General features: G+C 49.4%; 9 protein-coding genes and 1 non-coding gene across 15 annotated transcripts in view; 6 read left to right on the plus strand and 4 right to left on the minus strand.

Annotated features, from left to right (window-relative positions):
• The first annotated feature begins 14,390 nt into the window (after positions 1–14,390).
• Positions 14,391–30,494, plus strand: ACOT11 (acyl-CoA thioesterase 11). 2 transcript variants are annotated; one of them, XM_066192868.1, is made up of 18 exons: positions 14,391–14,468; positions 18,594–18,669; positions 20,169–20,367; positions 21,189–21,258; positions 23,145–23,195; positions 24,240–24,300; positions 24,497–24,598; positions 24,846–24,981; positions 25,262–25,418; positions 25,764–25,883; positions 25,961–26,105; positions 26,977–27,032; positions 27,160–27,226; positions 27,312–27,395; positions 27,484–27,617; positions 28,237–28,368; positions 28,443–28,569; positions 28,658–30,494. In XM_066192868.1, exons 1-18 carry the CDS (start codon positions 14,446–14,448, stop codon positions 28,811–28,813), a joined length of 1,896 nt encoding a protein of 631 aa, XP_066048965.1. In that variant the 5' UTR covers positions 14,391–14,445; the 3' UTR covers positions 28,814–30,494. The 2 variants fall into 2 exon arrangements, with proteins under 2 accessions (XP_066048965.1, XP_066048964.1); XM_066192867.1 differs by lacking the exon at positions 23,145–23,195 and having other exon boundaries at positions 14,392–14,468.
• Positions 30,495–31,919: 1,425 nt separating this feature from the next.
• TMEM205 (transmembrane protein 205) lies at positions 31,920–33,081 on the plus strand. Its single transcript, XM_066192874.1, has 3 exons — positions 31,920–32,183; positions 32,274–32,437; positions 32,660–33,081. The coding sequence occupies exons 1-3, from the start codon at positions 32,054–32,056 to the stop codon at positions 32,957–32,959; spliced, it is 594 nt and encodes a 197-aa protein (XP_066048971.1). The 5' UTR covers positions 31,920–32,053; the 3' UTR covers positions 32,960–33,081.
• Positions 33,082–33,673: 592 nt separating this feature from the next.
• Positions 33,674–41,537, minus strand: TTC4 (tetratricopeptide repeat domain 4). Its single transcript, XM_066192873.1, has 10 exons — positions 41,205–41,537; positions 41,005–41,122; positions 40,775–40,936; positions 39,774–39,851; positions 38,882–39,006; positions 38,531–38,617; positions 37,443–37,657; positions 36,171–36,252; positions 35,022–35,104; positions 33,674–34,132 (listed from the first exon to the last, which is right to left on the minus strand). The coding sequence occupies exons 1-10, from the start codon at positions 41,475–41,477 to the stop codon at positions 34,033–34,035; spliced, it is 1,323 nt and encodes a 440-aa protein (XP_066048970.1). The 5' UTR covers positions 41,478–41,537; the 3' UTR covers positions 33,674–34,032.
• A 72-nt stretch (positions 41,538–41,609) lies between these two features.
• PARS2 (prolyl-tRNA synthetase 2, mitochondrial) lies at positions 41,610–44,425 on the minus strand. 2 transcript variants are annotated; one of them, XM_066192870.1, is made up of 2 exons: positions 44,363–44,425; positions 41,610–43,865 (listed from the first exon to the last, which is right to left on the minus strand). In XM_066192870.1, the coding sequence occupies exon 2, from the start codon at positions 43,850–43,852 to the stop codon at positions 42,440–42,442; it is 1,413 nt and encodes a 470-aa protein (XP_066048967.1). In that variant the 5' UTR covers positions 43,853–43,865; positions 44,363–44,425; the 3' UTR covers positions 41,610–42,439. The 2 variants fall into 2 exon arrangements, with proteins under 2 accessions (XP_066048967.1, XP_066048968.1); XM_066192871.1 differs by lacking the exon at positions 44,363–44,425 and adding an exon at positions 43,967–43,997.
• A 5,484-nt stretch (positions 44,426–49,909) lies between these two features.
• On the minus strand, positions 49,910–59,568 carry DHCR24 (24-dehydrocholesterol reductase). The gene is made up of 9 exons (XM_066192869.1): positions 59,276–59,568; positions 57,960–58,115; positions 57,404–57,509; positions 57,024–57,142; positions 56,670–56,933; positions 55,806–55,949; positions 54,684–54,881; positions 53,732–53,910; positions 49,910–52,143 (listed from the first exon to the last, which is right to left on the minus strand). The coding sequence occupies exons 1-9, from the start codon at positions 59,531–59,533 to the stop codon at positions 51,990–51,992; spliced, it is 1,578 nt and encodes a 525-aa protein (XP_066048966.1). The 5' UTR covers positions 59,534–59,568; the 3' UTR covers positions 49,910–51,989.
• An 8,264-nt stretch (positions 59,569–67,832) lies between these two features.
• On the plus strand, positions 67,833–79,197 carry TMEM61 (transmembrane protein 61). Of its 3 annotated transcripts, none has more exons than XM_066191942.1 (3): positions 67,833–67,970; positions 76,291–76,698; positions 78,667–79,197. In XM_066191942.1, exons 2-3 carry the CDS (start codon positions 76,352–76,354, stop codon positions 78,950–78,952), a joined length of 633 nt encoding a protein of 210 aa, XP_066048039.1. In that variant the 5' UTR covers positions 67,833–67,970; positions 76,291–76,351; the 3' UTR covers positions 78,953–79,197. The 3 variants fall into 3 exon arrangements, with proteins under 3 accessions (XP_066048039.1, XP_066048040.1, XP_066048041.1); XM_066191943.1 differs by lacking the exon at positions 67,833–67,970 and adding an exon at positions 72,802–72,859; XM_066191944.1 differs by lacking the exon at positions 67,833–67,970 and adding an exon at positions 73,133–73,293.
• Positions 79,198–80,511: 1,314 nt separating this feature from the next.
• Positions 80,512–84,147, plus strand: BSND (barttin CLCNK type accessory subunit beta). Its single transcript, XM_066191945.1, has 4 exons — positions 80,512–80,688; positions 81,743–81,822; positions 82,145–82,387; positions 83,154–84,147. The coding sequence occupies exons 1-4, from the start codon at positions 80,512–80,514 to the stop codon at positions 83,428–83,430; spliced, it is 777 nt and encodes a 258-aa protein (XP_066048042.1). The 3' UTR covers positions 83,431–84,147.
• A 1,601-nt stretch (positions 84,148–85,748) lies between these two features.
• TRNAG-CCC (transfer RNA glycine (anticodon CCC)) lies at positions 85,749–85,819 on the plus strand. Its single transcript has one exon. It is a non-coding gene; the product is annotated as a tRNA-Gly (tRNA).
• Positions 85,820–87,776: 1,957 nt separating this feature from the next.
• Positions 87,777–92,908, plus strand: PCSK9 (proprotein convertase subtilisin/kexin type 9). Its single transcript, XM_066191946.1, has 12 exons — positions 87,777–88,112; positions 88,198–88,383; positions 88,497–88,620; positions 88,812–88,945; positions 89,299–89,440; positions 89,516–89,712; positions 89,833–90,016; positions 90,303–90,473; positions 90,736–90,884; positions 90,973–91,138; positions 91,386–91,567; positions 91,829–92,908. The coding sequence occupies exons 1-12, from the start codon at positions 87,975–87,977 to the stop codon at positions 91,994–91,996; spliced, it is 1,941 nt and encodes a 646-aa protein (XP_066048043.1). The 5' UTR covers positions 87,777–87,974; the 3' UTR covers positions 91,997–92,908.
• Positions 92,909–95,609: 2,701 nt separating this feature from the next.
• USP24 (ubiquitin specific peptidase 24) overlaps positions 95,610–136,487 on the minus strand; it is a 60,470-nt gene continuing 19,592 nt past the window's right edge. The window contains exons 9-68 of one of the 2 annotated variants that reach the window (XM_066192875.1): positions 136,135–136,209; positions 135,242–135,400; positions 134,015–134,129; positions 133,338–133,441; positions 132,094–132,201; positions 131,529–131,624; positions 131,266–131,427; positions 129,960–130,004; positions 129,289–129,396; positions 128,548–128,697; positions 127,761–127,892; positions 127,143–127,254; positions 126,817–126,893; positions 125,788–125,928; positions 125,574–125,627; positions 125,280–125,395; positions 124,508–124,574; positions 124,238–124,348; positions 123,759–123,857; positions 123,509–123,679; positions 122,827–122,912; positions 122,590–122,683; positions 122,172–122,327; positions 119,773–119,870; positions 118,936–119,031; positions 118,554–118,782; positions 117,534–117,693; positions 117,083–117,238; positions 116,465–116,535; positions 115,565–115,725; positions 115,087–115,148; positions 114,518–114,709; positions 114,152–114,269; positions 113,123–113,267; positions 112,293–112,412; positions 111,945–112,070; positions 111,635–111,733; positions 111,340–111,422; positions 110,988–111,129; positions 110,554–110,673; positions 109,937–110,157; positions 109,399–109,523; positions 108,678–108,819; positions 108,232–108,382; positions 107,122–107,217; positions 106,368–106,471; positions 106,170–106,283; positions 105,013–105,109; positions 104,716–104,832; positions 104,048–104,140; positions 103,623–103,725; positions 102,640–102,761; positions 102,059–102,172; positions 101,735–101,800; positions 101,397–101,463; positions 99,362–99,440; positions 98,694–98,769; positions 97,860–97,946; positions 97,283–97,393; positions 95,610–97,125 (exon numbers count right to left, since the gene is read on the minus strand). In XM_066192875.1, coding sequence (XP_066048972.1) covers positions 97,063–97,125; positions 97,283–97,393; positions 97,860–97,946; positions 98,694–98,769; positions 99,362–99,440; positions 101,397–101,463; positions 101,735–101,800; positions 102,059–102,172; positions 102,640–102,761; positions 103,623–103,725; positions 104,048–104,140; positions 104,716–104,832; positions 105,013–105,109; positions 106,170–106,283; positions 106,368–106,471; positions 107,122–107,217; positions 108,232–108,382; positions 108,678–108,819; positions 109,399–109,523; positions 109,937–110,157; positions 110,554–110,673; positions 110,988–111,129; positions 111,340–111,422; positions 111,635–111,733; positions 111,945–112,070; positions 112,293–112,412; positions 113,123–113,267; positions 114,152–114,269; positions 114,518–114,709; positions 115,087–115,148; positions 115,565–115,725; positions 116,465–116,535; positions 117,083–117,238; positions 117,534–117,693; positions 118,554–118,782; positions 118,936–119,031; positions 119,773–119,870; positions 122,172–122,327; positions 122,590–122,683; positions 122,827–122,912; positions 123,509–123,679; positions 123,759–123,857; positions 124,238–124,348; positions 124,508–124,574; positions 125,280–125,395; positions 125,574–125,627; positions 125,788–125,928; positions 126,817–126,893; positions 127,143–127,254; positions 127,761–127,892; positions 128,548–128,697; positions 129,289–129,396; positions 129,960–130,004; positions 131,266–131,427; positions 131,529–131,624; positions 132,094–132,201; positions 133,338–133,441; positions 134,015–134,129; positions 135,242–135,400; positions 136,135–136,209 — 6,864 coding nt within the window. In that variant the 3' untranslated portion in view covers positions 95,610–97,062. The remainder of the gene's footprint in view (positions 97,126–97,282; positions 97,394–97,859; positions 97,947–98,693; positions 98,770–99,361; positions 99,441–101,396; positions 101,464–101,734; positions 101,801–102,058; positions 102,173–102,639; positions 102,762–103,622; positions 103,726–104,047; positions 104,141–104,715; positions 104,833–105,012; positions 105,110–106,169; positions 106,284–106,367; positions 106,472–107,121; positions 107,218–108,231; positions 108,383–108,677; positions 108,820–109,398; positions 109,524–109,936; positions 110,158–110,553; positions 110,674–110,987; positions 111,130–111,339; positions 111,423–111,634; positions 111,734–111,944; positions 112,071–112,292; positions 112,413–113,122; positions 113,268–114,151; positions 114,270–114,517; positions 114,710–115,086; positions 115,149–115,564; positions 115,726–116,464; positions 116,536–117,082; positions 117,239–117,533; positions 117,694–118,553; positions 118,783–118,935; positions 119,032–119,772; positions 119,871–122,171; positions 122,328–122,589; positions 122,684–122,826; positions 122,913–123,508; positions 123,680–123,758; positions 123,858–124,237; positions 124,349–124,507; positions 124,575–125,279; positions 125,396–125,573; positions 125,628–125,787; positions 125,929–126,816; positions 126,894–127,142; positions 127,255–127,760; positions 127,893–128,547; positions 128,698–129,288; positions 129,397–129,959; positions 130,005–131,265; positions 131,428–131,528; positions 131,625–132,093; positions 132,202–133,337; positions 133,442–134,014; positions 134,130–135,241; positions 135,401–136,134; positions 136,210–136,487) is intronic. The other variant, XM_066192876.1, reaches the window with a different exon arrangement.

The raw sequence follows: 136,487 nt of genomic DNA on the forward strand, positions 1-136,487 counted from the left end.
CGGGCGGGACGGACCCGGCGGGAGGCCGGCATACAGAGAAGGAAGAAGGGAGGCGGCCGGGGGCTGGGCACTCCGCCTTCTCCGCCGGGGTCCCGCCCGGCGCCGCGCACCCCAGCTCCGCGCTGCCGGTGGTCACCTCGGGGCCAGGCGCGCCCGGTTGTGCGGAGCCCTCCGTGGAGCCTGGGGTCGGCCTGTCCTAGCTGGCAGTTCCAGTCACTGGTCTTGTTCGCTTCGCTACCCTAAAAAACACGCGGGGAAAGCCGCCCCCTCCAGGCTGGGTGGGGGTCGCACACGGTGGGCTGTGGGGAGCCCTTCTGCCTCTCTCCGGGGGCTTGGGCAAAGCCACGCTTGTATCCCCGGGCACCTCTAATTTAGAAGTCAGGGCTTTGCATCCCTTGCCCCACCAACATCTGTTTCTGCAGGAGCCCACCGAACTATCAGTCCCGGCCTCGGGTGGCAATGCCCATGGGGACAGATGTTGGAGCAGCACAAAAATAAAGGCTTCAACCAGCTCGTTCCCCCTGCCCTGGCCTCAGCTCTACCTCCGAAGTGACCGGCTGAACAAAAACCGGCCGGGACGGCGGCTGCGCGCTCGGCTGGGGCTGTGTGATGAGTCCCCCGCTGCTAAAACGGGGAGGTTACACCTAAAGCACGGGGGATCTCGGGTGTGAGCGGGGCCGTGCGCTCCGTGCGAGGGCAGGGAGGCTCGGGGCGGCGGCGTGGGGAGCCGCGGGGCGTGGGAGGGACTCCCGCGGCGGCGGCAGCGCAGCGGCGCCCGTGGGAATGTTCACGGCCATCGGGACCTGCCTGAGCAGGGCCAAACTCGCTTCACGGTTTAAACTGAGGTTTAAATTGACTGCGGGGTGGGGGGGAGAAAAAAGTCTTGCAATGCGGTAGGTCGAGAAGGATCAAAACTTGCAGGCGTCCGAGATCATCTCAGCAGAAAAGGAAAACTTGGGGCTTCGCCCAAGATTTGGGTTTTATGGTGGGGGCCGGGGTGACGGCGGCGATGACAAGGCAAGGCGTGTGGGGCTCTGCTCCACGCATGCCTCTGCAGCACAGACCGGAGGGACAGGCCAGACAAACCCCAGACTTCGTGTCTCCCGAGCCTTTGCATCCCTCTGCTGCTCTGATGGGTTCAAAAATAACTGGGAGTGTCTCCTGGGACTGAGGCTATGGGATAAATCTGACCCTCCAGCAGCACGTGAGAAGTTCACTAAATATCCCTGGTTAAAAATAATACCTTGATATCCTGTACCTCCTGTGTGGAGGTGGAAAGCTCTAATGCCACTGGAATGATGGGCGCTGTGCCCTCGGCAGCGAAAGGGCCTCTCTGTGCCCAGAATATTGCCCTGCCCTGCTCCTGTTCATCGGGAGCTTGTTTTCTTCTAACTCTATGGTTGTCTGGGATAGGTGAGCAGGCAAAACCCAGCCACTTCCTCTCCCCAACCCCTGGAGTAGTTTGGGACATGAAGCAAGCCCAGAGAAGTGAGATGGGAGATAGGATCCCTTCCTCTCCATGTGCCTTCAGCAGTCTGGTTCCAGGTCCCCAGACAGGAGTGAAGGATGTTTCCAAGATGCTCAGAGGAGGGAGCAGCCAGAGAAGGGAGACAGGAAACCACCTCGGCTTTCCCTCCTCTCCTCTGGACAGCTATAATTCCCAGCTTTTTCTGGAGGAAATGGCCAAGAGCAGATGATGAAAAACTTCCCAAAGTGGCACCAGAAGAAATTATCACTACTGCCATCCCAGGGTGGCAGAGCCCGACCTGCCAGCTGCCAAATGCCGGCACAGCAAGGGCGGAAACTCCCAGCCCGTGTGAATTCACCAGGCACCAGCCCTGCCTTCGCATCTTCCACGACCTGATGATTAAGAGCAAATTATAAGCTGGTGCTTTGGACCAACTTAGCTAAAGATCAGAAAGGAGACTAATTTCATATCATCACCACCGCAGAATGCAATTAAGTGGCTCTGCAAAGTTTTAACGCAAGTTGTGACAGGAAATTTAGGAAAAAAATAAATCCCCACACCCAAAGCCAGCAGCTTCATCTAGCCGAGTCGCAGGAGGATGTACCAAGGCTACCGAGTGCTCCCAAGGCGTGGAGGGTGACCTGTGGGCTACCTTACTTGGCCAGACATTCTCTTTGTCAGGAGTTTTTTCTTGGGTTGCAGCAATTAAAGCACCAGAAGTCATTAAAAACCCCAAACCATCACCCAGCTGGTTGTTTTAAACACCTGCCTGTGGATTTCTCCCAGCTGTCAGGTGTCTCCCATGCCAGGGCTGCGTTGCATGGCACCCACCTCGTGGGTGCCCAACAGATCCTGCTCCGCTGAGCCCGAAAGCAGGAGAAGGTGCCGGGTGCCAGGGGGAAAAAGGCAGCATCCCCTGGGCACAGCGAAGGGAAGGCTCAAATTTACTGCACACTGCCAGCGGCTCCACTGGGACTGCTGTGGGATCCCCGTGGGCAGGCTCCCAGTGGGCAGGGATGTGCAGCAGGAAGGACAGGTTTGGGAGGGAGTAGCTGTGGGAAGAGTGGCCTCTCCACGTTGCATATTAATGCTCCTTGTGCTTTAATTGCGGTGGGACCTCTCCTGCAGAGCCATTAGCATGCAATGCGGAGGAACATGTATTTTTGGGATGCCTGCCTGGCTCGCAGACTCTCAGCCATGGGGAGGGGGTAGGCTGTGGGATGCAGGGAGAGGAGTCTTGTCCCCCCCCTCACTCAGGGATGCCGCTGGAGTCGCAGCTCCTTCCTCGAGCCCCTGAATCATCCCCGCTGCCATCTGCTGCACCCTCGCTCTTCCCCGCAGATGTCCTTCTTCCTTCCCCAGAAGGAGATGAGAACCGAGGATGAGGTGCCAAACACGACTTCAAACAGCATCTAATAAAACACAGGATTAATTTCTTCTGACTGGTGCTCAATGGCTCTGATTAGGCAGAGCAGGATTTAATTAGCTTGTTTGGACTGCCTCGAAGCCCATGCCAAAGATGGGGGAGTCTCAGTGGCTGGGTCTCCCCAGGCCCCGACCAAGACCTGATGTGGGCCTGCAGGACCTTCCCCTTGAAGAGCAGAGGCCACTGCCTACCCTGCCAGGATCCTCCTTCAGGATCCTGTGACCACCCTTTACCACCCCGAATGGGTGCCCTTGGCTGTGCTTAATCCCAGTGATACCCATGGGGCAGGCACAGGGGAATTCCAGGAGCAGGGTGGGATTTGATGGGGGACACAAGTTCGTGGCCCCACCGAGGAGTCACTACTGTCTTCCCCAACAGTGTCTCATGTCTGAACCCCGTGCCTCTTGGCAGAAACCAAACTTGCCCTGCCACCAAGACCTTGAATTTAAAGTAACCCTGTTCTCTCCCTGATTTACTACCAGTTGCTGGCTCCTCTCCTCTCCCTCCGCCTGTCTCCTTTAACCCATTTCATTATCTATGCTAGCTTAGGCTTGTCTATGTGGGAACATCATGGTGAAGTTATTGCAAAATAGATGGGCTGTGAATGTAAAGCGTGGCAGCTATTCCCCAGCAGCTCCCTGCGTGGCAGCTCCAATTCCTCACCCGCAGTTCCTGTGCTAACCTCGGCTGCAGGCAGGCATTGCAAAGTGCTGAGCAGGAGCACCCGTGTGGGACATGGCTCCTGGGCTTTCCCCAGGGAAAGCTGGGAAACCATGCTGCAGTCCCATAGCTGGTGTTCCTGGGATTTTAACTCTGTGGGTTCCCGGCATTGCAGAGGAGACAGACAGGGGTAGAAGGCACAAAGGGAGAAAGCGACAGGGAGAAAGCTGAGGAGCAGGACTTCCCTGGCTGAGGAGCACAGAAAACTTGCAAGCCTCAAACTCACGCTTGTGGTGTGACTCCCAAGGAACGGGGCAAAGGCAAAACCCAAAATGTCAGACCCTGGTTACCCTGTCACCCTGACAAAGTGTCACCTCTGCTCACCTCTTGCCACTGCCAGCTGCTCTGGGCGAGTCTGATTCTCCTTGTTCCCACCTCCTTTGCCACTACCCTGCATCTCCCTGCAAGGAACATTTTGCAATGAAATATCCTCTCCCAAAGCAAACCAGCATGCAGGGGCTGTGGTCCTGCATGGTGACAACCCCAGCCTGGCTCCCAGCAGTGCTGCTATTCCCATGTGGTGCTGTCTGTGTCTGACCCTACTCCTCCCCTGTGGCTGAGCTCCGGTGGCTGCTATGTGGGGACAACAGGGCACTGGCATGAAGTGAGGATGCATCAAAGGGTTACATATCAGTGCTGCCTGTTGGTCTCCTATGGCAATGGCATAGCAGGGACCCTCCCAGGACATCCCAGCAGAGCTGTGTGTGCCTGCAGACCCTACAGATGACAGGATGGTGCCTGTCCTGGAGTTTTCTCAGTCATCCCACAGGACAGACAGCAAGCTGTGCCCCATGCCAGCCATTCTCAAGCGAAGGGTCACAGCCTCCTCAGAGTAGCAGCAGTTTTCAGCTGCCTTGGGAGCCAGGCAGAAGCCTCTGCACCACCTAAATATCTGCAGTTCAACATCAGTGGTTTCCTCACCCCCCTGCCCTCGGCAAGGAGGGGTTTAGGCAGGGAACGGGCACCCAGCCGGCGTTACGGGATCTAAATCCAGCTCTGCTGGGTCTGGTTTTGAGCCTCCTCTCTCTGCCGGGGCAGAGCCTTTGGGTCCTATCTCTCTTGTTTCTTCTCCAGGCTGAGTCCCTTATCTGTCACCTCTTCCATCTGTCTCCGCCTGATATGTGCCGCCAGCAGTGCCCTGAGCCAGCCACCCCCTCCAGCGCCCTGCAACGGGGCCAGAGCACCTCTGACGGAGGGTGACCTTGGGTTTTGGAGCAGACCTTCCCCCTGCTGCCACTGGCCCCGTGGGTGCTCCCACAGCAGGGTGGACCAGTGCCAGGTGCGTGCATGGAGCTGTAAATCTGCTGCGAGTGCGGCGACAGTTTGGGTACTTATTTTAGCAGCCTTATTTTAGGTAAAAGCTGCTGCAGGGTGAGCTGTGGTCCAACTGGCTCTGCTGCCCACGAGGGTTTCCTCCATCGCTCCTGGGAGTTTTGTGGGAGGAAGGGAGACCTCAGGGCTATAGGAAAGCAGTCCTTTCCAGTCAGCAGCCTGCCATTGGAGCCAGTGTCCTTAGGGACGCTCGCCTCTGCAACATCCTCCAAGGTTTCAAACCCAGCTCTTGCTGCTTGGAGGGCTTGCTCTGGCTCTGTTCACACACCCAGCCATGCATGGCCACCTTGCTTCCCATCAGGCAGTGAGGAGACTTGGCTGGTGCTCATCCATCTGGTCTGCAGAATGCTGTATGGAACAGACTTGCCCCTAGGCCATAGACCACACTCCAAAAGCCCTTTCCTGCTCCCACACAGCACTGAGCACCCCTTTTTCTAACTAAAAAACCCTAAACCAACCCATTTTATCAAGACCATGTTCTCCTGGCTTGCACCTTCACTTTGTCATATGGAAACACTGTGACTGGCTTTGCCGCTCTCCCCCCACGGACCTTCAGGCAGGGAGCCACTTCCCCCCCCCCCCCCCAGCTTTTACCTTTACTGTGTTCAGCACGGTCTCTTCCTTCTCCCTCTGAGCACTCGCCGCTCATCCAGCCTGCACGACTTGCTGACCCAGCACTCCTGCCCGCTCCTCCATCCGTTTTGCCTCCACACGTAATGCACTTTCATATTCTTCCCTAGGAAGGTCGTGCAGAGCAGGTCACGGTGCTGCATCGGGGGCTGTGACCACGCAGGGGTCCCTGTGCACTGCCTGACCCCTGCACCTGAACTTCCCTTGCCATCCACCCCACTGCTTGGCCCAGACACCTCCAGGGATGTGTTTTTGGAAACCCCAAAATACCTGAGTAGAGGGCTGCCTGCAGGACAGGTGCTCCACTACAATGGCCCCGCTGTGCTGGCCATGTCGTCTCACTGGTCCCAGCCTCACTAAGCCATGCTCAGTACTTAGGCTGCCCACAGCCTCCCCACATCCTGGCCCTGGCTGCTGCCAGATGAGTGGGGAGTGGGCAGAGGCTGGTGACTGCCTGCAACAACAGCCCAGATGTGAACCCCAGCCCAGATGTGTACAACAGCCCAGCTCTGCCAATGCCACAAGCTGAGGGATGTTTTGTGCCAAGGCCACTGCCCGAGCGCGTCCCTCTGCTCCCAAATCTCTTCTGGGGGCTTTGCCAGGCCCACAGTATGCCCATGGCCACTGCTATCATTCCACCCATGGAGAAACACGAGAGCCATTGCACGAGACCCAGCCAAAGCCTTTCCTGTTCCAATCCATGGGCTGCTCACCACAGGGCCTCGTTAGCTTAATGAATGAATTTCAAAGCTGGGCTTTCGGATGACATTTGGGCACACGGCTTTGGGCAAAAGACTTCTGGAGTGCCAGGCTAAAGCACAGTCTCCATGTCTCCAAAAATCCTCATCTTCTGGTTTCTGAGTGAAATAATAACCAAACCAGGAGACTCTCATAAAGGAAATCAGCAAAGACAACTACTTTTATATGTGCGCTTAAGTATTTAGGTCAGTATTTTTAGAATAAATAGCCGTGGGTTGGTTCCTATCTTTTCACTTTCATTTTTCACACTTCAGCTTCATTTTCCTGAATCTGGTTATACTGAAGCAGCAATTGGGTTTTTTCAAAGCACTCACACCTACCAGTGCGCTGACCTCACTGCCTCCTGCTTCTCCCTGGCTCCTCTGGCCTTTTCTTCTCCTCTGAGATATCATCATGGTTAGGAGCTGTATCTGAACCCCCCTGCTATAAAGGTTTCCCCACAAGCTGGCGAGGGAAAGGAGGGAATGGGCTGCAGTAGGATCAGCTCTGCAAGGGAGTGAGGATCTTTGCTGGTCTGAACCAGGCAAGGGAGGCACGTGTGCCATGGCTCACGATGGATGTGTGTGGCTCCCTGCACGTCCCCAGTCCTGCTCCCAATGCCATCCAGTCCCTTCCCGCTCCAAAGACAGCCCTGGCCACGAGCTGGGCGTTGCACCCTGCAGCCTGCTATTAAAAGCAAACCATCTAGAAGAGTCCTTCGGAGTGAAAGCAGCTTTTAAAGGAAACATTGGCAGCCTCGTTTGGCTGCAACAGCGCCTGCTTTGCTAACGGCCTCCAAAATTAGAAGAGGCTCAGAAACTTAGGATGGATGTTACTGCAGCAGAGTGGGGAGGGGGTATGAGGGGGAGGCTCCAGCCTGCTCAGCCTCAGCTGTGCTTCCCAGGAATCAGGATGCTGCTCCGTAGCTCATTGATACAACCTTTTTTGGGGGGGGGGGGGAGGAGAAGAAAAGATTGGCATGGGAAGAGAGCATGGGGCACAATGCCTGGCCGGCATGGAAATCCCAGGCATGCATGTGCTGTTGGAAGAAGCAGCGATCTCTGCTGTGCTAAACACGCTCCACGGGAGCCACGGAGATGTGCCAAAGCCTCTTCATGACTTAGCTCCTAATAAACACGCTGCAGATGGGAAACGAGCCTTTGGCTTCCCCCAGCGTGGGTGAGTGGCGAGCTCACCCCAGCGACGCTCCAGCCCTACAAGCTGGGGGGCCTGGGGGACATGGGACACGTCTCTGCTGGTCCCTGGAACTGGGTCTGGGCTCCTGCCTGTTCTGCACTGCCCCTGGGAGAGTTTTTCCCGAAGTAAAGCCTTCCTCCTCCGCGGCTCAACGGCCGCTTCACCTCCAAGAGTTATTCACAGATAAACTCCATAAATTTGGGGGACAGCCATTTTATCACTCCTGGCAGCTCGGTGCATTGCCTGCCACAAGGTGAAACCGCGGGAGCTGGGAAGGGATGGGAAAACCAGCTCCCGGGAGAGCTGGAGCAGCGGGGCGCCTGGCCAGGAGCGGCTCCACTCTGGGACAGCTGGGGCCACGGCCGGCTGGATCCTGCCCCGGCTCCTGCTGCCCACCTGGGGTTTCTGAGGCTTTGTTGGATATAGAGAGGCTCGAGAGCAGCAAACCTCCTCCTCCTCCTCCCTGCCTTGCCTCCATGGATGATTTATTTCGACACGCGACTCCATCCTGTTTTGCTGCATCACTCCAGGCGTTTTATTGCCTCTGGCCTGGGCTGGCGACATCCCTGCACCCATCCCTGACCTCCCAGGAGCAGAAAGGAGCCTTCAAGCCCCTGATGCCGGGGCTCATCAGGATATTGTAATTCTCCCAAAGTTTTGGTGGTTAGTTGGCCTTTCCTGACCTCCCAGAGCAGCTTCCCTTCTCCTGCCCCCTTCCTTGAACTGTTGGTCCATCACTGCCTGGTGGCTTCTGCCCGGGGCTCTTTAAGGTGCTCATTGCTGGGAAGAAAACCTGTGCTTGTCAATTCACTGGGAATATTCTGCTGGAACATCACCTGTAAAAAATAAACGCATTTTTAAAATTTACATCCTTAATTGTGCCCTGCACTTACAAAGGTGCAGGGGTCTATTCAGTAGCCCCAATGGCTCCGTGAGTCTCTGTAGTGATGTGGCCCTTATTCATAGTGGGTGTGTGGGCAGTGTGCTCTTACAGATGGGCACCACTGCCATCCCGGCTGGACACAGACCTGTACAGGCTGCATTCCTGCCTGGCATGCTGCACCCCAGCCTGTTGCAGGGCTGTCCTCCCGCCAGGCACCGCTGCTGGCAGTTTGGATTTTGAATTTTAATTTTGACCAAGATATAGGCTGTTTTATGTTCATGTTGCTGCCAGCCTGGTATTCCCTTTTCCCATGGGAAAACCAAAACTCCGGGGTATGATGACTGCTGGAGATGCTAATGGGGAGGACGGGAGAGGGGCTCCCATCCAACACACTCCCTGCACCCCTCCAAAACTAACCCCTTCATTTCACAGCCTCCCTGGAATGCCGCGCAGCCATTGAGAGCGGCTGGGCTCGGTGTCTAAAATTCCCTGTCTTGTAATAAAGCTTTTTCCCCCCTCTAAACCTGTGAGCAGGAAGAGCCCCCTCCTCTTCTGGGCGAGATTTCCACACCTCAGTGGCGGTGGCGAGCGCTCTGCATGGCTCGCATTCAAATGAACCCGGCGCAGGCAGGCGGGCAGCGGTACCGGTGGGCTGCCACCCATCCCCTCTCCCAGCCCGGCCCCACGCCCGCGGAGCCGCCGATGTTTTTTGGGAAGGAGTCATTTGCCTGCCGTGGGGTTGGGGTTTCTGGGTCTGGCGGGAGCTGCGGTGTCGGGGTTTCCTGTTTACCCGCGCAGCTGTGCCGGCGGTTGGAGGGCGGTCGGTGCCGGGGGGAGGTCGGCGTTGGCCGAAGCATCACCGGTGCCAAAACACGGCCGGGGCCGGCAAGCGGCTGCGGGGTGCAAGGCCTGCGTGCAGAACCCCAGCCAGCAAAAGGCTTTTTATGCAGGCGGCACCAGCGACCCGCCGGTAGATGCTGCATGCGCATAATTAATTAAATTGCATAATTAATAACGTTGCATTATTGATAAAGGCCTGGGGGGCGTCCCCACCACAACCAGGGGGCGAGTGCCCCCGTGGCCCTGCAGCCCAGGACGCGGAGGCGAAGCCCAGCGCTGGCAGAACCCGAATCCCGGCGTGGGCGCGATGCCTTCCCGCCGCTCCCCTCCCCCAGGGCAGCGGGAAGGAGGGCAGGAGGGTGGGCAGCGGGGCCGTACCCCGGCCCCTCTCCCGGTCCGCGTCCCTCCCCCCTCGGTCCGTGTCCCCCCCCCGGGGGCCGCGCGGCGCCGCGCGGGCGGGGCGGGGCGCGGAAGGGGCTTCTTGAAACCGCCGCGCGCTGATTGGCCGAGCCTCGCTCCGCCCCGCCCCCTCCTCCTCACAGCCCCCCCGCCCTCCCGCCCACCCCGCTCCGCGGGGGCCCGGGGGTGTCGGAGGGCGCCGTCCCCCCGCGGTGTCCGCCCCCGGCCGCGGGGACAGGCGGGGACAGGCGGGGACAGGCGGGGACGGGCGGGGCGGGTCGCGGCTCTGGGCCGGGGCGGCCGCGGCGTGAGGGGGGAGCGGGGGGAGCGCGCGGGGCGCGCCGCCGCTCGGAGCAACGGCGCCCCCTGGCGGCGCGCGGCGGCGCCGGTTCGGCGCGGACCCGCGGGGGTCCCGTGTCCGAGTGTCCCCCCCGTGTCCTGTGTCCGTGTGTCCCCCCTGTGTACTGTGTCCGTGTGTCCGAGTGTCCCCCCCGTGTCCTGTTTCCGTTTGTCCCCCCTCAGTCCCGTGTCCGAGTGTCCCCTTGTGTCCGTGTATCGTCCCGTGTCCGTGTGTTCCCCCATATCTGTGTCCCCCCGTGTCCGAGTGTCCCCCCGTCTCTGAGTGTCTCCCCTGTGTCCGAGTGTCCCGCCTGTGTCTGTGTGTCCCCCCATGGTGCTGTGTCCGTGTGTCCTCCAGCAGTCCCTGATCCCTGTATACCCCCTGAACCCTATGTCCCTGTGTCCAGGGATGTCCTGTGCCCACCCCTCCCCACGTGAATGTCTCTGTCCCTGTGCACGCCCAGTGTCCTGTCCCCATGTGCCCGCGGGTGTCCTGTGTCTGTCTAACCCCTCCAGATGTCCAACTGTTCGTGGACTGTCCCGGGATGGCCCTGTCCTCATGTACACCCCGAGTGTTCCTGTCCCCACAGATTCTCTGGGACTCTGCCTGCTCCTGTGGACACCTGGAGCTACGCCTGTCCCCATGGCCTTCCCCCTTGCAGTCCCTTTCCACATGGACCACCAGCACCTCCCAAACCTCCAGAAAGTCATGCTTCCCACTGGGCTTTTCCTGCTGCCCTGGAAGCGCCAGGAAACCTCTGGTGCTGCCCATCCCCATCAGGGCTGGACTCTGCCTGGCTGCCCCATGTCCCGTGCTGTCCCATTCAAACAAACTTTCATTGCTCTGAGCTTCGGTGTCTCAATTAAACCCAAGCTAAACCCTGCCAGAGCCTGGCTCAGCTCAGTGGCACACGGCCTCTCTCATCCTCTCCCTGGCAGGGTGGGCAAGTCGGCCTTGAAATTAAGTAAATACCAATGGAGGAGTTGAAAAATAGGTTACCTTGTAATTGATTTTTTTTTTTTTTTTTTTGCCTGCAGCTAAAGAAAAATTAGCCTCCCTGCTATCTTGTGCAGTGTGTTTGAGAACGTACTGGGGTGTGTAGTAGCTCAAGGGGTGGCATGACAGCTCCTTGGCCCAGCCTTTGCCATTGCTGCTCTTCTGAGACTGGCTTTTTTTTTTTTTTTTTTTTTTTTTTTTTTTTTTTTTTTGTCCCTTTCCCCAGCCTTTAAGCTCCAGGCGCTGCCAGGGAAATCTAAAGCTTTGATAGCTTGGAGGAGCCAGGAACAGTATTCCTGGCAGAGTGATGCAGCCCTGATCCTGTGCCAGGAGCTGTGGGAGAGCCCTTCTCTGAGGGAGACCCAGGCTCGTGGGGTGCCAGTTTATCACCCTGTCCTATCACCCTCTGCCATTGCCTCTGTGCCAGCCAGAGCTGCTGCAGCCGCCGTGGGTAGCAGAGCCTGTCAGGATGAGAGGGTGGTGCAGGGCAGGGCACCCCAGTGCTGGTTCCTGAGCAGCTGGAGGGCTCATCCTCGCTGGTGTCCTTTGTACCCCCAGCCTACACTCTCCTCCCTGGCAGTGCAGAGCTCCTGATGCAGCAAGACATGAGACTGTGATTTATGAAGTGCATTAGTATCACTTTTTCTCCTCTTTTCCATAAGGAGTCATTTGTATGGAGGTGCCTGTGTGCTGCCCTCCCTTCCTCCCATCGGTGCCCAGGTTTTGGGGGGCCTTTTCCAGGGAGAAGAGACCTTCAGCTCACCCACCCCTGCTACATTCTGGGGGTATGGGGTCCCTGCACATTTCCTCTCAGGGGCTATGACTCCAGAGGCTGTGGGTGCAGATTGTCGGGGCTTGTGGGTGATGACTGCACCCCATGGCTGGGAGTGGGATCCCTGCTAAGGGAAGTTTGGGACACCCTGAAAGCCTGTCCAAGCCCCTGGTGTTGTGGTCTCCCCCAGCAGTACAGGAGAGCTGGGGTGTCAGTCTCCACTAACCCTGTTCCTAGTGTGGGTCCCACTCCTGGCCTCGGCACCCATCGCCAGCATCCCCTTAAAATCTGAGAAAACCTACATCTCAACAAAGACCTACCTCGTGCCACAGCCCCTTTTATCCACTGCCGAGCCTCAGAGCAATCCATCCTCCCAACTATTCCAAGAAGCCATAAAACCAATAGGTCACTTTTTTTCCCCCCACCGCTCAGCAGTAATTAATGGTTTAATTAACACTCACGACATCCAATTCCCATTGCTTTGCATGAGCAGCCTCCGCTGCCGGGGCCTCGCTGCGAACTCTCCGGTGAGCGGGGGTAGAGAAAGGGTTAGCCGGGAGCTGGTGGGAGCTGCCGGCTGGAGGCCGCCCATCTGGCCCGGATTTCTTCCGAAGCTGCAAAGTTCTCCTCCTCCCGAGCAGCCGCGGCATATCCAACACGTTCCACAGCCTGCTCTGCTTTTGCACGGGCTTGTTTTCCGTGCGGCGGCTCTTACAGCCCAGGCAGAACCCGGGCGCCATCGGCCCTCGGTATTTACCCCGAACGATTTTCCAGTGTTTTAACACCAATCCCTGGGAAATTTTAGCTGTCCCAAGGAGAATAGCTGCTTGTAACCGGTTGCTAATTACGGGTATGAATGTCAATTAATTCATTTAGCTAATTATCCACTCTCTGAGCATCACGCACCAAAGAACTGTAAAAGACGGGCATATGGTGATGGATCAGAAGGAGGGGAGCTGGTGCCGGCTGCGCTCGCTGGGCGGCCAGGGCGAAGGGATGCAGGCAGCCTGAGAGCTCGGGAATTACAACATTATGCTAATTGGGCCTGGAAAACATCAACCTCTCCTTGCAACTTTTGCTTGGAGGCTCGAGCGTGGGTCAAGCATCTGAAGTGTTTCTGATTGTGCTGTTCCCTCTGACGAGTGGGAAGAATCGTTTTCCCTTCATGGAACAAACCTTTTGATCCTAATCTCTGGCTGCAGAAACAAACAGTCCTAAGGAGGGAGGGAGAGATCCCTGAAGAGCTTCCCCCTGGCCAGGGGCCTGCGTGCTAAAGGTGGGGAGATGTTCTGGAGGATGCTCGTTGTGATCTGGTTTGCAGGCTGCTGCAAGTGGGTAGAAAACCATCCTGGGGAGAAATATCTTATTTGCTGTCCCAAAAGGGAATGCGTTAAAGGAAATGTTGTTTTCTGAAATGATGGAATTTAATCGCAGTTGGGTTTGCAAAGCCACCTGCAAGACATGGAAGGGGTTGTGCAGGGTGGAAGGGCCTCTCTGTTCCTGCTCTTGGAATGAAGAATGCAGATTTTATCCAAGTAGCTGAGCAGTGAATGCTCAGTGGGGTTAAAGTCCTCAGGCAACAATCTTCTTGCAGAGAGAATCTCCATCACCATAATCGGATCAATCACCTGGTGCCATGCAGCGCTGCTTCCTCCATCCCCCAAAGGCTCCAAACCCCCTCAGGGGGTCATCACCCTGAGCTGGGCCCCACCTCCACCCCTGCCCGGCCCGGCCCTTGCAGAGGTATCCAGGCTTCCCACCTCCCCTCTGCTTGGGTCTAGGGTTTTGATGAACATTTTCCACAACCAGCCCAAAATGTACGTGGCTGAGGCAGGGGCTTTGCCCTGTTTCAGTGCTTTGTTATTCTTATTTACCAAAAAAGGAGTGGGGCCTTATTTCCTGTTGAAATTGCTTTTTTATTTCTCTGCTGGCCTTCCAGTGGCAATACTTTGTGCTGCCGGTGCCTGCCAAGAGCTTTGATCAAACTCTTGTAGGTTGATTACCAAGACTCACTTGTAAAAGTGTGTAAATCAAATACAAATAGAACAACATCTCCACTAAACCCAATAGTCATCAATGAGGTGACACGGCAATTTGCATTTTATTTCCTTGTTAAAAAAAAAAAAAAAGGTTTTGTGACAAGCCCTGTCACAGGTACTTCAAAGGCAGCAGGGCCAGGGAGCAGCTGTGTGGATTGGATGGGCTTTGCAGAAGTTTGCCGAGGCTTTTCCGGACAGCGAGCTTGGTGTCGGCACCTGCGGCTGATATTTTCAGGTAAGTTTAACTGAGCGCCCCTTGCTGAGCTGATGGGGGGAGAAGAGGATGATGAGTGGGCTGGGGAAGGCACCTCAGCCCAGGAGCTGCTCCCTGGGGAGGGCTGAAGGAAGCGGCAGCACCCCGCTCCGCGGAGCTGCTGGCAGCGCGCCGGTGCCTCCCGCCGCTCTCCCTGGCTCTGCAGCCAGCCCGACACATTCCCTCCTGCATCCAGAGCCAAGCTCCCGAGCGCCGGCCATTTTCCAGGCGAGCGCAGATCTGCCAAGCGCTACCTTAAGAAAAGTTATGCGTGACCATATTTAAGGAAGCGGGAGGGGGTGTGCGCTGGCCCCGTCCCAGGGCTCCGCGCCAGCCTGGCCTCGACGCCCGCGCCCGCAGGTGTCCGGACGCTTCTCCTCCGAGCCAGCCGTCGCCTCAACACCTCCCGCAAATGCTCAGCTTCTTCTGGCTGAGGTGAGGGCTGGGGGGAGCTGGGCACGATGGGGACAAGAGCGGGGGGGAAGCCCAGGGTTGGGTGAGCGAGAGCTGCTGTGGAGATTTCCACTCCCGGCGGTGGAGCGGCAGCTTGTCCCGGCTTGCATCGGCGCTGGGCGGTTCTTCCAGGGGGAAGATGTGGGGTGAGAGCCCCTTGTGACCCCCTGCTCAGCCGGGTGATGCTTTCTTGCCTTTGGGGTTTGCAGCGAGCTGTGCTGCTGCTCCATCGTGGTCGGCACTGGCGACTTGTCCATGGGAACGTGGCATCCTCAGGCTGCAGCAGGGACAGCAGGCGAGAGCTGGGAACATCAAACCCCCCCCCAGACCTTTCTGTGTGTGACAGGAGGAATGCTAGGGGGCTTTGGCTTGAATCAGCTTCTTTTCAGTAAAAGCAGGGGCAGATATTTGGGAAGCATGGGCAAAGGGCTGGTGGAAATGGTGGCGGCACGAGGAGGGCAGAGGGATGTGCTGGGGCTGGTGTTGGCAGTGTGGGTGGCTGGGTGAGTGGCAGGATGCCATGGTGGTCTCCACCCCAGTAGCCTCAAATGAGGTGGTCTTGGCCATGGTGACTACCACGGTGGGGACCACATCACCATGCTGTTCACCTGTGTTTTCCACTCCAGCGGTCTCAGCCGTGGTGACTCCCTTTGTGGAGACCACACAGTTAAGACCACCGGGGTGTAGACCTTTGCACCAGCTTGGTCTCCACTGTGGTGGTTTCCAACTTGGTGGGCTGAGCTGTGGTGGTCTGAAACGTGGTTGTGTTGATGTTGTGGCAGTCTCCTCCCCAGGAACGCCGTGGGTGGCAGGGCAAAGGTGCCTGGGTGAGGCGGTGCTGTTGGGTGTCCCCATGCGTGTGAATTTTGGGCCTGGCAGTGTTTACAGCTGTACCGGGGTGACATATGGCTTTGTTCTCCCCCTGCATTGGAGCCAGACCTTTGTCCCCTGGGACACTTCCTGGGGGACTTCGCCCCTGGGCCAGCAAATCAGCACCAGCCTTCCTGGGAGCCTCATGGGAGCTGCAGAGAGCACCAGAGCAAGGGTATGGATGGGGCTGTGGGCACGGCCAGGGCTGGGGATGCTTCACCCTGTGGTGGTGAGGGATGTGAGGGTGCTGGAGGTGTCCCCGCTGTGCTCACTCTAAATGATGCTTTCCCATGGGTGATAGCTGGAAAACCATCTACCCCTTGTAAGAGGAGACATCCTGTGTTCCACTCTTGCCTTTGACCCTTGGATTGCACTTTCCTGGCCCCATGCCTTGCTTTACTCCATGAACTCTAAGGAAACATGATTAGTGGTGCCAGAAACACCACTTGCAGCATGTCCTGGCCTTTCTTCTGGGCTGGCCACCCTCCTGAGGTCCCACTGAGACCCAGTGCAGGGAGCTGCTGTGTTTCCTCACTGTGCCGTGACCTGGCAATTCAGTCCCTCTTGTCCCACGGGGGCCACATCCTGAGCAGCAGCTCTCATGCTGGGGACCCTGCTCCATCCTGATGGGCATGGCCTGATGGAGCTGAGCTGTGCTGGGCATCTCCAATGCTGCTGCTGGCAGTGGGACTGGCAGGCCGGGTCTCAGGGGAGGGACAGCCCTCAGTGCCCTGTCGAGATGACAGAATTTCCCAAAGTAGGTCAGGTTAATTTTTTTAACGCGTGCAGATTTGCTTGTTACCATGGATATTGCTCAATTATACACCAATAATCCGCCATGAGAACTTCATTGTCGCTGCTTTCTTCCCCACTATCTTCCCCTTTTTTTCTTTAAATATGTCCAGGTAGGGGTAAGGTTACACCGAGTAGCTTGGGTGGAGGGAGGAGACAGAGCTGGGTGAGGGAAAATGGGGATTAGGTATTTGAGGGGTGGCAGTGAGGCAGTGAGAGAGCTCTGAGGGTGGGTGGCGGCGGCGGCTCAAGGTGTGAGGCTGCCCTGTTCTGCCCAGACCCCCCCAGATCCCAGCACTTGGGACCCCCACCCCAGTTTCACTCTTGTCTCTCCCTCTCATTCACTGTCTTGGGGGTGGCTGAAGCAAAGACCTTGCTTTCAGTGGGCTCAAGGTTTTGGGGGGAACAACTGTTCTCCTGCATCACTGCCTAGCATCATCCCGGGGAGCTGCAGCACCCACGAGGGCTTGCAATGAAGGTTCATGCACACTGGTGGTCCCCTGGTGATTTCTGAAGAGGCCAGCACTGAATTTCACAGCAGAAACACCTTCCCTGGAGCTTGTGGGTGTTTTGGTGCTGTGGGACACCCCTCTGCCAGGGTATAGGAGAGCTGTGGGGGGCAGTGGGGGTCCCTTTTCCCAGTATTTGCAGGGTTGTTGGTGTGTTTTCCTCTCTGTGTCTTCTCTGTTTTGCTCTGTGGGTTTCTTACACCTTCGGCAGCACAGGAAGTGAGCGTGGCAGGAGGCAAGGAAAATATTCTGCTGGGAGGGGTTTTTTTTCTAATGCAAACTTTTTTTTTTTTTTTTTTTTTTTTTTTTTTTTGGTAGAAGTGGGTCACTCGAGGGGTGACAGAGTAAGAGCATCATTGCCTGGGTACTGCATCCCGTTGCCATGGTGACCCGAGGGCTGCATCAGTCAACAGCTTTAAAAATGTGACAGTTGAGTGAGGCTGAAGATTTTAATGAGGACAGACACTTGCTCGCTTGGTTTCGATAGCAAATACTCCATAAATACCCACCGGCTGCATGGTTCCGGCTCTCTCCCCTTCCCCAGGGCGGGAGCGTGGGCTGGGGCTGCACGGGAATTAGCAGGAGGATGATGCAAAGCAGACAGCGCTGGGTGTTTTTCCCCCTCCTGCTAACGCAACCCAGGGGACAAGGTGACACTGATTGCCGAGCCAGCAGCAGGTTTGTGTTTCCAAGGAATGTGCCTCTGGTGCTGTTGGCTGGGACTGTGGGGTGTAACAGGACACCCCCGGCCACCGCCTTGTGTCTGCGATCGGGCAGCAAACCCGTCCTGTTGAACAGGAGAGTAACTCTTGCACCGGGTCCTTGCAAGGGCAGGTGAGCCATCAGGAAGCTCCCAAACCTCAATAACAAGCCTGGAGGGGTCATGGAGCTAGGGGAAAAGTCATGGGGCTGGGGAAAGCAAAACCCGGTGCTGCTGGGGCAGGGGTGGGAGTCTGCGAGAGGCTCGGTAGCGCTGTTTGTGTCTTGTTTTGTACTGACCACACTACTGCACTTGTGTGATGACCCAACTCCTGATGGTTCAGAAGGCAATTCTACAGCTCCCACTTTTTTAACCCTGTGCCAAAATCAGTCAATCCCATACCTTGAGAAAAGAGCTGCTACCTCCAGCAGCCTGGTTTTACCTGCATGGGAGAGGGATGTGTGCTGGGAAGTTGGGGGTATGCCAAGGGCCTGGCAGTGCTGTGTTGAAATGCAAACTGTAAATATAAAGCTTCTTCCACTTGTTTTTGCTGCAGCTCCCACACTGCCGTTCCTTGCAATGCCACCACGATGTCCAGCTGGGACACAGTCACTGTGCGCATGGCCCGGGAGCCTGCAGGCACCCAAGGACACACGATGCCCTTGTGGAATGCCAGGGTTTCGAAGGCAGAGGGGCTGGAGCAGGGTGCAGCAGCATTGTTGGGGCCGGGTGCTTCCCATTTGCTGCCCCCAGTACCACCCATGGCAGCCTCAGCCCTGCCTGCTGCCAAAAATATGCTCCCGGCTGTCTTGTGACTGCAGCGGTATCACCGCTCCGGCCAGGGGAGTGTCAAGGCACAGTCCTCTGTCACATGTAGCAACATGGGAAGCACTGACACAGCGTCACTGACTGAGGGGTTGGCCACGGCCCTGCAACGTGTGCTTTGGTCCAGCTCCCCAAAATAGCTAGGACTCTTTCATCCAGGCTGGTGAGCGTGGGACCTGACTCCCATGGAATGGCAGTCACCTGCCCCAGGTCTGCCCTTCTCCGTTTCAGCTCTGACAGCTCCTTGATAGGTGCTGGCAAGGGGTCAGTGGTGTGGGGACGGATGTCAGCATGGGATGTGGGGCCAGGGTGTGACAGCCCGCCACACACGCTGCCTTGTTCCTGCTGGGAAGCAGCCACCCCCATCTCTGCCAGTCCTGCTGTAACCAGAGCCACTCTTCTCCTTTCCAGGTGTCTCTTAAAAATGGTCAAGGGGAATATTATAGTCCCTGAAGACATCTTGAGCTTCTGTTGCAATGGCCTCCAGGTACCCCCCATGCCGTGCAACTAACCCGTGGCTGCCTGTTGTGCCGCCGGCTACTAACCCAGGCTGTGCCAGGCAGATGCCACCCTGTGCCAGGAGCTGCTCCCAGCCCTGCACCAGACCTGGCTGCATCCTCTCCCCATCAGCATCCCCGACCTCCTGCTGGCTACCTCAGGGCCAGGGCTCTTCCCACGGCTAGCAGCTTCTTCCCTAAAATTCAGAATTGTCAAACGCCGGGAAAATGACCGGTGGGATCTCGGGCCAGGCTGTCTGCTCGCTCTGCAGCAGGCGGCTTTGGAGCTCTTTGCATTGCTGGCTCATACCCCAGAGCCTGCTGGCTTCCCAAAATAGCTCTGTGGTACTCGTGTAGGCGCCTCTGCGTGCTGGGAAGCAGCCCGGGAGGTTCACAGAGGGGTTTGGAGGCTTCTGGAGGGGCTCTGGTGGCCGGGGGTCGGTCTGACTGTGGGATGGGAGGACCTTTGCCATGGGCTGGGCTCCGTGAGCTCGCTGCTGTCTCTGCTGAGGAGAGGTTTGTGCCGTTCCCGGGATGTCGTGTACCAGTAGCTATGGAAACAGAGGTTAGACCCGCTGGAGAAAAATGCTATTCTGAGAGGCAGTGAGCTCAGGATAGTCGGGAAAGCTTCAATTTCAGCATAAACCCATCTTTAAAAGAATCCGGGCAAAGCAGAGGGCAGAGAAGCTGCTGCAGTGGGACTCTCGCAACAAGTGCTGAGAGCAGGAGCTGCAGCGGGAGCAGAAAGCGGAAGGAAGGGCTGTGACGAAGCCCAGACAGCTCCTCGTGTCTCCTCAGTTACTCACCAGGCTAACTGAGTTCACTCCTTGTGTAACACGACTCACTTGACATCTCTCATCAGCTATTTTCCCTGCCAGCACTGCCTCAGCCTCTTCTCTCTCCTGCCCTGCCTCCCACCGGGGCGCCAGGGGAGCTGCTCTGTGCCCAGCAAATGGACAAGCCAGCCAGGAACAGATTTTACTGCCCAAACAACCCCAAACTGAGGATGCTCCTCCTCTGCTGCTCGTGCCACATAGCTTCCAGTGCGTCCTTTGGTGAAGGGGGGGGGGGGTGTTGGTGGAATGTGTGGAGTGCTGTCCAGCCCCAGGAGAGCAAACCCACCCTGTGCTGCAGCACCCTAAAAATGAAGCTGTCAGGGAGAAAAATTCCTTCCCAGAACAGTGATTAACTTTGGGAGAGGTTTTTTGTGTTGTTCAGGAGGGAGAACTGGGGTTAGGTGAGAAATGGCCTGAAAACCTCGAGTAATCAATCTCCTATGGAGTTTTGTTTTTTTTTAGAGGATTTTTTTTTCCCTTTTGGCTGCGGGCACCTTGTCTTTGGCAAGGGCTGGATGGGTTTGGTGGTGTCCGGGGGTGTGCAGGGGCTGGAGTTCTCCCGGCTCTGTGTGAGGAGTGTCTTCACGGGCCACTCTTCTCACTCTTCTCTTTGCTTCCCATTGGGGTAAAACGGAGCTTTTCGTGTCCCACAGGGCTCGACCTCTCCACCACGTGCCCGGGAGCCAGGGGAGCGGGAGGAGGCGCCGGGGGCCATGGCGAGCCCCTCGCCTGCCCGCAACCCCACCGAGGTGCAGATGAGCCAGCTGGTGCTGCCCTGCCACACCAACCACCGCGGCGAGCTCAGCACCGGCCAGCTGCTCAAGTGGATCGACACGGCCGCCTGCCTCTCGGGTAAGCCATCCTCTCCCTCTGCAGCCCTCATCCTGCTGGGCTGCCAGGGCAGGCACCAGGCAGGACTCACAGGAGCCAGCTCATCGGCAGCATCCCTGGCAGTCCGGCACCGTGCCTCGGAGTGACGCCAGCCGGGGACCCACGTCATGCCATTTTGCTGAGTAATTAGAGAGCAAACAGGAGCGGGACAAGGAGGGGAGGAGACGTGCGTTGCAGCATGCATGCTGGCTTGGGGACAGATGAAAATCCGTGCCTGCTTCGTCTGTAATGCTGCCCTTTTCCTTGCCTGGTGTGCAGGGCATGGGGAGACCAGGCTGGTGGCACCCCTGGAATGGGCTGAGCTCCTCCACTCAGCGGGAAGCAGTGGAGCTCATCAGCTCAGCCAAGTACGGGGAGGTTATGACAGGGAAATGGGTGCAATTCTGCAGTCGGATGAGGTTCCCAGAGCAGTTTTGCAGTCTGAGGTTCCTGGAGTCCCAAGGGAAAGTTGCCACCGGCAGAGCGGCTTTGAAATATTTGCTGTGTACGGGGAGATGGAATCAGCTGCTGGTGCATCCCCACAGCTGCCAACCCATGGAGGGAAGGCAAACACCAGCACACCCTCCAAACCTTTACACATCTGCAAACCCGCGCTGCTGTGGGAGGAGAAACCCCAAACCCCACTCTGGTCCCTGGACACCCAGCAATGAGCATCAGCAGAGAAAGGGACGCTTGGCGGGGTGTCACCGGTGTCACCAGCCTGGGGCAGAGAAGCCCTCGTACCCCTGGCGCCCTCAGCACGTTGCTGCAGGTTGCTGATGCGGTTTGTTTTTCCTTTCCAGCCGAGAGACACGCCGGCTGCCCGTGCGTCACAGCTTCCATGGATGATATCTATTTTGAGCACACCATTAGGTAAATACTCGGCGCACCGGCGGGGCATGCGCGGGGGAAACGCAGGGGTTTTTCCCATCTGCCGGCTGCAACGTGGACAGGGGCTGGAGGAGGGAGCAGCGTGCCTGGGAGAGGAGGAGGTGCGGTGGCAGTGCCAGGCTCACAGGGAGCGAGGCTGGGTGTGCGCCGCAGGGCTGCGGATGGACTGTCTGCTCTGATTTATCCGCTGTCTGGTCGCCTGGGGAGCTCCTGCTGCGCCGGCTTCCCGGTATTTCCCCCAACGCCAGCTCCTCCCTGGCTTTGTTCAGGAAGCAGCTCTGATTTAGTGCTCTGGAAAAGTCAAATCTTGCAAATCGTGCCTCTGTAGCGGCCGTGTGGGTGGCGGAGGCGCGGTGGGGCTCACCCGCCCGGCGGGTGCTGGGGGAGGTGGGACCTCCCGGCTTTGTGAGATGCATCAGGCTGGGCATTGCCTGGTCCAAGTTCCATCCCAGGCTGGTCCTGGCATCCCCTGGTGCTGCCCCACAAAGGTGCCCCCTCTGATTCAGGCAGCCCTTGGGATATCGTGTGTCAGGGGACAATGTTTCTCCTGAGCTAAGGGTGTGACCAGAGGGGACAAAAACCCTCCCAGGGTTCTGCCCTTGTGCTCCACAGGCTCCCAGTATTGAAACCATTCCCATCCAGCATTCCCAAAGTAGTCTCCTCCTTTTGTACCCCTAGTAAGCCCAGGTACTGCCACCCACATTTACTCATCTCTCAGAGCCCCCGCATCCCCTGGGCCCATCTCTTCCCACCTGGGTACCATTCCAGGTGGTTCCCTGGGGGGTTGCCATGCAATAGAGGATCTTCGCAATATAGGATGCATGCTGCCCAGCAGTTCCTGCCTTGCCATGTAGGATCCATGCAGTACAGCATCCATACTGCCCACCCACTCCCTGCTGTGCAGGTCTGCCTGCTGGGCCAGGCACCAGTGTGGGTACCAAGGGCTGGCATTGGGGTCCCTGGCTGTTAGCTGATTTGTTTGGCACTGAGAAGTCTGACTCATTCTTGGGCTTTACTGTCATTCCTAGGAAATGCTGAACTCACACTTTTGCCCTCTCACATGAGGTGCCCATCACCCTGGGGCTCAGCTCCATGGCAAATCCACAGTGTGGGGATGTGGTATAGCCATGGTGCGGAGGTGGCACCACTGGGGTTGATACCCTGCTCCTGGGGCAGCTTTTCCTGGGACACCTTCCCCAGCCCTCCTGGGTTTCAGGGACAGGGAAGAACAGACCCAAGCCCACTCCACAGCATTACATCAAGCCCTGCAAAGCATTTGTCCCTCCTCGGGGGTGAGCTGGGCACTGCTCCAAGGGGGCAGGGAATTTGAGCTGCTCCTGGCTCAGATCCCACTTGCTGTGGTCCAGCTCAAGGCTCTGAGCAAGGGGCCTGGCAAGGATTTCCTGCAGAGTTGTTGGAAGGTAGAGGAGTTTTATGTCAGATCTCCTCGCCCAGCTGTTTGTGCTTTCTGCTGCCCTTGCACTGTGGGGGAGAGGCAGGGAGGAGCTGTAGGTGCTTGAGGGCACAGAGGAGGCCCCAAATTATCACTGGCTTAAAACTCACTGGCTGAGCAGCAGATTGTCCCTGTCGCTCTGCCCTGCTGTGTGGAAGTGCAGCTCTGGGGAGGATCACACGTACCCTTGAGTGGGGCATCGTGTGGCATTTATGGTCCTGGCTTCTGCTGTTTGATAAGGACACAGAAGATAAAGCATTTTTGGGGCTATATATAGACATGTGGGGCTGCCAGTCTGCCTGCCTGGGTCCTTGCCCTTGCATGCCCCTCTCCACAAACCCATCCAGAGCATCCATCTGGCTGCTGCCATCGCCTCTAACCCTCTCCCCACATTTGCTCTCTCTTTCTGCCCCAGCCAGCCGTCTGTAAGCCCTGCTGGGCAGCGGGACGGGAGGAGCGGTGTCGGGTACGGACGTGTTTGGCCCTAGAGCAGCCAGCCTAGCACAGCGCTGCCGTGAGTTGGGAGCCTTAACCCCACTGACGTGGCATGGCATGTCAACAGAGGCTGCTCACCTAACCCTGCTAACGTTTGGGCATGTCACCAGCCCAGAGTCCGTGCTGGGGGACAGCCAGAGGCACCAGCTCATGCCACTCCTGCTCCAGCCAGAGCCAACGTGCAGAGCGTGTCATGTGTGGAGCTCATTTGAAGCCTGAAGTCACGTGTGAGGGCACGGGGAAAAATCTGGTGTCAGAGCACGCTCTGGCTCTCCCTCTCTTCTGGTTTTGAGAAGTGGTGGTTACAGGGTGTATTTTTTCCACTTGAGTTTTCTAGCACTGGCCTCTGTCGGGGAATGAGGAATATTCCTGATTTAAAAATGCATTTCGTCAAGACTGCTGCTGGTGTCACTAAAAAGTGTAATTAGCTCATTCCGTAGGTGCCAGTCTGGAGTAGCTCAGGCTGCAGGGCCAGAGTTGTCTGTGTGTGTACTCTGAAGCCTACTGAAGGCACAGAGCAGAGCAGCAGGTTGCTGCCAGCAGATGTTTCATTTAAGAGATGGAGCAAAGTGGCCCTGGCTGGACCCTGCCTCCTGCCATCTCCCAGCATCCCAAGGTCTCCATTGCTTGTGGGGAGGCCCTGTGGCTGGTCCAGTTGTGCAGGACAGTGGATGCAGGGCTGGAGGAGCTGTTTGCTCTGGCAGGAATGTGCATGCCTGCATGGGCAGGGGTGCCAAGCAAACCTTGGGCACCTCTGCACCCCTCGGGTGTCCCGGCAGCACCCCAGACCTGGGGACCTAGTTGCACACAGCTGCTCAGGTGTGACATCTCACTGCTCTCACGTCTCAGGGGTGGCTGTCCCCGTGTCCTGCTGGCCATCTGGCATGTCCCACAGCCCCAGGAAGCCTAAACCAGCGGGCAGTGAGCCAGAATGCCGTGGCATCTCCGAGGGAGCTGCTTGGTGGCTGTTGTACCCCAGCAACCTCACACACTTTCTCCTCTTCCTGTTTTTCAGTGTCGGGCAAGTTGTCAACATCAAAGCCAAAGTGAACCGAGCTTTTAACTCCAGCATGGAGGTTGGTGTGTGCCCCTGTCCCTGTCCCCATTGCTGTGTGCCTGTCCCCACCAGCAAAATCCCCAAACCCTCCCACAGTTCCCAGCTTTAATCTCATGTGTTCGTTGTTTTTGGCTGGCTCTGGCCAGGGGCGTGTGGTGGGATATGGGTCCCTGGGGAGCAGAGCTAGCTCTCAGGGGTGCTGTCTCCTCTCCCAGGTGGGCATCCAGGTGAGCTACGAAGACCTGTGCAGCGGGAAGCACTGCAGCATCTGCAAGGCATATGCCACCTTCGTGGCACAGGGCCCCTTGGGCAGCAAGGTGAGCAGTGGCTGGTGGCTGGGGGGACTCTGTTGCCCACTGCACAGAGGCAGTAAGGAAACGGCCTCTGTGGAGCTGGGCTGGGCTCAGCTTTCTGTCATGGCAACTGCTGTTCCTTCATGGGTCAGTGATCCCTTTTCCTGTGCTTGGGGGATGCATGGGTGGGTGGCTCTGGGCATGGAGGGCACCTGCTCTCTGCTGCTGCTCATCCCCCAGTGGGACTGCAGCCTGCCCCATTCCTTTGCAGGTGAGGCTGAAGCCGCTGACCCCGCAGACAGAGGAGGAGAAGATCGAGTACAGCATCGCTGCCGAGCGCCGCCGCATGCGCCTGGTGCACAAGGACACCCTCAAGGACCTCCTGACCCACAGCCCCCCGGAAACCGGTACGGTGCCCTGCAGCCCGGGCTCCCGAAACAGCCCACTGCTGACATCCCACTTCCTCAGCAGGATGCTGGTGGTGATCACCACGTGGAGGTTTGGAAATGCCCTGGCCATGGCGGGGTAGGGATATCAGCTCCACCACCCCAGACTCCCAGACCTGGAGGTTTGGGGAGGCTTGATGCAGTGGGAGGGCAGCTGTGGGGAGAGGGACAAGGGCTGGTGGAGGGAGATGGATCCTACTGGCCATATAACACACTGAACCCTGTGATCCCCCTGTGACAGAGCTGGAGACACGGGACGGCAGCGGGGCAGTGCCGGCAGAGAGAACGCGGGTGGAGAGTGTGGAGTTGGTGCTGCCTCCACATGCCAACCACCAGGGCAACACCTTCGGTGGGCAGATCATGGCCTGGATGGAGAACGTGGCCACCATCGCAGCCAGGTGACCCGACAAAGGGTTCAGGGTCAGGGGATGACATGCCTGCAGGGGACACATGCGGCTGGGTCTGGCCACAGCTGGACTGTAGGGACCCTCTGGAGGGATGGTCCCCAGCATGCCACCCTTGGGTGACACTGCACTGGAAGTCCCACAGGTGTGTGGTGCTGAGGGACTCCAGGGAAAGGTTCACACTCCTTGCAGTTGGCTTGTTGTTCCTTCTCATGGGTGGCTTTGGCCATTGGAATCCAGGGGTGACATTTTTTGGGGTCTCCTTGTCTCTGGCTGGGTTGGGGAGGGTGCCATGAGCGGGAGGGTGCCATGGCTGGGGGGTGACACCTGTCCCCACAGCCGGCTGTGCCACGCCCACCCCACGCTGAGGGCCATCGAGATGTTCCACTTTCGGGGACCGTCGCAAGTCGGAGACCGCCTGGTGCTCAAAGCCATTGTCAACAACTCCTTCAAAAACAGGTGGGTGCTGGTGGTTGGGAGCCCCCTCCCCACCCTCCCCACGGCCCCTCTGCTCCCTCATCCCTTCTTTCTGGCAGCATGGAGGTGGGGGTCTGCGCCGAGGCCTACGGCCAGGAGATGTCTGTCAGCTGCAGGCACATCAACAGCGCCTTCATGACCTTCGTGGTGCTGGACCAGGAGGGTCAACCCCGCACGCTGCCCATGGTGGCACCCGAGCCAGGGGTAAGGACCAGCAGGGCTGGCTTCTCCCCCAGCCTGGTAGCCCCCCGGGAATCCCAAAGGGTTCTGGGATTCGCAGCCAAACAAACGCAGTTTTACGATGATGGAAGTGAAACTGCTCGATAGCAAGTGAATTAAATTGATTGCTCGGTATAACTAATAAAATAAACCACTTGCCTGTGCAGAGATGGAGATGTATTAGCCACGCAAGGCTTAGCGGAATATTGCCTGCAAATTCCAGCTCATCTTCCCTGTAATTTAGGGGAAGGGATGTTGAGGTTGTGTTTTACCTTTCAGAGCATCCTAATCCATGATTTGCTGGGATCCAAATATTTAGGGAAATCGGTCACATGAGCATGGCAGTAAAGCAAACACTCGTGTCTCAGCTTCTCCTGGGCTGATCCTTGTCCAGCTCCCTAATTTTTTTGATGCCTTAAAACTAGGGTCTCCCACTCTGATGGAGATCATCTCATGGCTGAAGTCAGGCCCCCTGAAACCTCTCTCACCCACTTTAAAACACCACACTAGCACTTCTTCAAAATAAGCTGCTATTTTGGCTTTTATTTCCCCAGGAGAGGACATTTGCAGGTGCTAGGGTACACCATTTTTTTTCAGGAGCTGCTTGCTGCTTTGCAGCCACCACAAGGGTTTTCCCTAATGTGCCAGTGCCCATCATTTGATCAGAGCAATGCTGAAATAACTCACAATTAATCACTGACCACCACTGCAGTGTGGCCAGGGTGGCAGCTGGCAAGCAAGGGGGCTTCACCCTCCAGCCCTTCCCTGCTGGATGTTTTTCCCACTCCCAAAATGATGTGATTTTTTTTTCATCCTCCTTTTCCTATTAACTTAATTGCCTTTTCCCATTTATCAGGATGGAGAAAGGAGGTACAGAGAAGCCAGTGCTAGGAAAAAAATTCGGCTGGACCGGTGAGCAGCAAAACAAGTGGGATGTGGGGATGGAGGAAGGAGGAAAGTGGGGGTCAGAATTTGGGTGCAGGGACAGTCTGGGGGTGGTTTGTGTCCTCTCATAGGGGAAACTGTTCCTTTGCTGCAGAAAATACGTCGTCTCCTGCAAACAGACTGAGGTGCCTCTCTCTGTGCCCTGGGACCAAAGCAACAAGGTAGGATGATCCCCTGTGGGAGCTGCTGCCTCCTGCTCCTCCTCCTGCTCCCCCTCCTGCCCCTGACATGCTGCCCCTGCCCCAGGTTTATCTGAGCTACAACAACGTCTCTGCGCTCAAGATGCTCGTGGCCAAAGCCAACTGGGTGCTTGCCAGAGAAAAAGACAAGGTACTGCACCCTGTCCCTTCTCCCTCGGCCCCAAAGCGTGGGCAATCCCGGTGGGAACGAGTCCCAGCTATGCCCTGTGCTCCCCGAGGTGCGGATGTACACGCTGGAGGAGGACAAGTTCCTGTCCTTCCGCATCGAGATGTCCGTCTGCATCCCGGCCGGCCGAGCCTTCTCCCTGCTCTCCAACCTGCGGCGCCGGCACGAGTGGGACAGCCACTACGTGTGAGTGCTGCAGGCCTCCCCAGACATCACCCACAAGTTTAAACCTTGTGGTTGAGCACCCCTTTGGGTTTTCCTGGGAGACAGCGTGTTGCCTTGTTTGCTCTTAGAGATCCTTCACTGTGTGTCCCTGTCCCTGGGCTGATGGCTGCGTTTTGATGGAGTAAACACCTGTTTTGGGTCCCCCCCCAAATATTTTGGGTCTGGTGGTGGGCTGTAAATGTGTAAGGCCCAGATTCAGGGGGCATGTTGGATTATACTTTCTTCTAACCTAGAGATGGGGAAACTGAGAGGCGTTTTAAAAACTTTTATTCGATTTTCAGTCTCATATGAAGGGTGAAACAGTACAGATGTTATAATTTACGCTATCACAATCAAAAGCTAAACTCTTTCTTAATTACAATACGTTATAAGCGTTTCTTGGCCTATTAGCTTTTGTGTAGCAAAAGTTCCATTTCTCTTTTAGCAACGTCTGTCCTATTCCATGGCATTTCTAAGTCACCATTTACTATCTCGAAATGCATGCTTTGTGAGCCTTCTGTCAGGCTTTGAGAATTCTCAACAAATCCATTTCCCACAGGGGCACAGCAGGGTTTCTGTGACTGGTCCCCTTCCCTTACAGGAGTGCTGAGCTTGTCCAGAAGGTCGATGACGACGACATGATCTACCACGTGGTGAGCCAGAAGCTCAGACACGAGAACAAGCCGCAGGACTTCGTCATCCTGGCGTCCCAGCGGAAGCCCTGCAGCAAGGGGTGAGTGTCCAGCTCCACTCCTGCTCCCTGTCACCCAAGCTGTGCCAGCTCACCGGGCTCTCTCTTGTCCCCAGGGACCCCTACGTGGTGGCCTTTCGGTCGGTGACGCTGCCCACCCACCCCGCCAGAGCCGAATTCACGCGCGGGGAGACGCTCTGCTCCGGGTTCTGCATTTGGCCAGAGTCAGAGGAGATGAGCAAGGTGGGATGCTGTGGCTGTGTTCCCACAGCCCATGGGGGAGGCTCCTCCCTCCCCTGTGCCCCTGCTGACCTTGTCCTGTGCCTCGCAGGTGGCTTACTACAACCAGGCTATGCCAGGGTACCTCAACTATGTCACCACCAATGTGGCGGGACTGTCCTCCGACATCTGCTCCACCTTTGAAGCCTGTGAGAAGTTCCTGCTGAAGAATAAGGATGACCTGATCTCACGGCTGCAGGACTTCTAGAGCCATCTGCTGACAGATGGACAGACTGATGAGGGGACACCTCTGTGGTGGAAGGGAACGTGGGATGGTGGCACCCAGACCCTGCCTCCCTGGGCACTCTGGTCCCAAGGGCTGGGGTGGAGGGGCATTACTGTACCACCTCATCCCTTGCACTGATGTGTCATACCTTTTCTTCTTCCTTTTTTAATTTTATTTAGAAATTTTGTAAGCTGATGTACAGAACTTGGTTTTCTAGTTCACTTAACGCTACTTGAATCTGTATATGACCCAAAATCTTCCCAAACCCGATTTTTTTTTCACTAGTTCTTGGTGGGGCATAACTGGTTCCTTTTGAGGCAGCAAAGGGAGAGAGGGGACAGTGATGTGGGGTGGGTGCTCTACCCCTCCCTGGTGTAGGGGTGGCTGGTGGAACATCCCACTCTCCCCAGTGCTGCTCCTTTTCCTGGGCAGGGCTGGCAAACAGCCCCTGCTCCTCCTGGGCTGAAATCCCACCCCATGGGGCTATGGAAGGAGCAGCAATAAAAGTGTTTTGAAAGGAAAAGCATCCATATCTGCTCTGGGTGAGTGTCTGCTCCAGGGGCTTGCTGTGCGGTGAGCTTGCAGCAGGGATCCTGCACCCACAGCACACCTGAGGCTCAAGTGGAGGTGGGATCCTTTGAGGCAGGACTGTGCTGCAGGAAAGGGGTAGTGCTCCATGCAAGTGGCTTTTGGGGACTGCCTGGAGGTGTTGCTCTTATGTCTGGGACAGCCCTCCCTGGTGTCCCCCTCTGCTGGGTGCACCAACACCTGGAGATGTAAACTCCAAACTGCCTCAGAGGTGCTGAAAAAGGAAAAGATGGAGACCTTGTTCCCCTAAGTCTGACATGCTCTGGGAAAGGCACCAGAATGAAGCAGGGGTGATAGTGGAAATGCTACCCATCACTCTCAGCACAGGGGACATCTGCCCTGAGCCACAGGCCTGTGGAGAACCCCCTCCCAGGCCTTCCTGGGTCACACAGCCAGAGGTTTTCTGATGGCCCTGAGGTTCCTGGAAGGCTTGCTGCCTGCTGGAAAATGTGTGAGCCCTGGAAGCCCGTAGGCACGCAAAGCTTTGGGCACAGCAAGTTTTACAGGTGCCAGCTGTGCCCTTGCCTCTGCCTGCAGAGCCCTGTGCTTCACCCCAAGGACGGGTTTTGTAGAGCTCAACCATGAGCAGGTGATAGTGATGCTGTACTCGGAGTGAGGTGACGCCATGGGGTACCAGAAATGACCACAGGGTATTTTCCAGGACCACAGGTGTCTCTCTGCAACACCCAGTCCTTTTCCCCACAAATTCCCCACCCAGTTTATAATAGAAGTAGCTCCTGCCTGTCTCCTGTGGCCACCAGCCAGTGGCTCCCACCCCTGAGCTGGCTGTGGCCATAAACCCCTAATCTCTGCTGTATCTCTCATCATAAACATCTCAGCTCAAGGCCTGGCACGGCTATGCCCTGACCTCCAAAAGATAAAGACATAAGTTGAACATAGTACTAAACATGCAATTTTTGTAGAGCCTTCTTATCTCCCAAAACTCAGAGCAATCCTGCCTTTTTATCACCAGGAAGAGAGCCATCCTTCCTACTTACCGTTAGGAATTGCTGCTGCTTGATTAAGTGGAGGAGATGATGTATTTGTCTGAACATTAAACTTTAACTGACCTCTCCTTCTCCTTTAAGTATTGTGCTTTTTCCCTCTGGGAGGCCTGGGTCAGCCCTGGCTCCAGCCTGGCTGGGTCCCTGGGGATGCAGGGTGATGGAGCAGGAGTGACCTGGGGGCACAGCGTGGTGTGCTTTGTGCTTCTGGAAGAAAACTGCAGCCCTACAGCATCTGCTGGCCCTCAGGGGGGCATGGACAGCAGGACTGGGCAGCCTGGAGCATCCCTGGAGCACCTGTCTCCACTGCCTCATCCCACAGGGAAGGAGGGACCTGCTGGTGGCTGTCCTTACCAGCCTTTCCCAGAGCCTTTTCTTTGCCGTCCCCATCAAATGCAGCGCTCTAGGACCAATCCAGCAATCAGTCACCATTTTTATTATTCCCTTAAAAAAAACAAGGGAGTCAACCCCTGCTCTGAGCAACCTTCCAACCTGCAGCTTCTTTGCATGAAAACACCTTGGAGCTCTCAGCTGCTAATTCCTGCATGGAGGAAAATCATTTGGAGAGGCAGATCTGGGACCTTGGGAGCAGCAGGGCTGAGTGCTGGCTGCTGGCAGAGCCCATCCCTGCCTTCCTGCCCAGGATGATGCAGGGAACAAAGCCCCACCTAAGGACCACGGCTGCCTTCCCTGGGCCCCTGCCATCCAGGGCTGCTGGAGGATGGAGCAGGGAAAAATCCCCGAAGGAAAAGGCCACGAAGACAGCTGGGGATTTACAGGCCTGCACTCCAGGTTGGATGTGGGCGTCTTGTCCAGCGTGCTGCTATCATGAGAAGGTTTAAGGACCTGATTTTATGGATGCCTAAATAAATACATGGAGTTAATATATCACAATACAGGGTATATTTATCTGCTTTGCAGGAGCGGGATAGAATTAGACGGCGGTGTCTCTCTCAAGGCCAGCCCCGCCGTAATTCATGCCACGAGGCGATCAGCCAAGGGGAGGAGGAGGAGGAGGAATTCTGCAGGCAGCAGTATTGATGGGCTACTCCCAGAAGCTTTGTTTTAATTAATTTTCAGAGCGCTCCTTGCAGTGGATCAGGCAGCTCCTTCAAAGCCTCCTTCCACCCACTGCTGCCCGAGCTCTTGTGCAGGGTCTGGGGCAGTGGGGTGAGCCCAGGAGTCCCCTGCTCCTTCAGGCCCCCAGGCTTTTGGTTAAACAGTGCAAAAGCTGTTGCTGTTTCTAAACTGGGGGGCTTCCCCCTGGCCAAGAGGCCTCTTTGATGGCAGTGGGCAGGTGAACCTGTCACAGAGTTTCTCTTCCCTTTTTTATTGACTTTCTGCTTGTTCCTGCTGCCAGGGGTCAGTGGGGCGTTGGCTGGACTTTGCCAAAAGTCCACCCAAACCATCTGGTTCCCAGGTGCTGACGCAGTGCCCTGCCCCTGAGATACGAGGGGTTTGAACAGCGGGGTTGCAGCCCAGTGGGGTGTGTGGTGGTGGGGCTGGAACGGGGCTGTGCCAGCTCCAGAGCTTTTCCTGAGTAAGCAGGTCTGTGAACCTGAACAGCATTTGCCCCGCGAGCAGCAAGGTGACAGCAGCAACCACAGCTCAGCGCCGAGTTCGGGGTGACATGAAGGAACCGGTTCCCATCCAGGACGCCATGGCAAGTGACACGGAGCCCTCTAACACCATCAAACTGCTGCACCTGCTTTTCCTCTCCACCTCCTGGGGAATGCAGGTCTGGGTGACCTTCGTGGCCGGTAGGTTGGGCTGGGCTGTGCTCTCTGCCCAGGGGGGTGGCACAGGGGAGGGGGCTTTGCCCCGGGACTTACCTGCTCTCCCCCTGGCAGGGTTTGTGATGAGCAGGCACCTCCCTCGCCACACCTTCGGCTCCATCCAGCGGGAGCTCTTCCCTTACTACTTCCACATCAGCTCCACCTGTGCCTTCCTCAACCTGACCCTGTTTGCCATGTCCCACACCAGCGAGCGGCTCGGCGAGGAGCACATGACCCAGGTAAGCTCCCCCTTCCACACATGAGCCGGCCATAGCCCAAACCCTTTCCTTGCAAGCCGAGCTCCACTGCCTGGCTTGCAAACGATGGAGATCCACGCAAGGCTCTGGTTAAAAGAAGCCCGCAAGCACCCAAATTCCAGCGAGCCAGGGGGCCGTAGGGGGGGGGGAAATTTAACCCTCCACACCTGCGAGGTGCTCACGACGAGCTTTGCTCCCCCGCAGATCATCATCTTCCTCGTCTGCATCGCCGCTTCCGTGCTGAACACGCAGTGCTTCGGGCAGGCCACCTCCGACACGGTGGCCGAGCTGCAGCTCCTGGAGCGCAGCCACGGGCTGGGGCAGGAGCCGGGGCGGGCAGGCAGCGAGCCCCGCAGGCAGCTCCGCGCCTCCAGCCCCAGGTACAGGCAGCTGGCCCGGCGCTTCGCCCTCTGCCACGCTCTGTCCTCCCTCTGCAACCTCTGCTGCATCGTGTGCAACGGGCTGAGCCTGCACCACCTGGCTGCACAGCTCTCTGCCCTCTGAGGCCAGAGCCCAGCCTCTGCTGCCGCGCTGTACAGCAACCCCGAGCTTTGGACGTTAAACTGCAGCATCCTCGGGTGGAGGTACCCTTGCTGTGTTTGTGCACGGTGCAGAATGTAGGAATTGTGAAAGGGAAATGTTTTGTCTACAGCTGCCTGCAGCCAGCCTCTGTGTTTGAAGCAGGAGTGTTTTATGGCTGAACAGCTTTCTAATGTCCCATGCATTAGCTGTGTCTAAAGCTGCAGTGTGTTCCTGCAGTCACAGAGAGACTGCAGAAGAGAAAGAAATGAGAGACTGAGAATTACTTCTAATTAAAAGCCAAACACAAATACAGAAGTGCAGAAGACCCTGTATGTTGGCCGTACCAGTTAACATAATGGATAAGGGTGTTGTTATGTTGGGGTTCACAATCAGTGCCTGGCATCCTCTTGTATTTCACAAGGAGAGAAAAAAACGTTGTCTCATTCATTAGGCAGAAGTCAGTCTACTTAAAACAGCCATGTTTATTCCAGGTTCTGTAGGATATTCAGTAAGGTATCAAAAGGGTCAGTCACACACTGCTCCAAACAAAGAGCTCTGCTGTACCCTGGGCCAGCAGCACAGCCAAGCAGTGACAAAACAGCAGCTGCTGAGGCCCAGGCAGGAACCTGACCACATCCACCCTGCTGCAACAGGCAGGTATCTCCCCAGGCCACTGCTGTTTAAACCCCAGCAGGAACAGCCCACCTCCGAGCAAATCTGTGATTCTCCTCAGGTAAGGAAGTACATTCCCAGCTGCTGTTACTGCAACCACAGCCAGTGTTTGGCACTGCTTCAGGTTTATTTCAAAACCACATGCAGCCTATCATAGAGGAGACCTTCTGCAAGCCAGCTGGGTTCCCTTTTAAACAAATAATCCCCTCATGTTAGCCCTTCCTTCTCCTGTGCTGCTCCCCTGGAAGTTTCCCTGTGTGCCAAGATTATTTTCCTCCCCTGAAGAGTGCAAGGTATTTTTGTCCAAGCAGAAGTCTGCAGCCTGGAGCTGGGCTAACAAACAGCAGCCTCTTGCACAGGATTCCTTGCTTCTTTCTTGCTCATTACAGTCGATGCACTTTCTTGCCAGAGAAGTATTTCTTAGAGAATGGAGAACGCTTGGCAAATACCAAAACTGTCGGGGTCCCAGCCTTTACAAAATACCTGCAAAGATTAAAAGGAGTCCTTGGCTTCCTTGTAGCTGGCCCAGTGTCCTGGAAAGCAAGTGACTCCTGCCCAGCTCCATAAAGACTGACCTCCCAAAGGCTGGTGATGAGCTTTTGTGCTGATTAGCAGAGCCACTTGGAGCCAGGGCTAAGCACATCTGAGGAGGAGTGTTTTATGAATCAACTCATCTCCCAACAGCTTCTTTTAATTAAGGCAGCTGTTATTCTCCCTCTGGAAGGAGGGTTCTTTTGCAACTGCCCTTACAGCCTGAAATCTGAGGGCTTATGGACACTGCTGAGTTTTATGGGGTGACGGAGATCCCGCTCCCACTGCGACAGACCGAGCCCCCCACGCTGTGCAGCAGCTCCAGCCAGCTACGAGATGGTGCAACCCCACAGCACAGGCTGCACAGGAACTTTCTGGCTTCACAAACAGCAAATTCTTCTCTCTCAGTAACAGCACAACTCTTTCAAGGCAGTTTCAGAGCAGAAGAGTGCTGCGTGCTGCGCCAGGGGCTGCTCACGCTGCAGTATGAACAGCGAGAGCATTGTTAACCTTCAACATGCTCTTTATAGGCTGCTGCCTGGTTTTCTTTTTTTTTTTTTTTTTTTTAAAGTAGTATTGTGCAGATGGGATCTGGAATAGCCCTTCTGTGCTGCTCAGCTCCCTTTACCATCTCTATCCAGTCCTGGAAAGTGTTGTTCATTTTTGGGGGGGAAAACATATGGAAGTCACTAAAGCCAGGCACAAAATTCATGCAGCTTTCTACCTTCAAGAGGCAGGACTATTAAGTCAGAGAAGAGTTAGAACTATTTAAGAACAAACTGGACTTAAAGCTCATACTTTTTGCCTTTTTTTCCCCTGGACATGGACAGGTTCACCTCACCTTTCGTGCTGCAGCACTTGCAGCAATGTGTGTTCTGGGTTCACCTCATACATTTCTTCTCTTTCTTCATCTTCAAAATAGAGCTGGAAAAAAATTTTGGGGGGAGGTTATTAAATGCCTAAGGTACACGAAGGAAAGCACTACGCTGCTGAAAGCCCAGGAACAGCACACCATTATCAGCTGGGGGCTTATCAAACCTCTGTAGCTTGACCTGACTGTCGGATGCAAAATTCAGCAATGCAGGAATTGGTTTGTGTGAATTCCAAGTTCTCCCTGGATAAACCAGCTTAGGTTCTCCTGGCAGTGGCAGCAGGAAGGTAAAATACACTGGCTGTTCCCATGCTTTACAGGCAATCAATCCAAATCTAAGGGCTGCTTTTCAACAGGTGAAATGCAGCAATATTATGAGATAAACTGAGTGGGTTTAGAGGTATTTGAACAAAAGAGAGTTGATTTAAGAGATTAAAATCCAGCAATGGTGCATTAGACTGTAAATACACACAGGACTTAACCTGGAAAAGTACACAGCCACTGTCCTTCTGGACCTGTCTGCTCACTGTACACAGGGTTGTGCTGCTGCCTGGCACAGATGACACTGAAGTGGAAAATGAAAAATAAACATTCATATCTTTCTATGTACAACATCAGAAAAATTCTCAAAACCTGCTGCAGCCACATCCAACTCACAACCCACCTTTGCTAAAGTGTTATTAGAGATATATTATCTTGATCTGATTATGTGCTTAAGTAACTCCCCTTAGTTCTGAAAATAAACTATTTTTAAAGTAATATTTTCTTATTTGCATTGAGCAACTCCACGATGCAATTAAAAAACCAGGCCACCTATCAGCCTGATGGTTTAAATCTTAATTATTGTTACAAAGATGGAATCTAAGCAATATCTATAAATACCTTCTGTCAAATACAATGTAAGTGGAAGACAACTTCCATTTTCATAAGTGAATTCTGTCAGCACATGTGGACAATGTTTGAGTTTGTAAGTGAGGGTAGCTCCCGTTTCACATCTGTGCATGGTAAACAGATGCCAAGGCTTTCATACCCTCAGAGCTGTGCACTTTCTCACTCTAGAAATAAAAAAAAAACCACAACACAACCACCCTGAGATTGAAGGAAAGTCAAACTTCTCACCTCAAGATTGTTGGGAAGGTATTTTTTTTCTAAATCCCAAGGAGGTAACTCAGCAAACATCACCATTAAATGATCAATAAACCTAAAAGCCAAAATACACTTGGTCAGCTTAGACAAAGTGCTCAGCTTCAATAACTTGTATACTTGCATTTGAATGATGGCAAAAACACATTAGCAAATTAAACAACAGACTTGAAAGTAAGTTTAGATCACCAATAGTTCCTTCCCTTCAAACTCATCACTTTCCCAATGAATCCAGGGCTGTGCTGTAACTCAGATTATTGGCTTCAAGTCTGAGCAGTGCAACAACAAATTATTTTTAACTTTACATTTTCACATTGAAAAAGATGTCAAAATCTACACCCTGCATTTTGTCTAAAATGGATTTTCCTTTGACACAGTCCCATGCTTCACCAGATCAGAGTGATGAGAACATGTCTGTGTGTCAAAAGCTATTTTTTTTTTGGTACTTGAGGAGTGTTGGAGGCCAGTTTGTTCTAAAAATCCATTTCCACTTCCTGTAGTCACAAAAAGGCAGAGTAAACACTACCATAAGAGTACTACAACTTTACTAACCTGTTTGCACTGTAATTTTAAGTCCTAAACTTATTAATAGATCTGAGGAATATGTTTTCCAACAAACAAAAAGTCACAAATTCCAAGTCTGCTTAACACTACAAGATCAGAAATTAAAGTTAACATCAAGGAGAGTGGAATTCTGAGCTTGCCAGTCACTCACAGTCTGAAAGGTCTGCAGCACTTCAGTCAGACCTGCTGAAAGCCCTGAGGAGAACTTTGGGATCACTGCTGGTTATGAGAGATCCCCTCTGAAAGCTTTTCATAATTTTTAAGTTTAAAAACTTTTAAACTCATAAATTTTAAATATAAAAACCTTTTTTTTTCCTGATACACCATATTTGGAGGGCCTTGAAACGGCACCAGAATGAATCCCTAAAACCCACACGTGTGGATGGGTCACAGGGATCCCTGGCCACTAATTAATTACTGCTCTGAGCTTGCACTGCAAGCCCCTCTAGTCACCCTGGCTAAATGTGTTTGTCTGCACTATAAATTTATGTAAATCACAGAATAATTCAGGTTGGAGAGGACCTCAGGAGGTCATCCAGTGCAGCCTCCTGCTCAAAAGCAGGGTCAGCTGTGTGACTGGAAATCTGGAACTGCTCCACCAGCACGGCAGTGTTTCACCTGCTGCCTGTTCTCATTTGCTCAAACACACCCTCCATGCAAGAATGCTGCTGGCAGTGCATTTACCTGGAGTTCTCATGAAAAGCCACAGTGAAATCTGTCTGCTCGTGCTCAGGGTACAGGAAGAGGACGGGCCAGTTCAGGTTCCCATCAGCATCTAAGTGCACCTTTGCCCCCGTGGTACCGTCAGAGTGGAACCCATCCAAGGATATCTCAGCCAGGCCATCTGACACTTCCTCTTCTTCATCTGAAGGCTCAAGAACCAGCTTGATATTTCTTTCCTGAGGGGGAGGGAGGGAAAAGACCAAAACCCAACTAAAAATCAAACAGTTATGGTGAGGAGAATAAAAACAAAAAATCAGCAGTCAGTAAAAGGTCAAATGATGTTGTTCTTGTTAATGGGTCAGCTCCTAAACTTGTCATCCAAAGCTTTCCCACAGTATCAGACCCAGGTGACTGGACTTCCCAGTAAAATCAAGAACCTCAGACAGATATCCCGACTTCTCATAAACAAATGAGGAGAGGTGGGAATTCAGAAGAGCCCACACAAACAGAGAAGACCCTGAGAAAATATGTGGAAAGGGATGAATTGAAAATCCTTTTCTCTGGGGCCTGCCAGCCATCACTACACACAGGGTGCAACTACACACACCAGCTCCTGAGAACATCCACTCTTTCAGAGAATTTAAGAAAGCTCACTCTTTTCCTTGGAAAGACAACAGGAGAAGAGATCTGACTGCATGTAAGAGCCCAAAGTATTTGAATGTAGCCCAAACATACACTGAGGAAGGAGAGGATTCCCTTCTCTACCCTACTGAATGGTTATCTTCCACAGAATTAATGCCTGTGGACAGCAGAGAGAGCCAGGTTCATGGGGCTGATGTCATGCTACAGCCCAGCAGCCAGAGCACTCACAAAGCTCAGCCCATCCCCTAACACTGGGTCTGTATTTTCCATTAGTTGGTACCTGAAATACAGAAAGCTGGGAGGTGGGGTTAGAGCCATGCAGACCTGAATAATCATGGTTCTAACTCAATTTTTTTTGCTCTAGCCCTCAAAAGCCAAAGTATGAGAAGCAACTTGTAGAGAAAAATGAGAGAGCTCTTAAAAAAGAACCCCAAACCACACAAAACCAGCCCCTCTCAGCGACTCACCTTTATTGCTGCAAGCAAAATCTCCTTCTGACGCTGCTCTTTGCCCTCCATCACCTTTGCTTTCCTGGCATCCCGCTCCTGAATTCTCTACAGGCAAGAAAACGATGCACTGTGGTCACACAGAGCAGGTCAGTGCCCATCACTGCTCTTCCCTGACAACCCAAGGGTGGAGAAATCAGTTTGGGGCCCCAGGGAGGTCCCCTCCACCCCCCTCCCCTGCACATCTCGACACACAACACATGGAGCCACCACTGAATCCTGTCTGGGGCACAGAAACCTGGATGGAGCACCCTCCCTCCAAGGATCCCAAGGAGACAAGCACTGCAGACGCCAGGCTGCCTTAATATTTACCTTTAATTTGTCAGCTTTAGCTCTCATTTCCACGAGCTTTTTCTCTTTTGAGTCTATCTGCAAGCCTTCCTCACACCATGCTATTGCTTCTGAGAAATTCTTTAGCTCCATGTGACAGAGAGCCCCTGGAAGGATTAATATTTTAAGTTTCCAGTGTTAGAATCAGTGTACAACTACTACAAAAGTGGTGATTGTAAAGACAGCATTAGGCCTGGTGCTTCTGCACTAAACTTTTTTGTCTTGCGTGGTCATGTTCAACCAGAAACTTCCAGCAGGTCAGTTGAGAAGAAAATTTAAAATATTTCATCAGTTCTTACATCACTTAGTCACAGAAATCAGCAGAATTATGCTAAAAGTGTCTGTTACAAACAAAATTTTATCACTGTATTTAACATTTCAGAATTTGTCTTGTTAGGAAAAATAAAAAGGGGGATTTCTATGGGTTGGGAAAAAAGAACAGACACCAAAACAGTATTGTGGAAAACAGGAAAAGTTATGTTGTACACCACAGAAACAGGTCCAGTGCCTCTGACAGATATGGGAGATGAAGAACAAAATGATATTTTGATTGAAAATGCAAAACAAAAGCCAGAGCTCTGTTTTGGGGAGAAACAACAATGACAAGTGAAGAGATCTCTTCCAGTAACTGCTTTCCCCTTCTGAAATGAATTCTGTCCAGGAAAAAAGTATGATGCCCACTCACAATAATTTAAACTTTATAAACACAATTATTACACAGCCAGAAACAGGCAAGGAAACAAGGCGACAAGTAACAACAGCCTGTTTCAGGGCTGGTAACAATAACAGCACAATCAGTAAAGTTAACACCAGCCCAGTGTTTGGAAAGGATGCCCCTGGTGCTTCATGCAGCAACATCAGCTTTAACTCTCACCTCTTATGATGGCTTTGAGATGGGTGGGCTTCAGCTTTTTGGCTTGGATGGCATCATTTAGAGCAGAACGGTAGTTACCTGTAAAGCAAATAAAAGTGCTCAGAACCTTTCACTTGTATTTAAAATCAGAGAGATTAACCAACCAGGTATTATTAGTAGTATTAATAGTGTGGATAGTATTATCAACCAGATACCAAGGTGGCAAAATAGTTTTTGCAGAGACCCTGTAATTCACTGTTCCTACAATCACAGTGAGGTGAGAGGAGGGTAAAAAAAAAGAGCAAGCTAAGAACAAGAAGTGAAAGGACAGGGATCAATCATACAGGTGAGGGGTAAATAACATGGTGTGAGCACACCACCTCCCTGCTGCAACACACAGCAGCATTAAAAGGCCCACACCTTCCCTGCTGCATGGACGCTGTTGGCTGGATGGTGGTAGCTGTAGGAGAGTCACAGGTCTATAAAGGTTGGTAAACACCTCCCAGATCGTCAAGTTATGGTTTTAAACTAAATGAGGGTAGATCTACCCCAGATATAAGGAAGATTATTTTTTTTTTTACAATGAGAGTGGTGAGGCACTGGCAGAAGTTGCCCAGAGAGGTGGTAGGGGCCCCATCCCTGGAAACGTTCCAGGTTGGACAGGGCTCTGAGCAAACTTGTTTAGTTGAAGATGTCACTGCTCCTTGCAGAGGGGTTGGACTAGATGGCCTTTAAAGGTCCCTGCCAACCCAAACTATTCTATGATTCTAAAAACCACTGGTTTTGCCCTGTCCTGGAGCTAAGACTCGAGCAGCAGGTAACAGCTGGAAGGAACAGAGAACAAACCCTGCACTCAACCATGTGCTGAAGTCAGCCAGATCTTCAGGGCTCAACGAGTCTCTTTCTCACGGACAAGCTACTTACTCACAAAACCGTAACAAACAAAAAGGAAACCCCAAACGGGGAGGAAAAGCAGCTCTGGAGCGCGGAGCCGCGCTCCCAGGCGGTCGGAGGGCCCTTACCCAGGTGGAAATGTGCAGCCCCCCGGTTCGTGAGCAGCACCGCGTCCAGCTCGGCGTCCCCGCACCGCCTCCGCAGCCCCTCCGAGTAGGCGGCCACCGCTCTCCCGTAGTCTTTCTCCTTGAAGTACTCGTTCCCTTCGTTCTTGTACATCGTGGCCAGCTCTGCGGGGAGGCAGCGGGCTCAGGGTGGGACAGGGACACCCCGAGCCCCGGCCCGGCCCGGTGCGCACCTGCGGGGCTCCGCTCCTCGTCGAACAGCAGCGACTGCAGGCAGGCGAGCTCGGGCTGCCGCGCCGCGTCGATCTCGGCCGGGCAGCGCTTCATGAACATGGGGATGGCCTCCAGCTCCTGCGGACGGACAGACGGACACACACACAGCGCCCTGAGCTCGGCCCTGAGCTCGGCCCCGCGCCCGGCCCCGCCGCCTCACCTGCTCCCACGTGTCGGGGTGCAGCGCTCCCCGGTACCGCGGCGGCGCCGGGGCTCCGGACACGCCGTCCTGCTCGGCCTCCGCCATGCTCCCGGTGCTCCTCCCGCTGCCGCCCGGCCCCGCCTGCGACCGCCCCCGCCGCATCAGGCCCGGCCCCGCTCCTTCCGATGAGCTCCGGCATCGCACCGGTACCGGCATCCCACCGGCACCGGCATCGGCATCCGACCCATCCCGGCATTCCCTCCGGTCCTGGCATCCCACCGGCACCGGCATCCGACCCGCCCCTGCATCCCACCGGCACCGGTATCCCACTGTTCCCCGCCTCAATCCCGACCCCGTTCCTTCCGAGCGGCACCGGCATCTCACCGGCACCGGCCCCGGCCCCACTCCTTTCAACTCACCGCCTCCCCCGCCACCCCAGCGGGGATATTAGGAAAAATTCTTCATCCGAAGGGTTGTCAGGCATCGGTACAGCCTGCTCAGGGAAGTGGTGGAGTCACCATCCCTGGAGAGGTTTAACAGGCAGTGGATGTGGCACCTGGGGACGTGGGTTAGTGGTGGCCTTGGCAGCTCAGGTTAATGGTTGGACTCAATGACTTTAAAGGCCTTTTCCAACCTAAACGGTTCTGTGATTTTATTAAAGTGGCACCACTGTTGTTTATGATCTCTTAATCTCAGACGGAGGAGCTCTGGCACAGGGTGAGGTGAGCCCCCCCAAGGAGCTCCCTATCCCATCAGTGCTGCTGGGATGGCACCAAGCTGCTCCTCACGGGAGCCCTGGGTCCTGCCATGGCAAGCTTCCACCTTCATGGGACCTGGCTGTGCCCAAAGAGAGGCAAACAGAGCAAAGTCACCTTCCTTTGTCCCTCTCTTAGAGAGACATGCTGAGAGCAGCAGCGAGGGGAGCCCTCCTGTCCCCCGTGCAGCCTTGGCTGTCCTGTGCTCTTGACAGAGGCCATGGCCAGCCTGTCCCTGCCAGGCAGTGAGGGGACGGCCCTGCCAGTGCTCCCCCAGCTACACGAGGCTACAAGTGCTGTACCCAGAGGGTGGGATGTGTCCAGCTCTGTGGGGGAAGGTGGGCTGATTCCAGCTCAACCTCAGCACCTGGCACACCGGCAGGACACCGTGGCCGGCTCTGACGTGAGCTGAATTTGCCTCTGCTCACCCAGAGCCATGGCCAGGGCTGCTCAGATAAACTCACTGCAGCAGAGATGACAGATTCAGAGATGAGGCATTTAAGAGACTCGCACTTTACTCAGCAGCTCTATGACCCCTTCTCTGGTGAGGAACAAAACCTCGCCGGCGTTCTGATTCCAAACCTCAAAGACCGGGGGGTCCTCACAGACCCTCTTCCCAGCCACAACCACGAAGGGATAGCCCAGCCTTTTGGCATCCTTCAGCCTTTTACCAATGGTCAGCTGGGTCCTGTCATCCAGCACCGAGTCGCCAGCCAGGTGAGGCAGCGCTTCGGCCAGGTCATCGTACACCCGCTCCAGCAGCGCCACTCCCTCCTCCTCCTCCTTGCTGCCCCTCTTGGGGGGGATGAAGCAGAGCTGGTAGGGCGTGATGAGGCTTGGCCAGCGGATGCTGTCCTCCGTGGAGAACACCTCGATGGAGGCCGCCAGGATGCGGGTGATGCCCAGGCCATAGCAGCCCATTTCTGCCAGCTGGGGTTTGTTCTCGGCCGAGGAGAAGACGGCGTTGGCCATGGAGGAGTACTTGGTACCCAGGTAAAACGTGTGCCCCACCTCGATCCCTTTGGTCTCGTTGAGTTTCCCCCCGCACGTGGGGCATGAGGTTTGCTCCCCGTTTAGGGTCTCCACGTTGGCTGCAAAGTGTCCCTGAGGGCACAGCAGCAGCCTGTCCTCGCCGATGTCCGCCGGCAGCTGGAACTCGTGGGACATGGTGCCGCCGATGCTGCCCGTGGCCGCCTGCACCTTGACAAAGGGCAGCCCCAGGCGGGTGAAGAGGCTGCAGTAGGCATTGCACACCTGCTCATAGGTGCGCCGAGCCGCCTCCTCAGAGGTGTCAAAGGTGTACATGTCCTTCATGTAGAACTCCCGGCTGCGCAGCAAACCGAACCGCGGCTTGGGCTCGTCCCGGAACTTCCTGGTCACCTGGTAGAGGCGCAGCGGGAGCTGCTTGTAGGACAGGCCGGTCTGCGAGGCCACCAACGCCGTCACCACCTCCTCGTGCGTGGGCCCCAGGCAGTAGCTGTGGTTGTGCCGATCCACCAGCCGGAAAAGCTCCGGCCCCATCTGGTCCCAGCGGCCGCTGGCGCGCCACAGCTCCGCCGAGCACAGGCTGGGCATGTTCAGCTTCTGCCCGCCCACGGCCTGCATCTCCTCGTCCATCACCTTGATCAGCTTCTCCATGGCGCGCACGGTGGGCGGCAGGTAGCAGTAGCAGCCGGGGCTGGTGGGATGGATGAGCCCCGCCTGCAGCATCAGCCGCTGGCTGCGGCAGGTGGGCTCCCCGGGCCGGCCCTCGGACCCCGCCTGGCCGTCCACGGGCAGGGCCAGCGGCTGGAAGAGCTTCGAGAGCAGCAGGAGCCTGGCCCGGCCCGGGGTGTCACCGTGCCGGGCCCTGACCCCGCGCTGACGGGCGCCCAGCGCCGGCAGACGGCAGCTCCTCAGCAAGGCCTCCATGGCGGGGACGTCCCTGTGGAAACCGGGACAGAGCAGGGTCAGCGCTGACCGCACAGCACGGAGTCTGTGGCCACCTATGCATGTGCACCAGAGCTCACACGTACCCACACACACCTGGGGGCACACGCGTGAACGCTCTCCGGGATGTACAGGTACCCTACAGGGACACGTGAATGTGCACAGGCACACCCGCACGCAGCCCCGCACACCCTCTGGGACGCACAGGTAGCCGGACACGGACATGCACGAACGCGGCACGGGCACACCTGCACACACACGGGGCTGCGCACACACCCGGGTGCACAGGCGGGAACACTTTCCGGGACGTACAGGTAACCCCTGCACGGCCACGGACACGTGGGAATGCGGCAGGCCAAGGCCTGAGCACACACACACACCTCAGTGCACCCACACACACCTGAGCACACACTCACACCCGGGCACTCACACACGTGCACACTCACACACGTGCACACTCACACACGTGCACACTCACACGCGCGCACTTACACCCGCGGGGGCGCGCGCCCGGCCCCGCCGGCGCGGCCAATGGGGAGCCCCTCCCTGTCACGTGGGCGGACGCACGCGCGCCTGGGCGGCGCGCGCCGCTCTCGATGGTTCCGCCGGGGGAAGGCGCGGGCGCCGCCTGCCGGCCAGGAGGAGTGCCTGCAGCACGGGGGCGGCGGGTGGCACCGGGACAGGGACAGGGTTCACACAGGACCGGCACCATCCGGATTCTGGCGTCCCTTCCTAATTAACACGGGCTTGGAAAACTGAGAAGGTTCTGGTACTTGGGACAGGCTGCTACTGTGAAACTTGCTGGCGTCCCACCGGCTCAGAGGGACAGTGACCACTTGTCCGTCCTGCCCTTGGAAAAACTGAGCTTCGTCACATCAAACAGCACCTTTGCCAGCTCCATCCTCCCCCGCTGGTCATGGCTTTGGACAGCTGGGTCATGTCCAGAGTGTGGTTAAGGCAGACAGTCCTCAGCTCCACAGGTGCTGACTGGGAATTCCTCATCTTAACCCACTGCTCCATCTCTGCCTCAGCGTTTCTCCAGCCTCACCTGCCCAAAGCGGTGTCTGCAGGAGGCACCACAAGGTCTCAGTGGAGCCACACTGCCCAGGTCAATGACCTGCTCAAAGCACTCCATGCCAAATGTTTTCTGTTTGTCCCTGAGGAGCTGCAGTTTGGGAATGGCATCATCCAGGTCAAACTCCACAGCTTGGCCCAGGAATTTCATCCAGCAGGAACAGTTCTTGCACAGTGTCCACGCTCATGTAACAGTAAAAAATAGTAAACAGAGCCAGGACAGGACAAAATGGGTCTTTGACAGCAATGAGCTCATCTGTTTCCCCTTCCAGGCTCAGTGTCAGGAACGCATGTCCTGAGTGTTCAGGGGCAGAACCACTTGGAGGGTGCCTGAAGGAGGGCTGAGAGATCAAAAGCCACCTTCTTAGCTCATCCCAGCTTTCTCCAATCCAGTGTGGTAGATAGACATTGCCTGACACTCAGTGACCATCTCCACACTGCACTTTTCAGCCTCCTCCCTCAGCTCAGAGGGAGTTTAACATCTCTGGAGCACACAGTAAAGTCCTCCATTGGAGGAGGAGACAGCACTTCAAGGAAGAGTTAAATAATCCTGTTTAAGTATTAGGGAAATAAGAAGAAATCCTTATTTTAAAAATGAGATTTGAAGAAATCTTCACAATTCTTCTACGATGTGAAGTCCTCATGTGCACTCCTGTTTACAGAGGGCTGGAAATGGGCAAAAGCAAGGAATTAAAGAGCACGTCTTTGATGCTCTAGGTTATCTAGTAACATTAAAGTCACTAAACAGTCGAGCCAGTTCTGCGAGGTGACTCAACATCCCTGTGTGCCCAGAGGGACTTGGGGGAGCTCCTCAGCAGCTCAGTGCTAGAGCTGGGATCTGGCCCAGATTTCCTGGCTGACAGGGGGCAATTTCCCTCCCAGACCAGCCTTCACTGGTTTTGTCAGGCAATTACTTCTCCCTCCGTGTTTGTCACAATTAGACAGGCACTGCAAACGCTGTTTGGGAGAGGTGCTGTGCCTGTCTCAGAGGCTGGAGGACCAGGATGGATCCCTGCGGGAAGGGAATTTGCTCACACTTTGCACACCCAGGTGCTGCTGTGTGTCCCTGGGGACCTCCAGAGCCACACTGCAAATCCCTTTGTCCATCTCTTGCTTGCCCAGGAATTGTGAGATTTTCACCAGGCAGTTCAGGACGGCAGGGCTGTCTCCGTTTCTATTGTTGGAGCCAGAGAAGTGAAACACATTTCCATCGGTGACTTATTACCTGCTGTGCTGATCAAAGGGACAAAACCATCTTGGATTGATTCGCCGGGGCAGTGTTTTAACCAGGAGGGTTTAAGGCTACACAGGAGATGTGGTCTGCGGGGAAAGCTGATCTCTTATTAAATCAGCAGACAGGACTGAATGCAGGGCTCAGCTCAGGGGTTATGTGCCTGAAAGCCTGTCTGGGCTCCTTATTTTTTCCAGCTGTGCTGGGGGAACTTAATAAAGGTACCGCTGTCCCTGCAGCCTTTCACCAAACTGCTCCCCCGCTGCTTTGCTGGGGCTGATTTATGGCATCGGGGCCAAACGCGTGGCCTGAGAGGGGCGTGCCCTGCCCATGGTGAGACTGAAGGGCTCAGCTCCTGTCTGGGGCCTCCCTCTTTGCCCCCAGGGATTTCCGGGAGGAAAAATGCTAAGGATGGGGAGAAGTCAAATGAAAGACCAAGCAGGCAATAGCAGCTGTCTTGAATCAGTCCCTGGCACAGCACCAAAGAGATCAAGGGGTCAGTGTCAGAGTAGCCACTGGGGTGGTGGAAAATGGTTCTTCCCTTTCCAGCAGCAGCCCTAGGTAGTACCAGGCCAGGGCAGAGAAGTCAGGGCAGGTGAGAGACTAAGTGATTCAGTGGTCAAACCTCTCTCCATCCTGCAGAGGATTTGCAGTTTGGTGGCATATCCCATCTGCCCATGGATGTGCTCCTAAACAGCTTAGAGGGTCCGTGACCCCACAGTGCTGGCTCACACCCTTGGCTCACAGATTTGATCCTCTCCAGTGATATTACTGTAACTGCTGGACAATGTTTTTACGCCCAGTGGAGTGGTGGTTGCAGGTCCTGCCTTTGATTTGCCCCTGGGGGAGTTGCTAGGGAATATAAAATTATTGCAGCTACCCAAGGTGCAGGTGCTCCCCCTCCTGGTAACCCTCGGGTGCTTTTAGACAGCTTCTCCTGAGCAGACAACATTTTGTTTTCTCCCTGCCAGGACCTGCTGTTTTCCAGCCCTGTCTGCACAGGGGCGGGGACATTCCCTGGGGAATGGAGATGCTGGGTGCCACAGTGATGGTTGCCATGGCAAGGGCTGCCACCAACCCCGTGGTCCTTGGGGACCAGAGCTGTCAGCATGTGGCTGCAGGAAGTCCTGGGGACATGGGCAGCCAGGTGAGAGCTGGATGTGTGGGGGGAGCTGGACTTGCTGATGTAGCTCTTCTCATCTCCCAGACTGTCTGTGCCTGCTGGGAAGCAGCTCCTTGCACAGGATGGTCCAGGACACCCAGCTCAAGCTGGGAGCAGCCTGGGGTGGAAGCAAGGGATGGGCTGAGCACAGACCACAGAGCACACGCTGCCCACAGGCAGGTGAGCCTGGCAGGAGCTCAGCAGTTACCACGTTACCTCTGCCTGCAGCCTCAGGCCTTTGCCCTTTTCAAGGGATGCTTGGACAACCCTCCCCATTAGTTTTGCTCTGTTTCACCTGCAAGCAAGCAGATGCACTTCACGGCTGAGGGCAGCTGGGTTTGAGTCCTTTTAGGTGCCAGGAGTTCCTTGTATCCTCAAAAAAGTCATCCTCTGCTGCTTAAAAGTCAGCTTTTCCTCTAGCAGCATCAGCAGCACATTGCAGAGCCAGTGCAGGCAGGAGCCCTTCCCTCAGTATCCATATTCCCGGAGCTATATTCACCGTGGCAGCTTCCCCATGGAGAACCAGAACAAAGCCTAAAGGGCTCAAAGCAGACAGGGAAAGCTTTAGTCTGAAATAGTCCACCTTGTCTAGGGATGAACAGCAGGGATCCACATGGCTTCTCTCCTTTATCCAGCTGAGTGAGGAACAGGCAGCTTGAAAGAGGTCAAGACATCTTCGTAATTGGTGGGGAACTTTCAGATTACACTAGAGTGGGGAGGTTGTGACACTGCTGCCCTTCACTGCAGCTGGCAGTAGGTGACTAGTGAGTGTGCTCAAGCCTGCAGGGATAATCAACTCTTCATGGCCTGCTGTGGCCAGAGCTGCTCCTGAAGGAGACTGCCTGGGCTCCCTTTGGTTAAGATGTGCCACTGTTGCATCACTTGCTGAGGTGAGTGGCTCTGGTGCTGGCACAATCAGCCTGGTCCTCAGGGGGTTTCTCAAACTGGGGGAACCTCAGAAGCAGCCAGTGGCCTGCAATTCACATGACAGTGGCTGATGGGACCTGGGGAGGCCCAGGAGCAAAGGACAAGAGAGAGAAACTGCTGGAATTGTACCATGCCTTCCCTGGTAGGGCCAACAGGAAGCGTGACAGAGTATTCCCCGTCCTCTCTCTGCCTGGCTGAACACAGAGAGTTAAAGGAGGGGGGCAATGACACTGCAATTAGCACTAATGAACTATTTTCAGTTGGGACTTTAGAGAAATTACATACATGAGAAGAGGACGCCAGATCCTGCTCATCCTCCCAAGGAATGTGTGATGGCACACGCAGCTCACTCAGGGTTAAACACATAGTTTCAAACTCTGCTACTACTTAGAGGAGTTGCACATACCTGTTATGGGTGGTGTTACCACACCTGAGTAGCCCCAAGTCCACCACAACTCCACAGAGAACTGGGTCTGAAAAAGTGCTACCACAGCAAAGATAAGCAGGGAATGAAAACCTGGAGACAATGGAGAAAGCGAGATGAGCAGAAAATATCAGTAGCAACAAAAGCTGGCCTTAAAAATGTACTTGGAGCACGCTGGTTCTCCTAGAGTTAATTTTATCAGGTCTTGTACAAGTGTTTAGACCAGACAGGAATAATTAAATCTAGGTGTAATTACAGTTAGTTGTGACTGATTAAGTATGCTAATTAATCTGCAATTATCATTTGGTATGGGGAGATAATGGAACACAGGTAAAACTGCAGAGATTTAAGGAAATCCTGGCTATTGTTCCAAAGGAGGAGGTCTCTGAAGGGAAATGCCTGAGCAGTGATGTGGGTGAGGGAGGGTACAGAAATGCTGCTGGGGCAAAAAAGGAGGGTTGTGAAATGCAGCCTAAGCCAAGGCCAGCACTGAGTGTGATTAAAGCAAAGAAGGGCTTTGGCACTTGAACTGCAGCTTCAGCAGGGCTGAGGCACTTGGCAGCCTGGCTTTCTCCCTAGGAAAAGAGCAGTGTACACCCTGAGAGAAGGTGTACCAGCTGTGTACCAGAGAGGGGCAGAAACACCTTCCACCGAGCCTACAGAGCTGCCATGAAGATATTTATCAAGGAGACAGAAGAGGTGGGTGTGAAAACTCCTCAGGCTGAAGAGTGCACTGAGTCCTCGCTCTCACTCTTGGTTGCTCACTCAAGGCAGGGATTAGATTTATTATCATGAAATGAGAAGAATGAACTAACCACCCATTGTCAATGGGTAGCACCTAAATGCAAAATGAGGGTTTGTCCTCCTTGGATAAAATGTCCCAGGGAAAGAATGAAGTGGTGTGTGTGTATGTGTGTAAAAGATTGGGACAACTGGCATCATGAAGCTGTGTAGAACTAGTGGGGAATAACTGAAGGGTTAAAGGCTCAGCTATGAGGTGTTTCTTTTACTGTAGGTGTGTCTTGGGGCACAGATAAGGCTCACAGACTTCAATGACATTCCTACAAACATCAGCTCCCCACCACCTCCCACACAATGCCTTGGGTCTCTTACCCAGATTTCTCTCAGTAATCGCTGGCCATGTGGAACGACGCAAGAAGCATGAGAGAAAATGATAAACAGCTGTTGAAAGGCAAGCAGTCACTCATTAAAAGACACCCCTTGGAACAGTACGCCGGCCAGAGCTTTATTTCCAACAGCCCATACAACCAAAAACCAAGAGCAACAGCAATGATGTGTGTGATTGATACAGTGCAGTACCCAATCACGGCATAGAAAGTTTGCCAATAAATTAAGGAGTGAAAAAACAAACACAGTGCATACCTAAAGATCATCAGTACATAAGTGAAACACAGCCTAAGTAGAAGTATTTGCATATCCTCTAGCTGTTTTAACATTGCCCTTTCAAAGCTAACCAAACCATTCTTGCTCTGTGCAGACTATCATACAAGCACTGGGCTAAAATCATAGCTTCACCCCAGGGACAATTTCCTCGTAGGGGCAGGAAGGCAGGTCACACCCTGAGAATCAACACTTGCCTTCCTGTGTACCCCTGGTGCAGCCAGGAGGCGTGGCAGGCACTCCTGGATCACTGACACAGCTCCGCGGCTCGGGCAGCACTGAGGACACTCTGCACTGGCTGTGTCTCCCCACGGAATGCTGCCCTTGCACAGGATTTCAGGGGGTACCTTACTTGCACACAGTGTGCATCACTGAGTTACAGCCCAAGCTTATTCCTGCTACTGCTTTATCATTGGTTTCATCTGGACCTTAAACATCCATCTATCAATAAATAAAATCATTGGTTTAGCACGCATAATAAAATTACACCTCCCACTGGTAACTGTTTGAGAAGTTCTCCATTTTACCCCCTACACAAGCCTCAAGAAAATTACTTTCCTCTCCCTCAGGCTCAGTAAGGTTTCAAGTAACAATATTCAGTACTGCTTGGACAAGACACAGGCTTGGTTTGGAACCCTGATTCTGGCTACAGGGTCAAAACATTTCCACACTTCTACACTCAACTGTATCAAGTCCATGACTGTGCCATTTTCACCTGCGAGCAGCAGAAGAGGGAACTAACAGTACTTGCTGTTATTTCCTCTCCAGGTGACTGAAACAGTCCTTTTACAAAGCCTATCAACCTAACCCAGCTAAAATGAAAAGCAAAAATGTCACTCAAGTCAGAACCGAAGCCTGTGTGTACCAAGAGTTCACGTCAATAGTTCTTATCCACAGCCACTTGCTCTAACAAACCTCCTATAAACACAGCCTTGACTTCCTTCTCCTACAGGCCAGGACAGAACAGTCTGAGATAAGCCGTATCTTCCTCCAACTGAGTACTTATAAGGCACTAAAATTAAGCCACAACCAAAAAACCCCCAAAAAACACAAACCCAAAAGAAACCCAAATAAACTGACCCAGAAAGAAATTAAAATTTGGCTATATGAAATAGCAGCAATTTTTTTTTCAGTGGTCTACAAAGCCAGAACATTGATACTTTGGGGCAAAAAAAGAAAACCAATGCACTGTCGGCCAACTACAAAACACCTAAAAACTTACATCCATTCGCACTTCATAATCAAAATCAGTACAAATCTGATAGGCACAAGTAAAAAGCATCTTCTTCACACCTCAGTGCTCATTTTTCCAGCAGAAGCCAGGCGTGGGGAGCTCAGCTGCCATGCAGGACAACGTGAGCAGCCCAGCACCGCCATCACACAGCTGGAGGATGATGGAGTGTGGACGAGCCACTGCAGAGCTACTCTACAGGATACTGACTGGAGGCAAATGTTTTTAACATCATGATAAATTAGACAATGTGTTCAGCTTTGGCACCTATTTCTGAGCCCTCCCTCCTGTTTTTCAGAAGTCATGTTAAATATAGCTGTGGTACACAGCTGGTGTAACTCCAGTGTCTTCATCCATTCCCATTATTTTTCTTCTGCTTGGAAATAGGTGAACTCACCTATGTCACTACATTAGATACAAAGGCTAGCACTTCAGATTTCTTAAAAACAATCACTCTGAGTTTGGAAAACTGGTTTTAAAACATACGAAGAAATACTAAACATAAACGTGTAAAGCAGGAATTCATACCTTTAAACATCAATAAGAATGAGCTTATTTGGAGAGCAATAAAGCTTTTTTTTTTTTTTTTTTTTTTTTTTTTTTAAGGATATACTGACTAGCTATAGGTAAATTCCTCTTTCCCTGATTGCTTGGTGAGCTCAGCCAGGCTCAGTGCCTTGCAGCTTTGCAGATTTTGTCATACACTTCTGGAAAGGCATCCTTGCAATTCATCTCCTCCCTCAGCTTGTGGTACAACGAGCCATCAAACATATCCCAGAACTCCTCACGGGTCATGTAACAATCTGCATACAGCATCTGGAAACTGGAGAGAAGGGGAAAAGAAGAGACAGAGATTTAGTATTAATTGAGCCACAAGATTTGATATAGAATATTAAAAAAATAAATCAGTGCAAGCTATGAATAGCAAGTACTTAACAAAACCATCAACAATGCATTTTAAAAACAAGCAAATACAACAGCTCATGTGGATTATGTTGGGACACTCAGCCAATTATGTTTTGTGGATTTAGTATTTTTTTTTCTGCCTATTTTCTTAGGATCCATGTAGGTACAGTCATAGAATCTCATATTTGCCTGCATTACAATATCCATTCAAGACAGATGCCAACAATACATCCTTTGACTTTTTCATTTCTCTGGACACTGAGAATAGAACTAGGAAGGCAAGATACCACCAAATGAGACCAGGCCAAGATAAATTCATAGTGTAAACAAAGCATGGTGCAACAAAGGTCCATTTACAAATTTAATCCTTCTTCAGCTGTGGACTCTTCCTCACTTCCACACTGTGCTCTCCAAGCTGCAGCTATCATCAGAGTACAGCAGCAAAACACAACCTAACATAGAAGCTCTATTATTCTGTGTGATTACAAAACTGGAAGATTAAGCTTTTGTCCATTGTTCATTTCCCAGTGACAGGTAGAAAACAGACCAAACTTCATCAGTAAAGAGCTTTAAATTAAAAGTTTAATTTCAAGTTAATGAAAAAAAAAAAATAAAGCTTAAAATTAACTTTGGGTTGCTTTGTTCTCTGGCAAATCACTTCTTGCAGCTCCAAGTCATTTGCAGTCCCCAAATCATCTTGAAGCAGCCTTGCCATTACTGCTCAGCCACATGGGACATGATCACTGTTAGACTGAGAAGTAGGTCAAAACAGAAATGGGGATAAATTATACTGATGGTGTAAAAATACTGTGTAGTTGCTTTTTGTTCCTGAGAAACCAGCCTGTGGCTGCTTCTCCACTGACACCGCTCCAGCAAATTAGGCTGGCTCGAGTGTGTGACAGATGGTGGGCACATGCCTCACGCCCACTGTGGTCCTGTGTAATAAGAACCCAAGGCAGGGAAAAGGAAGCTCTGGAGCACAAGTTTTGAGGGATGAAAGAATGTCACCAGCCCGGGGACTGACTGCAGGGACAGCCAAGGCTGGCCCCCTGGGCAAGGACATCCTGGTGGCAAGGACGGGGCAGAGCTGCTCCACGATGCTGCAAGGACTGCAGGGAGAGCAGTCCCAAGGGCAGGCAGGGAAGCTGTCCAAACTTTTGGGATTCCTGAATGATGTATTCAAGGATGTATTTTGTAGCAGCAGACTCTACTGGCAGAGCAGCCTGGAGCTGAAAGGTGATCTGAAGTCACCCAGCTCCCAGCTACACCATAAGAACTTCAACAAGTGTGTTCTTTTGTTTGGCTGGTTTCACAATCAAATAATAAAGTGAAATCATATTTAAAAACTCACCAAAATTAGAATTTTAAACTAGTTTTCAATTATTGTGGTAGTTAAATTAATGCAATATTAAATATTGAAGTTCAGTGGGATAAATAACTGTGATTAAACCACATGGATGTGAATTATATGACATTATCACTATTCAGAGGAGTGGGGTCCTTACCCGTGCACACTTCTTACAAACTTTTCCATTTGCCTCATTGAAGCCCTGGCTTCAAACTGTTTGCTTTTGGGCTCTCCATAAGCTCCTATATCCACGTAGAGTTCGGTTTCATTTCCTTTGGGATGGACCATACCAGGATTGTTGGGCAATATGAAAGGACATAACCAAATAGGGTACACCTGCAGGGGCAGGAAAACACTTCATCAGTTATTTTTTAACACAATCATCCTTTAAGCTCTCTAATAAATGTGGCAAAAAGAAAAATTAAGGGAACTTCCTCCCAGTCTCAGACTGAAACCCTTGCTTTCAGCTCTTCCTTCCCAGCTGTGCTGGTGTTGTTTTTAGCTGGACTTTCTAATGACCATAACACAAATAAATTGAAAATGTCCTCCTAGAATTACATCTCCTCCCTTTAAATATTTGAAATTAAAAGGAAAAAAAACAAAAACAAAAACCAAAACAAACCCACAAACAAACCACCCCCGATCTCAAAGCAACAACTGAATAAACATTCTGAGCAAAAAGAGGAGGAAGTGTTTTCTTTTCCAGGTCAGTCCACAATTGAAATTATCAAAATTGAAATTCTACACTAACTAAAATAAATTCAGAAATAAAAGCAAGAAAGGGAAATGAAGCTCCACAGCTGGTGTTTACTGAGACCACAAATCATTTTAGGTGAAGATCAGTTCAAATTCTAGTACATGATAAAAACCTTTTAGAAGTGTTGGCTTCTACCAAAGCTCGAATATTTTATTTAATTCTTCTCTTTTTCAGAAAGCTGTGTTTATTTCTGCTGCAGCCTTGCATCGTGGACTCACAAAGCACAGCACTCCCCAGGACACAACAGTTACCTTTTGCACAAGCAGGATATTATGTCTTAAGATCCAACAGTCACAGATCTTATCACAAACAACCCCGAGGTTTGCTGTGCTCTAAGGAGATGTGTTCTTACATTCAGGTCAACGTGGAAGGTCTGGATGGATTTTTCAAGGCTCTTCATTGGCACCAACATGTCCTGCACAACGTGGTGCTGCTCGTACAGCTTCCTGATGGCTTCTCCTTGGGTGAGCTTTAACAGAGAGATTTTGGGGGGGACCATCCAGCCAAACAGGTATCGGAACACAGGGTTGTTGCCAAAAGGAATGATGTCCTTCAAAGAGGAAAGAAAAAAAGAGAGTTTAACCGAAGAATGTGTAAGTGGACCAAAAAGAAACACTTCAGAGTCCTCAGGGCAATATTAAGCCAGATTTTCAATAAACCTAATTGCTGATGCTTTGCTGAAGTACTAAAATACAAATTAGCAAATTAGAGGGGCCTGGACTGCACTTGGCCACAGAGCCTTGCCCCAAGCCTCCACTGGTTACCACTGATTTTCAGTTTTATGAATCACAACATACCCAGCCCCAAATAATTTCAGATAATGAAGTTCAGAGAGCAACAGGCTATTAAATTGCAACAGCCAAGGGAGGAGTGCGCAAGGAGCTAACCTAACAGAAGTTTTGCAAGAATAACTAAATTTCTCAAAAGCATTTTAAAGCTGTAAAATTTTAATTACCACCTTCACAGCTAACTCCTGTTTACCTTCTCTGCAGTGGCTGAAAGGATCTGGTACCTCACTCCAGAGATTCAAAATTAAGTAATGGGAATATGTCACAACGTCAAATAAAGTTTTGTGTACACACGGCAATAAACACATTTATGAAACTCAAGGTAATGACCAGATTATATAATTACTTTAGGTGGGGCAGGTTTTCAGCCAGAATTTCACATTCATGTTTTTTCCACCATCTGAATTTCAAAATCACTCAGTAAGTACAAAAATTTAATGCTGAAATACATACTTAAGGTCTAAATTCAGAAAAGCACTACACCAAAAATTAGGAGTTTCTGATACAACGCCTCATATGTGAAGAAGTGTCTTTGGATTTGCTGTATGCAAATGCAGGATTAGTACGTAAATTTGCCACAAACTTTGCCATTTTTTTCTGCCATGAAAGACAGAGGTTGCTGCCAAGGGGAAGAAGGTACATTGTACCTTCCTGCAGATATATCTGAATTTTGGAACTGGTCTTACTTGGAGCTCCCAGAAGATGCTGCGAGTATGTCTGTGGTAATAATGTCTGGAAGGAATGTATTCTACTCCAGTCCTGTCAGCTTTCAAATACTTCTCCACATGCTTAAAGAACCAGGGCTTGTAGTAGTTGCCAATTCTGTTTATCTAAAAGGAAACATTCATTCATTAGGTAACAGTTACACCTTGCTAAACAACAGAATTGGTCCCCAAATTCCTTTCCTGGGAGGAATCTGTGTTATACCCTCAGGATAAGACTGTCACAAGACATCTAGGGAGCCTTCACTCCACCACCTGCAAGGCTCCTTCTCCCCTTTCTTGCCATTAAGGTATAAGTAAGGCTTGCCACTGACAAGCTATTCAAGAGCCCATGACTGTGACAGAACTGAATTCCTAAAGTGCCAATCTCTAAACCCACCATTAACCCAAAATCCCACATGGCAGAGAGGAAACATCCAGGTGGAGGGCTGCATGAGCACTTAGCATGCCCCTGATATGTTTTTATTAATAATAACAGAATTAAAAGCTTGCTGGGAAGAGAGTTACTCTGGATAACTGCAGTTCAAAGCAGCATTGTTCAGTCTATGAGAAAAGATCCTTCTCTTCCTCCCCAGGTACTGCAGTGAAGAGTCTGTAGACTGAATTATTTGCTAGAACAATGAAATCAGTCGGTCATTTCTCATCAATGAAAGATTTAGAGAACAGACTCTGTTATAGTAGGAAAGGGTAATACTTTAAAATATTCTGATGGACTGATCCAAATCTTAATCCTATGTTAAGAGATTGTTCCAATTTTATAATGGTTTTATCCTAGTGCAGCTTCAGTTAGACTTTGGGAGTACTTTTTCACCGTGAGTCTTTAGTTACCTTGCTTTGCTCAGCTTCATCAGTCAAGAGTCCTGTCATGATGACTGCTTCATCCAAGGAATACATAAGTCCTTCCACAAAACTATTCTCCTTTTTCTTAGACTCTTCAGTGAACTTCTCACAAATCTTCTGCAGTCCTCTCACTGGCTGGTAATGTATTTTGACATATTTCTTGGCAGGAATCATTTTTATTTCTGCTGCAACCAGGAAACCCAGAGTACCACAAGACCAAGGCACTGCATAAAATAGGTCTGAGTTTTCAGTCTGCAAAAAGTACGTCATACTAAATCATATATCCAAACCAATAACTGTCAATGACATTGTAAATGATAGCAAAGTAACGTTTTGTCTTACTGGTGTACATCTCACAAGGCTTCCATCAGCAAGAACAAGCTCATAAGCCACACAAATGTGCTGAAAAAGTCCATAGATATGGGATGAAGACTCAATGCCAGTTCCCATGATCAGGCCACCTTATCAAGAGAGCACACAACAAATCAAATGAAACACACCTTGAAATGTGGGTGATTTATGACAGCAAACCCCCACTTTATAAACCCATTTAAGACTATTTAAAAAGAAAAAAAGTGCTTATAACATAAATACCACAAAGAACATAATGTTCAACAGAGTATTTCCAGAACCTTTAAAACAGTGCAATGTTTTACTGCATAAAAAACCCCTAATGAAAGTACAGCAGAATCAGTGAGTCTGTTGTCATCAGCGACCCTTACCTACTGTGAGATCATCAAGCTCTGGTACCACAGGAATAGTCCAGCCCATGGGATTCAGGTATGCAGTCAGCTGGCCCATGGACACCAAAGGCTCCACACGGACAACCTAAAAAGAAAAAAAAACCAAACCAAAAAAACAAACCCACCCCCAAGATCTCAACAAACATAAATTCAGAGTTCAGCATTAATGATGACAAAATATGGCTAACCGGATACACTTCCATCTGTTATCAGAACTCAGAGACTCACTTTCCTAAGAGAGCTACTAAAAATAGTGGGAACTGTTTAGTGATTCCTCCTCTGCCTCAACATCTTGTTGCTCAGTGCCCAAACCCATAAATCAATCTGGTCTTTTAGACTTCAGCGCATAAAAGCCAAGCAATTCCATATGCTGGGTTCTTCAGATAGAACAATCCAAGCACACACTGCAAACCCTTGAAATTTGATAGGTCTGCTACAAAATTTTGCTCTTTGTGGGATCTAATCCCTTCAGCTCTGAGCATTGTCAAAACTGTAAAATCCATTACAGTGAACGCTTTGTGGTGGGATCTGTTACCTGTCTTTCACTGTCCACTTCCAGAACATCCATTAGATTGATCATGATGTTCTTGTGAGTCTTCTTGTACTTGCCAACACGGAGTGACACAGTCAGCCAGCCGGGCCGGCCCGTGCACATGTATCTCTTGCTGCCTTCCTTCTTCCATTCCCGGACCTGCAAGAGCCAGTAACTGTCAGAGCAGGGATGCTTTGGAAGTCTCTCTGCAGACCTCTGAACTTCTAAATAAAATACGACCAGAGTGGTTAATTATGTAGAGGACACATTTCTAATATCCTGTAGCTCTGGGGTTTTCTGTTCGGGGAGGGATTCAGAAAGCAAACAAGACACTAACAGAGAGTTAATAAACCACTCCTCTAAGGGAGGTGTTATCACTGTTATAATCTTAGTTCTAATCCAAAACACACAAAAAGTGGCCTAAGCCTGCAAATGACCAGGCAAAGAGCGAAAACCTGGTCTAGTGGAAGCAACGTTGAGCAGCCTGGTCTAGTGGAAGATATCCCTGCCCATGGCAGTGTGGGATTGGAGTAAGATGATTTTTAAGGGTCCCTTCCAACCCAAAACCTCCTAGGATTCTACGAAAAGTTGAGAAGGAAAATGTGTAAGCCATACGTATGAGCCATGAATTCTGCAAAGCCACAGTGGTTAACACTCAGAGAACAAACAATTGCATCTTCTCCAAAGCTGAGTTGCTACTACAGCTGGCAAAAAAACCCCTCAACCAACAGCCCCAACCCCTCTGAGAACAACGCCACGCACATTAACATCCATCTGTATCCGCGATGTGACCGACAAGGCAGGAAAGAGAAGCGGACGTGACAGAATTACCACGAACACCAGGGAGCAGAGAATCACTACAGACATCTGCATTTCTGGGCGGAGGAAAAGTTTAATCTCCCCACGAAGCACCTGGTGGACCCGGCGGTGCGGAGCAGCGGGATGCGGGCGGAATCCGAACACGCTCCCGAGCCCGCGGTTCCGAGACTGATGTTCCCATGCTGCACGCACGTGTGTCCCTGCGCCCGCTGCCCCAGCCCGGCTCACTGCCCATCCCTGAGGATACCGCAGTGCCACAGCCGCAGGGAGGCAATTCCACAGGAGTTTCAGTGGGACAAGAACCCTGCTAGGGGGCTGAAAGCCCCGCCGGCGTTTATGCCTTTGCTTTTCCCCGCTCCGGTTGGACTTTGCCCCGGGTGCGGAATGGCGGGGGGGGGGGAGGACAGGGATGAGGGGATGACAGAGAGCGGGACAAGGACACGCCGTGCCCTCACAAAGCCGTGGCACCCCGGGGGCCCCGCGGTCCGGTCAAGCCTCACCTGCTCCTGGATGTGCCGGACGCGCTGGGCGTGCTGCCGCGGGGCGCTGTGGAGGCGCCGGACGGCCCATGCGCGCAGCTGGTAATAGATGTCGAAGAGGATGGAGAGTGGCATGAGAAAGAAGCAGACGAAGACCCAGCGGTGGTGCACCAGCACGGCCTCCAGCCCGCGGTGCCGCACCCACAGCAGCAGGAGCAGCAGCCCCGCGCCCACAGACCACAGCGCCGACATGACGCCCACCGCCCGATCGCGCTCCATCACGGCCGCGCTCCCTTATGGGACCCCGCCATGCCGCGCCCGCCGCTCGCGCGCTCGCCGCCCGGACCACGCCCCTCCACCCCCATTGGCCGAGACGTGAGGAGAGGGGAGGGCGACGGCCAATCGGAGAGCTCCGCGGAGATCGGACCAGGCGCTGAGGGCGCCGATTGGCTGCGGGCGGCCGGCCCCGCGCTCCCCCTCATCGCCGCGGCCACCGGGGCCCCCCCCGGGGCGGGGGTGTCACCGCCTGGGGACAGCGGGGAGCACGGCTCAGAGCCCCGGGCTGGGCCGGGAATGGGGACCGGGACAGGGTCCGACCCCCGGGCAGGACTGGGAATGGGGACCGGGACAGGGTCCGACCGCCGGCCAGGGCCGGGAATGGGGACTGGACAGGGTCCGACCGCCGGGCAGGGCCGGGAAGGGGGACTAGACAGGGTCCGACCCCCGGGCAGGACCGGGAATGGGGACTGGACAGGGTCCGACCGCCGGTCAGGGCCGGGAAGGGGGACTGGACAGGGTCAGACCGCCGGGCAGGGCCGAAAAGGGGGACTGGACAGGGTCCGACCCCCGGGCAGGACCGGGAATGGGGACTGGATAGGGTCAGACCCCCGGGCAGGACCGGGAATGGGGACTGGACAGGGTCCGACCGCCGGTCAGGGCCGGGAATGGGGACTGGACAGGGTCCGACCCCCGGGCAGGACCGGGAATGGGGACTGGATAGGGTCCGACCGCCGGTCAGGGCCGGGAAGGGGGACTGGACAGGGTCAGACCGCCGGGCAGGGCCGAAAAGGGGGACTGGACAGGGTCCGACCCCCGGGCAGGACCGGGAATGGGGACTGGACAGGGTCCGACCCCCGGGCAGGACTGGAAATGGGGACCGGGACAGGGTCCGACCGCCGGGCAGGGCCGGGAAGGGGGACTGGACAGGGTCCGACCCCCGGGCAGGACCGGGAATGGGGACCGGGACAGGGTCAGACCCCTGGGCAGGATCGGGATTGAGGACCGGGACAGGGTCTGGCCCCCGGGCAGGGCCGGGAATGGGGACTGGGACAGGCTCAGAGCCCCGGGAAGGGCTGGGAGAGCTGGGTCAGACCCCTGGGCAGGGCTGGGAATGGGGACCAGGACAGGGTCGGACCGCCGGGCAGGGCCAGGCACTGGTCCTGAGACAGGGGCTGAGGGGGTACGGGGCAGAGGACAAGGACTGAGGCAGAGGGGACCCCCCAGTCAGGGTGGGGGACAGACAGGTCCTCGGTGTTGCTGTGGTGGCCAGTGTCTCCCGGGCAGGGGGTGTACCCTGGTGCTTTTCGGTTGGGGTCTGGAGCAAAGCGCCTCCACATCCCTCACCTGTGCACCCCTCTGGTGGTGTAGGCACCAGAGAACCCGGCAGTGCCGGTGTGTGTGACAGAAAGTCCAAAATGTCATGCAGTTCCATTTCTAGAATAAAGAAGGGGCCACCTCCCTCCAAAACATGGCTTGCTCTCTAAAACCCTGGCAGGAAATTCCTATCCATGATGGAACCATGTGACAGAAGATAAATAAAGTCTGTGAGAAACATGAGACTTTTGCTTTTTCAAGTTAAAATCCCTCACGGGATGTGCTGCTTTAGAGGACAGTAACAGAGGTTCGATGACAGCCCCAGGAGGTCCTGGCACAGCCAGTGCTGTCAGGAACCCTGGAATGGCAGAGACTTTGCCATGGCACCGCTGGGTTCAGAGAGGAGCATGGAATCGAGGTGTTCCCTAAGAACGCAACCATGATAATGTAGCACAGGTGTCAGGTGCTGACCCCTCCTCCTTGCCAGCAGGAGAAATGCTGACCTTGTCATTTAGATGATTGATAGCTGGGAGATGGGAACTTCAGACAGGGAGGGATCAAGGCTCAGCTGTGGCAGGCCAGCCACACCTTTCTGCTGTCTGCAGACAAATTGAAGGCTTTGTTTTGAACTACACTTAATGATTTCTTGGAATCATTCACAGAATAGTTTGGGTTGGAAGTACCTTAAAGATTACCTAGTCCCAACCCTTTGGCCACGGGCAGGGTCATCTTCCATTAGAACAGTTTGATCAGGTCCCCATGCAACCTGGCCTGGAACAATCCCAGGGACGGAAATTTTAACACACTACTTTTATGGGTTTTGAGCCACTGCTTTTATTGAAGGACTAGACTGAGACGTCACAGCTCTCATATTTGGAAAGGGTCTCCTAATTTCCAGACTAAATTTATTTATAGCCAAATTATATTTGTTGCTCTTTTGCCTAGTCTGCTCACTAGCTCTTCTTACATCTGAGCTGATTGATGTTATCTGCTTTTATTTATCAGTTCATTTGCTGACAGAAATTATTCATGCAAAAGAAGGTTCCCATGCCCTAAGAGAGGTTATTTTAACCTCTCTGAAGGACCTAAATAATTATTTCTGATCTGAATGTGATCAAGCACTGGGCTTATTGAATAACAGCATCATTTATTCATAAGGGGATATTTATGCCTTCAGTGTAAATACTATTTTGAAATTGTTTTTATGAAGAACCATTAGAAGTCCTTATAATGTTTTTCATGTTTTGCCCTTATTTTTGTAAGGCCCTCGGCAACAGGAAGGGGGTAGGTGAGCTCAAAGGTCGTGATGTGAAACTACTTTAAAGCAGAGGAGTGAACCACTGTTCAGATTATAGTCAAATTGCTCCTGTACCTACTAATGCCAGGCATAGAAAACACAGGGATGACAAGGGGTTGAGGGAAGGGGAGATAGATATTAGAGATGCTGCTGGTTTTCAGTCCTAGTTATTCTAGTTATTCGAGCTAAACATCATCCAAGGGTCTATGTAGGCTTAGGAAAACATCATCTGCAAATCTGGTTGGAAGAGCTAAGGTTCCCTTGGTAGCTTGGTGAGACTAAAATCCTTGATTTCTTCAATTAAATTAACATTTTAAGTGTGTTTGAGCTGTTAGTGCTTCTTAAAAAAGCAGTCCTTTTCCCTTCCTCTCCTCTCCTCTCCTCTCCTCCCTCCCTCCCTCCCTCTCCTGCCATCCCATCCACCCACTCATGCTGTTCTGGGCATGCTGTGCAGTACAAGTGCTTCTGCTGTCACTCAGTAAAACAGGTTGGAGAAATGATCTGACTGAAGAATTAAACATTTTCTTTTTCAATTATTTTTGTTTCCTGCCTGGATCAGCTCCCTGGTGCAGCTCACCCCACGCACGCTTGTGCTGGGAGCAGAGCAGCGGCCTGGCATTGACCGTGACAGAGCTCCCCATCCTTTTGGGGACAGCTCATCCCAGACAACCCTGCCAGGACTCTGTTCCTTACCCAGCAGGGCTCAGTGGTACCCATGCAAAGGCTTTTGGATGCAAGATGCAGCTGTTTGTTCAAGGAGACAGGAAGAAGGAGCACAGAGTTGTGGAATCATAGAATTGTTTAGGCTGGAAAAGCTGTCTAAGGTCATCAAGTCCAGCTGTTCCCCCAGCACTGCCAAGGGCACCACCCCAAGTGCCACATCCACACAGCTTTTAAACCCCTCTAGGGATGATAATTCCACCACTGCCCTGGGCGACCTGTTCCAGTGTTTGATAACTCTTTATGTGAAGAAATCATTCCTGATATGCAATCTGAACTTCCCCGGCACAGCTTGAGGCTGCATCCTCTTGTCTTGTCCCTTGTTCCCTGGGAGAGGAGCCTGACCCCCACCTGGCTCCAAGCTCATTTCAGACTAAGAAAGTTCCCTCTGAGCTTCCTTTTCTCCATGCTGAACTCACCCCAGCTCCCTCAACCTCAGACATGTGCTCCAGACCTTTTCCCAGCTCTGCTGCCCTTCTCTGAACACACCTCAGCCCCTCAATGTCTTTCTTGTCATGAGAGGCTCCAAAATTCACAGAGGATTCGAGGTGGGGCTTCATCGGCACTGGGCACAGGGGGACAATCACTGCCCTGATCCTCCTGGCAGCACTGCATGGTCATAACATACAGAGCATTTGAGCCGCACACAGAAGCAGGCTGAAGAGTTCTGTCTCCGTAAGAATAATACCAAGAGGCCTTCAGTGGCACCAAAGGAAGGCATTGAAAAGCATTAAAAAGCCCATTTTTTTCCTTACAAACTCTCACAGCCCTGGTACTGACTGCCACAGAGCTGTTGCTGAGCAGTACCACGATGTTGAAAGGACAGGCATTTAATAGGAATAGTTATGAAAACTAATGAAGAGTTTAGGAAAGACTGCAAGCCTGCTTAAATCCGTAAACAAACCAGCCAAAGGTTACTCGAGGTTAGGTGTCACCTTCCAGGTTTTCCTGCACGTTGGTTTGGTACAAAGCTGGAGCTGTTCGAAACGGGAGCGTTTCTGAGGGCTGGAGGGAGGTGGTGCTCAAACTGCTTGTGAGAAGCTCCCTCTGCTGAGGAATCCAGAGCATGCTCGGTCGCCCTGAAGGAAAAGCCTGCAAGGGAACGTAGTGTGCCTGTGGTTACCTGATGTTGTTCCATTTACCAGCTTCCGGATGTTTTTTTTTTTTTTTTTGAAAGGTATTTATCAATGGGATATCTGTTGCCCAGGACCTATTTCTCAAATGTTTCATGTGAGGGAGTAGATGTGTGTGGTGGCTTGAGGAGGAGGAGGGCAGAGGGTTTGCTACAGCAGCTGTAGCTGGGGTGGCCCTTGGGAAATCGGTCAAAAAAAGGAAAAATGCATTTTTAGTTACTTTAGAAACTTCCAGATAGCTCTCAGGGGAAGCAAAACACCAACTGAAGGCTTAGACAAGGTTAGACTGATGAGGCTGTTTTAGGTGTAGGTGGACCTAATGTGGAAGAACTTGTTTAACATCTGTGGTGGGGAAAGCTCTCCATGTGGATCATCCCCCCCTGTCCAGCACACCGAGTCCTTGGGATGACTTTGCTCTTTTTTCCTTTCCTTCCTCTGTCCTCTCAAGGCTGCAGTCACTCTGTTCACATTGGAAAGGGCTTCACCAAGAGAAGGAATAACTGGTGCTGCAGGAATCAAGGATTCCTGGGCTGTATCGCTTGTGCTCTGACACCAATCATGTCACAAGGCCCCACTCCTCTGGTGATGAGCTATCGTAAGTGGCTGGTGGGACCCATCACCACTGTGGGGGGAAGCAGATGCAGGATGTGGAGTGAAATCAGGAATACTGACGATGGCAGAGTGTGTCCTATCCTTCAGTGGCTGTGCTCTGCATCAGAAGGCAAGGTCAGCTGCTGGTCAGCACGTTCACAGAGCCACCAAAAAAACCCTCAGTGCTGCAGAACGTACCAGAGCTTTCATGTATTCTCTGTGATGTGCATTAAATCCAGCTTTGCAACTGCCTGTGAAAGGATACCCTGTCTGGGATTTATAAAAAGAATCACTTGTCTAAACAGAGAGCCAGACTGGGAAAGGAATTCAGCCCTCCCTTCATTGTCACCGGGGTAGTGTCCTCTGTGGCTGAAACTAAATGGCTGTGGCATGGTAGTGGATGTGGAGAGCTGGTTACTGAAGAACTTGGGGTTCCAGCACTCAAACTACAGGCTGAGGGAGGCCAGACTCCTCTGGGTGAGCAGTGGGGGACAGCAAGCTCATGGCAACCATCAGTTGGCTTTACAGCCCTGAGAGTGAGGAGAAGTGGCTGAAGAAACTCTGATGCTCCCCTGTCTCCTATCAGTGAGATCCTGGGGATGCTGACTGTGCTGGGCATCAGAAATGATCTGCAGCCACTGAAAGGCAATAAATGCATTATTTCAGACTTGTAACAAAATGGACACAAGTGCCAGTGACTTCCAGGACGCTCAGGGTGAGCTGTGTCATGAAGGCAGTTGTGAATCACAGCTGGTAGGGAGTAACTGCAGGGTACTCTTTCCCATCACTTGCCTCTGGAATCTTCTTGCTTGGAGTGGCAAATGCTGTGGGAACATGCAGGAATCACTCAGTGATGGTGAAGCCTTGCCAATGTCACCAGAGGAAAACACAAGTTGTTTTTCCGTACAGGCCAAGTTTTTTCTCCCCTTTTCAGCTCCCAGCAAACCTGCCTGTGTGTTTAGTCTCCCAGTACCAGATGTACTTGCAGGTCCTTTTCCTCCAAATAAAGCTAAAGCTTGCACTGCCTTGGCTGTAGCCATTCTCTCTGTCTGGTGCTGTCACTCTGTCACCTGTCTGCTTTCATTTATTTCAACGTTTTAAAAATTTCATGGGCCCACACCCAGATGATGTAAACTGATAAAACTCCAAGCTATGCTCCAAAAACATCAGTGTAACTGTAGGATCTGGCCCTTTGGGTTTACTTACCGATGCCAAAGAAAAATAGAAAAGCTGTGAGCAAAGCAAAAAGAAAAGGAAAAGAATGGCTAAAAAAAAAAAAAAAAAAAAAAGAGTTTAAGATGTTGGTTATATAAGAGTCATATAGCTGTTAAAGTCACCTAGAATATCCTTTTAATAAACGAAGAAATCGCAGCCAGATAAGTTAATAATTAAGGCTGACAAAAATACACCATTGTTCCATTAATAAGGAACTGTATTGGTCTTATTGAAGATAAATGGAGGCGTATTTAACGTGGCTCAGTGCTATGCTGATAGACTACAAATGTCCTTTTTTTTCACTAGAAAACTCAGTATAAAATCAGGTCGAAAGCTGATTGCCAGTATTTGTTCCCTCCAAGTTGCTCGGCTCCTTTCAACAGCAGCTGTGCCTTGGAAGCGACTCCCACGTGTATGGAACTGAGCAGAAGGAATCTGGAGGCTTTGAGAAGAGGTTCCTGCCCTTTTCTGTGGAGAAGAACAAGATGTGCTCCCATGTGTGGATCATCTCATGGAGATACAGAACGATTTTCAGACTGAGGACTGGATAAATTGTCCAGTCCTCAGCTCTGCAAGTCAGCAGCTGGAATAGGTGTCTGCACAGAAGGTGATGAGGATGTGATTGCTCAGTTTCCTTAAATACAGGAAATTTCTGTAGAATCCAGTTTGGCAGACTTGGCTGGAGCCATACCTAGTAAAATGAGACAGCAATTTCAGTACCTTCTGACACAAACTCCAATTTTTTCATACTTCCAGTAAGCATCAAAATATGATTGCTGCAGCACTCTGCCCATGGGGAAAAGTGGCCTTTCAATACCCTCCCACAGAAACCCTGTGACTCAAATAAATCTGAGAATGGGTAAATGCACTGATTCTGCCCCCAGCTCATGTTAAACCCCAGGTGCACTTCCAAGCCCCTCATGTGCTGAGCTGCAGACTCACACAGCTACTTTCTGTCTCCTCCTGCCCTCTCCATCCTTGGCAAGGCCCGTTTGTTTACAGAATACTTAAGGAAAACATTGAGAAATCAGCCAGCAATAAAGCATTGTCATCCTAGAGTGGTTAATTACCATTATCTGTGGTTTCAGTCCGGAGCCTGTAATAAGCTGCGAACTTTTATTGCACTGAGGTGTCTGCTTACATCCAGGCTAATGCAGGATATAGGGATGGGATGAATTTTCCCTCCTGCTGGAACTGGCAGAGTGAATCAGGGCAGGAGAGTTTCATCCCTCTCTGAGGCAACCAGTCATCTGCCAACAAGAGCTGACACTTCTCTGGCACAGGAGAAGCACCAGGGAAGTGAAACCACACCTTTTCCAATAAGATGAGTAGCCAAAGAAAAGGACAGGATACATTTTGGGGAGCAAGATTAACTCTCTGGATCCTGGATGACATCCCAGGGAGGCAGAGCAGGGAAGCCTTTGTTCTCCATCTGGGATGGCAGGTCTGTGTCCCAGGGAATGCTGCTCACAGGTGCTTTCTGTGAGGTCCAGAGGTATCTGTGCTTGCTGTCACAGTCTGAGGTGCTGATGTAAGTCATCTGCATGTGCTAGATGGAGACCTTTGTTTTCAGTCTCCAGGTAACTAATTTAGGCAGTATCTTCCAGCTGTTTCCTCACATGTATCTTTGCCAATGCCTGTTACTCACATTCACATCCCCCTCTTTCTTCCAAGTCACTACAGAGTCAGTTTTTCTCTGGCAAATCGAGGGAAGAGATGGGAGCAACCTGCTCTTACACCTCCATAGGAGAAATCTCCTGCTGATGCTGTTTCTTTCAGGCAGAAGTCAGGAGAACATCAGGAGTGGGATCTCCTCAGAGCCTCATACCACAGAGCTAACCAGAGTGTGAGGCAAATTCCCCATTGAGGGAGCCGTGGTACTGGAGATGAGTGTTGATATCCTCTGACTCTTTTAATTCCATTACAGAGAAACTGCAGCCTGTTATTTCCCAAACTCACCTCCTGTCATTTCTTGCAGAGTTTCCAAATTGTCTTCAGTTACCTAGAAACCCATGTAAGGAGGTGTGGATGTTCTGGGTAAAAGCGAGGCAAAAGTGTGCAGGCAGAAATCACTGAGCTCTTACTGGGTCAACAACTGATGTTGCAGATGAGCTTTGAAGAAAGCAGACAGGCTTTTGGGCACAGCAGGGCACCAAAGGCATCCCAGGTGAGTATTTCACCGAATTAGAAGGGAATTTCTTACAGGTATCTTGTACAGACTCTATGTTGGTGTGCATGCAAGTGTGCATATGCTACCGCTAATGTCCTGAGAATGCTGCTGTCCTGGATTCTTAAGTACTTTAGATTTGTAAGGAAGCTAGGCCTGTAGGTAAGTCACTGGTGTGGTACAGCAAATCCTGTATGAATCCTTTGCTATATTGTTTGACTTAACTGATAACGTAAGTTAAATCTGTTAGGTTTAAGTGCTGTTAAGTTTAAATGCTGTTTGTTGAAGAACCGTTGTGCCTTTAGGATGTATTCCTTTTCATCCTTACCTTCTCCTATCTTATTGTCTCCCACCCCAGCCCAGCCTTCACATAGATAATGTTGGGTTTATATCAGTTTAGACTGATCGACATTGGATTTTATGTTTGCTTTTTTCTCTCTGCACTTTAACCATCTAGTAATAGAGTAATAGAGTGAACCTTGCCAACAAACTTCGTTGTGCTGTCACTTTTATATTAAATCTGGTTTTGCTGATACCTTTGCTGGTGATTCTTTGAGAAACCTTGAAACCCTCCTCCTCTCAGCCATTGCTTGTGTCTCTCCCCAGGCTGTCATGCTTCCAACAAAATGTTTGCGAGGTTTGCTGGCAGCATTATAACCCTCAGCCACCTCCTAGCACAGCACACTGATGTGCACAAGTGCTTGTGGGCAGCCTGATGCCAAGGCAGGCAGTGGGATAATGCAGGGCTGTTGGAAAAGGAAAAACAGCTGTGGAACATCTGGGGCAGGTGTGCATTGAACACTGAGGGCTTCACACATGGTGGCAACCAGAAGAGCTAGACAGCTGCTCCACCCTTTTTCTCTAAAATTTGTAATTAATGCTGCTTCCAGCTTCTCTTTTGCACTTTTTGTGCTGAAAAATAAACAGAACCCAACCCTGCTCCCTGGAGAGCTCTGGAATAGCTGCATGCAGCAGAGGCATGAGGAAGCACCAGGTCTCAAGGATGTCAGCATAGCTGGTAGTTCACCTCACACCTAAAGTTGAGTTCACTGGGAAGCAAATTTATCCAGTTTTGTGTTTAATCAAGGTTCTTGCTGCTTCTTTGAACATCAGCATTTGGAATCAAGGGTACTCAGGAGCTTTAGGCTCAGATACCCAGTGTGTGGAGTAAAGCAAGCTGCTGCTGCTATGTTTCAGCAGCCAGGGCATGTCTCCCATAGCTCTCTCAGCTCAGGTATGATAGATGTGACTGACATCAAGCTTGACTGAGGAGCCTACAGGGCTGGAAATCAATGTTTCCTCAGTGCAGCTCACACTCCAGCAGAGCTACAGCAGCTGTGGCATGTAAAACATGCCGCATGGTGGGTTACCCACGTGTAACACAACTGTGGTGCCTCTTCGTGGAGAAAGAAAGAAGCTCAGACACGGCGCTTCCCTGAGGCAAAAATCTCCAGGAGCTCGGGAAAAGTTTTGTCTGACTAAAGGCTGAGCTGAAACGTCAGGGTTTAACTCTTTTCATCCCCCGTCCCTTGTTAGGCAGATTTCAAATCCTTTGTAGATTTTGTTGGAAAGCTCCTAGGAAGTTCCTTCTGTCCTTACCTGCAACAGAAATTTCCCTTACAGGAAACCCAAAGCTTAATCATACCCATTTCTCTACACAACAGCCCCAAGAGAAGTTGGCAGCTCAGCCAGGTTCTAACACAATCCCAGTCGAGGAGCTGAAGGAATTTGAGAACATTGCTTGTCCATAAAGCTCTGTGCGGATGATGCTATCAGTACTTTCCAAATCCCTTCCCAAAACTTTCCACAACAATTGTGTTGCTCAGTGTGGTGCAGTTTTACAGGCTGCTGGTTGGGACATCACTACAGTTGAATAAGGAAATATTTAAGCTTTAAAATGCTCACAGGTTTGGGGTCCTGTGGCTTGCTAGGTGATGGACATAGCTAGTGGAGGAACCACATCAGAAACTGATACTAAACAACTTTATACACATCTTGTTTTTTTATTATAATTCAAACTCAGTAAAGCCATTGGAAATAAACAATAAGGTATATTACAAAGTACATATTGTGGTACAAAAAGGACTTATTCAATAAAGTCTTGGGTCAAAACCACAGCTGATCTGCAGAAGGAGTACTTCTAGGTGAACTAGCCAAAAAACCACACACCACTTTGTGGTCAGGGGGCTGATCCCCTTTCACATCCAAATGCATGGCTTTTCCTGATGGACACTACAGAGAAGTGCTCCCAAACCCTCCAGCAGGACCAGCACAGGGAGATCCATGTCCAGCTGCAGATTCAACCCCAAAGGACACCGGAGAATGTTGCATCATGTGAAGAAGTAGAACAAATATTTTCAAAGCCTGGGTTTGCTGACTGGATTAAGTAGGAGTGCCTGAGTCCATATATCAACTAGCACAACTAATTAGGCATTTTAAGAAGATGCAAATTAAGGCAAATATAAACAGCAGGAGGTTTCTCCTTTGCTTTACACGTGCGGGATGCAGGAACTCTCTCCCACCTGCACATCCTCATGGCTGTGTGCTGCAGCCCCTTATGAGCCTGGCAGGCTCCACCCAATGTACCCAATGGCCCATGCTAAGGGAAACACGAGGTGTACCAGCCCCTGGGAATGGTTTCTCCATGGATCTGGACAACATGGACACCTTTTGCCTGCAGAGATGTAACCCCTGAAGCCACATCAATGGCTCTTTAATGGCTCTGTCACTGGGGGTGTGACCAGAGGTGCTTGCTGGGGGAAGCTGAGTGTGGGATAAGTGTCCTGTGTGCCAAATCACTGGTGGACACCTGTGGCCTGGCCCAGGGAGCCTGTGCTCTGGACTTGGTCCATCCAAATTCACTCTTGACTTGGTGCTCTTGGTATCACCCATCCTGTCGTGACAGGGCAGAGAGTGCTTGCATCTACACACACAACCCCCCCTAATGAAAAAGCTGGCTTATTTATCTTGATTATACAGTGAAATGCACTATTTTACATGTGATTTGCTGCAGCAGCAAAATTAGGTGAACAGGGAATCAAAAAGCAGCACTTTTTTTGTGCCAGCAGCGTTGCTCAGGCTCAGCATCCTTACCTGGGGGAGGCAATTACTGGAACAATCTCTTTCCCCGTTCCTCCTTTGTTCTTGTTCTTGCAGGGGCTGTAGCTGTCTTTTATATCTCCTTGTTTTCTCCACTGCAGTTTCACCATACATGGGATGTTTTACATATTTTGCACAGTCTTTATTTTGGAGAAGCCCTTTCCCTGTGCCCCGTGTTGCAGCACCTTGTCCACCAGTAGAAAAGTTCTCAGAGGGAAAACACATTTTGGCCAAGGTGCTGCTAAGCAGACAGAGGTGCTGGTAGCACTCAGCACTTCCGGCCTCTGCCTTGTGGTGGAGTATTTGTCATGGGTTTGTGGCTGTCTGTAGGCCACATCTCTGGGCAAGGCAGAAGGTTGTGGGTGGTTATGAGGCTGAAAAACCAGTGTGCTGGCACAAAGCCATCTCACTCTGCAGCCCTGTGCTGGGAATGGCATGGAGCTGTGCACTAACACCACCTTGAAGGGCTTCAGATGCTGCTTGACAGTCAAATTTCAGTTAAATACAATATCTGTGCAGGTGAGGAGCAGAAAAATTGTTTTATTGTCCTTCAACAGGGTGACTGCTGATTCACAGTGCCCCCACATCACTGGGTGCTGGCCCTGGGGACTTCTGCCCCAGGCTCCTCTTGGGTGGGCACCCAACCTGCTGCAGGGCCACTCCTGTGTGAGCCACCCCTCTGTGTGCCTCAGTTTGCCTTTTGTAAAACTCCACAGTGGCTGCAGGTAAATGGGGCTGTACACCCACACGTTCTCAGCTGGGCTGAGTGGCTTCTAATCATGTATGAAGCAGATATGAATTCTGCAGCGGGGCTTTGCATCAGTCCCTGCAGCCTGTGCAGGTAAACCTTGAGCTGGTTTTGAGCTGGTGAGATGAGGAGCTCCCAGGGTATCCATAGAAATGCCTCTGCCTGTCAGTGATGCTCAGCTGTAGGCCAAGAGCAGCGTGGTGGATCTGTGGATCTGTGGATGTGTGAGATGCACAGCCATAGCACAGCACGGTACAGCAGCTCTTGAGCAAATCTCCCTCCAGCTCTGTGATGAGGAATTGTGCCTGAATCCAGGTGCTGTCATACCAACTATCCTGAAATTTGGATCACAGCACCCTCAGCTTGTTTAATGTCCAGGTGTCCTGAGTGCTGCAGGGTAGTGGTTTTAAAATAAAAAAGAGTTGACCTAGATTAGCTATAAAAAGTTGTTTTTATGGTGAAGTTGATGAAACACTGGCACGGAGAGGTGGTGAATGCTCCATTCCCAAAAACATTCAAGGCCAGGTGAGATGGGGCTCTGAGCAGCCTGATCTAGTTGAAGATATCCCTGCTGGTTTGTAGGGGGGTTGGACTACATGGCCTTTAAAAGGTCCTTCCAAAACCAAACAGTTCTAATTCCATGAACGAGGGAAAAGGGACAGTATCAGCGTTTGACACAGAGGTGAGGAGAACTAAAGTGGTCCCAAAGCAAGGCTGGGGCAGAGACCCTCCTGCGCTGCAGCGTGGGTGTCCCACGCATAGGACAGCAGCGATGTCACTAGGGCAGGGCTGTCCCAGCCGCAGGGGACCCCATCCCGGCGCTCAGTGCCGGGAGCGCCGCGCCCCGACGGGACGGAACGGGAGCGGGAGCGCGCTGCGAGGAGCCGGGAGCATCCCGCCCTGCGGGCTGTGCCGTGCCGGGAGGGAGCGCCGGCCCCTGCCCGCCCCGAGCCGCCGCCGCCCCCCGCCCGCCCCCGGCCCCGCCCGCCCCGCGGGCCGGGCTCGGCGGAGCCGCTCGGCCGGAGCGGGGCTGCCGGCGGCGGTGAGTACGCGGCGGGGCCGGGGCGCCGGGGGGACACGGGCACCCCCCGGCTGGGCGCTGTGCCGGGCGGGACGGGGGCTGTGCGGCGGGACAGACCCCCGAGGGTGCCGCAGAGGGGACGTGGGGCTCAGGCATGGCCCCGAAGGGTGCCTGAGAGGACACATGTGCTCTCCTCTGTCCTCTCTCCTCTGTCCGCACCTGCCTCGGGAGGCTGAGCGCACCCGAGTTCTTGGATGCTCTTCCAAGGCATCGCTGTTACTTTGCTTTGAATGGGGACCAAGCCCTCACTGATAACTATCATCATAAGAAAATAGCAATTTTCGATAAAGGCAGGAAGGGATGTCCCTAAAGACATGCTCACGGTTTGGAGCATCCCTGCCCGGCGTTCTTCTTCTGTGATTAAAGGTCTCCAGCCCCGCACGGAAGGACGGTCTGTAAGTGCCGTGGAGGGATGGGTGTGGAGGTGGATTTCTGCTTGATGGCGGTGGGAGATGTTCAAAACTCTTTTCTTTTCTCGTGTTGCTTGAAAAGAGCGTTTTTCTGAGTAATGCTTAGTAGACCCTATGAATCACCATCTGCATAACTTTATATGGGGGCTGCTATTCTCAGCATCTCACTGGAACTCTGTAAACTATCAACATTCGTATCTGTTTATACATGCAACGTGCAAATCTATTCCCTGGAAAACTATTTCAGAGCGGGTCAAAGGAGGAGACAGGGCAGAACAAAATGTCAGGGTGGCTCGGAGAGTGGAGAAGGGTGTTGGAGAGCCGGCAATTGCTTTGGCTCCGTGAGAACTCGTGCTGGGGATGCTCATGGGGGAGGGAGAGCTGCTGTGCAGATGCTGAGCGCCCCGGGAGCGGAGCCGGGAGAGGCTCCGGGAGCCGCGGGTCCTGCCGCAGCCTCATACCTCGCTCCCTGCCCCTGCTCCTTCAGTCTCTTCTTCCAGCGCTTGGTGTGCTGAGAAAACCCCGCGGCTCTTTCAGAGAGGCTCAGGAGAGCTGTGGCAGCCCGAGAGGGGGCTTGGCAAGGCGCCGGTGCGGTGGCAATGTCACCCAGCTGTGGCAATGTCACCCAGCGGTGGCGATGTCACCCAGCGCAGCGGAGCTGCCCCCGCACAGGCGCTGCGGGAGCACGTGCGGGGAGGCTGGGGGAGCTCTCAGCGGCGCTCCCTGAGCTGGATTTGTCAAGAGAGAGAAGAGTTTATTCTCTCGAGCTGTCAATCCATCACCTCCCAGAGGCTTCACCAGAGGCTTCTCCACCTTCCCTCTGCCTCCCCCTCGTTGCCAGCTCTCCCAGATGTGCTCAGTGCTGGAGGCTGCAAAATTCCCCGTGCCCGGGGAAGGGGAATCACAGCATCTCCTAAATCTCACCACTGAAATCAGAGCATCTCCCAAACCTCACCCATCTGACCCCAGAACGAGGAGAGTGTTTGTTGCAGCAGGTGAATATTTCAACTCTTGCTGCAGGTTCAGTCCAGTGTTCCAGTTTGGAGTGACCTGACATTTCCACACGGTTGGATTGAGGGCTTTGCTGTGGGTTTTTTTGTTTGGTTGGTTTGGTTTTTTTTTTTATTTCTACATGAGAACACATTGCTATCCAAAGGAGTTACGTTCACAGGTCATTGGGTCCTTGTGCTCCTCTGAGCATCTCCTGCTGCAAGGCAACCTGAGTCCAGCTCTTCTGTTGTGTCCTGCTCATGTTCAGTGATGGTTTGTGGGATGCTGATTCCTGATACCATCTAATACCATCCCCAGCAGTTTCCTCTCCTTTTCAGCTCAGCCAAGCCCCTGCCATTCAGGAGCGAGCATCCAAACATGCCCCCGATTACTGAGGGAAGCTCTGCCTCTCTCAGCCCAGGAACATGACTGCCTTCCCAGGGGGTGGCCACAGCTGATGACCACTGGCCACAGCCAGCCCCGGCAGCATTTTGGGCTTGTGATCCTGGAACAAAAGCTGGAGAGAGCTGTTGGGGCTCCCACTCCTGCAGCTTTCCTAAATCTCACTTCTCATCAGATTCCTTCATTAAATGTTGATGAGATCAGATAGTGTTTCTTTCACTACAAGGTAATTTGGCTTTCCATCCAGTGGGCCCATCTGATAAATAACAGCTTGAAATAACATAATTCCACCTGACCTTGATGACACCAAGTCCATGTTGGACTTGTGCTCCCTGCCTAGCTCTGGCTCTGCACTTCCAGATCTCAGGGTACAATTTGACACCCCTCTGTAGGAGATGAGCTCTGCCTGAAGGAATGGAGACCAAAGCCACCGCATTATCGTCTTGTTACTGACACAAAGTGGTGAAGGCAGAGGTGAAAGCTGAGTGTGGGTCATCCATCTGTCCACCAACCTCTGCTTGAGCTCCTCCTCTGTCCTGGCCATCCCTCATGTGCAGGCTCTCCACTGGCACTGCCACCATGACAAACCTTCACAGTGGAGTCACCCAGGACTGAATCTCTTTGGGGGTGTTGGTGCTTAATTCCCACATGGTCCAAAGCTTTTTGTCCATTGAGAAGTGGGAGCTGAACCTGCATCTTCTTGCTGGGCAGTGAGCAGGGCCAGAGAGGACGTGGTGGGACCTGTCTGCCTCCCTGGTTGGTTTAGCTGGGGGCTGGGGATGCATAACCTGAGGGACCAGATGCTTGCTATTTGCTGGAGAAAGCAATGGGGACTGAGATCAGAAACCAGTTCCCCCTCCCCAAGTTTTCCAGCACCAGGGAAACTCTCTTCATGTGACATTTAGCTGAGAAGGGCCACCCAGCAGGAACATGTGGCCCTACCTCACCTGTTTTGTTGTCAAACCAACCCCAAATCACCCTGATAGGGAGGGTGATAACACCAGCAGGATTGATCTTGACAGGAACTTGAGAAGGTTTGCGCTGGAGCTGACCCTGGCAAGCAAGGTTTTGTGTGCCAAACTTCATGTGGATGAAGATTGAGCAGATTTTTCCCTATGTAATCAGTTCTGGAGGAGAAAACAGGCACATTGATAATTCATAAGTGATGACATCTTAAATTTATGTCCCTCTCTCCAACCTCTTCCATAAGCCATGCTTTGAAAATGCAGGAAACCCAGCTGGCATTCCTCCAAGTCTGGGAGGAAGTCTGGAATAAAACCCAGAGGAGAGCTATGAAAACCCAGAGCTGGTGTGTCTGTCCTGCCTTTGTCTGAGTGCTGTGTTGTTCCTTGAATATTAGGATGTTTTTACGAGGCTGTTGGGAAGTTGTTGGGTCCAACCTGGTGCTGACTTTGCTTTTCCCAAGGGGTTTCCCATCTGAGATGGTGGAAATGCCCCTTCTGATGGATAACAATAATGGCTAAAGAGGCTGCAAGCACCGGAGACCTCCTCGCTCAGTCATTTTCTCCTCTGGTAAGTCTTCCATGAGCTTCTCCCGCTCCTACCCGGCACCCTTCTTTTGTCTTACAGGACTTGGGCTCTCTCATGCCTTGCCTCACTCTCCTCCCGTCCTAAAACCTTCTCCTGAAGGATGGCAGCCGCCTCTTTCCGCTACGGGCTGACCATCACGGGGGCCGTGCTGCTGGTGACGGGGACGCTGTGCTTTGCCTGGTGGAGCGATGGGGAGGTGGGCTCCGGCAGCGGGGCTCGCCTCCTGCCTCCCCGGGAAGCCGAGGCCGTCCCCAGCTCCTCCTCCTCCAGCGCTCTCCTCCGCTCCGTCAGCTTCTTCTGCTGCGGCATCGGCGGCATCCTCCTCATCTTCGGCCTCCTCTGGTCCGTGAAGGCCAACGCCAGGGTGGTGTCCCGGCGCTACCAGTACCATTTCCCCAGGGACCTGCAGTATTTCACGGCGGAGCCTCCGGAGAAGTGGAACTGCAGGTGGGAGCCTCGTCCCTGCCGGCGCCTGGGTGGGCAGAGGTGGAGGATGGGTCCGGCTGTCCCTGAGGCTAAACCTGCTCCCAGCTTTGCTGGCTGGCGAACTCACAGGGGCAGCAGCGCTGCCCTGTGCTCTCCTCCTGCTCCCCGAGCAGATGCTCATGGTCATTAATGTCAACCCCAGCCCCCGCTGTCCCCTCCCTGCCCACGCCCTCCGTGTCCAGCTGCATCCAGCTCTCCTTGCCCTGCAGGGCCATCACGAGCCCGGGGTCACATCTCCTTAGCAGGGCCACCAAGCAGAAGAATACATTGGTTTTCTGGCAGAAGGTTTGGATGTGGGGGCTGGTCAGAGCTCCAGTCTCGGTCTCCCGGGTCTGCAATGCTCTGTAAGGATGAGGATGTTTGTAACATCCTTGATGGATGCAAAAATCTTTTTTGCAAGGGAGTTAAATGGGAAAAAAATAATAAGGAAAATAATTCTTGGAATGCCACCAAGATAGGAATGTAGGCAGAAGGTACTTTGTGAATTCCGTTTCAGGGTATAGAAAGACTCCTTGCCCTGCCTTGAACACCACTGTTCCTTTTCAGGTTCCCTGAATCTTCCAGTGTGAGCCTGAGATTTATTCCCACTTCTTAATTTAAAAGGTGGTTTTGGTTTTTTTTTTTTTTTTTTTTTTTTTTTTTTTTTTTTTTTTTTTTTTTAAATCAAAAGGGGTATTTTTTTTCCTGGAGCCTGCTGTGGAAGCAGAGCCAGCCTGCCCTTCCCAGTGCTGCTTTACGGGGTCACAGCAAAGATCTTGGCTCTGGCATAAATCGGGCTCTGGGGAAAAGGAGCACTAAAAGAAACTCTTAAGAACATTAAACCATAAAAACACAGTTGCAGTGGGAAGCACGTTCCTGGTTCTCCAGGGATTTCAGTGCCCATCTGGATATCTGTGAGCCTGTGAGCCGGTCTGGCTAACTGGGGGGAGGTTCCTTGTCCCAGGGAGGGACTTTGCTGTGCTCCTGTGGGGAATGTCCCTTTCCCTGAGCTCCCAGCTCCTCTGCTGGATGGGATGCAGCACCCTGGCAGTGCTGGTGCTGCAGCAGCTCCTCCAGCCCCAGCAAAGCATCCTGTGCTGGGATACATCCCCCTCTCCACATTCCCAAGGTAACATTCCTGTGCAAGATGAGGCTGTTTGGCAAAATCCCTGGCAGAGAAGCCTGGGGCAGTCTGCCTGGGACGGAGATCTCCCAAGTTCAGGATGGAGGCATCCCTTTGGAGCACATGGCTTTTCCTTTGGACCAGCTGTGCCCTCCCATGCCCACTGCCTCCCCAGCACACTGGGCTGGGTTTCATCTGCAACCATGAGTTGCTTTCACAGCACCCCCAGCTTTGGGACTGTACCATTCTCTAGGGTACCAAGCAGGGCCATGTGCAGGGCAAAAGTTGTCAGAGGTTTTCCATGTACACAAGCTGTGTTTGCTCAGGAAAACTCTGTTGGAAGTGGTTCCAGGCTTGACCAGTGCAGGGAGGGCTCTGGCTGGCAGGGGGGTGGGATGTGACCACAGTGGACTGGTGCTTGTCCAGACTCTTGTGCCAAACTGCTCCCTCAGCTGTTGGCAGCCTCTGCTCTTCAGGGAGTGAATTAGGGGTCAGGCATGATGAGGATGCTCTTCTGCCCGTGGGACCCTCTTGCAAAACATCATGGATGCCAGGGAACAGCTGACACTGTCACCCCTGGACACATGACACACGACACTTCAGCAAAACCTGTCTGTGTGCTGTCCCCAGTACACATGTTAATCATGCTCAGGGCTGCGCCAGACAATGGCGTTGATGGGATGTTGGGATGCTCCAGTTAAAGGGGCACTGGGATGCTCCAGTTGATGGATGCTGGGGTGCTCCAGTTTTTGGGTGCTGGGATGCTCCAGCTGGGTGCTGGGATGTTGACGGTGTGCACTGCTGGGTTTCTTCCTCTCCCCTCGCAGCACCTGGGACGCCAGTGCCATCCCCACCTATGAAGAAGCCCTGACCTGCAGACCTGCCCACGGAGCCCCGGCCTATGTGCAGCCGACGGGGAGGAAGGAGGAGCTCACGCCGCCCCTGTACCGCTACCTGGAGGAGGACGAGAGCTGGCAGGGCGGCCGCCGGCGCAGCTCCTCCGACAGCGCCTTGTTCCGCCCCAGCCCGTCCTGGCTGGACACGCCGCAGCCCGAGGAGCCGCAGGCAACGCCTCCGCCCAGCTACGAGAACATCAGCGTCCGGGGCGTCTGAGCTGGGCCAGCCCGGGCCGGGACTCTGCGGGTTTAACTCTTTAAACTGAGCCTCTTGGTTGTGGGGGTGAGAGGAGGGTGGGCGAGGAGCGGGAAGGGTCAGCCTGGCTTTCCTTCCTGGCTGTCCGAGCCTTGGCTCCGGCGCTGTTGGGACGGCGGGTCCCGCGGGCGGTGTGTTCAGAGCGCCGGGGGTAACTGGCATGTTTGGAAGCTTTCATATTTTTAATAAAACCACTGCTGGTTTCAGAGGCTTTGAGTTCCCTGCTCTGGCCCAACCTGGGGAGCTCCTGTCAAGCCGGGGGCTGCCTGCTCAATAATAAATCTGCAGCAAAGACCAAGTAATCCGTTCAGAGAAAGCCCAGCTCCATCTGCACCATTCGCTTCCCTGCCTTTGCAATGCCCCTTCCAGCCCTGTCTCCATCCCTTCCACCTTGCTTCCCTGAACACTGACTCCTCACGCCTCACTTCATTTGGTGTTAGAGATGCTCAGCGGGTCGTGCCTGTGGTCAGAGCATCCGAGTGCACTTGGCATTTCAGGCAGCCTCCAAGAAGAGCCATCCTGAGTGGCACAGCCCCCTCCCTGCCTGCCCTCCACGGGTGAGTGTGCAGCCTTGCCCAGAGGAAAGGCCAGCTGTGGCAGGGGCTGCTGCCAGTTCCTGCATCCCCCCAAAATCAAGGGCTGCCCTGGATCCCCTGTGGCCCTGCAAGGCTGCAGAGGAGCCACAGCCAAGTCTAACATACAATTTATAATGTAATTATTTGTCATAAACCAGGTGTATCAAGGGAATAAATGAGGGAATAAATGAAGGGAATAAAACAAACACTCTCTGGCTGTTGGATGTGTAGTGGGAAGGAAACACCTTTTAACATCCCAGCTCCAACTTAAGTGTACACAGGGCACAGGGATACTTTGTCTTTCCCTGGGTGGACCAACCTTATTCCACCCTTTCCTGGCTTTAGTTTCTCCTTCACAGCCCACTTGCAGCCCAGTGAGGCAGCCTTAGCACTCAGTCAGAGCAAGGCAGGGTCTGTTCCAAACCCCCTGACCTCAAAAAGACCCTGGAGCATTCCCTCTTTTCCTGTGGCAGCCTTTGAGAACAGGCTGGGCCCTGGCATCCCCCTTGTCTGGGGCTGTGCCAGCTCTGATTTATGACCAAGTCCAGCTCCAGTGCCCAGGGCTGGGAAAATCCCAACAGCACCAGCTGATCTCTGGGTTCCCATCCCTGCAGCCGTGCTCCCCTGTCCCTTCCTGTGCCTTCCCCAGGAGTGGGGTCTGGCTGAGTGTGCCTGCAGGGAAGGTTACCCGGACACGTGCCGGGCGGCTCCACTGGAGTGTGAACGGCGGGGCAGTGTTTGCATTCATTACAAACCCATTAAAAACTGGCTGGCTCAGCCCTGGGCAGGACCAGCTCAACGTGCAGCTGATCCTCAGCTCCTGGCAGCCTCTGGAGAGAGAAACCACTCCTTGCCTTATGCTGCAGGTGTGCTCAGCAGGCAGCAGGCGCAGGTGAACGGGGAGATTCCCGAAATCTCTCCTCCTGCCTCTCCCACCCGGAGCCCATGGCGGAGGAGAAGACCTTCCGCTATGGGTTCATCATCCTGGGTTTTTTCCTGGTGATGGTGGGGATGTTCATCATGAGCGTGGAGAAGCCCCAGTACTACATCACCTTCTGCGTCCTGGGTGTCCTGCTCGTAGCTGTGGGCATCACATGGAGCATGTGCCAGTGCTACCCAAAGGTAGGATCCTCCCTGCTGCTGACCACCTTAGGGGGGCTTGAAAGCTCAGCTGGGTTTGGGGGACTTTGGCTGCTGTGGATGTGCAGCCTCAGGCTGTGCCTCAGTTTCCTCGGGGAAGCCAGCTGCCGCAATCTGGAGGGGGGATTGTTGTTTTGGAGGGGGAAGCTTGTGCTCTGCTGATGCCTGCAGGATGTGCCCCCTCTCCTTCACCCATTGAGCCTGGGGCTTTGCTTCCAAACAGGCAGCAGGGAATAATCCCAAGGAAGTAAACTTGTGATCATCTCTCCCCTGCAGCCCCTTCCTTGGGGTCTGGGGCTTGACAGGCTCCCAGGACTTCCAAGAAGGGACTGTTGTGGCCATGGAGGTCAGAGGGTCCTGGCCCCCCTGAACCCAGCCCTCACCTGCCAGTCTCCTTGGCAGAGGACACTCCCTGCCCTGGGAAACAGGGCTGGCAGAAAAGGGTTTTTTCCGAGGAGAGGGCATCTTTAGGACTGATCTGGGCACTGCTGGATGGCCTGTCAACAACCTGGCTGCCCTCCAGAATGTGGGGGAGCCACCTGAGGACCCAGGACCAGCTGGGACCTCTGGGAGCAGCTGTGTTCTCTGGGGTTGGGGTGAAGCAGAATCCAGCTCCCCTCAAAGCTGAGCTCAGTCCCAGCTAGGACAGAGATGTGGCTTTGCCACAGTGCTTGAGGCTCAAGGACAGGACACCCTCGGTGTGGTCCCTGACTGCTGACCTCTGATGCGGGCATTGGGATTTCCTCTGGGCTTGCGGCCATGTGTGACTCCACTGGGGGAAAGGCATTGAGAGCGAGGCTCTGCTGGATTCATTCATTCCTTATTGATTTCCCCCAACAACAACAACAACAACAACAACCAACCAACCAAATAAACCAAAAGAAACCGAAAAACATTTCAAGGAAAACATCCAAATGTGGTGGGAAATGACTCTAAACCCAGCTGAAGGGACACTGGCCCTTTTCCCACTACGAGGGTCAAGGGTCCTGGTGATGCCCAGCCCAGCCCCTGAGCTCTGCCTCTCTTCTCCCCCCAGATAACCTTCATCCCTGCAGACCTCGAGGCCCAGCAGTTCCTGGACCACAAACCCACGCTGCTGCCACAGAAGGACACCAGGTGGGTTCCCACAACGGGGCAATGTGTGTGCCCTGAGGGCAGGGTCTGACACTGGGGACAGCTGCACTCACTGCAGCACAGGCAGGGAGTGGCAAGGGCTGCCTGAGCCCCCCCAGGGCTGAGCCTGAGTGAGGCTGGGGGATGCATTGGTGTTCTTGCAGGCATCCCCTGGCTCTGCTGCCGGTGTGGGCAGTGACATGGCCTTGGTGGCCTCTAAAGCCACTCGCTCAGGTGATGGAGCCCTGTGTGCACGTGCCTGAGCATCTCCCACCTCTATGGGATCTAGATCTGCTCAGCACCCTGTTATCCCCTTTGCCTGCAGCTTGATTGCCCCCTGCCCCAACCAAGAGGTCACCAGCACCTATGAGAAGAGCCTGCCATCCTACGAGCAGGTACAGAGGCAGGTGGTCAGCTCGGCTCCACCTCCACCTGTGGCACAGCCCAGATCCCGAAGCTGCTCCCAGTCAGCCGTGCAGGCCAGAGCAGAGATCCACCGGGAGATGGGTGGGGCTGGAGACCCCTCCCAAGATCCAGCACCTCGCCTGGAAATAGCAGCAGGCAGCAGGTACGTGGTACCTGTGGGGTAGGGGTGGCACAGCTGGGATGTGGGGTGAAAAGGGGGGGGGATCAGACCCCCAGTTTTGGGGGTGGGGAGGGGGGGAGGATGCAGAGGGGTTTTTGCTGCTCTCACAACACTGAGCCTCCACAGCCTTGGCCCCACTGAAGCCTGGATGGTGCCTCAACCCACAAGGATTCTCTGAACCAAATTATTTCCCAGGAGGAAATTTAGATGGCCTTTGGTTGTAATTTGCATTTTGGTGTTCGTGTTTTTGCATTTTGCTTTTATTTCATTTTATCGATACAAACAGCTTCCCTCACAAGAATAACCCCAAAGTTCCTGGTCAGACTTTGATAGAAACGAGATGCCCAGCACATGACCCTCAAAGTAGATGCCAGCATGATGCCCAAGCATTGGTTTGGGAGGTCCCAAAGGGCTCTGCAGGTGATGGGGATCACTGTTCAGGATCGGGGTGTAGGACTTGGGCACCTGCCAAAATGTAGCTACAGCCGGGATGAGCACAGCCCTTTCCTGTAGATTCAGGACATGCAAGGACAGACAGCCACTACTTCACCCCATGGGCCGCAGGAACCTGGCAGGCAGGTGTCTCCACAAAGGCAGGCACCGAGGGCTGGGACAGGGACATCCCAGGGCGCTCCAGCCCCTCATCAAGGGGACTGGTGATGCTGGGATGCTGCCTGAGCAGCGCTCCAGCTCCGGGGGGAACCGCAGCTCCTGCCCAGCCGTGTTTGGTGTGACTCTGTCCCCGCAGCCCCGCCCGGCCGGCCCCGGGGGATGCCCCGCTGGCCTCCCTGCTGGAGGAGATGGACACGCCATCGCTGGAGGGCTCCGTGCCCGGCAGCCCCACGCCACAGAGCCGGAGCCTGCCCTCCGCCTCCTGCGCCCCGAGCAGCGCCCCGGCGGGGGGAGAGCACCCCCGGTCCCCCCGGAAAGGCCCCAGGGAGGAGGATGATCTCTACTACGGGCTCCAGGAGGAGTCGGATGCTTTGCTCAAGGAGAGTGATGGACTTTTTGAGCCTGAAAACTGATTTATTGGAAAGAATGGCCACTTGGTATGGACTCACCTCATGGAGGGGACACACAGGTCTCAGCCTGGAGGAAAGGGGGCTGTCCCCAGAAGTGCAGTGGCCCCAGGCTCCTGCCTGCTCCTGTGCCATGCTGCACCCCTTGTGCACACTCAGGGGGCTGTCATTTCCCCCACACCCAAAGGAGCTACACCCAGCTCCTGTATTCAACAAAATATGGGACAAGGCCCCCTCGCCAAAGGCATTTGGGTGGGCACAGAGAGGCTGGGCTGGGCAGGATCTGGGCTAAATACTGTGCTTGGGAAGGGAAAGGATTGGCTGTGCTGTTTGGAACATGATCAGGTTTAAGCAGGTAAAACGTGCTCAGTGCAGGTAGGTTTACCAGGCAGAGATGTCCTCAAAGTCTTTTTCCCCTTTACCCAAGCTCTGCTGAAATTAAAATTCAATCCTGAGTCTCCTGCAGCAGGAAGCATTCATATCTCCAGGTTGGGAGAGGGGTGATGGAGGTGACAGATTGTGCTGTCCTCTATCTCCTGCACAAGGACCAACTTCCAGCACTCTTGGGGGCACAGGGAGAAGGACACAGCTGAGCCAAACCCCTGCTGATGGCACCTGAGGTGGTGGCTTTGCACACTGTCTGCTGGGTCAGTGTCAACAGCTGCAGGTGGGTTTGCACACTGGCACCCACCATCCCCAAACTTCCTGTGAATAATAAGTGTTTGTCCCAAACCACGTGGATAGATCTCAGCCTGGTTTGTCACCATGACAGGGACAGCACAAGGGCTCTCCACAGCCTGTCTCCAGAGATAGATGGCAGTGCTGGTGGGACCTTTGGCTGCTCGGGACTGCAGGGGTCTGTGGGGCTGAGTCTCCCCAGGGCAGCTGGGTTTGGGTCAAAGTGGATCCAACAGCATGGGGATGCTGAGAGTCCCTTGCTCTGTTTTGGGAAAGCTGGGCTGGATCTGCCTGTGCCTGGCATGGGAGCACATGTCTGCTGGCAGAGGAGCACTTCAGCAAATTCCATAGAGTCACAGAGCTGAGTTGGAAGGGAGCTTAAAAATCCTGCAGTTTTTTCCCCCAAGTGGGGGAATGCTGTCCTCCAGCACTCGAGGGGGAGGGAGCACAAGAGCTCTGGAAGGATGTTCCTGTGCTCCTTTGCCACCCAGGGAGTGCTTTGCTGGTCCAGTGCAGGCTGTACCTGAGGGGTCACAGCCCTGTAACATCCCTGTTTTTTTTCCTGCACCCTTCACTCACCTTGGTGTCACCAAAGCAGCCAGGGAGAAGGGCAGGGAGCACTTACGTACTTGGGGTGTTTATGGCCAACAGGAGGGTGGGGAATGAAGGCTCCAGTGTTGGCTAAACATTGCCACAGGACAGGGAGACGCCCTCCAGGAGGAAGAATTTCCAGATTGGTTGGATATACACAGCTCCTGCCTGTCCCTCCCAGTGTGGTGGCTGTGGGAATGCTGTTCAGATGGTCTCACTGAGATGAGCTGATGTCTCACTGAGTTTCAGAGGGGCAGGATGTCACTCTGTGTCACTGCTCCTATGGAGTGTGGGAATCTGGTAGAGACCCAGAAGCTTTTACCTATAGAACCACAGAATGTTTGGGCTGGGAAAGGACCTTGAAGATCATCTTGTTCTAAGCCCCCTGCCGTGGGCAGGGACACCTTCCACTAGACCAGGCTGCTCCAGGGCCCGTCCAACCTGGTCTTGAATGTTCCCAAGGATGGGACATACACAGCTTCCCTGGGAAAACTGTGCCAGGGCTTCACAAAGTCCCTCCCTGCTCTCCTGTAGTCTCTGTACTGGAAGGGGCTCTAAGGTCTATCTGGACCCTTCTCTTCTCCAGGCTGAACACTCTCTCAGAATTTTCTCACAGAAGAGATTCCTACCTCATGGCTTGGCACTCGCTTTCATTTTTGGCAAAAGAAATCTGTTTCTGAGAAGCATTTCTCCAGGCAGAGTCAGGGGAGGGGGCTGACACGGGGTCTGGAGACCCTCTCCGCCACAGATGTGCATCCCCCCCATCCCTGGCACAGCATCCTTGAGCCGAAGGACTCCAAGGCTCCCGCGCCGGCCCAGGTTAAACATTGTGGGAATGGGGACATTCCTGCATGGCATTAAGCTCGGCCAGCAGCCCCGGCTCTGGCTCAGCTGGTGCAGGGGGGGACGGCCCGCCCGCCGCCCACGCGTGTCACCCTCCCCGGGGACCCCGCGGCTGGGAGCCGGGGGACAGGGGAAAGGGCTGGCAGTGCCACCCACGCAGGACGGGGTCGGGCCCGAGCTCTTGGTGGCCCGCGGGACCCGGTGACACCGGAGCACCAGTGGTGTAGTGGTATCATGCAAGATTCCCATTCTTGCGACCCGGGTTCGATTCCCGGCTGGTGCAGGGCGAGTGTTCGCCGGTGTGTCGGGGCCGTGGCGCTCTGATGGGATGCTTACACAGGCAAACGACTCCCAGGTATTCGCGGAATAGTATGTTTTTACCGGCGGGATGCTCGGCGCAGCCCACCCAGCCCGGTGCCCGCACCGCCCGGGGCCCCATCCCTCCCCGCGGAGGGACGGCAGCAGGGATTTAGGAACTCTTCGCCTCTGATGCCTCCTCTGCTCTCTCATTCCTCCCCCCATCAACTGGAGCCCTCTTATCACACAGACGGACACGCTGGAAGCTCCGCAGGGAGTCAGGACTGGAACAGAGCTCTTCTGTACAAGGTGCAAAATTGAGGCTATTTATGAATATTTTCTCAATTAAAAAAAAAATACCCTTTCTGCAGATATCCACTCCTGGAGTGTGAGAGTAGGGCCGGGTCCCTTCCCAGGGGCTGGGGCCGGATGTTTATGCTAAGACCTCCCTGAGTTCCTCAGCACATGGGGATACACGTAGAACTGGGGGGACCTCTGCCACCCCCTCCCTCCTCTTTGGGCTCCTTCCATCCTTCCCTGGGACACAGATTGTCCCCTGTGCAAAAATGAAGGGAAAGACAGCAGGGAGAGGGAGACTGTTCCCCTTGAGACAGGGTCCCCCCGTGCTCAGCTGGCTCAGAAGTCTCCTGGGGCCCCAGTGCTGTACTGTGGGACTTAGCAGCACTGAGGAAGCTGAGCGTAAAATCAGGAGTGAGACTTGTCCCCATGATCAGTGTCCTGAATGCTGACCCCTTCCAGTGTCAGCTGTCTGCAGAGTGGTGACAAGCACTGGTCTGGTGACCCTGCAGTTAACCCAAACCAGAGTTCAGGCACCCACCTGAGGTCTCATTAAAAAATCAACACTACCCATACAAACTGTTCACATATTAGACACACACATATCTAACTGTTCACATATCTAACACATATCATAACTGTTCACATGTCTAATATTCTCCATATTAGACACACACATCCATATAAACCATTTACATCCTTATAAAACATACACACCTACATAAAACACACACACCTATATAAAACATTCATGTCCATGCAAATAGTATACATAATTATATGTAATAATGTTCATCCATTTAAAACATATATGTGCATACAAACCATACGCATAATTATAACATGTACACCCATGTAAAACATATATTCGTACAAACCATACACATCCACACGAAACACACACACCTGTATAAAACATGTGCATCCATTTAAACAGATAACCTCTGAGAAGCTTATAAATAACCAGTCCAAACACAAATATATTCCTATTTCCCCGAAAAGCCGGGGGCAGGGACGGGGTTTGCCGAAGGTCACTGGGGATGTGGGGCAGTGTGGGATCCAGATGCTGCGGGAGGGCAGAGGCGGAAGGCAGGCGTGGAGACCCGCGGGAAAGCGCCGGCATCATCCCGCAAAAAGGGCATTTGCGAGGAGTGACGACTCTATAAAAAATACCCAAACAGGATTAGAGGATTTCACGGGAATTTATTCGGGGAGTGAGGCAGTAGGAGGCACATTAAAGCTTTCAGCCTTTCTGAAAACAGACCTTGAGCGGCTGCGCTTTGCTCGCCAGAGCCCCCAGCGATCCGCCGGGACTCGGGGTGAGCAGCGGCCTCATTTGCCCTTTCCCCGCGGCCCCACAGCCCCGCGCCCCCTCCCGCGGCCCCGTTAATGCTTAACCCGCCCGGCCGGCCCGATGGGGCCGGCGGCCGTGGCGTGATCCCCGCCCCGCTGCGCTGAGCCCCGGCGAGACGGGCAGAGCCGCGGCCGCCGCTGCGCTCCGGGACCCGCGCGGGTGCGCTCCGGGATCTCAGATCCGCGGGTGCGCTCCGGGATCTGCGCGGGTTCGCTCCAGGATCTCAGATCCGCGGGTGCGCTCCGGGATCTACGCGGGTTCGCTCCGGGATCTGAGATCCGTGGCTGCTCTCCGGGCCATCGGCTCCGCCGGTGCACTCCGGCCCCGGCGCTCCGCGGGTGCGCTCCGGCCCCTCGGCTCCGCTCCAGCTCCCCGGCCCCGCTCCAGCCCTTCGGCTGCGCTCCGGCCCCTGGGCGGTCGCGCAGGGGGTCCCGCCGGTGCCGTCCCCGAGGGTCCCGGCGTCTCCCGGCGCTGCCCGTCGGGGCGCGGGATGTCCCCGCGGGCGCTGGGGCTGGCGCTGGCGCTGGCGCTGGCACGGTTGGTTCTGGCCCTGGGGGCGGCCGAGGAGGGGGAAGCCGCCGTCGGGGCCGCCCCTCCGGGACCCGCCGCTTTCCATCGCGCCGCCAAGGTGAGGAGCGTGGGGTGGGGGGGACAGCCACGCTCCCCTGTGTGTGTGTCCCCCGGACCCCAGCGCGCTGCTCGTGTCCCCGCAGGCGTCGTGGCGGCTGCCCGGGCGCTACGTGGTGATGCTGCGGGCGGGCAGCGAGGCCGAGCTGCGAGGCACGGCCCGGCGGCTGCAGGCCCGGGCGGCTCGGCGGGGACACCTGGCCGAGCTGCTGCACGTCTTCCACCTCCTGCCCGCCTTCCTGGTGAGGATGAGCAGCGACGTCCTGGACACGGTACGTGGAGTGGGGGACAGGGTCGTGGCAGGGGACAGCAGCTGCGGTGGGCAATGGTGGGAGTGGCAGCCCCAGCCTTGGGGGGCAACAGCAGCTTTGTGTCCTCCCTGCAGGCGCTGAAGCTGCCGCACGTGAAGTACATTGAGGAGGATGCCTACGTCTTTGCCCAGAGCATTCCCTGGAACCTGGGCAGGATCCTGCGGCCACAGACCAGCTCAGGCGCCTACAGCCCTCCCAGTAAGCGCTGGGGTGTGTGAGGGGGGCGACTTCTTGAGGAAGAGTCAGGTCTCCTCTCCTTAACTTGAGGCATGGGAATATTCCTCTGCCTCCTGGTGCTGCGGGTCTGCAGCTGCACTTTGGGAGCAACCCGGGTGGCCTGTGCTGACCGTGATGGTGGCTGCCTTCCTCCCCTTCTGCATCCCTGGCAGATAAAGGTAACCTGGCCGAGATTTACCTGCTGGACAGCAGCGTGCAGAGCACCCACCGGGAGATCGAGGACAGGGTGACTGTGACTGGCTTCGAGAGCATCCCCGAGGAGGATGGCAGCCACTTCCACAGGCAGGTGAGTCCTGAGCTGCCACGTGCTGCATCCTGGCCAGAGCACTCCCCTGCAACCATCAAATCCCGGCCAGGCTTGTGAGGCTTTCCAGGACAAGGGAGACACTTGGCCTGGACCAAAATGCTGGGCAGGACGGGCAACAAGAGCTGTGGTCCTGGGGGATATTGGGACCCTCAAGGTGGTCTGTTTGGAGATAGGGCTGAGTCGGGCAGGGCTTCTTTCTAGGAAAGTGTTCTGGGGTAGCCCGGGTGTGTGTCACGTAAGACTGAATCAAGGTGGGAAGGGGGGATGCTGTGGGATTGCAAACTTGCTTTGGTGCAACGGGCTGGGGCATGAAACTGCGGTGCCTGTGCCAGGCCAGCAGGTGTGACAGCCACGGGACACACGTGGCCGGGGTGCTGAGCGGGCGCGACGCCGGCGTGGCCACGGGCGCCAACATCCGCAGCCTCCGAGTGCTGAACTGCCAGGGGAAGGGCACCGTCAGCGGGACCCTCCTGGGTGAGTGACCCCACGCCCCGGAGAGGAGCAGGATCCCTCCCGGAGCTTCCTGCCATAGTGTCTTGTCCCTCCCAGCCCTGGAGTTCATCAAGAGGACGCTGGAGGCCCAGCCGAGCGGGCCGCCGGTGGTGGTGCTGCCCTTGGCGGGCGCGCACAGCCCGGCGCTGAACGCGGGCTGCCGGCGGATGGCGCGGATGGGAGCAGCGATGGTGGCGGCTGCCGGCAACTACAAAGACGACGCCTGCCTCTACTCGCCTGCGTCCGAGCCGGAGGTACGGGCTGGGGGGGACCCCTGAAGCTTGGGTGCCACCTCATCCCCTCTAGCTGCGGGTCGGCGGCCTGGGCTAGAGCTGGGCGTGCCATCCCCACCGTGCCGCCCTTGTCACTGCCAGGTCATCACGGTCGGTGCCACCGACAGCGAGGACCAGCCCGCCTCCATCGGCACCCTGGGCACCAACTTCGGCCGCTGCGTGGACCTGTTTGCCCCTGGGGACGACATCATTGGCGCCTCCAGCGACTGCAGCACGTGTTTCACGGCGCAGAGCGGGACGTCGCAGGCGGCCGCGCATGTGGCAGGCGAGCTGCGCTTTGAGGGGCAGGGAGGGCTGGCCCTCCACTCGCTGATGCTGGCACAGGAGGGCTTCAGGCATGCCGGAGCCCTGGGCATTTTTGTGTTTGCGTGGGTCGGGTTTGTCTCCTTCGGGCGCTGCAGCCCGCACAGCGCTCCCGCAGCCCGTGCGTGTGGGCGACGGGCTGCAGAGATGCCTCCTCCCGTGCCTCTGGGGTTGTGCTCCCCATGGGAGCGGCGAGTAGGCGGCTGTGTCCCCTCTGGTTCTCACTGCGGCCTCCCGGGCTCTCGCAGGCATCGCTGCCGTGCTGCTCAGCGCCCAGCCCCGGCTGAGCCCGGCCGAGCTCCGGCAGCGCCTCCTGCACTTCTCCGCCAAGAACTCCGTGGACGCGGCGTGGTTCCCGGAGGAGCAGCGCCTCCAGACACCCAACAGCGTGGCCGAGCTGCCCACCCGGCTGGGAGCAGGTGAGGACCTCGCTGCCCGCCGGGTGCTCGGCAGAGCTCTGCCCTTACCAGGAAAGATGTGCTGTGGTGAAAGCACAGTGTGTGCGGGCAGGGAATGTCCCCTGACCTGCGCCGGGGACGGCTGAGCCTGGGCGCAGCCGTTTGCATGGATGGGCGGAGATGGAGCCTGGGTGGGTGGTGTGGGCGCTGGGTGACACTGCGGGTGACACTGTGGGTGTCACTGTGGGTGTCCCCCGCCGCTGACACCCCGGTCCCGTTGCAGAGGAGCAGCTGCTCTGCCGCTCGGTGTGGTCGGCGCGCTCGGGGCTGGCCCGGCACGCCACGGCCGTGGCTCGCTGCGCCAGGACCGAGGAGATGCTCAGCTGCTCCAGCTTCTCCCGCAGCGGCAGCCGGCTGGGGGAGCACATGGAGGTGAGCAGAGCGTGCGGAGGCAGAGGCGCTGCCCCCGGTGTCCCCAGCCCCCCGAGGCCCCGGTGACGCTGTGCTGCCCCATCCCCAGGACAAGGACGGGCAGAAGCAGTGCGTGGCCCACAACGCTTTCCGCGGCCAGGGGGTTTATGCCATCGCCAGGTGCTGCACGTGGCCCAGGGCTGAATGCCAGATCAAGGCCGGCTCCCCGGCGGCCCAGGGGGCCGAGTGCTCCCCGGGACACCACGTGCTGACTGGTAACACGCAATGCACGGGGTTACAGACCTTTGAGCTTGATGGACGAGGGTGTTTCTTCCAGAAAACCTCTGGGATTTGGGGGTAAAAGGGAGGGTGTGGTTGCTGGGGTGGCAGGGAAGGGGTACGTGTGCTGTGTGCATGGAGGGCGGATGGCTCAGGGCTCTCTCGGGACATCCTTGGCAGCAGTGTGTGCACTGGGATGCTGCCATGGCCGTCCTGTGCCAATATCCCCTCTCTCCTGGGCAGGATGCAGTTTCCACTCCCCATCCGTGGTGCTGGGTGCTGGTGGCAGGCCCGAGGTGGGGCTGGGGAGGGGGCCCAGCCGCTGTGCCAGCAGGACAGAGGCGATGGCACATGCCTTGTGCTGCCCCACTGCCAGCCTCGAGTGCCAGCTGAAGGAGCACATGGCCCTGGAACCGGAGGAGAAGGTAGGGATGGGCCAAGCTCCTCTGCCATGGTGTTCTTTGTCTCTGCCTGCCCCTCTGCCACCCTGATGGATTTTGGGTTGGCTTCAGCCCATTGTGGCTGTCCCAACCCCAGCCTACACTGATGTCCCCACCTGCAATGGGACACCTCATCCAGCTGGGTGACAGCAGTCACCTCACCCTGAACCGTGGGGACATAGGGGACGGGCAGGCCCTTGGCCCTTTGCTGACCCATGGATGATGGTGACCTCTCCTCCCCGTTAGGTGACAGTGTCCTGTGATGCTGGCTGGATGCTGACGGGCTGTAACACCCTCTCCCAGAGCCCTGGCTCCATGGGAGCCTACGCCATGGACAGTTCCTGCGTGGCAGCCGCTGGCCCTGGCGGCAGCTCGGCCGTGGCCATCGCCATCTGCTGCCGGAGCCGGCAGTAGGGACAGCCTGGGCTGGAGAGGGGCTTCCTGGGGCACAGCAGGGATGGAGGGAGGGAGGAGAGGGGCTTCCTGCGGCACAGCAGGGATGGAGGCTTTGCTGGAGCCATGTGTGCCTGGCCTGGTGCCTTCCCAGGGTTTCCAGAACAATCCATGCTCTAACATGCAGCTGATAACCTCCACACCTGGGCTGCTGTGCTGGTGGGGGATGAACTTTTCTGTCCCTCTCACAAACGGGGTCAGGATCTGTGTGAGATCCAGGGTGGTTCTGCAAGAGCTCTCCAAGCATCTCCCATGCAGCTGGAGCCCTGTCCCATCCCCGGGGTCATCCCAGCATACTTTCCCTGCCATGCACCGGGTGTCTCCTGTAAACACCTTGACAGAACAAGCCATGGTGTTGTCACCCAGCACAGGAAAAATCCACCACCTTTTAAAAGAACAAAGTATTGTGAGGATTGCTCCTTCCTTTCCTGCTTAGTTGCTCATTAGTTGTCAGCTAATGCTGCTTAGCACCTGGAAAATCTTAGTTTAGCCATTTTTGGGCAGTTTTATAATTGCCTAATCGTATTCCTAGGAGACTTCTTTACTTTCGAGTCAAGTGTAAGGGCTGTAGTTTAAACAGCCTGCTTGGTTAATTAGATTTTTATCTGCGTTGCTACAGTCAGCTACTGCTTCATTAGTGCTTTTTTTGTTAAGTCAGAGTTAATGATCTGCTGGTGTTATGTGTTAACAGTTTCAGGTCTTTCCAAGACACATAGAACTGTAGGAGGCTGTAATTCCTTGAAAAAAAAAAAAGAATTAAGAAAAGGCTTTCATAGCACCTTAGTTTTTACATTTGTACCTTAAATATTTATTTGGAGTTTTATAAATGAACATTTTATAAATGTCTTTTTAAAATAAAATTCATAGACCTGTGCTCTTGCGGTCCGTTGTCTGGCTTCATAGACATCCCCCTGGGGAGCTGGTCTGGAAGAGGGAAGGGGGACCCATCCAGCAGGAATTCTGCTCCCCCAAAGAGCTCTGCTTTGTTAGTGCCCCCACGTTGGATCTGATCCCTGCCTGGGATCCAAGGTGCTCCCAGATGACAACTGGCACCTTTGGAAGTTGGCACAGACAGCACAGGCACCCTTGCCCACAGCTGGGTTGTGCTTTGGGACCGTGTTGTCCACACACACAAGTCCAGAAGTTTGTTTTAACAACAGTGGTGCAGGGCAAGAGCTTCCAGTTATGAAAACAAACACCACCCAGCTTTGGGAACGTGCCCTTGAACTGGAGTTGCTGTTGCTCCTTCACTTGGGAAGGGCTGGAACCCCAGGAAGGAGAAATGCCAACAGCAGGGAAGGGCTGAGAAGCACCAGAAGCCCCCAAAGCTGGGTCTCACTTTTCTCTCAGTGTTCAGCAGCCTCCTGGTACTACAATATATAATTTTTGTGGTGTTATCTGAGGACAGACGGAAAAAAAATGCAGTTTGATACCACAAGCTCCAGGTTAACCTGTCAGACTTGGCTGGGTTGGGAGTTTCTCCCAATCCAAAAGACTCCTGCAGCTCTGTAACTCTGGCTTTAATTGGCAAGAGAAGACAAACCCAGCACAAAACACCACTTTGAAAGGTTGAAACTAATTCTAACTTGTTAACTAAAGCTGGCAAAAGCCCAACCCTAATCTAAACATGTAATTGTATAACATGGACATAATTACAGCCCACAATTTCATCATCTGGAACCTGAATTTTGCACAAAGAGGCAGAAAAGAAAAAGGGATGTCAGCCTGAGAGCTCCTGGACAGCTCTGACACCGAGGGTGATTTTTCAGCAGACTCCTTGGGCTGTCACCTCTCAAAACACATATCAGGATTTCAGCTCTGCTGCCTTCCCTGTGAGGGGAGGATCCAGCACAAGGTGTGAGCATATTCCATGCCTGATAAGCCAGGCAGAGCTTTCCCAGCTCAGTTCAAGCCTTCATAAGCCTGGTGGAAGGAAAACAATATTAAAAGATTAGCCCTTGCTTTGTGCCTTGTGCGTGGGTAGGAGGAAAAGCTTCTCACATTCAGGAGAGCTCGGCTGATCTCAGGGACGCTGATCCCAGTCCTGGCAGCAGTTTGCAATGCCCAGTGCACGCTCCCAGGACCACCAGGGAAGAGCAGAGTGAAAAGTGGAAGTCCTTGTCCTTAGAGCAGGGGAAAGAGTGGGGATAGCCCTGGCTGGAGCTCCTGGTTCCCAAATCAGTGAGTAATGGAAAACCGGCTCCGTGTGCACCTCTCTGCCCCTTGCCCCTGTGGGAGGCAGGAGGAATTCACATCCAGCTTGCCCACAAATCTTGGATCTGACACACAAAATCCACTCTAATCCGCCACTGTGAGCCTGGCCAGGGTAAATCACTCTGCTGAGGTCAGGAGGAGCTGCACAGAGGTACAGATGTGACAGTGCCCCTGCACATGCCGTGGCAGAAGGATATACAGCAGGGCAGCTCCAGGGCCACTCAGCTGCTTCCACTGACTCTGGACAGGAGCCAAAAGAGCAATCAGGGCACCCTTGAGGAGCTCAGCATCTGCAGGGCTGGCCCAAGGAGGTTCAGAATAAGAGGATCAACAAGACCTGAGTGTAGCAGTGTGTGCACAGTCTAAAGATTACACTAGTTTTCTGTGAAAGGAATAACTTTATTCCATTGACCAGGAATCCCAAGACTGTTCATCAAGACTGCCTATTTTTCCAGTGCCAAATGTCTACGCATTAATCGGACGATATCTCCTCGAGTGCTCACAGGCAGGCTGTGGCTGCTCCTCGCTGAACATTTTGTAAGCTGTATAAAAACATTTTCATCCAAAAAAGATTGGCAGTAAAAATTACAACATATAAATGCATCACAATTTACACAAAAACTAGTTTTGTTTTTTTTTTCTTCTTTTTTTTTTGTTGAACTCTATTTTCCAAAAAATAATCTTCAGCAGGTTCAAATGACAGCAGCTGGAAACAAAAATAAGTGACCGAGTATCATCTTATTGCAAATTATAACCACTGACTTTGTACAAGCGTGAGCAGAACCATGAAAAAGTTTGTATTGGTTTCAAGTACACAGTGGTGATGAGCCATCCTGATGCAATTCCCACCAATGCTTCCCTGGGCCTGAGGCTATCGAGGATGTTGTTTCCATAGGAAATAACAGGAACCTGAAGTGACAAGTGGTGCCAACCCACAGGAACATGACCAGCTTCTCCCATCAACCATCACCGCTGTGTACTGACTCCTTGGGAAGATTCGTGACCCATTGCCAAAGCTTTTGGGGGGTGGGGGAAGGAAGGAAGGGGGTGTCCATAAGAAATGATTAGCTCAAAATTAATTTTAAAACGTCCCAGCACATCATCAGAAACATTTATAAAATGCTGACTCTGCCGTGTGTCTGTGAAGACATTGTTTGGGAAAAGGGAAGTGAGAGATTCCCTACGGTGCCCCCCCTGCCCCTGACGCCGGCTCTCCTACCCCACAATAAATTATAAAGCTGTATACAGCTGACATCACATCCCATGCTTACTTCCAACAGTGAAATGACTGGTTACTTTCAATATTAGTGCACAACAGTGAAAAGCTGTCTGCTGCTTCGTGTTTTGGCAGCAGAGTGTGAAAAGAAACAAACAAAAAAAAAAGGCACTTTTTGGCTGGTTGTGCCTTTTAACTTGGCAAATTTGTCTATTCTGGAGGTACCCAGGCACTCCTTAAGATGTCCCCCGTTTCTGTGCATGTTCGTTTATATAAATTTTTTTTTAAAGTAAGGCAGAATCCATAAATAAAGGCAAAAAGCAGTGCAGGAAATGTGACAAACACAAAATGTACAAAAGATGAAGTTAGTTGGCACAAAAGCTTGAATCCAGAGCCAGAAATCACTGAACTGCACTCGACATAGAAAACAAAACTGTGCTCAAATCATCCCAACTGGTTTCCAGTTATTTGTGAGCAAATTAAAAGAGTTGTGATATTTTAAACGTTGCCTGGTCAAGTGAAAATACAAACAAAGCCAATTCTTTCTTTCCCTGTGTTAAAATTGCTATAAAATCTGCACAACAGTGTTCCCAGCTCACTCAAGGAATTATTCATCATATACAACCAATACCAACTTTCTCAGTAATTTCAAAGCATAAGCAAGTGATTGCAGATTCATGATTGAGACTCCATTTTATTCAATATGTCTCCAAAGGTTAAAAAAATTTAATGAGTAAAACTGCAACAGAATTCCTTCTTAAAGTGCTTTTTTTTTTCTTTTAAACTACTCATTAACTTTTTTTTTTTTTTAAATTCACCAACATCCTTGAATAATAAATGCTTGCATACCTAGAGAACAAAGCTTTTCTTTTACTGCCCTTCCCAGCTGTCTGAAGGGTTTTTTTGGAAGGGTACAGGGAAAGATGACTCACTCCAGAGCTCCTTTACCAAATCATTCTGTAAGGAATCACTCTTCTTACAGAGCAATCCTGCTGATCTTTCTCATCAAGAGCTTTACAAATTAGCAGGGAGACATATTAAATACAGAAGTCCCTATGTAAACCCATTCTTTAACTAATATTTTACAATGAAATGTAAGTCATCACACATCTTTACAGAAATTTGAATATTCCTATTCAATATTATCAGAAAGATTAAAAATTTGCCCTCCATACATAAGGGCAGTCTGTTTATTTTTTTTTTCTCCTGTATAAAAACCAAAAGATTTTTTTTTTTTTGCAGCATCACAGAAAAGCAACAGTTTTACATTCACTCATTTAATGTTCACATAAAAATTCAACCACTAGCGTTTGTGTATTTGATAAAATCTTCTTGACAAACTTGGTTTCGGTGTTTTGGACTGTCACAAGCTACTGCAGGTGAAGATGCAGTTTTCTAGAGCATTTTTTGATCTGAAGCCTTTGTGGCTAAAAAATGCTTTTATCTCTCAGGGAAACAACCTCCTCCAGCATCTCCTCTGGTCCTGTAAAGCCACTGCTCCCCCAGACTTCCAATGGCATAAGCAACACGACTCCAGTTCCAGCAGGTACCAGGCATTGAATGTTTGAGTTGGTTCTTGTGTTCACAGGGATTTCCTCTAAGGGTCAACATCATCAAGGTCACTTTTAGGCTCCCCAATCATCATAGGAGACTCTGAGCCCTTTTGAACACACAAGGGACGGGGAGAGAAGGACACAGTTACTTTTGTAAGATGCACAGCTGCTGTGTGTGTGGTCAGTGGTGGTTCTGACCTGAGCCCCAGGGGCCAGCTGCCCCACAGAGCCACACACCAGAGGGTAAATCTGCCCTTATTTTACCTGCTGCAGGTGCCTCTCTCCATTCTCATTGGCAGGGCTGCTTTCTGACCCATTGCTGCTTCCAGACTGATCCTTCTCGTTCAGCAGGGCTGTGGCATAAGCCAGAGTGTCCTGAGGTGGAAACAGTCCAAGAGAGTGTCAAGGGTCATGGTGATCCCTTCATTTCACAATTATTGTTTTTTAAAAATTTTACTGTTTTATTATTATTGTTTTAAAACAATAATAGCTGCTGTAGTGAGACAGCCGAGTCACCACAGGTAATTGTGAATATTCACTAATAATCACTCAAGGGTTAATTTTTTTTCAGGGACAGCCACAGGGTCTGAGATTCTAAAGGAAAAACAGCCTGAAGTGCATTGAAAAATTACAGAATCATTAAGGTTGGAAGAGACCTTTTAAGATCATCAAGTCCAACTGCCAAACCACCAGTTAGCAACACTAAACCATGGCCTCAGGTGGTGTATCCACATATTTTTTGAACACTTCCAGGGATGGTGACTAAAACTGCCAAATCCAAAGATGCTTCCAAGAAAAGAAGTAAGCAAGTTGAACATGCTCTGCCAGGGCTGACACATACCTGTGCTGAAATAGTTCGCTGGAAGGTTTTTGCAGTGGATGTTTCATTGGACACGTTACTCTGGGGAGCCCAGTAATGTTCAGACATCTGCATAAAAAGCCAAGAAAGCCATAAATTTGCCATTTGATTTTGACTTATGTAAAGCCTCAACCACTTGTGACAGTGGGTGAACTAAGACTAGAACAGGCTTCATGAACCCTCTGGCAACGAGCTGGAGATCTAGGGCACAGACACTTTAAATGCAGCCACAAAGGTTATTTTTTTTATTTTTGCCCCTCAGCTGAAAACCAGTAACCAACTTCTGCTGAGCTCCAAGTTTCCTAAGTGTCCTTGGAAATTTATGAAAGATATGTTGGCCAAACTATGTTGAGTTTAGAGGGAAGAACAAACACCACACGTGTGGGAGGAAAAGCTGTATCAGTCAACAGCTGTGCTTTGTGCAAAGCTGTGATGATTCTGTAACGAATCCAATCATTTAAACATTCTCCTGCACCAACACACAGGCAATGGAAAACTGCTTTTTAAAAAAAAAACCGAAGCCATCCAACACGAATACAGTGGCATTGAAAGCTTCCCACATAGCAAAGAATAATCACTGCAACCATTCACACTTGGTTTTATTCACTGTAAATGCATTTATGCCTGAAACACGTGGGGGGGGGGCTACTGAAGTTCCGGCATTCCATCAGATTTAGCTGCATCCAAGCAGTCCTTGTAAAAAATAAAGTATTATGCCTTTAGAGCCATCTCAGAGAACCATGCAGAGGATGGAGATTTTCTATCCATACTTATTGTTGTGAACAAGTGACAATTCCTCTGTTATAGCCAAATTACCTTTTTCTGTAGCCACTGCACAGCCCAACTCCAGTGGTGGGAATTCTCCTTGAAGTAATCTTTTGCAGTAGGGCACCTTGGGAATTGAAATTATATTCATTAGTCAGGAACAAGGTATTCTGGCCAACACACACACGAAAAAAAATACAAAGACTCCTCTCTCTTTGCACTGCTGCCCTCTGTGTGCACTGTTATCACTGCAAACTGACTTAAACTCTACAGCCCTGTTGTTAATTGAATTAGCAAGAGCAGTAATGCCTAGTAAAATTTACCCAAAGCAGTCTACCCCACAGGTTCACATATTTCAGAATTATGCTTTATCAGGACATACGTCAAGTTCTAAACAAAGAGAATTTAGGAATCATAATATTTCAGGCATCTGGAACAGTTTCCCTGTGTTTATCTGGTGTTAATGTCAGATGTTAATCTCTCCTGCTCTGCAGAATGGCCTTTTTCTTTATAAACAGCAATTACCATTTGTTACCTGAAAAATCCCTTCAGGCACCAACCAGTAAAGATTTCACTTCATACTGGCACGTGTACCACCAAGACCTTGCACCAGTAACAAAGGATAAAACTGATCAAAAATAGGAGTAGCAGGTTTTATAATAGTCACAGAGGGACCTAAGGCAGGGGTGAGGTTAAACCCTGAAACCTTCATTACTCACTTCTGAGCCAGAGTAACCAGGAACTTGACACACTGGTAGCAACGGCTGCTGTCCACGTGGTTGCTGTGGTGCATCAAGGCTGCGGGGAGAAACACATGGATTAGAAACCACAATCCAGATTTCCATGTACCAGCCAGTCTGGAAACAAAGATTTGAAGCTAAAATTTTAAGTTAGATTTTGTTTCTACAGATGTTAGCATGAGTATTTGTGTTAAGCACGCTGCTGTAAGTGCTGGCAGTCTTGAGTACTTCCACAACTCTACTGGATTAAAAATAGAACTGCTGCATTTTCACTTTGATCTTTCAAATGCAGTACCTGAATTTTAAACAGCCCTAATGCAGTTCTTCTTCCCCTATAATCCATTCTATGTTAGATAATCACTATGGTTACATTGGTCTGAAGGAAAAAAAAAAAAAAAAGGGTCTGAAAACCCCATAAATGAACCAGATCACCAGCTTCCACCTGGATCAAAGTTTTCAAAGCCAGAGGAATGTTTAAAGCTTCTTCACATAAACAAGCATAGCAGAATTCAACAGCCATGAAACTGTTCCATGGGAGACTCGGGCAAAACCCCAGGCCATTCCTACCAGGAAGTTTTCTATACCATGAATTCCCACCTCTTTAACAAAATTCTTTGACTGAGGAGAAGCACAAAGATTTCCACAGGGCTGCCCCAATCAGATTTGCTACTCAGAAGTTGCTCTGTCCATAGCAGTCAGCAAAGAACACTGCAGTGAAACCTCCAAGGCTGGCAAAAATTGTTTGGGAATTGCAAATTGCCAGTTTTAATACTGTTGAAGCAGAGCAGATGATTAAAATTACATCACTGCTGTACTACAAATTATGCACAAACATCCTATTAAGGACCACCAAAACCTATTATTTGCAGATTTCCCCATTCTGGATTAAACCTAGTCAATTTGAGGGATGCTGTTCAATGCTGTTGTGAGGAAACTTCAAGGTAAAACTACAACTTTAACTCCCAAACCTCAGGGCAGTTCTTGAAGCCTTCAACATAAAAATCCAATTGAACATTTGCACTTCTCCTCTGCAGAGGAAAAAAGGTCACGTATTGCCCAAGTTACAGCAAAGAATTGGTCCAACTGGGACCAATTTACCCAGAAATTAAAATAATCACTTAGTTATTCTCTTACACTGCTGCATATTTCCTTCTCTGCCATCAGCCATACATGGAAACTACTAAACAGGAGAGCACTGATGAGAGAAAAAAAGAACAAAGCCAAATACTCATTCTCACTAAATCAGAACCCAAAGTAACTGAAGGTGCAAGCCACAATTTGAAGGAGCTCCTCACCCAGCCATGAAAGAGCTGCTGGAGCTGCACTAACCCATCAGAGGGGCTCTCTGTGTTACCCCACATCTCATTTACACACCAAAGCTGCTTCTCCTGATGCACATGAAATAACCTCTCATTACTTCTGGGATTTTTCTGTTGCTTTTGAATGCTTCAGACACTTCCCTTCAGTAAAGTTTTGTATCTCATGGAGAAACAACACTTTGCATGAGCAGCAACAGGCGGGAGCCACCTGTCCCACTGTGAGGCTCGACTGCAGTTAGCAGGGCAAGCATCCTGCTGTGCTCAACCACTTTCTTTTCATGGTAATTAGGATGCTGACAAAACAAAAAGACTGGCAATTTATGGAGATATGTAGGAAATAAAAATTAATTTAAAGGCTATAGGACTCAAACAGTTCCTCTGTTATGGTAATCAAAGGCACTTTTTTCTCCCTCATTACACAGACACCCTGATCTGCCCCTTACTTAAGGAAGTTAGCTCTCTTTCCCAGTACAATTCCTTTTGGTGTCACTACAAGATTCCAATACTTATTTTGGATTTTCTTGGAGCATTGTTGAAGTGACAGTGGCTAAATCAAATGTGTCAAGTTTTTTTGTTTTTTTTTTTCCCTGAGAAGTAGAACAGTTTAGGTGGATTAGGAACCAGGAGACAGAGTGAACCATCACCACCATCGGGGTCAGTAGGAGACAGCAGCGTTCATCCTCTGGCTTACTTGCCTATTAATCCATTTTCAGTTTCAAATGCAAATTTGATGCGCTCTACTTGTAATGGGTCTTCAATAACCTGTTAGGAAAGAAAAATATCAACTTAGGTGTTGTGTGTGATGCTGTATCTATTCTATGGAATGGTTTTACCCACCCCCACATGCAGAACAAGTAAGACTGTGAAGTTTCATGTGTCACTGGATTACCAAGACAGAAATTTAGGAAGTAATAAAGCTTCAAACTGAAGGATTAAAATGTGTGGATGTTGAAATTACCAATGCAATGCCAACTTTTTTTTGTTACACATCAATCCCAAATCTACCCTGTACAAGTCTTTACCCTTCACCTACCAGGATCTCATGGAGTAACTGGAATATGTTTTTCAGTTCATGAGGCGGAGCAGTTTCCAGTTGAGTCTGTGTGTAAGAAACAAAGCTACTCAGACAGCAAAATAGGCTGATGAAGCAAAGAACTTCAAGATAGCTTTACAGATTTTTTGAAAATTTATTAATTTAAACAGTGAAGGCCTAAGAAAACCTAAATCCCAACACCCCCTCCAAATCCAACACACTGTACTGATTGTTCTGTGGTGCTGTTTTAACACAAAAGACACAGGATGACCAAAGCCTGTGAGAAACCCTAATGGGACAGGCCTGTCCTGGTTTAGTGTGTACCTTGATGAAGTGCAGCACAGTGAAGGAGAAGTGCTCATTGCAGAAGCAGCAGTACACCACCATCTCGATGAGCACCGACAGCGACCCCGTGAGCTCCCGCAGCGCGTGCATCACCTGTGGGCACAGCACACCCTTCACACACAGCACACGGCTGTCTTCCACAGAAAATAACTGTGACACAAGGTTTGTCCTTCCCAGGAAGGATGCAGCTCTTTTCCCCAGTGCCTGCATGGCCCTGGAGGCTGAACCCCCGTCCTCACAGCACTCTTTCAGCTCCTGATGGCCACCTCTCCAGGGGCCTGGTCAAGCATCATCCATTAAGACAGATCAACTCAAGTTAGCACCTGCATTTGACATGGTAAAAAGCTGCACAGGCCCTTGCAAAATGTCCATAAAACTAGGCCCCAAAGCTTAGGGATATACCAGAATATGAAGAGGTCAAGAAACTAAAGGTGCCCTCTTGTTTGGGCTCAAAATGGCCACTGCTTTTGGATATTCAGTGTTTTTCATGAAAGAATATCTCAAAGGAATACATCAGGTAAGTTTTTAGGTTCAAGCAGGGCAGAATTTAGAACAGATACCTCCATTAAGTAGGGTTTTCCCTCAGACAGGAATAGCAAGGCTTCCACTTCTTCATGGAGTGCCAGAAGCGGCCCTGAAGCGGTGATGCTGAGAGGTGGACGCTGCTTAAAGAGACCAGGAGCTATAATAGCAAATACAAAAACAATCCACTCATAAATTAGTTTGTTCTAACACACCTGGAAGACACTGCTGCTCATTTGGCACCATGAAAAACCCCTCATGACACTCATCTCGACTAGTTTATAGTTCCTGTGCTACCACTCCAAGTAACAAAACTCTTGCACACTGAAGTGTCGCTTGTTTTAATGACAGCAGACAGAACTGCAGGAAGGTCAAAGCAAAACATCCACAGACTAGCAGTACTTTGAGCTTTAGTTTTACTCCCAATCACTCCTGCACATTCATTATATCTAGAATATTTATAATTCTCCTGCTACCTGTTGATTTTTGATCGCTTTCAACTTCAGACAGAATTTAAGTTATTATTTTAAAAGAGAACATCAAATTCCTCCTTCAGGAAACTGAATATTTTAACTTATTCTTTTATTTTCTTTATTTGGCTATTTCTGCCTCTTGTAAGAAATAACTAGGAGAGTGTTTAATTGTTTGTTATGCAGTAGCTTAGTCCAAGTACTCCCCTTTAGATTAGCAAAAGACAGCACAAGTCTTAACAAAATACAGCCTGTGAGTCTGTTCAGCCAACAACACAGCTCAATTCACTCACATCAGGAAAGACCTTTCAGGCACACGGGGAAGGGAAGAAGGTACAAAACTGTTAGTATCAAGATTTCCATCTCCCCAAAATACTATCTGTTTGCCACAGCCTCTCAACATATTTATAGCAAAATCAGAAGTAATCAAATTTGTATTAACCATTTCTGCCTTATTCAAAATCACTGTATTTTCCTCACTAATATTAAGGTACTCCCAGTCAATGTAACTGAATTGCCAAGTCACCAAAAGACAAAAACACAATTCTTACCAACATTTCTTTGTGAGGAGACGTCAGAGTGCAAGACAAGTAGTGCTACAGTGTTGTGAAGATATCCAAACTCACGCGCCTGTGCTGAACTCCACCTGCGGTTCTGCTTGAGCCAAAGACAGATTTAATTAACTTTAGTTTATTTAATCCACTTTGTTAAGCCAAAATAACATTCTTACAGTCCACCACCATGGTCTAATACTTTGGAGTGGGTAAAAGATTTTATTATAATTAAAAACACCATGCTCACTTCTGCCAAAACGGTTATTTCCATGCTGACTACACATAGGTGGGCTCACAACTGCACGAGGTTTATAGAGTAATTGAAGGAGTTGTCTATTCTACCACATGAGAAGTATTTATTCATAATTTAAACATCAAAAAAACTGTGGGGATGGCCAAAGTACAGCACAACACAACTGTACCTGATTGCTCTGCCGGTTGGGGCCGAGGAGAAAGTTGACCATGTGCCTCAGGGCAGAGTGTCTGAGGAGAAGACTGCTAGCCCTTATTCCCTGCTGTGAAGACAAAACCAACAAATTACCTTCCTGTGCAGGTGAAGAATTAGTGCTCAAGAGAACAAAAGTAAAATATACAGGCTAAAATCTGCATTTTCCCCTCTAAAAACTTCCATAATATCCCAACACAGAGCAGTAAGATGAACAGCTAAAGAGCTGTCTCATTCTACAGAGCACATTACACAAACCAGAACAGAATCAGCAGATGCACAATAAATGTCTTACAAGGAAAAAAGAAGGCAAAAAGAATAGAAATAGTAAAATCCTGAATGCTTGATTTTTTAATATATATATATATATACACATATGTTTAATTTTTTTAAAAAAAAAACCCATATAACCCTTCAAAACAGACAACCAAAATTCAGATGGAAATGACATCTCTCATTAGTATACTCTGCTGGTATATTTTTGTGTGATTTTATCCTAAAAACAAATCAAAACAAAACCAATTACTTCTAATAAGAGTTCTGAGTTTCACTGTGCTGCAAACCCTTCTATGAATAAGGATTGCTAGCTGCTTTATTACTGCCCTTTAAAATTTAAATAGCCATGAGAAAACAATGTTTTCTTACCTTCTGTACAAAGTTATTGAACAGCAAAAAGTACTGAGCACAGTTTTTACAGTTTTCAGGTACATCTTTATCCAGTAGAGCAAGTAGCACCTCCAGTAACTGATGTAGAGTTTTTAACTGTGAAGAAAAAAAAAAAGATTTTGAATGTAAAGAGCTGTCTACTGCTTAAAAACCCAAAGTGTTTCAAATACCTCCTGGGCAGGAAGAGATGAGCATTAACTCCAGCAATAAAGAGTTACAGCCAGGATCAGCTCACACAGAGCAAGAGCCAAGCAAGGGGAGGTGACACTCACTGACCTTGTCCTGATAAAGCAAGGCACTGTCAAGGGTTTTTTCAAGGATAGTGGCCACAGCAACGCGCACCTCCCTCACGCTGCATTCCAGCAGGAAAGTCCTGGAAGACAAAAGGGGAAGCTGCAAAGAGAACTGGAATCAACATGTACACACAGCTGCTATGATTAAATGTGGTGTTTAGTATTTATTATTTTAATAGTCCAGATACATTTTGTATTGTACTTTTCTGGGTAAACTTTAACTTACATTCACATACTCATGGTTGTAGTAAGGTCTACAATATCCCTATTGATATATTTATTAATTTAAATAAAAAAAAGCTCTAAAAGCTCTTATAGGATGCTGTTTTTCAATGCAAATTAAAAGATAACATTTTCTTTGCACTGACACACTTCTGTCAGCATGTCAGATCTTCAATAATTTGTTTTCAAAGCACCTGTTAGCTGATCCTTAGCTTGTCAAGAAGAAAATCTTTCCGGCTTATCTGTGATCCTTGTCAGGTAAGTATTTATCTTACCTTACCCTAAACACTTTCACCATATTCTCCTTTCCCACCACTTGTAGGGCTGACCACACAAACTTAAACCCATTCCAAGTCCCTTCACTGAATTCACCACCTGCATCCTCCTCCATGTACACTGCACTATCTAACTTGATTTTCAACACTCTCAGAAAGCTGCACAGAGAAAATACTAGAAATAAAACTGCAAGTCACTATCTAAAGTGTCTGTTTAAAGAATGTGCACAGTTGTCGCAATTGTACACTACAACGACACAAAGACTCTGACTTCAGAGGGCTGAAGAGGTGGCTCCTTTATTCTCAGAAAATATTTCTCTTTTTATAGTATTTTACACAGACCAATTCGATTGGTGACAAGAAGACAAAACTCATCAATCACATTGGTCAGACTAGAGGGACATCAAGAGAAGCCCCTACTAGGTGAAATATGTAAACATTCTTGTTGTTACCAAAACGTGTTTTTTGCTCACAGAAAATTCCCCTGGAAAGGAATTTCAGAAACCAAAACAGGTCAGGCACAAACCAGAGCTAACAAAGTCAACTCTCTGGGAATACATCAGTATTGGCCAGATCATGTTATGAGGAAGCTTTATCCACACATGAGACACAAAACACCTCAGGCAGAATTACCAGCACTTACTTCACAAGCTCCCGGCCCTCTGGCCCAACGAAATACTCAACCAACCACTGACAAGCATCGATGCTTTTGGAGAGCAGTGCATCTATGGTGGCAATCCATTCTTCTGTATCAGCCCTTCAATGAAACAGGGACAACCATCAGTAATCCAGGAGGAAAAAATACCTCCCGAAACTAAACTACGTTTCTTGTTTGCCTTACCTGAGTTTCTTCTTGGTTCGGAGATAGGTTTGGAAGAGGAATTGGACTGCCAGCTGTAAGCTCACCTTTGCCATACAGGGATAATAGGGATGCTTTACCTTAGTCTGAAAGAAATATCAAATTCACTCCAGAGCAGAAGGATGCCTGCAGTACATATGCTTGTCTCTTAAACACATCAACATGCTCTACCCAAGTCATTTGCTTCGCTTGGAAAAAACAAACCACAGCATTTTTCCTGTGCTAAGTCCGTCTCCAATGCTGACTGTGCTACGTAATAAATATGCTAAAACAGGAGTAAACTTGCTGTAAGGCCAACTAGATCAGTGCATTTCGAAAATTTAATAAATGCTGTTTGTCTATGATTCAGTTTAGAAAAACTTAATTAAGAAACTATTGCCAATTAAACTCGACCAACTTTGAGGTAATTAACACCAACTTTTGAACTTTCCATATGGGGAGGGATTTCTGTCCCTGTAGAGCTCAGTTTGCATCTTTATAATAGGTGTGGTTTATTAAATAAATTTTACAGGGGCTAAATGTTTCTCCCAGTACTAGAAAAGGAGGCTGGAGTTTGCTTTGAGATAGATATCATCATCAGCATCAAAAATTACTGCAGACAAGGAATAGCTTGTCTGGAAAAGCAAAATTATGTCAACTCTTCTCTTCCAGTTTTCCTGGTTTGACCCAAATAGCTTTTGTGGCCATTTTACCCAACATACTTTGAACACTCTAAGATTAAAATCCCGGTACTTACAGCATTCAGGGAAGCTAATGACAGAACAAAACTGAAGTAGTCACTACTGTATACATCTCTGTTCTTCATAAATTTCAAGTTTTCATCTCTCACCATCTACGAAAGTAAGAGAAGGCAAAAAAAATGTTGTCAAAATACACTTCTCTAACTAAAACTTCATCTTGTATGTAAATGTGTGGTGTTTAAAAATCAGTGTCAAATTTAATCTGTTTCCTTCTGAATCACTACTTCAGCAGAGGGAAAAATACATACAGGAGACTTAGAAGATCTGGTATAAAGCCAGTGATTCAAAGATATTACAAAACAACAGATGAGGGACTTCATCATTTGGCCATTAAGGGAGAAAAGGAAGAAATTGCAGATAAGTATCTTTTGCTTGTTTTTTACAAACAAGCCAAGAGAACATTCCTCTAAACCAGAAAGGCTTGCCTAACAAATTGAGATGCACAGAGCAAGGAGTCCTGGTGTAATTACAAGCTGCAGCCACAATGAGGTATTTAAATGCCAAGCCCTTCTTTTTTTCAAATGAGATTTTGCTGAAAGACACTCAATAAATTTGAGCCAAGCTCTGTTCATTGTAATAATACAATCCCAGAAACAAGAATGCCCAAATTGACTGTTAATGCCCGAAACAGCCCATGTGGGGGGCCAGACACAGCCTGCAGAGTTTATTCTCCCTGTGTGTGTGATGCAGGCTCTCTTCACTGCTCTTCCTCTTTCTACATTCTGGTGAACTCAAGAACTTGAGGATCACTGTAATTTGCCATCATCTCCATTACTCCTCAAGTGTACTCCAAATGAAGCACCTTCTCTGCTGTTGTCTCTCCCTGCCTGCATGCTAACTGCTGCCAGATCTCATGTTTGATTCATCTGCCTGCAGTTTCTTCAAAGCAAAGAATTGATGGGCCAATTTTGCGAGAAGGTACAGCGAAACTTACAATGAGGTATCACTAAATAGCTTGTTAGTAACTTTATGTCAGAATCCAGAATTGCTTTCTAGTTTTGCTACAAGGGAATTACTTCAATTCCCTTTAGAAGTTACTGTGTTTCTCTCAGTGTGCTCAAATTTTACATGAGCAGAATTTAGTTGCCACTTTCAGGGTGCTCTACCTGATATATCCTCACGGGCATTTTCTCTACAAAGAGTCCCTTTTTCTCTCCTTTTCGAACCAGCTTAGTCAAGATGGACAGACGGTCACTGTTGGGCCTGTGGGGTCGAGGTGATGACTGGGGTGAAATTTCTGGTGAAGAGGGAGCAGATCTGAAATAAAAACAAGCTGAAGGTGAATCAAGAAATCATACCACAAATCTATAGTTCGGGTATAAAGTACCAGTGCAGCCAGAGTGACCTTGAGGCAATTTTGATGACAGCCTGAATATTTCTCGAGGCAGTCAGTCAGCTTGAACTTGCTGCAATAGCAGTAGTAAACCAACAGCTTGAAAACCAAACCAAAACAACAGAAGGGTGGGTGAATCCATTGCTTTGCTGGACAGGAATGACTCAATTCTTAGATATCAGTATGAGAGAAACCTCCATGGAGGCAAGAGGAACTTACAAGGAGAGGTCCTCAGCCTCCTGGCGCACGACACTGACTCGGCTTTTCTTTGGCAGGACAGGAGAGTTCTGGTCAGACACTCTCTGGTAGAACAGCATGTAGGCGTTCCAGTAGCGCCGGCGCACGTCGGGGTAGGGATTTGCTGTGGGGGAACAAAAGGCAGCCCATGAAGGCCCTTGAAGGTTTTCTACCTTTCCCATTCCTATGTGGAAGCCAAACTGGGGGTATGAGTAATGTGAACTGGCAGCAGCGTAAATTTGTCAGGTCAAAACAACAGCCTGTGTCAGTGATTGAAACTGTCCGAATTATGAAACAGGTGAATATTGGAAATGTACTTGGAATAAATTCCTTAAAGCATTGAAAAGTTCAACAATATGATGCCACACGGTGTTTGATGAAGTCATTCTCACTAGCCTAAAATAAGGGCTGTTTTATGTTTGGTTGGGGTTTTTTTTTAAACAGTGTTTACAAGGTGCCATTTTGCTTTTCAATCTCTGCTACTAATTCTACAAAGTGCTAAATAACAGTGAATACGGCTCAATTCATATTAAGCTATGCACAAGCTGTTTTGTCCTTCAGTAAAGGGAAGGCTTTAGAGAAAAAATGGTTCAGGATTATTAGTTCAAGTAACTCAAAGTACCTATAATGGACTAAGCTCTACTGCTACTGAAATCAGTATGAAATATGAAGCTACTATAAATCAGTCTGTACTTCTGCTTACATTGATCGTAGACTTTAGGTCTATACTCTCCACCAAAACATTCATATTCCAGGGTTTCATCAGTCAAATCAAATTCTTCAACAACCGTGTCATTAAATTTATACCACTTTCCTTTTCCACATCCTCTGTGATCAAAACAGAACAGAAACACAACAGAAACAAAGTCAGTTGATCGTCTCAGTAAAAAAAAACCAAACCACCCTGAATGGCCTAGAAGTGACAAGCCTGAACTCGCATTTGTTTTGACAGTGAGAAGAAAACTTAGCTCAATTGATGCCAAAGTTGCATTTTAAAAAATAACCTTGATTAAAACTATGAGAAGCTCAGTGTCACAGGAAGCCCTCAAACTGCAATACGTAAGAATTAATGAGAATTTTATTCTATGATGCCCCAGATCACTGTGTCTTTGTCTCATGACGGCCGTTGAGAAAGGGAAGAGTGGTTCCAGTAGAGCTCTGGATGGCTCCATGGATCTTCCCAGAACAAGAAGCCTTTAGAGAGCTCTCAAACATCCCCCAGGAACCTTCTTGCCTGTTACCTCCTGTCCTTGATGAAGGAGTAGTAGTGCCCTGCATGAGCCTGGCCACTGTGGACAATCACACCGACCAGCTCATAGTTTTCTGTAGGGGCAACTTTCTTCCTTGGGGAGCCTCCTCCTCCCTGGTCTGTGTTCCTGCCATTTTCCCCCACTTCTGAGGATGAGTCCTGACGAGCCATCCCTGACACAGTGTAAGGTTCCATGTTCAGCATCCAGGGAAACTGTTTGAAGAGATATTTTGGGTGAATCAAGACATTGCAGTGCGTACACACTTCGTGTAAATTTATGAGAATTTTATCAATACTTCCCCTCGTTGGGAACACCAAAGGAAAATATGAACTTCAACCTCTTATGCTTATTACACAGATGTTAAATAATAAACTCTCTTTAAGGAGCTTTTTCGCCTTACTTTCTGAAAGGATCCTGAGAATGCTGCAAACAAGGAAGGCTCTAAGAAAAAACATTTATTTTCCCTAGCACTACCATGTTGTAAGTATACAACATACTCAAAATCCCTGCATCAAAATGTGGGGGAAAAAAGGAAAAATGAATAGGAATAATGGGAGTCCACTACACAAAGTAGCTGGGGGAGGCACCATGAAGAAAGGTTTTCTTACCCTTATTTGTTCATCGTATTTAATAGACCGGCCGCTCTCCCAGTCAAAGCCAAATCTCATCAGGTGAATCACCAGCAGGCTTGGCAGGACTTTAATGCAGGTACGCTTCACTGTAGTTCTCTTGAAAAGAAACAAGAATATCACCTCCATCTGACACCCCAGGCAATCTGCAGCACCCTTCTAGACATCCACAGTGAATATCCAGCCACGGGAAGCAGGCTGTCCATGGGATGACTGGGATACATCTCAACACGTTACACAAAACTTTACCAACCCTCTAAATTTTTAGTTTACGTGAGTTACAGGCATTGAATCTTTTGTCTTCAATGCAACAAGAGTGAGCACCAGCTAAGCATGGTTTCCATGACCATGCAATGCTTTGAAAACATCAAACTTCACATGAATCCTCTTTCACAAAAATTAAGAATCAATACCTTCTCCTCGCACTTTTCACAGTAGTATGCATTGCTTCCTTCCAGAACCTCTCCTCTCACAAACTGATCCAGTGATATTTCCAGGCTTTGGCACGAAGTCACACCAAGGTTGAGAGCCATGAAGGCTTCCTCACGCTCATACCTCAATTCAAGAAGAAAAACAGATTAGGACTTACCCAACTGTCAGGAAAAAGACATATATTTAGGAAAGAATATTGCATTTGCCCCACAGCTACCAAAGCTGTGATGCTCACAGGGGCGTTTTCTACTTTCCAGTGCTACCTTGACCTGCACATTTTAATAGTTCTGGGAGGACATATCTTGGTACATGATGCACTAAATGTGACGTTACCTGTGAGGACAGTCCTTGCAGATCTTCTGATCAGAGAAGATTCCTTGAAAAGTATTCTTAAATATTTGGTCTCTTCCTATTTTCTGTTGGAGATGTAAAGTTAGACATCAGTTGGATATATTGCAGGGTGAAAGACCAAGAAATCAGTAGGAATTTTAAACTCCTGAATATTGTGCAGATTATTAAATAAGCCACATGGTTCTCTACCTTCTTTTCTAAAGATCAAAGCAAAAAGAGAAAAAAAGGTACCAAGGATATGCATATGAACCAAAAAAGAAATTGCTGAGGTTTTTACCTTGAGGTACTCATCCATTTGATCTATAAGACTGGTGAAGAACTCATAAGCATCCTGTTGCTCTCTAACATAAAGTTCCTTATTCCACATCTTGAAAATCTATATAGAATACAAACATATGTCAAAAGGTGGTTGCTTCATACATATATCACTAAGAAAAGCATTTTAATATAAATTTGTTATTTTAACATGTTTTGATTTTTTGAATTAGAACTTACTTTATCAATTCTGCAGTGAGAAAAGGATGAATAAAGGATTACTTTTTAAGTAGAAAAGCTACAGATTTAAAAAAAAAAAAAAGATGCAATACCTTCCAAAAGTTTTCAGGTACATAATACTGTAACTTGCTTTCCATCAAATGACCAAAAAGAGATTGAACTTGATAGAACACATTGTCATCAGGATTGTCTGTATCATCATCAATGGAAAGCAAGGCCTGGAAGGAAACAAATAACCTTATTAAACTGGTTTTTGGAAAAATCATTACTGTAAGCTGTCATGGCACACAGCACTACAACTTAAAATTTATGTAGTTATTGTGCATATTTATACATACACAGTTGACTTTTTATTTTACAATTCATTCACAAATGGTAATTGGTGGTTCAAGTTCAAGTAATTCCAAAAAGAGGACTTTATTGGATGCTGAACTAATTACCTCAGGGAGACCAGGCTGCATATACAGCTGCTGGAAAACAGCGTTCATGTAACAAGTAGCACCACCATTCTTCAGTCCCACAAATCCAGAAATGGAGCGACTGTCCACTGGCGGAAGGTACTAGAATGACAAATACGTTTTTTGTCTCAATAACTTATAAAAAAACATGAGACTCCAACAACATTCTATAGCTTTTATAACCACCTTTATATTGTAGAATCAGAGAATGGTTTGAGTTGGAAGGGACCTTAATGCAGCTCCACCCTCTGCCATGGGCAGGGATACCTTCCACTACCCCAGGTCGCTCCAAACCCAATCCAACCTGGCCTTGGACACTTCCAAGGATGGGGCAGCCACAGCTTCTCAGGGCAACCTGTGCCAGGGCCTCCCCACCCTCACAGGGAAGAGTCTCTTCCTAATAAGTAGCCCAAGACTACTCCCTTTTAGTGTAAAACCACACCCCCTTGTATATGAGCTGTTAAGAACAATTTAACGGAGAACCAGGAATATAAATTCTGAAAGACTGCAAGACCATTGTATGGGGTCATTTAAATATTTAACACATTGAATAACACTCTTGAAAATGGCCTAAAATGTAATAATAGAGAAAATTTGTGATATTTAGGAAATGCTTCTTCCTTACTCAGATAATAACAGACAAAGACACACTGGAGTATCTGCTTCTGAGGAAGACCAAACGTATCTGCATTTACCCTTAGCTGCATTGTGTCATTTTAAATTGAAGACCGTGGAAATCTCATGAATGAAGCAACAAAGTAAACAGCACTCCAAACCACGCTAACACAAATAAAAAAAGGCTTCTTGCTTACATCAAACTCCTTGGTGAGTGCAGGGTCACACTGGTGGTGCATAGAAAGCAGCTCCTTTGTAATAAGCTGGAGATTGGAGGGTGAGCTATCAGCCAGCATTACCAGCACTTCATAAGCAGCTAATCTGCTGTCTGCTGTACTGCACCTGGAAAGAAAACCACATCTGAGATCCACTGGCTAGATGACTCAATTATTTCTAATTCCAGAAAGCTGTATTACTCAGAACGAGCAACAATTAATGTTCTAAAGAACACTTTGAGTGATTAAACACTCCTGAGGGACTGCAGAGTGCTATTTTTTTTTTCTTTCTTGGGGTAGGAGAATGGGGAAGAATCCAATGAGAAGAGTGGCAAGACTGCTTTACATAAGCCTCCTTTACTGACATGGATACACTTGCTAATATTCAATAGCAAAGAAAAGGTGGTGGTCTAAAGGACACAGAATTGGTTCCATGCCTGAGGACAAACAGACACTGATACTCTCCATCATGTAACACTGATGGAGAAAAATGACTTTTTGTTACAGGGAGGGAAACTTGGGAAGTGCTAGACCAGACAAAATCCTTGCTACAAGAGATGAGCTTAGATTTTTACAAAATAGATAGGGAGATGGGATAAAGAAAGTAGTGGAACTTTGGAGATTCTCTTTTACAAGGAGCTTGGGCAGTTAATTTCCTGCTCATGCTTCAATTTAGCCAACTTCCCAAGCAGCAACGAGCCAAAGGAATATTCTTTGGACTTATGAAATCAGCACTTTGTTGTGCCTGAAGTTCATCATTGATCTAACAAAGCACAGACTTTGAAGTACAGAAATGCAAGAAATGCAAGGATATTGGATCACACAAAAATGTATAAAATGCTCTTTGGGCATTTATGTATGAAGTGTAGAAAACTGGAGAAATGCTCCACCACTGGTATTAAATCTTACTGTCTGTAGGATTTAATACTGACATTTGCATTCATGACATTCAAGACAAAACTCAACACCAAAAAAAAAAAAAAAAGAAAAAGAAAAAGAAAGGATTTTTACTTTGGATGGAAATCTTGCTGACTGATTGCAGCACTGCCTGCTGGAGAATGGCTGTTCAGAATAATCCGGGATGCTCGGAACAGGAAATCATCCAACAATGGCTTAATCAAAGATGAACCTGAAACACAGCAATCCACACCTACTGTTAAATACTTACATGATCACTGCAAATGCCAAAAAGGTGTTTCATGACAACAAAAATCACTTAGCAGCACATCAACAAATGTTTTATCAAATATTAAAGGTACTGCCAAAATTGGTCCTTATAGCTCTGTATCACTTTTACTGATGTTTTCACATGACTGTCTAGTCATGTGTTAATGCAGAATCCACACCAGTCTAGTCAATTTAAAGAGGAATACTCACCAACCATTTCCTTCTCTGCCCCACAGAGTGACAGGAGAGTCTTGATGAGCCTCAAGTGTCCTGCTAACAGGATATTGTCAGCCTCACTCGTCTCGCACTCAGCCGTGCGGTTGGGCTCGAAATTGTCCAGCCAAGTGATCTCATCTTCCAACATGGCAGCTGGGCTTATCTTCAGCTGCTCCATTTCTGATGCTGCAAGGAAAAAAAAAAAAGGAACACAGTAAAAATTAGCAGCTTTGGAAATGCAGAATATAAATATAAAGAATTTCAAAGAAATTCAAAGAACAGTTTGGTAACAGTCTAGTTTTGCCCCCATGTGTATCAAGCAAACCTTCCACCAAGGAACTCAGTTCACTTTCCAGAAGAAATGAGCTGCCCTGCAGCAGCCCAATGCCAAGAACAGAGCATGCCAGCCACTAGCACAGGACAGTCAGCACACTGGCAGGTCACTCTGAGTTCAAGGTGTAGTAATCCCTTTCTGCAGACAATTCTACATCTTTTCTACAGAAAGAAGATAAGCTTGGAAGCTGCCATCAGAATGACTGAATCAGGTGTCTGCACATACTTACATGTCAGGTCATCCAGTAATTGACATCTCAGGTCAAAATATTCTGTACACTGGGACAAAAGTCTGAAACAGATATAAATAGAAGAAAGGTATATTTAAAGTCATAAACTTTTCTCTAAGTAGTTGTCTTTAAAGTCTGTGTGCTCTGTCCATCTAGCCCAAAAAGCTGCACAACCATCTAGGTGTGCTTCTGCATGCTGCAACTTTAGAAAAACATTCCTTCCCAACAGCTACTTCTGAAAGTTAGGAATCATATTTAATCCTCATTTTTTCCCTCACCTCATAGCAATTCTAGTTAATTATCAGTTGACAATAAAGCAACAAAATGCTTTAACTTCTCAGTTACTCCTCCAGAAACTGCAGGATGTCTACTTCCAAAACTTGCCAAGTGCTCATCTCTTTTTCCTCAGAGCTTCCACAGTGCTGCTCATTCCGAAACGTGTAGATTTGCTTCCTCAGTGAACACACATGTGACTTACCTCTGATTGATTCCTCTCATGATGCTGGTTGGTGACCAAAGAGGCAGCTGGGCCCCAAGAACAACGCTCAGGAGGAACTGGTTTGGCTTTTGTACATCTGGGTGAGCTGATGTGTCTGTCTGGCTAAGGGTGTACAACTGGTCACAGGCAACGCGACGAATCTGCAACGGTGGCATTGTCAAACACCAGCAGTTACTCAAAGGTTGCAAAAAAATCCCCACACTCCTGTAATGTTAGAAATCTAACAGAAAAAAAATGGACATTGCAATGGTGCAAACCAGGTTATGAGCTCTGCACCCACCAGCCAGAAATGAAATCCAGAAATTTAACAAACCCTGTCCATCCCTGAGTGAAAACCTCTGATAAACACTAATTATAAATACAGATAAAGGGGAAAGATGCAAATGACTTCATGCAAAATAGATGACACATGATGAAATGAAGTAAGCAGAAAAGTCAATAGATTTTAGAATATCCAACATAATCTTAAATCAAAAATACTGAATTTTAGGAGGGTTCTGACACTTGGAATAAATTTTCAAAAGTTCAGAAGAATACATTAAATTTTATCCAAATCAAAGTTACTTGAAACTTTCCCTAAAGTCCTAGTTTTACAGAATTTGTGTCGCCAACATGAGACTATTTTCTTCAGACTAATCACAGCACAGTCCTGTGCATCTCACGGATGAAACAAGAGTAGAAAATGTAATACTACAGCAATTTCTACTAACCCATCACCAGATACTGGAATTACTAACAATTACACAAAGGTTATTTATTTAAATACTAATCTGTGGGAATACTTGCAATGAACATTTTTATGTTCAGACCATATGAAATTATCAGAACATACACATTTCAGAAGGAGCATTTAGAAAGTTTTTGGAGGAAGACCCTCACCTCAGCACTTGGTGATCCAAGCAGAATATCAATGATGAAATCAGCAACACAAGGCAAATTGTAAAAAGATCCTGGAACAGAAAAGTACCAGCCTACCTTACTAAAAATAATATTTTAAAATAAGTCAGTTACAGTCTTGCATTAAAATACCACAGGACCTAGAGGACATCAATACAGAAAAGCAGTAAAGGCCATTTCCTGATCTCTTTCCCTCACCAGAGGCTGACACCATGATCTAACAGCATTTTCCTTGCCTTCCTGCACCACCAGTGTTTACACTTCTTGTACGCAAAGACTCAAATACTAAACGGGAGCTATGCAAACAGCAGCACTTACAGAATTACAGACTTCAAAGGCAGTGCAAATATTTATATTCTGGCAGTAAATCACCTGTCCCAAAACATTTCACCAAGGCATAGCACTACATGCCTTATTTCAGTCCTGGAAATAAAAAAATCCCTGTAATTTTTAATAAAAAGTTGTGTTTTTAGCTTGAGTTGCCTCAGCTAACAAGGCTACAAGTTTCTCATTATTCTTTTTTTACTTGACTGTATCCAAAAGCCTCCTCCCACCTGGCTTATACCCCAAATAGTGAATAATCCATTGTTTTTTCCATACCTAGCTGCTGACTACGTAGCTGAAGGCAGGTTACTAAGAGAGACAAGGCTTCCCCAGCAATGAGAGCATCTTTGGTGGACACAGACTGCTGCCTCACACAGATCCCAGCGTGCAGTGCCGTGGGCTCCCCTTCACTTCCTGAACTGCAGTTACTCCCTGGATTAAAAAACAAAAACAAAAAAAAGGAACAAGTGCTGTAATTCACTAAGTTTTACTCAGATGTTTTCAGCTTTTGGTCAGTTCTCTGCAATTTAGAAACTTCTCTGAATGCCTGATGAATGTAATGTACATAAATTTGCTGAGATTTTTTGTAATTTAAGTGTATAACGTCCCAAGCTGGAGGAGACCCGAGAGGATGAACATCCAATGAATTCAGCTTCAAGCTCCTGAAGTGTTCAATTAAGATTAAACTAAACACTTTTAGATTGGTTTAGGGACACAGTTAACCCACCTGAGCTGCTAAGTCTGTTTCTAATCCCAGCAGGAAAGAGAGTGTTGCTCTCTTTGATGGGCTGACTACTTCCCACGAGGTCCAGGCGTCCTGCAGCAGCAGCCCAGGAGAGGCGCATGAAACAAGCCACTGTGGAGGTGAAATCATTCACCTCCATGGTCTGGAGGAACAAGAAACACCAGTTACTGCTGTGATATTCAACAACCTTTGTTAATCACAGGGATAAGAGGAATGTATCTCCCGGATTGTGTCAAACTGACATTTACATTTGTTTTCCTCTCTCTTCTCTATACAAGGATCCAAGAGTCTTTGTTCCCAATGAGAGATTAGTATTGCTGTCTTAGGAGAAGTAATTAACTTTTTAATTGCCCACGAGGATAGATACCCTTACCACCTATTTGGAGGCAGGCATGCTGTTTTCAATTGTTCAGTCCATTTGGGAAGCACTGCCCAACAACCTAACACAGCATGCTTATCTCATTAACTATGAAGTTTCTTTCAACTGGACTCAATGGGCTTTCAAATAACATTTTTTTAAGGTACTGAAAATAAAAAAATCCTTTTTCTCCACAGTACCATCAAGCAAACCTAATTTTTAATGAGCTATTTGAAAAAAAACCCCAACTTGTCCAATTCTTTCTAATTCAAAGTATCATGGATTATAAAGCCACAAGTTCAAGGAGGAACCTTCTCCTTTCAATTCACAGAAAATTAATAGGAATAAGATCTCAAGAGTTAAGCCTGACTGAAGACAAACCACAAGTAAGATTTCTGTGTACATCTATTTCTTGTAAGCACTTTTTGGGGTACTGGTTCCCTTTGTAGTGCCAAAATAATCTATGAGAATACATTAAAATTCAGATCAAGACTGGCAGAGAGACTGATGGGCAAGATTTGCAGCGGCTTTTAAATGCAGCCAGGGCAAAAAACTCATATAAAAGACTGATTAAAAATCTCAGCGTTACACAGCTGTCATGGGAGATGACACCGCTACATCAAAGCCATCAAACACTTCCTCACTTGTATGGCAACTCTTGCAGCTGGGATGATTTCTTCTACCCTGATGGAGGATCTGTCAGACACAGAGAGCTGGCGGTAGGAGGACTTCTCAGGGGTTCCACAGATGGACATCTGCCTGCTGGCCTGCCGGCTCACGTTGCGGAAGGGCCGCGAGGACAGAGCTTCCACCCCATCCTTAATGAAATCCTCATCCAGCAGCGTGGGCATGGTCTGGCCAACCAGCAAGAACCTGCAGTCACAGAGGGAAAACATCAGGCTTGGATTTGAACGCTGGCAGAGTGAATGAAACAGAACTCGAACTACCAATTAATCTTAAATATTAAAAGCTGCGTGCTAAAAGCCAAGAAAGCAGCACTTTGTCTAATGAGAAGCAATTACATACCTTGCAAGCTGCAGGCAGATGGAACAGACTCCTTGTCTTGTTTCATAGTCCACCTCTGATGGGATGGAATCTCTCTGCATCACATTCACCACCAAACTTAAAAACAGATCGATAAGACAGACTCCATTTGGCAATGTTTCACATTAGGAAAGCTGCAATTAATTTGTCTCTATCTTTCCTTCCTCCAATTCACTCAGCTGAGTCCCAGTTCAAACTGACTTCTTTGGAGGCCAACATCCTCATTTTCCCCTTTTATATCTACAGATGGAAGCTTTCTGCTCCTGCTGGAAAATGTTTCAGGATCTCTTGGACAGAGGAGTGTCAAGGATAGAATTACTAAGAGCAAAGTATACTTGATAAATCTCACACAATCAGTATTGTCAGGTCTTCCAAACCACTCACACTGTGCCTCAACTCTTACCTGAAGAGTCTGAATTTTCAAGACTAATTACAAATTTAATTTGGTTCCCACTGCATGACCTATGCTTTGACTGCTTAAAATGCCCACTGGAGTCTACATGGAAGAGTGCAATGTACACACTTGCAAATTTGAATTGAAATACTTAAATGTCATGAAACTCTCCAAATATCAACTACTTTACTACAGTTCCATTTCACAAGCTTATTTGTGCCAAACTTGATTTTGAGGTTTAACAACATGTACTCTGGTAAATATGACAACTACTGGACAGTGGTAAAACAGCCTTGGGTGGATTTTTTTCCCTGAAAAAGAAGCTGACAGGTGTATTAGCGTGCTACAGTGTGGAAAAAGGAAACTACACACAACTGCTGACTAAATGAAACGCTACAAATTGAGTCAAGGTTTTGAAATCTAACCTCAAACCTCCTGCTCTGAGGAAGTTTTCACAGAAAGACTTGGCACAGTTTCTTGCCATTTCATCATCTGCAGTTGGCATCAGCTTGGAGCTCAGCACCTACAATAAATAAATAAGCAGATGTAAACCTCTTGGTGTTCTTTACCTGTTGAAGTTTGAAAGTGCAACAGAAAAAATATCCACTACAAATGAAGCAATTAATAATACACTTACACAAAACTGTAGTCAGTAAGAGAAAGCTCATACATGCAATAAATCTTAAATATTTAGGACAACTATGGCAACTACAGATGTTTATTATGAACCAAAGGGCATTTTGTTCTCACTGCAGTTTACATGTTAAGGGAACAGATGGAGTATATGGAACGTCATCTTCTGGTTCACTTGGTGCTTCTTAGGGGCCCAAATTCTTCTTGGTTCTGGATTTTCAATTCACAGTATCCCATAAAACACCCTACAGATGGCTTACTTATTGATTCACACCTTCTGAAATATAATTGTACTACTATTATTCTGGTGTTTCTTCATTAAAGATGGCTCAGGTAATTCTAGAGGCATTATGAACATCACCACTCTATCAACTCTCCTGTTTTAAATCAGCACTAAACTTCTGAGTGGAAATACACTCAGAAACATGGCCAGAAGGAAGTCTGTGGTCTCTGTGAGTCAGTTCTCATTTACGTTTCACTTCACAAAAAAAAACCCCAACACCCAAACAAACCCACCAAAAAACCCCCCACAAAAACCCCAAAACCATCAACCAAACAAACTCCAGCCCTTCCCAAAAACCCAGAAAACCCCACAGATACTATTTACTTCCTTGAAAAGTCTTCTTGGCATGTACAGCCAACAACGCTGCAAACAAAATACATCTCTTCCAGGTTCACAGATAAGAAGAATGTTTTAGAGTCCCAGGCATGAAATCTTATCACCCCCTGGACATCTGCAACATTCAATTTTCATCTCTTACATATGTTCTGCAAATTTCCTGTGCACTTTTTTTTCAGAAAGCAGTTCTGGCTGGTTCCCATCTTTTCACCAGATCACCAGCTGAGGGGATAAAAAAGCTGTTTTCCTTTACATACTCCTTTTCCTGAGAGAAACCATCTTCCAGTTGGCTTGATTGAAGCGGAGGAACAAGTCCACTCATATAATCTACACATCTAATCCAAATTATTACTTCTCATCCCTTGCCAGAAAAGCAAGCAATTTATTACTTGCTTTTACTATTTTCTCTGGCACAGAAGCAGCAGATTACTGTCCCATCCTACTGCAATATAATCTGTCAGCTCAACAAGACACCCTAAACCATTTGCTTCGAGTTGTGGAACTTGTCAACATATTCTGAAGACATAATCAAGTATCTTTCACTCCAGCTGTACAGAAAAGGGGGAATCCTAAGGCAGGAGTGTGATGACAGTGTAGGAAGATGAAGAGCTAACATTAGACTGTGGAAACCTAAAGGGAAGCAACCACGAGAAAATTCCCCAAGTAATCTTGGCACACACCATGAAGGAAAGAGAATATTGTCTAATGTTCTGGAAGCAGTTGGCAATTGGTCCTCCAACTTCAAGTTGTTCAAACCACATTTGTCATGGGTCCTTATAAACAGTGGGACCTGCAAGTAGAACTAAACACCGTCCAGCTTTTAGTGTGCAGGTTACTGTGTCCTACCAACAACACCAGCTGAACTCCTGTAATCCTTAAAATCCATTCACTGAACTCCCAGGAAAGAATCTTTACAGGGCTCAATCTAACATTTTGCCTGAAGAATTTAGGAGAATGCACAGGGGTAAAAAAGTTCTATATATTTCACTCTACCTATGCAGCCAAAACAGTCCAGAAGACTCTTGGTAAAAGCCCTGCATGTTTGGATAGTTTGGAAAATTCTTCCCAGCTGAATGCTCTGTGAAAACACTCTTCTTCAGACAGAAAATGGGAGACTTATGCAGCACAGAACTTTCTGACAAATTTAATCAAGCAAAACCAATCCAACTTAAAATAGCTCCCATTATTTTTTAAGTGCCAACTTTTTTTTAATATATATTTTTTATATATATGCACACTAAAAATTGCATATTCTGAGATCTAGAAATTCAAGCAGGAAGGAATTTTATCGAAACAGTAAGAAATTGATGTTTCTTTGCTCCTCTCCACTTACTTGAGAACACTTCTTCCACCTTGCAAATCATACAAAGAGGGGCCTCAGTAAAGTCTCTGAAAGGGAACTTTCTGTCCCTTTCAATCTGTGTAAAATTTACCACAAGCATAAAAATACATTGTCACAATATTTGCATTTTTCATAATGACCTCATCACAGCAGACTCCTGCCCAAAAAACCTAGAAATACTTCACTCTTGCTGCTCAGAAACACAGAAGGAGGCAAATTTATTTTCTTACCTCTAAATTGTAGAGTACTCTGAACGTGGACATGCCTGGAGCAAAAGATCTGAAAAGACTTTCTAGTATTGAACTGGCACTGGGCTGATGTTGGTGTTTTGAAGACAAGGATGGGGATTTTGAGGACTGAGAACTGGATTCTGAAAGCAGTGTTTTCTAGGAGGAAAAAGCCACAGAAGAAATATTTTGAGACTCCTGTGTTTTGCTGTAATTGAGAATACATTTCCTACAGCCCCTGTAATAACCTTCTCACCTCTGGCTGCTTGGAATAAGTCAATAATGAATATTGACTTAACATGAACATTATTTTGCTGTAGTTTCAAACCCAATGCGTATAATAATCTGACAGGGAATTCAAGGAACTTGGTAGTAAAATCCTCTTTGTGTAGCTCACCATGATCAATTATTTAATCCATACCTTCCTTCCTAGGGAATCAAGCTGATCAAGAGCCTCCTGAATAGCTGGGTCAGTGGGAATCAGGAGCAGAAGTTTCCTTACTCGCAGTGTTATCCTGAAAAGAAATCAGAAGTTACATGCACAGAACAAGGGCTCAGCCACACTGGCCTGGTCGATGCCTGCACACAGTGGAATGAGTATTCAAACTGGGCACTGTGAGCAATTCTTTAGTATTTAGTAACCATTTAATCTGCTTACCTTGGCTCTTCCAGGTTGGCAAGCTGGTAAAGCATGTCAAACACATTACACACGAGAGCCATGACAACTCCAGGGAGGGATTTTTCCTGAGAATTAAGCAGAAATACAAAAATCTTTTTCTCCCTTCTCTGTTACACATAAATTTAACAGAGCTCTTCACGGAAGCAAATGGCCCACATGCCAACCTGACCCGCAGAAATCCCAGCTACTTTCTAAGCTGAGACAACATCTAAATTTTTCCATTATTCCATTTCCCTTTTAACAGCCAATTTTTGAAGTCAGCTGTTATGACAAGCAAAATACAAAGCAGACCAGGAGTGATCTGAACATGCCAGTTGATACTTCTTAGTTTACCTTCATACTGCAGCTTTATTAGTAGTGAAAATACGGAAATCCCTACTCTCAACAAATACACAGTCTCAAAATTAAACCATGTGTGTCCTATTTGTTTAAAAGACCCTGTAGAAATGAATAAACACCAAGCAGGCTACCATAAGCGACAGAGTACAGATTATGAAGTCCAACCTGCAGGTTCAAGGCAGCTGTGTATTTAGATGATTTGTTTCAATTGCAGTTTGAAAGCAAAACCAGATTACTGAAGATTGGATGATTTAATTGGAGCCCACCTACCCCTGCTTCAGGAAAAATCTGAGGGAAGGCTTCAGGTCATATTACGCTGTACCTGTTCCATTGCATAGGATGAACTAAATACACTGCTGCTGTTGCTGGAACTGGTTGAGGAATCTGCAGAGCTCCCTGATGGAGTCCCACTTCCTGATGTTTTTACTGTGAGGATTTGTTCATCAGAGAAGCCCAGCTGGTGGAGTAGTTTCTGATCTTTGTTTACTGTTAGCTGCAAGAAAATATTTATTGTTTAGTTCTAGAAAAAACTCGATTTCATAGAGAATGGGGATTCTTTGTAGTTAACATACCAGGCTGTCATTGGCAAATATCTGTATATTTTCCACAGGTGAATTCAACATCTTTGCTATCTTCCACCTCACACTTCCTACAGTTTCATTGCTATGAGCCTGTGAAATTAAACAACACCGGGTCAGTAAGTCTGCTCAAGCAGTAAATGCCAAGAAAAATTAAAATCATCCCAAAGACTCTTCCTGCATAGAGTGGCAAAACTATTGTTCATAAGAGTGACAGGATAGAACAGCACAGAAATGCTCCAACACCCACAGTGAGCAAAAAATTTATTTTTCCCATTCTGGAACTTAATGATCAGAATACATTTGGTCCACAGACATATCCATATACATATTTTGAACATTTTCAAGAAGAGTTTTCAAGTCCACTGGAGTCTTTATAACCACCTTACTCTATTCAGTCCAGGCATAAAACCCACCAAGAGTGGCTACATAACCAAGAGAGTCCATGGCACACACAAGCTGGGCACACCTACCTCTATGGTGAAGGTATCTTTGGTAGACTCATACGTAACATTAAGGGTTAAAAGATGTCCATGGAAAGAGGCACCATGAGGTAGAATAGTTCGGGGAACAGAGTAAAGGTCCTACAAGAAGAGAAGGATGACAGTAAATATCACTCTTGAAAACAAAGACATTTCTGTGATGGTGGGTAACTAGGGTTGCATGTTTAAATAACTTTTACTGTTTTTAATAAAACTGGGAGCTGTGTTCTTAGCCTTGCCTAATAGGAAATGACATCTTACCTCTATTGTTATCACGTAACGCTCTGCCAACAGCAGCAGTCTCTCAATTATTACAAGTTTAGTTGACCTAAAGATAAACACAGAAAACAAGAGTAACTTGTCTCGCAGATTAATTTCCAACGCCCACGGGTAACTACCATGAATTGTCTGGTTTTGAAGGTACCTCCTTAAACTTGGAGTTAATTCAGCAGAAATGAAGTAGGAGAACAGGCCAAGAGGCTTGTGTTGTACTGCTTGAGATGTTGCCAGCTTCAGAGGAAGATTCATGTCTCTAAAGGTCCCACCCTCTACTCCTATATTTAAGTTACACATATTCGGGTATGGCTAAATTAGGTTTGAGGTTAAAAAAACAACCTTTTCTCTCCTAATTTAAGAAGAACCACACCTAAATCCCACTGCCTCAGAAATATTACATGATTAATAGGCTGGTAATAAGCTGTGGAGTTCTCGTTTAAGTTTGGTTGGCTGGTTTTGGTTTCTGGGGGGGCTGGAGGCAGGGTGGTATTTTTGGTTTTGATTTGTTGTTTTGGGGTTTTTTAGTGCCTGTTTGGCTTCGGTTTTCTTTGTTTCCTTGTTGTTTTCTTTTTTTAAACACAGGTTTTTCAAAATCTCTGGAACTCCAATTGCATAGCAATTGGAATATTCAACTGAGGAACCACCAGAATGTACAGCTACCAATTACCAAGAATTTTAATTAGCACTCAAAATCTTGTGGGAAGCATTTGGGAGCAAATGTCTACTGTCATATTTATTCCTTGAGAGGCTGGCCTACCTGTAAGGAGACTGAACTGATGTTGCCACTGTAGGCATGGCAGTTGCTGTGAGCATTTTTGTAGCTCTTGTGACAGCGTGTGTTAACGTTGGACCGCCGAGCGCAGAGCTGGCTGCCTGCAACACAGAGCAGAGCAAAGGACAGTCAGGGCATCCTGGAAAGCTCAGAGGACAAAAAATATTTGTGGAAAGAATTTTTTTTACTTTAAATGGAATTACCATAGACAAGTACTCTTATTGTAAGATACAGAACCAAAAGGATGAGGCACGAGAATAATTAAAATTTATCCTTTACCTCTAATCGCGTGTAGCAATCAGCAATGAATTTCTTGTGCAGTGATACTGAATCCTAAAGATAAAATGCACAAATTAATTAGAACTTACACTAAAATCATGGGAATTACTCATAAACTGACAGAACTCAACAAATCACACAGATGAACATGCAGAGTATCAAGACTTTATGAATAAAGGTGTCAAAGCACATTTATACACAAATATAAGCCTACCTTTTTCAATCTGGGAGTTAGATTAATATAGCTGTAATTAATTATCAGTTGAATAGCTTCATTGGCAATTTCTTCATCTGGTGACTCCATTGCAATCTTCCAGATGAAATCCATTCCTATTAATTCCAGTTTTTCTACGCTCTACACAAGTAAGAACAACAGTAAAACATGACTGGATTTCTTACATAATAGTGAGTTGAACCACGGGGACAAAACTGTTGGAAAAGCACCTTTGGATTAAAACTTCAAAATTTTCTTTTCCAACATGCTCCCAAAACTTTGGCACAGTGCAAAGTTAAACCAACTGCTGTACATTTCTGTGTTTATACAAGAAAAAAAAGTTGTTTACTGGTGGATAAACAAGTTCCAAAGAACAATGTCAGTCAAGCCAACTGAAAAATTAAAAAATTTAAAAGCATAGAGAAATTTAATCTAGAATGGAATTCGTTTCAAAAAAGTCAACATGGTAACTAACCACACAATAAATCATCACAAAACTTGCTAAGATACTTGGCAAAAAAATTCTGCATTTGAAGTACGCTCTCTGTGATAAAGATCTAAAATGCCTATGGAAAACTACTTAACATATAACCATTAATTTAACAAAACCACTGAAGGATCAGAGTTAAAAATTATAATAGGTTAGAATTTAAATATGGTAAGTCAAACTCCCATTCAAAGAAGAAAAATAAAATAAAATAAAAATTTAAGAAGGCTTTCCCTGCTAGGGAGAAGAAAAAATTGCACACTAGAATTCATGATTATTTAAAAAAAATAGTTCAGCCGTTCCTCCTGCAAAGTTTTACAAGCTACAAACCAACTTCCAGCTCTCAATTGCTGAATTTTAACTGCTGAAATTTCAAAGTTTTAGCTTCAGAATTTAAGAACGTTAATGCTGCAAGGACAATCTGCTCATTAACACAAAGATGACCATGTCCAACAGCTGCTACACAATCCTTGTCTCACCTCCTCCTGTCCCTAAAAGGACACAGGTAGGACACAGGAACAAACTTGCCAGAACACACTCACCAGTTGAGTTCCTTGCCTCTTCAATCGATGGTCACACAGGTTCACATTTTCAAAGAATGTCTTAAATAAACTAAAACCTGAAAGTGGAAAAAAAAAAGGTGCAGGTTTTTTATGCTGGTCAGGCTTAGTTTTCTTTGTTTAAAAAGTAAAGTTGTCAAATACAGGAGATGAACTTTTCCCTCTATGACTAATAAAGCTCAAAATGATAGACCCCTTTTTAACATTGATTTATAGAACTGGTTAGATGTTTGATTTGAAGGATTAGGAAGCAAATTTCTGGTTATATATTTCAACCCCAAATCTGTTCACCAAATCCATTTTCTTACCATTCATAGTAATTTCATAAGATTCCAGTTTAAGAATTTTCTCTTTGAAGAGCTGTTGCTGCACATCACTCTCCAGATCATGCTGCCCTTTTGTAAACCACTCAAAGCACATCTGTGAATGAAAAGCAGACATAATTTTTACCCCATTGTCACATCAAATATTTTAGTTTTATACAGCAAACTATATCAGACACCACAGTAACTCATCTTGTAGAAGTTTTATCTACAGCAGGAGGTTCAAAATCTCATCTCCTGGTAACCTCACATGTTATAGAGGCTGCATTGCAGCTTTAGGGTACTTCATGGTCCTCTTTCACCCAAATAATGCTGAATGTCTCTTGTGTCTGCACCAACCTCCATGTACCCTTTACAAACCAGTATCTCCAACTAATCTCCCAGGCAATGTCCCTCTTCCAGTCAAATTTAATGTCCAAAGAGCATCCTGGCCATAAGTGAACTCCTAACAGTGGCTGCTGCAGCCTACACAAAGCATAAAATACATGACTAGTTTGTGTTTGCTACTCACACTCCACATGTCTCAACAAACACACATGCTGCTCATGATCCATTAAAATTCTTCCTGTAACCACAGAAACCAACTCTTCAAGTTTTTCTTACCTCTCGATCCAACTCACAAACATCTTGGCCAGTTACAAGGCATTCCCAGATCTCCCTGGCACGATTCCAGCCCAAATAAAGGGTGGCTTCTTGCAGAAAAAATGCCAAAAATTTTAGATGTGCCTCCAAATACTGAGAAAGAGGAAACAAAAACTCAAGCTTAAGACTTTTCTTTCTGAAACAACAACTCTGAGCATTCTATTTCTTTTTTTTTTCCTTTTTGTAAATTTAGCTGTCAAACAACAGTACACTTTGAAAGCCTAGAAACAGAAACTGTTTGTGAGATTTATTTCTATTTTAAACATACTTCATGGCTACCTTTCTAAAAACAAACACTGAAGTCCCCTTGGATTTACTCTTTGCTGGTGGTGATATTATTTGCCACTATTTGTCAAAACCAGCACGGAAAAAATAATGATCAAAGCATTAGCAACAAAATACTATTTGTGTGTGTGGCTTCTATGTGCTAATTAGCAAATCTGTGACAGGTATTAAGAGCTACACAACACATTCAAGGGTATCACCTCTACCAGAAACTGAAGCTGGTGAAGCAACTGGAAGCTGCACAGGCTTGGCAACAACAAATCCTAGGATGGGGAGATCTACTCTTCACCAGGTAAAGATTTTGCTAAGGAACTTCTGTAATTTTCTGTAATGTTTACACAGCTTTCTTCTATATAATAACAAGGGTACAACAAGGTCAGTAGCAGAACTATAAATAAAAACTACAGTCGTTATTCAGCAGTGAATTTCAAAAATGGAACAACAAGGTAAAGAAATTCGGTACCTCCCGGTAAGTGTATCGGCCATCCACCAGTGTTGCTCCCACCAGCCCTCCTGGGCCTGCCACAGATGCAGCCAAACGGTGACAGGATATCAGGCTTCCTGTCACCAACTTCACTATTTCAAAGTTTTTCTTTAAATCTTGGATAATGCTCTTGGCAATAAAATAAAAGAGAGAAAAGATGTTTTGGAAACAGTAGCAAAACAGGGATGTGTGTACAGCAATTTGCTCTTCTACAGACACACATCTCTTGCCAGAAGGTGTCATGTTCCCTTTCCAAGAACCTAACCCCCCTGATGTTGGTGTTTTCAGCATGTGCTGAAACACAAGTGCTGCAGATTGCAAAGTCCCACACCTCCACACAGCTACTCTACAGCACATACGATTGCTGGTAGTTTAGTTTGTTTTCCAAGGGTCAATGTCAATTCAATTACAAAGCAGTTGGTCTAAACATTAGCCATTGTTCATTCCTTAACACAAACACGCTTGTTAATTATTCTATGAAAAGCTGAGAATAAAATAAATTAGTCCTGACACGGCAAACAGATTTATACATACACACACACACAATCACAAAGGGACAGCACAGCACCTCTACTCCAACAGTTTATGCTACAACACTAAACTACTTTTAAAATTCTTCATTAGCTAATTTAATTTTGTACTAAATTCAAACTTCCATGTTTGGCACAGCTACACAGACACAACAAAAGGTTCAAAACTCTTGTCAGTATATAGCCTTACCTTGTCTTGTTTTTGGTACGTTTGCTTAATAAATGAACGCGTGATTTCGTGGAGCTGACGCAAGGCTGGCACCACCCACACAAACTGAGGATTATTGTGCTGGGATGACTGGTAGCAGGAAAGGTAAAAACAATTACACATGTGGTATGTGCTCAACAACAGCTTAACTTTCCTCTCAGACTCCTGGAAGCCTACTGATATCTGTTTAATGCTGCTGTTTCAAAACAGCAGCTACCACCTCTGCTGGCTTCAGTTACTTGTTCCTCCTTCCTTTTCAAACACACTCCAAGTGCCCTTGTTCACTTTCTACAAGAAGTTCCTTGATACACACATATGCCATTTTGCTATCCCTATTATTAAGCCCAAAGTACCAGCTCCTTGCCAAAGAACATGCAAATTAAGTAGCCAAAAAGAACTCAGTTGCCCCAGGGAGAGATGATAACCACCACCTTCCTCAATTATGGGAGATGAAGCAGGTCTGAAAGGGCATAAAAGGGCAAATCCAGTCAAATGATGTTATTTACTGCTAAAGCAAGAGCAACAGAAGAAAGAATTTTAAATGCTACTGAGGCTTAAGAGACAAGAAATTTCTGATTGGTGCTGCAAGGAGCTCCCTGATAGGAAGCAAAGCTGCATTTTGAAAGAGATCCTACAAAGAATAACCCTCCTACCTCATTTTTAGAACTGCTCATCACTTTTCTGGGAGGCTTCATTTTCTGTAAAGTTTGACCACACAGACCAGTACTGAGGTTGCTTGTTCAGAGAAGTGATGTCTGGTTTAAATACTGACAACACCCAAATACCACCTACAAACTCAGAGAGGTTGAAGGAACCTGCCCATACCAGAGAGCTCTCCATTGAAGACTCCTTCACAAATTTGAGAAAGCTGCCTTAACATTACATTCCCTCCCAGTTTATGTCTTCATTTCCCTAATGAAGGGAAATAAGAACACTGTGTATTTCAGAAGTCTGTTGTATGCTTACCCCAACCCCTTCTAGTTTACAATTACAGCTTTTGTTAGTGTTTCCCACTGCAGCACCTCTGTAAAAGCCCGTGCCAGAATATAATTAAAAGGGATGAGATTAGGAAAGCATAAGAGAAGATCCAAAAGAAAAAAAAAAACCACAAAAAAAAAACCAAAACCAAAACCTACAACTTTCACAGACATTGAGAACCTAAGATTTGAAATTCATATTCGTGAACACACACACAAGAGTGTGATCAATATCAAGAACCAACATACTACACCTCCTAAACATCTAAAATCCTCTACAGATGCTGTAACACAGACAAAACCTAATTTACCATGAAAGAAACAAACAAAAAAGTACAAGCCTTTTTCCTTATTTATGGCATACTTCAGGCTAAAAAAAAAAAAAGAAGACAGGAGCATTCCTGCAGGCCTCAAGAAAAACTGCCTGCTATGTGAACAGTGCAGGAGAGAATATATGCAGTTCTTTTAAGCCATGCACATCTCGGCTGCTGCCAGGAAACAGTACAGGCAGCTTTGGGAATGGCTTCTTTATGTTACAGGAAAGGAGTTAAGTATTTTACTAAAATACAAAAACTACTACGATTGAAATATCGATTTGCATTTTGAGACTTAACGGTCATGCCAGAACACATGCTTTACTGAAAAAAAACAAACTAATCTAGGCTTTCACATGAAAGGGACAGTTAAAATACTGACATACCTTTACAGTGGTTCCATTTGCAAATTCTAACCTTGGGCCCATCCTGGTAGTTTCCCATAAACTGATCACTCCTTGTGCTGAAAATTTGCTTAAAACAAAGGCAAGAGACTTACTATGAGTCTCATGATCAACAAAGTGGCTCACACAAAGCCTACCCCTCTCGAGGACTCCCCAAGGTAAGAACTTACAGATGGGACACACAATTTGTGCATCTTGAAAGAAAAGGGCAACATCGAGGCTAGATAAGATTTCATTTTGGAAAAGATAAAATAATAAACCAACCCTCTTAATATCCTCTATGCATTTGATGATGTAGCTCCTTTTGATTGCCTCTTTCACTGCATAAGCATCACTGAGGATTGTCAGGTGCTCCTCCAAGGCCTGCTGGATAAGACTACACGGTAACGTTGGAAGATGAGCCAGCTCCCAAAGTACCTCCAGAACCTGGAGGAAGAAGGGCAAGGATAGTCAGGACCTAGGGAGTACAGAGGCTAGCAACTCTACATTTAATAAATCAAAAATCCAAAGGAAAACCATCCCCTTGCCTTGCCAGTGGTTGTTTCCACTCGTGCTTCTCGGCCAATGCGCCCAATGAGGCTCAGCAGCTTCTGCCTCACACGGTCACTCTCTGTCTCCCAGCTCTGGAGAGCAAAGAAATCAATGTTAGAGCACCTCTGTCAGGCTGCTACATCTCAAGTGTACACAAAAATATAACCCACTATTGCCTTACTGCAGGAAAATCAAAATACAAACAAGTATGTTTCCACCGTAAGTATTTCCTTATTTCTGTTGCGGGGAGTTCGAGCACTAATTTGCTCAACTCTTTTTCAAATACTATTGGGGATTAAATTTCATAATAAAATCTCTCTTTCAGTCTCTTAGGACTGGCTACCTAATGTACTTATAATAAGTAAATTAGCAATACAGTAGCAGATTAGGCTTCTGGGTTAACATAAAAGTTAGTAGTAAAAGTGTTTTACTAATAGCAAATTTTACATTTATATAAAAAATATAAATGTATTCAAGGCATTTGCCTTTCAGTAGGCTGGATGCACAAGTACATCTCATCAACTCTCTTCCTAAGGAATGTAAATTCATGTGAAAACTTACCTTTTGGATTAGAACAAATAAATGATTGAGCTGATCAGAGCTAAACTTCACAGCAGCTGCAGCAATAATGGTATGTATGTTCTCAATCACAGTGGAAGATTGTCCTGACTGAAAAGGAGAAAAACACAAGGTAGGTCTTTAACCCAAACAAGCCAGAAAAAAACCTTCATGTAAGCATTATTACTATTCATACTAATGAGGAAGAATAGCAGCTTTTGCATGGTAGAAACACAAGTTGAGAGTAAACTGTGCTCCTCATTTCCCTGGCTGAGAAGTCTTTGGAAGTAATTCTAAAGCAGGAAACTACAAGTCTGCCATCATTACAGGAGCTTCAAGCTGCTGCAGTGGCAGCAGCACAAACACCACCTTTTCTATTGCTTGGTGAGGTTCACGTGTGAGGTGTTGAATCTTTGAAACTCTCCCAGGCTTTACTCAAAAATGAGCAATACAAAATCTCCTCCTACATGGATGGGAGCACCATGGTAACAACAGCCAGAGAGGGGGAGGAAGTATTGCTTTTTATTAAAGAATAAAAGTGAGGGAGCTAGAATCACATTACAGCTCTGCTAAGCATTAAAGACTTGCTACCACGCCACACAAACTTCAGAGCTGACAGTGTTCAATGAGTTTAGTCTAAAAGATCAAGATTTGCACAGAGAAGAAAACCATTTCCTGCAGTGGAAGAATAGTTTCTTGTCAAAGTTTCCATGTGTCATTTGCATAAACACTCAAACCACCTTCCCCACACAGTATTAAGTTGAATACCCTTAAAGTGAAGGCCAAAAGATGACTTGTCAGTCAATTATATATCTGTACAGGAAGGTAAATGGGAATTCATACAGTTGGAGCCCACTCCCTTTAAAGTCACACTCTGACTTTAAATCCATATCTCCAACCACGAACATTATATCCTAATTTGGCCTGGACAAATATTCTTGTCACCTGTTTCAGGCTGACAACCTCTTATGCCAAGTCAAATACTTTTGGAGTCCCTTAACACTTGTTGCAAAGAACTGAACTTCATCACAGGATTTAACAGCTGTTATACAAGAAACTGCCAGAACAATTGATTTTACATGACAAGGGAAGAAGTAGAAGGAAGTCTTTGCATTAATTACACTGTTAAAATCTCAACACCTCCACATTGCAATAGAGATGGATAGATTATTTATAAAAATCCCTCCACTGGAATGTTTGCTTTTGTAACACAGTCTAAAAGCACCTGCCTAGTCTTAATTGCTTACCTGAATTCTCCAAATTTTAGTAAGCTCATCTAAAGATAATTTACTGCCCAGCAGTTCAATAATTCCCTTTATACGATCACAGTATTGCGCTTGATCTATATTACCTGTGAAACAAAGAAAGGCAACCTAATGAATATATTTCAAACACTATTAGATACATTGAACTAATATAAAATAATATACAATATAAAATATTCTAATTCTTTAAAATTCTTTTAAAAGAATTCTTTTAAAACTAATTCTTTTAAAAGAGAGAACAAAGCTGTCTTCATTTGGAAAGTCTTTCTCTCCTGTTACAAGACAAGTATCAGTACAAAGAAAAAGAACAAGGCTGCTCCCATTTTTATTTTATTTCGTTTCATACATCTGATAGCACACCTACAGAATGTTACTCCTGGGGGAGAAAAATACCTCTTTTCTCTCTTTTTTAGAGGCTAACAATACACAAACTGAGAGTAAAAGGCCCCAGGTAAAGCAGAAGACATTTGCACAGATGTCAAACAGAGGACTAGATGATCATTACAGAATTTGTAGGATCTTACTTTAGTTTGGAGAAAACAAAAATCTTGAACTCTTTGGTTAATAACGCTCATTAAAATGTATTGAAAGGGAGAGATGAGATTTTTAAATTTAAGTCGTTCAAAGCATGTGCCAAAAGGCTTTGTGAGAATTCTTACCTTCCAGAGCAATCGATAGGACTGAATTCTCCACGAGCCAATTTAGCAGTCGGTCTGTGTCTATTGCATTCTTCACTGACTTGGACACAGTGCTGTCTTCTATTAATTTCGTTACCTAAAAATTGCAAAATGTAAGATTTTAACAAAAAATTCCCACCTGCATCATACACACAAACACAGAGTGAAATCTACTCAAAAAGGCTCATGATGAAGCTTAAGTGTGAATCCTGAAATATTTTGAGTACAGAAGGTGTTTGGGATTTTTTGGGTCAGTTGATTGTTGGGGGGTGCTGGTTTTTAATTTTTTTTTTTTTTTTTTTTTTTTTTTAAATAAGCTGTTCAAAGGCAAATTCCTAACCAGAAAGACCATGTCATCAGTCTCTGATGCAGCAGAATCTTATTCTCAGCCTGACACAGAAAAGCTGGCCTGTGCTGCCAGGTATTTTTCTACAGATATGCCAGAAGTAGGTTATCTCAGGCTTCTTCTGCTTGTTACACTCAAATCAGTGTCCTACTTTTTATCCAATACTGAACTGATACAGGCTCCTCACTCGAGGGAGAAAGAGCACATTTCTGCTAAAATCTTCAAAAGCTGCAGTTTTATAAATTCACCACGGATACACAGCATTTATGATTAAGAACCAAACAGCAACGAGGTTTAACATCTCAATAGTCTCATAAATAGAGAAGGAGAAAAGCAGAAAAGATGGACTCTAAAACACTACAGTGTCCATATACTAGTGTAATAAAAAATACAATATAAAATTCTACAATTATGTAGTGCAATGACCTGATATGAGTGGACTAAGACATTGATATAGGTTTAAGTCCCATTTGTGTTTTTTTCTGTTTCCTTTCAGTGAAAGGAGAAAAATAGGATATACCACAGGATGCTCAGGATTATCCCAGAGTGAATATTCAATGAATAGCATAGACCACTGCTCATAAATCAATCTAAAATTGCATTTCTTAGAATAGTGCTCTTCTCAAACTGTGTCTAACTGGGAGGCCTTGCAGTGGCTACTAATACTATAAACAACTCCTGTTACATTAACTTGTTTTGGTGTTTCTTTTGAACTGAGCTTTTGCTAAGGCAACATAACTCGCAAGGCGATATTGCGCCATCTCTTTTTTTTAAGGCTGTGGTTTCAGTGGCTTATTAACAACCCATCCCACCTAAACACATGCTCTCCTGCACGCATACAGACAGCCAAAAAGCCAACCTACTTCTTTGAGGGAATTCATTTTTGCACTGAAGTGGGGGGATTTCAACATGCGCAGCAGAATGTCCAGCCGCAAGTCATCGACCGCCGTCACCAGGTCAGGTTGGAAGCGCATACACAGCAGTTTGATCCCAGACAAGAGCTCAGGGATACTCACCAGTCTCTGTTTGAAACAAAACAACAACAACAAAAAAGGGACAAACAGAGGTATTGGTATTTTTGTTACTCTGCTAGAGACGTCAGTGACTCACAAAGAGTAGGTTTAGTGACCAAATAGAGAATGTTTAATCAAAACACAGAACCTGGTACATCTGAAAGTATTACATGTACAGTAGAAATTTTAAGATAATGAAACCTTTTGTTAAAGCTCCAGATTTGGTAAGTTACTCTCCTTTGGTTCACCAACTTATGAATACTTTCTTGTTTAAAATTAACGATTTATTACCACGTAAAAAGTCAACACAATTTAATAGAACTGAATGCAAAATTCAGGGTAATGCAGGAAATAGCCACAACTTACACAGACACTTTACTACCAAATTCTCAGAAGCAAACAGCTAATGCAACAGCAATATGAATTTAAGAGACTGCAAGACAGTAAATATCTTTTGAGTCAGAGAAGTGAGCATTCAGCATGCTGCACAAGGGGACCAACAAAACCAAAAATTTGATAGCAACAGTGGCAAAATATTTTAAAAAGGGTCATAAACAAGGTATTTACTGAAAAGGGTATTGAATGGAATGGAGTAAGTGCATTTTCATTATGTCATTCAGTCAGAATTCAGAACAGGCTGTATTCTTGCCAGTGAGAAGAAAGCTCTTGCTCTAGTTTACATTGACAGCATTTCCAAGACATGCAGGAAGTTCTTCCTAAATATTTAATATGTTAAACATTACCTTGTCTTTCAAGTCCTTCTCTTCTACGTTCTGTACGTATTTAATCATTTTATGAATGACTGGATCCAGCATGGGCTAAAGAATGTGAGAAAAGGCATGACAATCATTTTAATGTTTCCTGAAATCAACTGAATTACTCGAAAGACGTGACTGCAGCAAAAGGAAATACTCAGCTGAAAGCTCACCATTACCTTAGAGATAAAGCAACGCCTACAACAAAGATAAAATGATCCTGGTATGCCCAGGGAAAAAAAAAGCAATTAGAGTAAGAACCCATTTCAGACCACTGTAATGCAGGTTTGCAAAAAGATACAGACTGATTGCCCTCTAAAAACACCTCAGTTATTAGGTGC

The sequence above is a fragment of the Chamaea fasciata genome, unplaced genomic scaffold (assembly GCF_029207755.1).
Source record: "Chamaea fasciata isolate MVZ Bird 193981 ecotype frontalis unplaced genomic scaffold, bChaFas1.0.hap1 SCAF_10, whole genome shotgun sequence".
NCBI classification, from domain to species: Eukaryota; Metazoa; Chordata; class Aves; order Passeriformes; family Sylviidae; genus Chamaea; species Chamaea fasciata.

Excerpts from the sequence above, each read along its gene's own strand:
- DHCR24 (XM_066192869.1), bottom strand. The coding sequence starts at position 59,533 with ATGGAGCGCGATCGGGCGGTGGGCGTCATGTCGGCGCTGTGGTCTGTG. Across the intron at positions 56,934-57,023 it reads GCCTTGTGAGATGTACACCA|ACTGAAAACTCAGACCTATT; the intron begins GTAAGACAAAAC and ends TACTTTTTGCAG. Across the intron at positions 52,144-53,731 it reads TTTGTAAGAAGTGTGCACGG|TTTCCAGATGCTGTATGCAG; the intron begins GTAAGGACCCCA and ends CCTTCTCTCCAG.
- BSND (XM_066191945.1), top strand. The coding sequence starts at position 80,512 with ATGGCGGAGGAGAAGACCTTCCGCTATGGGTTCATCATCCTGGGTTTT. Across the intron at positions 80,689-81,742 it reads TGTGCCAGTGCTACCCAAAG|ATAACCTTCATCCCTGCAGA; the intron begins GTAGGATCCTCC and ends TTCTCCCCCCAG. Across the intron at positions 82,388-83,153 it reads GAAATAGCAGCAGGCAGCAG|CCCCGCCCGGCCGGCCCCGG; the intron begins GTACGTGGTACC and ends CTGTCCCCGCAG.
- TTC4 (XM_066192873.1), bottom strand. The coding sequence starts at position 41,477 with ATGCCGGTGCCGGTGGGATGCCAGGACCGGAGGGAATGCCGGGATGGG. Across the intron at positions 40,937-41,004 it reads CGAGGAGCGGAGCCCCGCAG|AGCTGGCCACGATGTACAAG; the intron begins GTGCGCACCGGG and ends GCCTCCCCGCAG. Across the intron at positions 39,007-39,773 it reads TCTCAAAGCCATCATAAGAG|GGGCTCTCTGTCACATGGAG; the intron begins GTGAGAGTTAAA and ends TAATCCTTCCAG.
- PARS2 (XM_066192870.1), bottom strand. The coding sequence starts at position 43,852 with ATGGAGGCCTTGCTGAGGAGCTGCCGTCTGCCGGCGCTGGGCGCCCGT.
- TMEM61 (XM_066191942.1), top strand. The coding sequence starts at position 76,352 with ATGGCAGCCGCCTCTTTCCGCTACGGGCTGACCATCACGGGGGCCGTG. Across the intron at positions 76,699-78,666 it reads CCGGAGAAGTGGAACTGCAG|CACCTGGGACGCCAGTGCCA; the intron begins GTGGGAGCCTCG and ends CTCCCCTCGCAG.
- ACOT11 (XM_066192868.1), top strand. The coding sequence starts at position 14,446 with ATGCTCAGCTTCTTCTGGCTGAG. Across the intron at positions 21,259-23,144 it reads TATTTTGAGCACACCATTAG|CCAGCCGTCTGTAAGCCCTG; the intron begins GTAAATACTCGG and ends TTTCTGCCCCAG. Across the intron at positions 23,196-24,239 it reads GACGGGAGGAGCGGTGTCGG|TGTCGGGCAAGTTGTCAACA; the intron begins GTACGGACGTGT and ends CCTGTTTTTCAG.
- TMEM205 (XM_066192874.1), top strand. The coding sequence starts at position 32,054 with ATGAAGGAACCGGTTCCCATCCAGGACGCCATGGCAAGTGACACGGAG. Across the intron at positions 32,184-32,273 it reads CTGGGTGACCTTCGTGGCCG|GGTTTGTGATGAGCAGGCAC; the intron begins GTAGGTTGGGCT and ends TCCCCCTGGCAG. Across the intron at positions 32,438-32,659 it reads GCGAGGAGCACATGACCCAG|ATCATCATCTTCCTCGTCTG; the intron begins GTAAGCTCCCCC and ends GCTCCCCCGCAG.
- PCSK9 (XM_066191946.1), top strand. The coding sequence starts at position 87,975 with ATGTCCCCGCGGGCGCTGGGGCTGGCGCTGGCGCTGGCGCTGGCACGG. Across the intron at positions 88,113-88,197 it reads CTTTCCATCGCGCCGCCAAG|GCGTCGTGGCGGCTGCCCGG; the intron begins GTGAGGAGCGTG and ends GTGTCCCCGCAG. Across the intron at positions 91,139-91,385 it reads GGGACACCACGTGCTGACTG|GATGCAGTTTCCACTCCCCA; the intron begins GTAACACGCAAT and ends TCTCCTGGGCAG.